Genomic DNA, 121,340 nt, shown 5'->3' on the forward strand with positions numbered 1-121,340 from the left:
TCGAAAACCCACTTTGCAACTGAGTCACAATAAGCGCTTGATGTCAAATTACTCCAATTTAGAAGTTTGTGAATGCAAAACGGATCATGAATATTCAAGTGATAGTTCTGATATGGAAGATGATGTTTTTGAATAATAATGGATGCATGTACAATATTGGAACATATTTCACATGAAAAATTATAAAGTTTTATTTAATAGCGTTTATTTAACAAACAATTTTAAAATTACATGCATTTATTTATTAGTACATGTGTATAATTATTTTACTTTGGTTACTTTCGAAATGGTGATTGAATTGTTTTCTAAAATAGTATGACAGAAAGAAGGAAGGAAATCTTTTATTTAACGACGCACTCTACCAATTTGTATTTACTCTCATATGGCGTCGGGAACAAAATGGTATGAATTCATGAATACATGTACATCATAGACCTCTGATTTATTTAACACTTACTCTAGGTTACATTATTCCATTAAATTTCGATCTATAGATTGTTGTTTTGTTTTATAAATAATAATAATAATAATAATAATAATAATAATATTATTATTATTATTATTATTATTATTATTATTATTATTATTATTATTATTATTATTATTATTATTATTATTATTTTAAATTATACAAAAAATTAAAATAATTGTGAGGGTGGACTTTCTTTCTGTATTTTGAACACTGCTTTTAGGATTTTGTTTAAGGCCAGGACTAGTATTGATTGATATTGTTATTGGTATTTTGTGTATATATTTCACATTTATATATACTCTTCAAAAAAAGATGGGGAACTCTAATAAGAATTTACAATTGCCAAAATTGTAAGGTATATTAGCTGTGGGGAATGGTTATATGATAATAGTGAATTAATTGAGAAAACATTACAACCAGTAGTTCAGTATTACAGTAGGTTTTATGACCACCAAAGATCTTGAAGGACGATTGGGGTCAGAAGTGAAATTTGAAAGTTGACGGGTTTTTTATCAGTAAATCGCAAATTCAAACAATAAAATGACTAAAAACAATAACAACTGTATGATCAACAGAATTAAAAAGATTGACAGAAATAATGTCCCACAGTGATTAATCGACCTTCCTGGAAATTGTCAAAATCGAGAATGACACCCCATGCACGTGTACGGGGCAATTGTGTGATGCACGTGCAAACTATGGAATGTGTTTCGGTGTGTTGATAAACAGACCTGATCGTTCTTTACTAGGATGTCTGTCAAAACGTATGTTCGGTCTAATAGTTGATATTAACATTAATATTTCAGGTTTCCCTACTTTTTTTCGAAGAGTATATTTATTTATAAACATTGGATCTGTTATGTAAAGTTATTGTCTTAGCTGTATGATTATGAATTGTTTTTAAAGTTAAATTAAAAAATATAATAATAAAATAATTAATCCAACTTCCATTGCACAGCACTTATATAAAATACTGTAAACTTGTAATTGACATCTATTCGTGTTGTTTAATGTATCAACAAATCTGAACGAGAAAACTGTAATCGCAATCAAAGCAGTCAAACGGATGTTTTGACAAGGTTAACGTTGTGTGTGCTGTCATGAATCAATGTCATCAGCTTTCTGCAGGGGTAAACCATCACACTCAAGGACAATACATACCGGCACCGGTGGCGTCGTGGTTAGGCCATCGGTCTATAGGCTGGTAGATACTGGGTTCGGATCCCAGTCGAGGCATGGCATTTTTAATCCACATACCGACTCCAAACGCAGAGTGAGTGCTCCGCAAGGCTCAATGGGTAGGTGTAAACCACTTGCACCGACCAGTGATCCATAACTGGTTCAACACTGGCCATGGTTTCCGCTATCCTGCCTGTGGGAAGCGCAAATAAAAGATCCCTTGCTGCCTGTCGTAAAAGAGTAGCCTATGTGGCGACAGCGGGTTTCCTCTACAAAACAGTGTGACCATATTTTTGACGTCCAATAGCCGATGATAAGATTTAAAAAAATCAGTGTGTTCTAGTGGCGTCGTTAAATAAAACAAACTTTACTTTTCCTCCCTATCCTGCCGACAAGAGGACTGCCACACCTAAGACCAGTTCGGCAAATCTAAGACTGCACAAGATAACGTTCAGTGGATATAAGCCTAGACGCCATGCCCCCCCCCCCCCCCCCCACACACACACACACCATACACACACACACACACCATCACCACCATCATTGCATATCACAGGACGGGAGAACATTCGAAAAAATAATTCCTTTCCCTTAGTATGACGGTAGCCCGAGTACTCTGACCGTAAGAGATATAGCATTATAACTATCCAAATGTCCGCCTTGCTCTCTTACAGTCAGAGTACCTTGACTAGTATGACGGTTACATTCAGAGTCCGGTGTTTAGTGGGCACTTGTTTTGATCGTCAAACCGGAAGAAAAGAACTCGCACGCGCGCGCAGTGTAAATTCCTGTCTGTTCCTGTCAACGAAAATAACAACAGTCGAAACAAGATCAGATTCTTAGCGGTGTCCGATTGTCAGCATCAAACAACGTATCTGGGTAAATCTGGTATATCTTACAATTGCATACGTGCACTATAATTTCTTCCACGTTATTTGATTTGGGGAGAGAATATTTAACGACGGCATGTGAGATATTCTTAATTAAAGGGGTGTGTGGGGAGGGGGTGGGTGGGTAGGTTCACGATAATCACACTAAATCACTCAGCAATAAAAACATCAAAAATGACATTTGCGGGATCAAATAGACAATAACACCCACAAATCTAAACACTCCATAATGATAATGGTTATCTCCTAAATGTCCTCTAGTGGTGTCGTTAAACAAAACAAATTTTAGTAGGTGGTTCTGTTCTGAAACTGTTCAATGATTGTTTACTATTTTCAGTTCTGCTTGTATGATGATAGAAGGCGATACTGTATGTTTTTTATTTATTGACTATTTTCAACCGCCTCGGTGGCATTGTGGTTAGGCCATCGGTCTATATGCTGGTAGGTACTGGGTTCGGATCCCAGTCGAGGCATGGGATTTTTAATCCAGATACTGACTCCAAACCCTGAGTGAGTGCTCCGCAAGGCTCAATGGGTAGGTGTAAACCACTTGCATGGACCAGTGATCCATAACTGGTTCAGCAAAGGCCATGGTTTGTGCTATCCTGCCTGTGGGAAGCACAAATAAAAGATCCCTTGCTGCCTGTCGTAAAAGAGTAGCCTATATGGCAACAACAGGTTTCCTCTAAAAAGTGTCAGAATGACCATATGTTTGACGTCCCAATAGCCGATGATAAGATAAAAAATGAATGCTCTAGTGGCGTTGTTAAATAAAACAAACTTTTTATTGACTATTTTCAGTACTGCTTGCATCACGCCTTGCACGATGTCAAGACGATCGAGTCGCCCGTCGTCGGCAACCTCTCACGGCAGCAGGTCCTCCAACATAGACCGGGACTTCAAGCTGAACTGCAAGGCAGCATATCTGTCCGTGTTTGACGACATCAGAGATGAAATAACCTCAAAGAATGATCTCATATTAGGTTCGTTTTGGTAATGGCTAAAAGTAATGTAGGGAATTCTATGCATCGAGTATAGTTAGTAACTGTTACAAAATTAGCATGTTACAGTCACTGAATCAGATAATGGGTCTAGTGAGATGATTCGAACATATGATGAAAGCACCTTAAAATAATGTCAGAGGGCTATTCATGTAAGACTTCATTATATATGCCATCATTTGGCATTTAAAAAAATACCCCAAAGGTGGTGGAAATTTTGATCTGGGACATGCCTGCCGAGTCCCAGGGTGGAAATTTCCACCACCGAGGGTTTACTTTTTCTATCCCACATGGTTGCATATGAAGGAGTCTCGTTCTCTTATCCATTCAGTAAATAAACTACAGTGAAACCTCTCAAAACTGGAATTCCCTGAACATCAGACGTTTTTCATAGTCCCTTTTTAAATATCAGTGTAGAAGAGAACCTCTCTAAACTGAATACCCCTTAAAACCAGACTTTTCACTTGGACCTGTGGGTGTTTGGTTTAGAGGGGATGCACTGTATTATTTTACACAGCACGAAACTGACCGCCGTGGGTTGCTCTTCTTTTTTTTCTTGTTTTGAGTACAGTTTAGCATTACAAATTAAAAAGTTAGCTTTTATAATAAAGGTTTTAATCACAAAATATCAATCTGAAACTGATCTGATGATCTCACTTCACCAACTCGCATTAAATATGACGCCGTGTATTACTAATGACATCATACTCCCCTTGTTATATATATATGATAGCCCATATAGATATATCTTTTGTACAGTCAAACTTCGATCATTCCACCTTCAATATCTCGAAAACTTCAATCTCTCGACATGAAGCGACAGTCCCGGCCGAGTTGCTATACAAACTAGTAATAACGACCTTCAAAAACGAAAACTTCGATAACTTCGATCTCTCGACCTAATTCTTTGGTGCCGCCATAAAGATTTAATAGGGTATGCACCTCTAAAACTCGATTCATGTGGATTGATCAAACTGTCATTGCCGATAGTATTTTAAAGACGAATGTATTGTCAATCATGTCAAACAAGTGAAGTGCACCTGTCTCGGGTGGTGTTGGCTGTCGAGGATTAGGGTGATAATTACAGAATAATAGATCGCCAACTGAGCGGAATGAAATGATCCTATGTTTGGTAGACGGGTGTTCGTCCGTGGTGGAGAGCCTCGCTACGTAATACTTAATTACAGTCTGGTTAACTTCAAAGAGCATTGGTAATGATTGTTAGTGCTGTTTGTTTTTGCTCTCAAAAGTGTAAATCGTGTCAAACTTTAGCTTTTCTATTTATGTATAAGTTAATGTTTATCAATTACCAGTCATTTAGTTATGTTAAAAATTGATACATCACAGATCGAGCAATCTGGGAAAAGATCCGGTAATGTGGGGTTTGCCAGATCAGTTTTATAAAGTTCTGCTTTCTTGTCATCCAAGCAATCTTGCGTAGGGACCAGAAATGGAGTGTGGGTGGCCAGATTTGAGAAAGAAAGTAGAGGTGCGAAGCTTAAATAATTTTGTGTAAAACAAATGTACTTATAGTGTTATTCGGCATTCAGTGTTTTATTTGTTAGTTACGTTCCGCCATGTTTTGACATCTGCAAAAATACATCAACGTTACTTTTTGTTATTTATATATGTATGTAAATGCCTTCCTTTTTCATCTTTTTTCTGTCAGTAAATACATGTAGCCTATATGCCCAAGCATATATTTCAAATTCATTTAGGTGATCCTTTTTGTTTTATTTACTTACTTTTACAATATACGCAAAATGAATGTACGACAGGCGTCGAAGATGTCAACAGGTGGGATGGGGTGGTGTGGGGTGAACTGACTGATATATTAATTTGCCTTTCTACTGGGGATGCATAGTTTTTAGAGTTCAGAGGTAGGCAGCGAAGCGCACGCTTCTTACAGTATTAAGCAAAATAAACCAGCTGCAATGCTGCAACCAGTTGCAATGCAGTTTCAGATTTGAACTCTTATTATATATTAATTTCGAAAACTAACTCCCTGAAACTCGAACAATTTCCTCATCCCCTTCAAGATCGAGTTATCGAACTTTGACTGTAGCTGTCTTTTATGGTATAGCTCTGTCCTGTATATTTAAGGAGGACAGAAATAAATGCGTACTTTCATTTCTTGTTTTTACTGTTTTTCAGTTCTTCAACAATCAGGCCGCAATCCTTCTCAGCGTACTTTGGAAAAGTATTGGAAATATGATACAGGTGAGAATTGAATTCATGATGATGGCACCAACAACTCAAAGTGTCTTGTCAATGTTAAATGCAAAATCTTTAAAAGTATTCTTTAGGATCTTTTGTTGGATTAGTTTATTCACCATAATTTTGTCTTCTTCAACTTGATATGATAGGTACCTAGATTTTATATGTATATCTTAAATGAACAGATGCACATAACACTGACTGTATAAATTAATTGTCATTCATTTCAACTTATTTCCATGCTTATATCCAATTAAGGTTCAAGCATGTTGTCCTGGGCACACACCTCGGCTATCTGAGCTGTCTGTCCAGGACAGTGGGTTAGTGGTTAGTGGTTAGTGGTTAGTGAGAGAGAAGAGGGTGTAGTGGCCTTACTCATTGAGCCCTTAAGAATTCACTCTGGGGTGGAGCTGGTACTGGGCTGCGAACCCTGTACCTACCAGACTGTAGTCTGATGGCTTAACCACTGCGCCACCGAGGCCGGTATTAATTGTCAATTGACATGAGAATGTTTGCCTTAGCTTTCATGTCAGGACATTAGAGGGGTGTTTTTTTGTTGTTTTTTTTATTTTAAAATTTAATTTCTAGGTTTTTCAAAACATATTAATTATGGACCTATTTTATTTTTCAGATTCGTTAACGTTTAATGACTTTGTTGACATTTGTCAGCAGGAACATGCTACCACTGCAGAAGATCTTATGAAAGCTTTCAAGAAGATTGACGTAAATGGCGATGGGTACATTTCTTTGGATGAACTGCATGACACTCTTACTAGTGTAAGTTGGTTGGACTAGTAATAAGAATTAAAAAAATAGAAGTATATATTGGTGTGTATATTATGTAACTATATAAATATAGGTCACATAATGTATATGTATGCATATGTCTTTGTTTTTCATATGTATTATTATTATTGTAATATGTCAGTGTAATTATTAATCTGCTGTATAGCCACACCATATGGATATACAGTGTGATCTGTAAATGTGGCAATTCATAAAATAAATATTTAAAAAAGAAAGATAAAGATAAGTCATTTAATGCTTAAAAGATTTCAGGATCTGTGTGATGACAGCTAGTAAGATATTATGTACTAAAATGCTTTTTACTTCTGTGTGTGCATTAAACATTGATTTGTTATGGATTACTTATTTAAAGTCAGACCTTTGTTCTTTAATAAATACTAGATGTTTTACAAATAAAATTTTCTCCAGGCCTTATAGGCTCCAGTTTTTATTAATAATATTGCTGACTGTCTTGTTATAACAGGGGTATAAAATATGTCTGTATTTACTAGTTAATAATTAATTCTTGCTTAAATAATAAACATGTTTAATTATAGAAAGGAGAGAAAATGAGTGAGGATGAGGTCAGGGCCATAATCGATGAAGTTGATGAAAATAAAGATGGCCGTCTGGATTATGCAGAGGTAATGTATTTCATTTTAGTTTTAATAAATTGTGCTTTATTAATTGCGATATGTCCATTTTTGTGTGTTATGCAAAACTCTTCGTTTTGATTTCTATACCTTATAAGATGGTGAATTTTATTGGTCCCCTACCAGTGCGCACAGAAGTGGACTGTAGGTTTCATCTCTTTGTCCACCTGTTCCACATACAGTTTTGTGGACCTTTTTCCACAGTGCCTCAAGATATTGAGCTGGCATTTTATATATAGCTTTATCATGTACTGTTCCAGATCAGATTTTTGGCAATTATGGCCCGATCATATTTGACTTTCATGGGAATTCATTTGAGGACCATAACTGTCACTGGCGAAAAATGGAATATATCCATGCTTGACAGAGTTATAGCCCTTGAACTTGGAGGCCTGGACCCATATTCACAAAAAGGTGTAAATTTACGTCTACGACTAGCACTTGTGTCTGCCGTAGATTTACATTTACGTGCAAGAGGCACCTTATTCTCAAAGACGGTCGTAAATGTAAACATAACTTAGTTGGACGTAAATCTATGATTTAACACACTCACCGGAGAAATAAAATTAAAAAACCCATTAGAAACGATGGCTACCGGGTAAATAACAAATGTGCAAAACGCAGTTTCGTTTGTCGTCTGCTAACAATAAAATCGCAAACGGCGAACCATGGCATTTTGGTATTGGTGAGAATCCGTGTTTTGGTACGAACTTGAGGACATTTCTTTAAAAGGAAAAGATAACTCGGGAGAAATTGGCCGATTCAAAAACATCCGTTCGATCACCAACAAAAATATGTTCAATCCGTGGTCATTCGTCATCGCAAACTGCTTCAATTATTGGAAATGCTGCCAATTTCCATGAATAATAGTAAATAACGGTGATCGTGCTTGATTTATTACATACATGTGTATACACGACTTACATGCAGCGTTAGTTGTAACCGGAGGCACTCTTATATTTATGTCCAACTTTACACGTAACTTAAGTTTTCGTTGTTTCGTGAATAGCTCTTCAGTTGTAGATTTACCTTTACGTGTAAAACTAGGCTTACGATGTTTTGTGAATATGGGTCCTGTGGCCTAATTCACAAAACTCTCGCAACCTTGCGATATCACAGTGCAATACTAAAAGACTTGCAAAGAGGATGCTTTGTTGTCTAGCAGAGCCTAAGAGAGCTTTGTGAATTAGGCCCCTGGTAGGTGATGTGTATTCCTTTAGCAGAACCGGCCTCAGTGGTGTCGTGGTTAAGCCATTGGACATAAGGCTGGTAGGTACTGGGTTCACAGCCCAGTACTGGCTCTCACCCAGAGCAAGTTTTAATGACTCAATGGTAAGACCACTACACCCTCTTTTCTCTCAGTAACCACTAACAACTAGCTAACAACTAGCCCTCTGTCCTGGACAGACAGCCCAGATAGTTGAGGTGTGTGACCAGGACAGTGTGCTTGAACCTTAACTGGATCTAAACATAAAAATAAGTTAAAATGAGAAAATATTTTAGCAGAACTTTCTGAATACTTGTTAGCTATCAAATGCGACATTTTCCTCTTCCCTTATTTAGAATCCAAGGATAGCATATCTAGATTTCTAAAGGCAAAAGCTATGGCTGAAAGATTCAGTTAAATTTGCATTAAGCATTTCATAAAGGCTCTCTGATTATGTTTTATTTTTAGCAAGTTTTTAGAATTTCAGAACATTTTATTTGAAAAGTTTATAAAACTCTTTCTCACTGACATATCGCTCGTCTCGTACATTTTTATTTTACCCAATCTGTATATAATTAGAAATTTGCTGCTTTGATAAACTGACAAGATGAAACATGTTGTTGTTCAGATAATTCATTTCATTATTTACTACTTTCTGTTTATTGACCAAATTTATCATAATATAGTTGTATAGTAATTAACTTGACAAAAGTGAGTTGTATAACTATTATAGTTAAGTTTGTGCAATTGACCTATTTTAACATAACATATCTTTGATATATACATAGCTAGCATGACATTAACTATTAAATGCATTTTAAATAGTCTTATATCCTGTGAATTAGTATATCATATTACTGGAGTAGTTTGCAGTTAAAAGTTACAAATATGGGTTGGAGCAGATAATTGAAAACTGTGTCAAATGTGGACATCCTACATCATTCCCTTGGAGGGGGGTGGGAGAGCGGGACGTAGCCCAGTGGTAAAGCGCTCACTCGATACGTGGTCAGTCTGGGATCGATCCCCATCGGTGGGCCCATTGGGCTATTTCTCGTCACAGCCATTGCACCATGACTGGTATATCAAAGGCTGTGGTATGTGCTATCATGTCTGTGGGATGGTGCATATAAAAGATTCCTTGTTACTAATGGAAAAATGTAACAGAATCCTGTCTAAGACTGTCAAAATTATCAAATGTTTGACATCCAAGAGCAAATGATTAAAAAAAGAATCAGTGTGCTCTAGTGGTGTCGTTAAACAAAACAAACTTTTTTTGGTTCAGATATGAATATTAATCACAGGTGAAATTTTACCTGCGATTCATTTATGCACCAACAGTGCTGTCTCATAGATCAAGGTCACAACTAATTAAGTTTACTGATTAATGTAGCCCGCAGTTTAGGAACATCATGTTATTATGTTTTTTGTCATAATTATTTTTTAAAAGATGCATAATTATTAACAAATTATATTTTATGCAGGAACAATTTTTCTATATTCAGGTATATCTTTGACTAAGAGTTTTGTTCACATAGGTCATCATGTTTTTGTTGCTGACTTGCATGGCCTGTATTGACATGCTTTGGTCATTCACTGGTTGCCAGTTAATACAAATATACTTTATAGTTTTTTTAAGACTAAACAGTTCTATGAATGGTTTACATACATTTTATAACAACCTTCCAAAAGCAGAATATTTTTAAATTCTTTTAATTAATAATGTTTTATTTTAAATGCTATTAAAGACCAGGCCCCGAATTTAGAAAACCTTGAGAGTCTAGACTCAGAACTCTAATAAAGTCTTGAGACTTATGTCATTGCAACACTATACAAGTTGTGTGTATGTGACTTTATTAATGATTTGGGCCTAGACTTTATACAGATTTATAAGCTATAAATTCTCAACATTTGTTGTTTGCATCAAACAGCTTTCACTATTTAACTGCTAACAACTGCAGAAAAATAGAATCAACTTGTTGAAAGATGGATGTGGATCAGATTTTGGTATTTGTTAATAGCATGGAATTTTAACGTTAATAGCATGAAATTTTAAAGTTAATAGCATGGAATGTTAAGGCATGTTTCACGCCCATGGCTAGTGATATTCAATGTTGGGCTAGTAAATAATTACTATTGCCATGCCCGACGGCTAGTGAATTGTTTTTTGTCAAATGTTGCAGCTAAGTATTTTGTAAATATGAATATCCTGACCCTACCCCAACCCTCCATGTTAGTGTTTTTAAGCTATATCTCCCTCTTTCGGTGACATATTTGATTATTACTCATATTTAAGTAAAGTAGGGCTAGTGAATTTTTAATCGTGGCTAGTAAATGTTTTAAATCACTGATCCCATGGCTAGTAGATTTTAAAAAAATTCTAGAATCCCTGTACAATATATTAATAACACTTGTTTAAGTCTTTTGGTAATTAACTGTAGATTAATCATTAGCGATTGTTTGTCTCAAAATGTTGTTTTTCATACATTGTATATTTTCCACCATTAATTGTCTTCAATAGGCTTTCATGTAGTTCAGCAAAGCTGTGACAGAACAAAATAAATGTGTACTGCTGCCATGTTGCTTTTTTATTTTGCTTTGTCTGTCTTTTATTTGTTTGAGGGGTTTTTTTTGTTGTTGAGTTTTGGGGGGGGGGACGGGTGTGGGTTTTTGGGGGGGACTTAACATGGGTGGTGTTGCATAGCTGTATACATGTAATTGGAATAAATAAATACAATTATAGTTTTTAAGGTTTTTGTTTTTGTGGACATAAACAGTTCTGGTTGTTAGCCACCAAATTAATTCTTTTTTAACAACTCTTCATCATTAAATGTATTTAAAGTAAGTGTCAGCAAATACTACATTTTGGAAATGTTAAAATTAATATTTACAAATAAATATGTTATACATAGTGAACAGTTGAAGATCTATTATGGATATATCACTGATAACATTGAACGAATATTACCATTGGTTACTTTGTTCCAGGGATTATAAATTCATAATTGTTTATCATGATATTCTTCTGGGAAATCAAAAAAAACTGTAAATAAAAAAAAACTTAAAAATTGCTTGTTTCTTCTCTATATTTGAATGATTCTAGGAAAAGAAAAAGTAAATGAAAAAAAAGAAGAAGAAAAAGTTACTGCTTACTGGGGGTGGTGGGGAGGGGGTCTCTACATCATACATGTGAATGTGTTTGGTGTGCATGTATTGTAAGTGCATTAGGTCACATGGCATGCATATTCACACTGTACATACGTGTATGAGAAGATACCATTCATTTAAAAACTTCTTATATTTTAAATCTCAGAACTATGCTGAAGTGGTTACATAGTGTTACTTCGTAATCTCACCTTAGGTGTTAAAAAAAAAACTAATAATGCAGTACTGAAACCTGTTCATAACTTAAATATTAAAAGCAAATGCTTGAATAGTAAATTACAGTTTTAAGCTTTCTTCTTCTTTTTTCTTTTTCTTGTAAGGTTTTCCTGACAAATATTTACTACATACATGTGTATTGTGTATTATTAATAGAAATTAATATTTAAAATAATATGATATACAGACTCACAGTTTTAAAAAAAAATTCTTCCTATAGTTCTGCAACATGATGATGAAGACAGTGGAGGAATCTAGGAAGATGGCCATGAAAATCATGGAGAAAAAGGAGAGAAAAAAACAACGCAGCAAACAATCGGTCACCCCTAGAAAAGGTAGTTCATTCTTTCACACAGTATTTGGTGCATCTCACTATTGTGCCCCATCGATGGGCCCATTGGGCTATTCCTCGCCTCAGCCAGTGCACCATGACTGGTATATCAAAGACTGTGGTATGTACTACCCTGTCTATGTGGGATGGTGCATATAAAAGATCCCTTGCTGCTAATCGAAAAGAGTAGTCCATGAAGTGGCGACAGCGGGTTTCCTCTCTCTCTCTATGTGTGGTCCTTAACCGTATGTCTGACGCCATATAACCGTAATTAAAATGTGTTGAGTTAAATAAAACATTTCCTTTCTTCCTGACCATTTTGAGGCAGGGCGAGGCCTGGTAGTAAAGTGCCCACCTAATATGTGGTCAGTCTAGGATCGATCCCAGTCGGTGGGCACATTGGGCTATTTCTCGTCACAGCCATTGCACCACGACTGGTATATCAAAGGCTGTGGTGTATGCTATCCTGTCTATGGGATGGTGCATATAAAAGATCCCTTGTTACTAATGGAAAAATATGGCGGGTTTCCTCTCTAAGACTATATGTCAAAATTACCAAATGTTTGACATCCAGTAGCCAATGGTGAATAAATCGGGGTGCTCTAGTGGTGTCATTAAACAAAACAAACTTTAACTGACCATGGTGTGAATGTTCCGAAGAGGTGTGATGATGCAGGTGGATTGTGGTAAAATGCACATGTTGATATGGGAGTCATGGTATGCTTGTTGCAGTCAGTACACCACAACTGGTATAACAAAAGCCTTGGTATGTACTATCCTGTCTGGTTGATAGCAAATATAAAGTCTCATTTTTTGCATGGTCCTTAACCATGTCTGATGCCTTATAATTGTAACTGGTGCAACAAAGGCCATGGTATGTACTATCCTGTCTGTTGGATAGTAAATATAAAAGATAATTTTCTGCATGGTCCTTAACCATATGTCCGATGCCTTATAATTGTAACTGATGTAACAAAGGCAATGGTACATACTATCCTGTCTGTGGGATAGTAAATAAAAAAGATAATTTTCTGCATGGTCCTTAACCATATATTCGACACACTATAACTGTAACTGGTGTAACAAAAGCCATGGTATGTACTATCCAGTCTGGGATAGCAACTCCTGCTATTTAAAAAATGTCTACAGCAAAATACATGCCATGGAAAAAAAGAAGAAAATAGTTTTTAAAAAAAGTGTCGTATAGAGAATTAAAAACTCCACAGCATTACCAATTGCCATGGGTAATTGCAGGGGTTGGGATAGTGCATATAAAATATCACTTTCTGTATGGTCCATAACCATATGTCCAATACCATATATAATTGGTGCAATAAAGGCCATGTTATGTACTGTCTAGTCTGTGGGATCGTGCATATAAAAGATTACTGTCTGTGTGGTCTTCAACCATAAATCTGATGTCATATAAAATGTTGAGTGGGCTATTCAGGGTTTCTGCCCCCCATAAATCCTGTCGACTGATTACATTCAGCACACACATTGTAAATACTGTAGATCCTGAAATTAATGCAATCATAATATTAATGCGAAAAATGCGAGATCATGTTATTCGCATTAATAATATGACACATTTATTTCTGTTTTTGTCCATGTTGTTAAAACAAAACAAAGATTAAAATTCTAATATATGGCCACCCTGTCAATAGCCGACATGATCCATCGCACATGAATGTGTTTTAGCGGGTTGACAGTTTCTTTGTTTTTACTGTTCAAGTTTGATGCAACTTTGTCGGCATACCACTGGGTGAATTGTTCTTTCATTATGACTTTGAAATCACCATTCACATATAAATATACAGTCGTAATAGTACATACATGTTTAACCAGATTTAGCTAAATATACACATTACATAAATGATTGCTATAAAAAATATGCTTTTCGTTGATCTCACCAAAAACAGGACTAAACAGGTTAATTGATGTGAGTTTGATCTCATTGAAGAGAGCTTTAACTCTGATTTAACCGAAAGGTACACAAACGTGTGTTAGAAAAGTAATATTTCAAAGGGAGGCCACTCGCATTAATTTCATGTTGCATTTTTGTCTGCCCACTGTCGCTCGCATTAATTTAGTGACACATTAATTTCAGGATCTACAGTATTCAATTACATAGCGCCCTACCCAAAAATGTTGTTCTGGCAGAAATCCTGCCATTAAATAAAACATTTTCTTCCTTCTTCGATATAATAATTCACTTTTCATATCCATTGATAAGTTTTCAGTATATTTCGTAACTATACATGTATGTTCTATGTGTGACGTCATCGCGGTGTTGAAAGCTGATTAGAGATATATATACTCAACTCAACATGGGAATTATGCTTTCATTCCCCAGGCATGTTTGTGAGTGCATAACTGTTTTATATCATAGTTTTTCCCCAGAGTTATTAGTCCCTTAAATGCTGAACTGGAGGGGACTGCAGGTTTTGACTCCCATCTGTCCATCTGTCCCAAGTATAATTTTAAGTTTTTGGTGGGTTTTTTCACAATGCTACAAGATATTGAGCTCCATCATATAGATTAAGTTTGACCTTCATTGGGATTTGCCAATTTTTGACAGTTATAGGCCTTGAGCTTAGGAGATCTGCAAATTTGTTGGGCCTGGTAGGGGACATGTATTGCTTTAGCAGTACTCTCAGAACACTTGTTAAAACAGGTATGTATGATCTCCATATATACATCGTGATACAGGTACCCTGTGTCAATGCATCGTATTGTGGACCTAAAAGAATTTGATTGATTTAAACACTTGATCTATCAAACAGTGTTGGAAATGGTCAGCAAGCTGTGAAGCCTATAGTCTGTGGGGTTTTTAATCAAAGATAGCCAGGGTTCATGCAGATTTGAAAAGTGTGTGAATTTGTGTGGTCACAATGAAAAGTCGCACTTGAGTCGAGGGGGTGCGATGACGCAGAAGGAACAGTTTAGGTACCCCCTGAGTCACTCCTGTAGACACTCTTGTCTTCAGTGGTCGTAATCCAGGTGGGACCAGCCCTGCGATTGAGCTACCAGGTTCAATCCCCCCTGTGCTGCCTTCGTAGTGCGCTGTCTCCTGGGTCTACTCTATTGACGCAGGTTATTCTCCCCGTAGATAAGAGTTACAATTGCTACTTTTCTGTCATATTGAACTCTGTATTTCGAAAGTCTTCCAAATATGTTAATCGTAGCCCCTAGGGGTGAGGGGAGATTAATCACGACATTCTCAACTTTGTCTATGTGAGCACTGGCCTTAACTTAAATACCTTTTACTTACATTAGGTGTTATGTAATTTTTTTATATTGGTAGATATAAGATGGGTTTTATGTTGCTGGTTTTGGGGAGCTTGGGCTTTTTTTTCTTTTCTTTTTTTGTATTTTGGTTTAATTTGCTTTCAGAAAGTTGTATTTTACATTTCACAGTGTTGTCACCTAGTTTGTAATTTATGTAGAAAGGCATCTGTTACTACAACAAAAATATATTTATTAGTCAAGGAAGAAGAAGATGTACAATCTTCGAAGACGTCTTTACGTTCTGGATCTAAGGAGCTGAAAAGTAAGGTGTTCTTCTAACACATGCTTTTGAAATGGCTTCAGTGACCAAACTGCAAGCTTGCTTTTTTCATCCTATTCTAAACTTGATCAGGAATTTTCAAGTCGTAAATATAAAAAAAGATTTATTGTTGTGGTTTATATTGTTTTACAAATTACAAACATTAATAATTATTTTGTTATTCAATTAGATGCAGTAATTATACAGTAAGAAGTATAGTTAAAAGTATCATTTGTAGGAACTGGTTTACAAAGTGTATTGCATTTAAAAGTGTTAATACAATGAAATTTCTCTAAACTGGAGACCTACAGGACAAAGAAAAAAGTCCAGTTTCGATAGGTATTTGGTTTAAAGAGTTACAGGTAGTTTCTGCACTGTACCTTGTTTGTAATTTACAAACAAAAGATATCTTTGACAACACAAAATATATTTATTACATATAAAAAAGAGAATGTATAACCATCAAGAACATCTTTAAACTTTGGGTTACTCCAGCTTAAAACTGATGTTCTCATCTCTATAGCAACCAAACTGCAAGTTGCAGTGTGCCTTTTTTTTCATTCTGAATTTGTCCAAGTCCTAAATATTATTTTGGCACTGTGGTGCATATTTTGTATAAAGAATAAAGTATAAACATAAGTAATTATTTTGACCTCTAAATAGTTGTTATAAAGTTAGAAGTAATTAATTAAAATGTCCTTTGTACAAGTAGGCAGTGACTGTTGAACTGGTTGATATTGAATACGTTAATGATGGGATATTTCTTCTGAACAAAGTGCACTAAATACTGGTATATTTCAAAATGTTAATACCTTGTACCTTGTTTGTACAAATAAAAAGTACATCTTTGACTACAACAAAGTATATTTATTAGACAAGGAAGAAGAAGATGTACAATCTTCGAAGACGTCTTTACGCTCTGGATCTAAGGAGCTGAAAAGTAAGGTGTTCTTCTAACACATGCTTCTGAAATGGCTTCAGTGACCAAACTGCAAGCTTGCTTTTAAAAAATATAATATGGATTTTTTAAAACCATATGTATCATGTATAGAACTTTGTTATCTACAGATAACAGATCAAAATTAAAGTAGTTTATATATATATATATATATATATATATATTTATATATATATATATATATATATATATATACAGTCAAATCCACTTAATTGGATGTCGGATTATTGAATATTTCGGATATTTGAATATGTTTGTCCTGCACGGAACCATTTGCCATTATGACAATACAAAATCCAACGGTTAATTGGATGTGTTTTTTAACGTGTTTTCGGATATTTGAATATAAAATTATCCTTGCCGAATGGCAATTGCACGTAAAACATAGGAAAGTTTGTGTTACTTGATGTGTTTTTTTTTAATTTATGATCGTACGTAATACCATACTATCGTACATGCAAAAATGAATACTTTTAATTTTATTTAATTTCATTTGTTTGTCCAAAAAAAGGAAAAAGATTTTACAACAAACTTGTTTTCTTGTTTCTTAAATTATTTCGGATGACTCGTTATTAATCAATACATTTCTAATTACATCGTAATTAATCCATGAACTCTGAGATTCATCTCAAATGTGACCCAATGGCCGAGACAATGCAGGACAATCAAGGATCAAAGTCGGTCATTCCCACCTTGTTGGCGGCCATGTGCGTTTCGTAAGCAGGCATCCCTTAATCTCATGTCGGCCACTTTGAAGCAGTGTATGTTTAATCCATAAATAAACACTTGTCAGATATTTTTCTCTATGAATTGTCGGTGACAGTAACAAACAAAAGCCGTTTGCTACTAGTGTTATTTTTAGCGGGATCTTTTGATCACGTGATTTTTCCTCTGCAGCTCACAATGTGAGGCCCCATTTGGGGTGACCGATTATGGTGATTATTGTTTAAATTGTTAAATGCCGACAAAAGGTAAGTTGTAGGAGATTTTCTTAGCAAGTTGGATTAATCATCTTTTGGCTATAAATATTGACAAGAACTATTTTTTTTCACAATGTCAACAGGCAAATAAACGGAAAGGAAACGATTTATCTTTGGCTCAGGAAATACGACGAGATATGTGCCCAGTATCTAGCCAATGCTAACCCAGAACGAGAAAAAGACAGAGAACAGGAAAAGCAGCCAATGTTTGGAGAAGGCCTTATCAGAACCGGTTTTCCGTCGCCAGACAAAAAGACATTCCAATACGGGCCCAATATTAGCGTTTGTGTTTGTGTTTTTCCTTCTGTTACATTGAATAACGGCCTTTCACTTATTTGACTTTGGCCAGTCTAGTTTACCTGTCAAATCAGTTACAAATGCACACAGATAATAGTCAGATATTTGTCCTGGTAAAATACAGAACATGGAAATGACTACTTATAAAGATTATATTGGGTGGTTGGGGTGGGGTCTTGTTGCACTTGATTTACAAATGTACAAAGAAGTTAATAATGGCCATTTAATTATCAAGAAGTTAATAACGGCCTTTTAATTATTTGACTGTGGCCAGTCTAATGAGCTTCCGGTGGTTTTTATTGGGTCATTAGATGCACTTTAGTCACTTCTGCTTCTAGGCGTACAAACGGCATTGTTTGTTGTCTCTTGTATTTATCAAGTTTATAGACAAACTTGATAATGGCAACAGAGTCACAATATGGAACTTGGAATCGGTATTTTATTAACACAAAATACTTACCGGTTTTTGACGAAAATTCCACATGTCATGAGGCCCAAATTGGGAGAATCGTAATTAGGGTTTGCATAAATCAACGAGGTCTTAATTGGGTATATCGTATGTCGAAACTGTACCTTCGGTTTATTGAATATGCCGCTTATTTGAATATATTTTTGTTGCACGAGGCACATCCAAATAAGCGGATTTGACTGTATATATATATATATATATATATATATATATACTGTGTAGTTTATATTATTAAAATACCATTTGTGTAGTGACATTTGTATTAGATTGCCTGGTAATACATAATAATATATATAGAGAATGGTATTTAAAAATCTTAGGTAACCGTTCATCATTTCTTGTGATTCTTACCTAGATAACCGATTGTTTGTATAAACCTGGAAATTAATTATGCACTACTTGAATTGTTTTGTGACCACAAAGGCACATAGAAGTAGTTATCCATCATGACAGAAGTTTAAATCAAATATGCAGACTGTTTACATGTGCATAATTATATTCTGTATCTACAGGGTATTTATCGAGATGGAAGGAATTAATTATTTACGAGATACAGTGTGATTTCAGCTCTGTAATTAATTACCATCCACCTTCATACATTTTTACGGTTTCTGTCTTTTTTCCTACAATACCAGTATATTAAACATTGATGTAAGGACAGTGTTAGTTGCTGGTAATCTGTTTCAGTATTCTCTGTGTACACAGATAATTAATTTCAGTGTTTTGTATCCACGAAATGGTCACAATGTTTTGTGAATAAATGTCACATGGCCTTAGAGTGGTGCTTAATTCATTTCCTGGTGCATATTTGCGTAACCAGTGAATTATCTAATTGTAATATGTGTACTAATGATCTGTACTACAATGTATTTTAAACGAATTGATTTTGCAAATGATATGTAATAATATTTTTCAATTGTCTAAAATCAGTCTGGAAAATATTTAGAATTAATTTGCATTTGTTAATTTTATAAGATAAGGATTTGCATAAACAGAACAAAGGTTCAAGTGAAATATTGTTTCCTATATACATGTATATATGAAGGGTCCAAGGCAATAACCTCTGATGTCACACTGGGTATTTTAAAATAATTGAATTTTAAAGTTTACAACTCTGTAGTAATGGAATTTATTTATACCTATATAAGCAAGCATGTTTTACCAACAACCCTTAATGGCCTACCACAACTGTAGGTTTTTACTACATTGTGTCATTGTGGCCATGACACACAACCTTTATAATATTGACTCTGTATGGAGGGCTGAGACGTAGCCCAGTGGTACAGCACTCGCTCGATGTGTGGTTAGTCTGAGATCGATCCCCATCGGTGGGCCCATTGGGCTATTTCTCGTTCCAGCCAGTGCACCACGACTGGTACATAAAAGGCTGTGGTATGTGCTATCCTGTGGTGCATATAAAAGATCCCTTGCTGCTAATCGAGAAGAGTAGCCCATGAAGTGGCGACAGCGGGTTTCTTCCCTCAATATCTGTGTGGTCCTAAATCATATGTCTGACGCTATATAACTGTAATAAAATGTGTTGAGTGCATCGTTAAATAAACCACTTCCTTCCTTTCCTCCATAGGTTATTCCATTGCATTTTAAATGTTTGATAAAATGACGTCTGGTTCACATTGACTCTGCATTATTTTCATTTCATTATTTACTACTTTCTGTTTATTGACCAAATTTATCATAATATAGTTGTATAGTAATTAACTTGACAAAAGTGAGTTGTATAACTATTATAGTTAAGTTTGTGCAATTGACCTATTTTAACATAACATATCTTTGATATATACATAGCTAGCATGACATTAACTATTAAATGCATTTTAAATAGTCTTATATCATGTGAATTAGCATATCATATTACTGGAGTAGTTTGCAGTTAAAAGTTACAAATATGGATTGGAGCAGATAATTGAAAACTGTGTCAAATGTGGACATCCTACATTATTCCCTGGGGGGAGAGGGGGGGGGGAGCTGGACGTAGCCCAGTGGTAAAGCGCTCACTCGATACGCGGTCAGTCTGGGATCGATCCCCATCGGTGGGCCCATTGGGCTATTTCTCGTTCTAGCCAGTGCACCACAACTGGTATATCAAAGGCCGTGGTATGTACTACCCTGTCTGTGGGATGGTGCATATAAAAGATCCCTTTCTACTAATCGAAAAGAGTAGCCCATGAAGTGGCGACAGCGGGTTTCCTCTCTCAATATCTGTGTGGTCCTTAACCATATGTCTGACACCATATAACCGTAAATAAAATGTGTTGAGTGTGTTGTTAAATAAAACATTTCTTTCTTTCTTTCTTTTTATTCCCTTGGACCCTTCATATGTAAATACATGTACACATGCATATACACACATAAGAGAAGTGTCCGAAATATGCAGTCTTCTATTCAACAGGATACTCTAGCAGTGCTTTTAATAGTCACTACCACCATTGTGTACTGTTTGACATTTTAACAAACCTCGGCTCTTCGGTTTTCCAATTTTTTTAAGTAGTATATTTTTTTATCTCCTTACATGTTATTGATGGGGCTTGTTTTAAAAGAAAAAGACTATATTTTATATAGTAACACGTGCTATAAGATTGCAAATTATATACATTTGGTAAATATATTTATTACCCCAGCAGGCACTCATAGCGGGGAAAATAAAAATCATGAGAAATTATAATTTCTCACTGAGAAATTATCATGCATTGGTCTAACGAACAATACTATTGGATGATTTGATGCTTACAAACCAATGACCTTGTTGGTACTAAATATGACATCATCACAATTTGTCATGTAGTTTAAAGAGTTTGCGTTTACCGCTGTCTGTTTTTTGGTGTTTAATTTATAACAAAATGTCATTTTAATGCAATTCATTATAGATTTTGTTTTTGTTTTTGAAAAGTATCTATGAAGGTGATTAAATTACAAAGTTATTGCAATACTCAAAACAGTGCATATAGTGGTTTACATCGTTTCTATACGTGTACGTGCATGTGTGTCGAAAATAAAGGTTTTTAGAGAAAAAAATAGCTCAGGTAATAAATAAAATGACAAACTAGGTACCAGTTATTATCAAATTTATGTCCCTCATGAAATAATTTTCATTTGTCACTCGCTAAAGCTCGTGACGACTGAAAAGTATTTTACTCGGGACATAAATTTGATAATAACTGGAACCTCGTTTATTATCCTTTATATATCATACTTCATACAGTTGGTGAGGTGTTTTGTTTTTTCTTAATAATATTCATTAACTTGGATAAAAAAAAATTATTTTAGTTATTTTTTTTATATTATTATTTTTTTTGGTACTTAATCCAATGAAGGTTCAAGCAAGCTGTCCTGGAACCACGTTACCGGTAGTTACCTGAACTTTTTGTGCAGGACAAATGTTAATGGTCAGTGACATTGGTTTCAGAGAGACAAGCCAGTAGCCAGTGCTGTTTTATTTTCCTAGTACATGCTTTTGTCATGGCTTATAATTTAGCAACCAAACTGCGGTCTTGCATTTGTATTCTAGCATGAATTACTCAGGAGTTTTCAAGCTACACTATATACATGTATATCTATATATAAGCAACTTTATTATGGTCCTTCATTTTTGTAGATTATATTCACACATACACACACACAACCCTTGTAATTGCTCACATCTTCATCTCAATTTATATTTCGTGCTTATATCCAGTTGAGGTTCAAGCACACTGTCCTGGGCACACACCTCAGCCTGGGCTGTCTGTCAAGGACAGTGGGTTAGTTGTTAGTTGGTTAGTGGTTAGTGAGAAAGAAGGTGTAGTGGCCTTACACCTACCCATTGAGTCGTTAAAACTTGCTCTGGGTGAGAGCCGGTACCAGGCTGCGAACCCTGTACTTGCCAGCCTTATGTCCGATGGCTTAACCATGACACCACCAAGGCTGGTAATTGCCCACAGGAATCGGCAGTGATGTAGAGGTCAGGTCAGGTCATAGGGCTTTACGTTCACATTTAGAGCAAGCTGTTGTAGCGCACGCCTGTCTTGGGCACAAGAGCCGGCCTTAGCCGGCTCCTCCGTCCAGGACAGGAAAGGTGGGTGGAGGGGAAGGAGGGACCGCCTGCACTGGCAGGTGCAAGTGAGCACCAGCAGACCGACCGTGGTCGGTAGCAGGCAGAGGGGGTGCTATGGAATTTTGAATAGAGCAAGAATTATGCCGAAAGAGAAAAGGTGCGCAAGTTTGATTAAGGACTTTGGGCGCAATTTTGAACGGTCGGTCAAAAACAAAGTTCCGGAGCTAATATAGGTTTTGACATTAGTGAATCGAGAGTAGCTCGCGTGATGTAGAGATTTCCGTGTAGTTTTTAATTCTCCACAACACTTTCTTTTTTTCCATGGCATATATTTTGGCTACAAACATGTTCATAATTGCAGGGGTTGCATACACAATATACAAATAATTAAATTGCCCTTTCTGGTATAGTGGCTTGTTCAGAAAGTTGAAGTTTGCATTTCAGCATGTTACTGGTTACTGGTTAGGTTTTTAACGTGTTCATATACCTTTATGGTTTCAAATACGCCTATCCCAAGTCCGACTTCCAATAAGATCGAGGTTCTGACACAGGGCAGGAGTTCAACATGTTATCGCCCTGTTTATAATTCATATGTACATGTAATAGAAAGGTATTTATGACCCCAATAAACTATATTTATCAGATAAGAAAGAAGATGATGTAGAATCCTCAAGAACATCATTACGTTCTCAGTCTATCCAGCTGAAAAGTAAGGTGCTTTTGGTGTGAGACTGCCATTAAATTTTTTGCTTTTATTTATTTTAATTATTTTATCCTAACATACATATACACATACAAATTAAAACTGTATACAGCTATAATTAAAAGAACTTTAAAAAACAAAAACATTAAGACTTTTTATGTATGTATAAGTAAGTTTTCAAATGATACTTTTAGTTATTATTTTCGAGAAGAAAGGGATAGATGTAAAAGATAAAATAAAATCAAAGTTATAATATTCTACCTGGCTTTTTACATAAAAGGTTTTTTGTTCCTTTTTCTTTAATTTGATTTTATATATTGATATTATATATATATATATATATATATATATATATATATATATATATATATATATATATATATATACATTTTCTGTCCGTGAGATGGGTATACTGTGTATGTACATGTATTTGTATTACGTCCATCAGATTTTTCATTACAAAATGTTACATGTAAAAATTACCTTCGAAATAATGATAGAAGAAAAAGAGAGAAAAATCTTACTCCAACAAAATATATTTGTTAGATGAGGAGGACAAAGATGTCCAATCATCAAAGACGTCTTTACGCTCTGGATCTAAGGAGTTGAAAAGTAAGGTGTTCTTCTAACACACATGCTTTTGAAATCGCTTCAATGACCAAATTGCAAGCTTGCTTTTTTCATCCTACTCGAAATTTGATCATAAATATAATTTTACTGTTGTGGTTTATATTTTAAAAAAATTACAAATTACAAACAAATATTTATTTTGTTTTTTAATTAGATGCAGTAATTATACAGTAAGAAGTATAGTTAAAAGTATCATTTGTAGTAATTGGCCTATGAAGTGTATTGCATTTAAAAGTGTTAATACAATGAAACTCCTCTAAACTGGAGACCTACAGGACCAAAAAAAAAGTCCAGTTTTAAGACAGGGGCGGCACAGTGTAAAAAATAGTGGTACGGCTCAAAGGCAACCAAGCCAAGCCTCCGAAGAATGCGACCATTTAAGCGAGTATGCTCTCTCGGAATTGTTTATTAATGTAGATGCCCAGTAGTGAAATTAGAGTAGGCTTGCTTCCTCTTCTTTTCTAATTTTTGTTTTGTTTTGTTTATTTATTTTTTATAGGGCGGGACGTAGCCCATATTTGTGTGGTCCTTAACCATATGCCTGATGCCAAATAACCGTAAATAAAATGTGTTGAGTGCATCATTAAATAAAACATATAAAGATACCGTGTTAATGACAATAACAATTATTTTGTTATTCATAGAGACGCTCGTGAGATAACAGATATACAGAGCTAGCACAAGAGCTGGACCATTATTGGACTCTTACTTATGCAGATATACGGTTTTGGTCATGACAGGTCGTTTAGATTTAAATAAAATATCATCTTGCATTAGAATATTTAAAATTTCCCAAAGACATCACTTTTTTCTCTGTTCAATAACACAAAGTCTCTCATTGCTTCTCTGACATCAGCTTTCCTATCTTTGTGAATGAACATCATCATCAGATGGTTAAGTTGCTCTTGTGTCACGCTGGTGCGTAGATATGTTTTCACATGTCTTAGAGACGAAAAAGACCTCTCACTTGTAGCCGATGTCGCAGGCATTACCAAGAGTAGTTGGAGCAGCCTTGATGTTTGTGGAAAGAGTTCCTATATTTACAGACCTGTTGTTACAAACTGTCAAAAGAGAAGTTAGCTTCTTGCATTGTGTTCTTCAACATGCATAATTCAGTATGGAGTTGGGCTTCTTCAAGATCATCTCCGAAATGATCGTGAATTTCATGTATGATGTCATCAGGAACTTTCTCTCCTGTAGCAGCCGTTTTCAGAGCAGTTTCGACTTTTGCATAAAATGCAAGAGCAAATGATTGAAACCTACGCACAATTTGTCCAGTCAGCTTATCAACTACTTCAAAGTACAGGTATGTGAGAGCTACGCGGAAACGTGTAACTGTTCTTTTCCATTCTGTCTGAAAACAACAACAACATGATGTTCAATACTGTTGACCACACAAGGTTCATTTGCATGTTTTCACTGTTTCAAGTTTATGATGTGTGCCGTATATTATAAGTTATAACCAGTTTAGATTTGTTAGCATTGAATGCAATTTTTGGCAGTTCCAGGGTTGCAAGCAACAGTTTTCCTTCAGGGGCCCTTAAGCAGTCCCTGGACCCCGGCCGCAGTAAGCTTTTTTGTTCCAGCTCCTCTCACATCCCTGAAAGTAGAGCCTTCGATACATGTCTTTTGGCGTTGCATCATGGTGAGTACATGTCGACATTGGATCAAGATGAGCAGGTGCTTTTCGTTTGGGTATCTTGTTGTACATCGAATGCAGACATCTTGACCTGTACTTCATCCTAAAGTGATTCAAACTGTTCTTCTGTTCTTTCTTCCCTCAAGCAAGACAGAGTAACATGAGCATACTGTCTTGCTTCTACTGCACAGTGTCTTCTTCTGTATGGCTTTACTAAGTGTGTCTGTGATGGAGAATAGATTTTCAGATAGAACAAGTCCAAACACAAAAGAGAAATTTTCCATAGTCGAAATTATTCCTTTTGCAATTGCTGTGGCTTCTGTGTTACTGTATTCCTGAATTACTTTGAACAATTCCTGAATGACCTGATAGTTGGTTAAGATGGATCTCAGGGATTCCGAATGAACAGTCCATCTCCTTCGACACAGTGATCTAATACCAGGTGAATGCAGTGATATTTCTTGTTTACGGCTAAGGAACTTTGCTTTCTTCTTAGCACTATATTTCATTGCCGTAGACATTTCAAGGACTGTGTCAAAGGTATCTGCCATAATCTTTACTGATCTACAAGTATCTTGAATAGCAGCAAGATTGAGTAAGTGTCCCATACAATGCAGATATATAGCTCTTGGTTCCACTTCTTGGATTTGTGTTGCAACTCCAGATCGGCTTCCCGACATATTGGCAGCACCATCATAGCACTGACCACGACACCAATTCAGCGTAAGAGAAGAATGCAACAGAACATCTTTGATCAGGCTCTTAATTCACTCAGCATTTGTTCTGTCAGTTAGGATCGATCCCTGTCGGTGGGCCCATTGGGCTATTTCTCGTTCCAGCCAGTGAACCACGACTGGTATATCAAAGGCCATGGTATTTTCTACCCTGTCTGTGGGATGGTGCATATAAAAGATCCCTTGTTGCTAATGAAAAAGAGTAGCCCATGAAGCGGTGACAGCGCATTTCCTCTCTCAATATCTGTGTGGTCCTTAACCACGTCTGACGCCATATGTACATGAAATGTGTTGGGTGCGTCATTAAATAAAAAATAAAAAAAACATTTCCTTTGTTCTGTCAGTTACATAGAGGCCTATGCAGTCTTCAAACCTCAAATGTTTCAGCATTCACATATCGGATGCAGATGGTGAGCTAAATAAAAGTAGAAATATGATTCTGTTAAATAAAAGAAAACAATATGTGGTTGAGTTTTTGCCAAACATTTTTGGGGGAAAATCTTTTCGAGGTTGATAAATCTGTTTAATCAGTTGTGGCATTTCAACATTAATGGATTTCATTCTACCTGTTTCAGCCGACGAGTCCATGGAATAAACATTAGCTTCTGTCGTCTCATGAACCCGTGCTACCTTAGGTCTGGACGACAGACACTCAAACAACGACTGCTGTCTAGCCAGCATGTTTCGATTTGAGGTGGCCATGATGGATTCTTAAGCTCATGTGACTGAACTGAACTGAACTGAACGGTTTCGTAGAAAACCAATACATATCATGACAGCATTGGGTGGACACACATGACGTCACTTTAACAATGACGTCCAACACTTCTTTTATTGTATGGTAGTGGTTTATAATTTGCTTGGGGAGGGGTGGAGAAGTTTGATGATCAGTGACTGACTAACACGTCTAGATTTTTAAAAAAAAAAAATATAAAAAAAACCTCAGAAAAAAGTGGTCACGGCCATACCATCTGTGCCGCCCCTGTAAGAGGTATCTGGTTTAGAGAGTTATTTTCTGCACTGTACCTTGTTTGTAATTTACAAACAAATGATATCTTTGACAACACAAAATAAAAAAAGAGAATGTATAACCACCAAGAACATCTTTAAACTCTGGGTCACTCCAGCTTAACAGTGATGTGTTCTCATCTCTTCAGCAACCAAACTGCAAGCTTCTAATTTGCAGTGTGCCTTCTTTTTTCATTCTGAATTTTTTCAAGTCCTAAATATTCTTTTGGTACTGTGGTGCATATTTTGTATAAAGTATAAAGTATAAACATAAGTAATTATTTTGACCTCTAACTAGTTGTTATAAAGCAAGAAGTAATTAATTAAAATGTCCTTTGTACAAGTAGGCAGTGACTATTGAACTGGTTGATATTGAATAAGTTAATGATGGAATATTTCTTCTGAACAAAGTGCACTAAATACTGGTATATTTCAAATGTTAATACCTTGTACCTTGTTTGTACAAATAAAAAGGACATCTTTGACTACAACAAAGTATATTTATTAGACCAGGAAGAAGAAGATGTACAATCTTCGAAGACATCTTTACGTTCTGGATCTAAGGAGCTGAAAAGTAAGGTGTTCTTCTAACACATGCTTTTGAAATCGCTTCAGCAACCAAACTGCAAACTTGCTTATAAAAAATACATTTTGTCAGAATTTTTAAAGTCATATTTATGGTTCATATTTTGTGAAAAGTTAAAAGCATGAATAATATAATTATTAAGAAGTAAATAAAATATTGTTTGTAGGTAGTTGTGTTTTTAACTGCTTGGTGTTGAAGATTTTAATTACATGACAATTAATCCTTCTTAACTGAGGATACTTTATTATATATTACATTTCAAAGTGGGGGTTTTTGTTGTTGTTTTTGGGGCGTTTTGGGGTTTTATTTATAAATTATTTATTGTCCCAGAGCACATCTGTAATGTCAGGGTTGGGGTCCTGAATTCATTACGTACAGAAACAGTGGTAGAGAGTATATATACACACACACAAACACACACACAGTAAAAAAAACAAAATATATATATACATGTACTATTTTAACAAAAACACAGGCACCTTTAGTTTAAAGTGCAGTGTTAATGCCATGATTGTAATTTACAAATAAAAGGGTTATTCAACTACAACAAAATATAATATATTTTAGATAAGGAAGAAGAAGATGTACAATCTTTGAGAATATATTTATGCTCTGGGTCTGAACATCTGAAAAGTAGGGTGTTCTTCTAACACATGTTTTGGTCATCACGTCCGTGACCAAATTGAAATCTTGCTGATTTCATCCTACTATGGATTTGATCAGGATTTTTCTAGTCATAAATATAATTTTACTGTTGTAGTCAATATGTTTTTTTACAAATTACAAACATTAATAATTATTTTGGTTTTTAAATACATATAGTAATTATACAGTAAGAAGTAGTTAAAATATCTTTTGTAGGGACTGTTTTTTTAACTGGTTGGTGCTAAATAACTTAATAGCTGTTCTAAACAGTGTGAAGTGTATTGCATTTAAATAAAAGTGTTAATACAGTGAAACTCTAAAAAGAAGACCACAGAACATGATTTTGCTATCACTTCTGTAACCAAACTTGTAAACTTACTTTTTAAAAAGATGTCCTATGATTTTTTCAAGGTGTTGTATAATAATTACAATACTCTTTATTTAGTGATACATGTACATTGTATTTGCATAGGTCAGTATTAATAAATGATGCATCCAGGAATGGTCATAAATACACCGTCTGCTATTCAAATAGTATACGGCACTTTGGAAGTGTCATTTATAGTCCCAGAAAAATCATAAGTGAGGGCAGAGATTCGTAATTGTCTTAACTTATAAAACGGGTGTTATAACAAAACTCATTTCACAATTCATCATAGTTATGCTACTATTATTTAATAAAATGTATTTTGTATTGAAAAACACACTTAGTTACATGCCAAGTGATATTTTTTTGTTGTTGTTGGGATGGAAGGGAGGGGGGGGGGGGGGGGGTCTTTTTGAGGGAATAGGGTGGGAGTAGGGAAGTGAGGGATAGATGCAAAATATGAAATAATTTCAAAGTATAATGTTATACCTGGCTGTTTACACACAAGATTCTTAGATCCTCCTCCATCAGTATTATTCAGTGTGTCGGGTGTAGTTCATAACTACTATTAATAAGTCAGTTAGATTTTCCGTTACAAAGTTCTATTACCTTCTGAATTATGATTTTTTTTTTTTTCTTTAACAAAATATGTTTGTTAGATAAGGAAGACAAAGATGTACAATCTTCGAAGGCCTCTTTACGCTCTGGATTTAAAGAGTTCAAAAGTAAGGTGTTCTTTAACATGCTTTTGTCATGGCTTTAATGACCAAATTGCAGTCTTGGTTTTTTTTCATACACCGTGACTTTGATAGGATTTTTCAAGTCATAAGTACAATTTTATTATTGTACCACTTACAATGGTAAAAAAACCACCTATTCTTGCCTTTAAAAATATGCAGTCATTATACAGTAAGAAGTAGTTAAAGTGTACTGATGGAAAGAAATTTCACGCAAATAGTAACAGCAAATATTGATTGTGACTAAAATCCTCATCCACAGTATCGGGAAGTTGACCCTGTTACTAGCAGTTCCACTGTATTTTATAAAGGAATAACTACTCTATATAGTCCGTTTGAGGGGTGGGACGTATCCCAGTGGTACAGCCTCGCTCGACGCGCGGTCGGTGTGGGATCGATTCCCGTCGGTGGGCCCATTGGGCTATTTCTCGTTCCGGCCAGTGCACAATGACTGGTATATCAAAGATCGTGGTATGTACTACCCTGTCTGTGTGGGAATGGTGCATATAAAAGATCACTTGCTGCTAATCGAAAAGAGGAGCCCATGAAGTGGGAACAGCGGGTTTCCTCTCAATAACTTTGTGGTCTGACACCATATAACTAAATCAAATGTTTTGAGTGCGTCATTAAAACATTTCCTTCTTTTCCTATATAGTATGTTTGCGTGCAGAGGGAAGCAATGAATTGGCATATAACTCTTATTATGAATAAAGTTAAAATATATATAAAAATATATTAGTAAGTTTTAAACTCAACTCAAAATATATATTTTTTTGGGGAAAAAATCAGTGTAAATAAAAAGTTTCTTTAAAGATTATCTACAAATTGCTTAGTCTAAATCTTATTTTACAATGCAGGTAAGAAGACAACTGATGGAACAGCCAACATATTTAGCACACACGTTTCTACCTCTAGTCTTGGTGTACTGTATTATCGATTACTTCAGTACTACAATAGCAATGCAGCTAAGGCTGTTCTAGCAATTTGTCTTCACCCCTGTATCAAAAATGAGATTAATGTATATAATCATATGGCAATTTGTTAAGAAACTTTTTAATTACACAGACATTTGTACTAAAAAAAAAAAAAATGTTTAGGTTTAATATAAGATTTAATATTATTTGTTATAGAGATATATGCCAATTCATCAGTTCCCTTTTTCAATCAAACGGCCTATAGTACTGAATAAAATTAAATTTTTACCCATATGGTTAAAAAATCAAATTGGTTATATGTACATTTGTTAAAAAATTTTAAAAAAAAAAAAATTGCAGGGGGAGGGCACTTTTTTCAATGTGGTTAGTGGTGTGTGTGCAGATTAAAACTGTATACAGCTATAATTAAAATAGCTTTCAAAAAATTTAAAAAACAATAAGACTTAGTTTTAGGTACAAATACAGTAAGTTACCAAATGATACTTTTAGTTATTATTTTGGAGGAGAAAGGGATAGATGTAAAAGATAAAATAACATCAAAATTATAATATTCTACCTGGCCTTTTACATAAAAGTTTTTTTGTATCTTTTTTTTTTTTTAATTTATATATATACTGAACCGCAAAAGAAACGCGAGATTTTTAAATGTCATTTCTATATGGTAAATTATAACAATTTATTTCGGGGATGTAACTGTCAATATTACAAGACATGCTGGTTTATGACTGAGACCCAAATTAGGTACCCTTTCAACTTTCCATGAAACGACACGCCAAAACGCACCTGTCTCGAAGGCCGTGGGTGGCAGTCGCAAACAATTCTCATGAAAACCGAAATGCACGTGCATCTCATGGAGGTTATGGGTATAAAAACCAACTTGAACCGCGTTCCTGGCATTCGTAATTTGCACGCATCAGGTATGACCCGATTGTCAGCAGCGCAGAGAGAACAAGCTATCGGCCGATTGCAAGCCGGGCAGCGTGCCCTGGTTGTTGCTAACGCTTACAATGTCCATGTCAGCACCATCCATCGTCTACAGCAGCGGTACATCAACACCAACAGCACTGCAGACAGTCACCGCAGCGGGCGCCCCCGGGTGACCACGCCCAGGCAGGACCGCTACATCAACCGGCAACACCTCCATGATCACTTCAGAACGGCCAGCATGACAGCTCGCGCGACCATTGGCACTGGACAGCGACCCATCAGTGACGACACGGTACGACGTCGACTGGCCGCCAACAACCTGTTTTGCCGACGTCCCGCTCGAGGACCTGTCCTCACCGCCCGCCACCGTCAGACACGACTACAGTGGGCTACACAGCACCAACATTGGCGGCATCAACAATGGAGGTTGATAGTCTTCTCTGACGAGAGCCGGTACTGCATTTCCAACTCGGATGGCAGAGTGAGGGTGTGGCGTAGGAGGGGTGAACGCTACAGAGACGCATGTGTCCTGGAGAGAGACCCGTGGGGTGGCCAAAGCATCATGGTTTGGGGTGCTATAGGCCTGAATCAGAGAATTGGGCCCCATTTGTTCCAAAATGTTTGGTGCAGGCAGAGGGAATGGCATCACAGCGCAGCGCTACGTTGACCAGATTCTAACACCTCACATAGTGCCCTTCTTCACGCGTCACCATAACCACGTGTTCCAGCAGGATAATGCTCGCCCCCACACGGCCAGGATCACCATGGACTTCCTGCGTCAGCACAACATCAGAACCATGCCGTGGCCGGCTCTCAGCCCTGATTTGAACCCGATTGAACACCTGTGGGATGAAATCCAGAGACGGCTTAACCAGGTGGTCCCACGGCCGACAACTCGTGTGCAACTGGAGGCAGCTTTCCTGAGGGTGTGGGCACAGGTGCCAATGGCTTTTGTGAACCGCCTCGTGCACTCCATGTACCAACGGTGTATGGCCGTTTTGAACACCCAGGGAGGACATACACGGTATTGAACATGTCACGCCCTACAATCTCGATGTGCTGGATCCCCCCACTACCTGAACACAGGCAAACGACCCAGAGACTGTGGTCAAAGTGCATCCAATAAATTGACTTTATCAGATTTTTCAAAATTTATCTCTGATATTAATAAATTGAAACATATTTTCTCAGCCACACATGTGTCGCGTTTCTTTTGCGGTTCAGTATATATACATTTTCTGTCAGTGGGTGGGCTATATTGCGTATGTATTTGTATTACGTCCGTTAGATTTTTCATTACAAAATGTTACATGTAAAAATTACCCTTGAAATTATGAGAGAAAAAATCTTACTACAACAAAATATATTTGTTAGATGAGGAGGACAAAGATGTCCAATCATCAAAGACGTCTTTACGCTCTGGATCTAAGGAGCTGAAAAGTAAGGTGTTCTTCTAACACATGCTTTTAAAATGGCTTCAGCGACCAAACTGCAAGCTTGCTTTTTTCATCTACATGTACTCTAAATTTGATCAGGAATTTTCAAGTCATAAATAAAAAAAAAAGAGTTATTGTTGTGGTTTATATTGTTTTACAAATTACAAACATTAATAATTATTTTGTTATTCAGTTAGATGCAGTAATTATACAGTAAGAAATATAGTTAAAAGTATCATTTGTAGGAACTGGTTTACAGGAGTGTATTGCATTTAAAAGTGTTAATACAATGAAACTTCTCTAAACTGGAGACCTACAGGACAAAGAAAAAAGTCCAGTTTTGATAGGTATTTGGTTCAGAGAGTTGCAGGTAGTTTCTGCACTGTACCATGTTTGTAATTTACAAACAAAAGATATCTTTGACAACACAAAATATATTTATTAGATATAAAAAGAATGTATAACCACCAAGAACATCTTTAAACTCTGGGTCACTCCAGCTTAAAACTGATATTCTCATCTCTATAGCAACCAAATTGCAAGTTGCAGTGTGCCTTTTTTTTTTTTCATTCTGAATTTTTCCAAGTCCTAAATATTATTTTGATACTGTGATGCATATTTTGTATAAAGTATAAAGTATAAACATAAGTAATTATTTTTACCTTGAAATAGTTGTTATAAAGTAAGAAGTAATTAATTAAAATGTCCTTTGTACAAGTAGGCAGTGACTGTTGAACTGGTTGATATTGAATAAGTTAATGATGGGATATTTCTTCTGAACAAAGTGCACTAAATACTGGTATATTTTAAATGTTAATACCTTGTAACTTGTTTGTACAAATAAAAAGTACATCTTTGACTACAACAAAGTATATTTATTAGACAAGGAAGAAGAAGATGTACAATCTTCGAAGACGTCTTTACGCTCTGGATCTAAGGAGCTGAAAAGTAAGGTGTTTTTCTAACACATGCTTCTGAAATGGCTTCAGCGACCAAACTGCAAGCTTGCTTTTTTCATCCTACATGTACTCTAAATTTGATCAGGAATTTTCAAGTCATAAATATAAAAAAAAAAGTTATTGTTGTGGTTTATATTGTTTTACAAATTACAAACATTAATAATTATTTTGTTATTCAGTTAGATGCAGTAATTATACAGTAAGAAGTATAGTTAAAAGTATCATTTGTAGGAACTGGTTTACAGGAGTTTATTGCATTTAAAAGTGTTAATACAATGAAATACCTCTAAACTGGAGACCTATAGGACAAAGAAAAAAGTCCAGTTTTGATAGGTATTTGGTTCAGAGAGTTACAGGTAGTTTCTGCACTGTACCTTGTTTGTAATTTACAAACAAAAGATATCTTTGACAACACAAAATATATTTATTAGATATAAAAAAGAATGTATAACTACCAAGAACATCTTTAAACTCTGGGTCTCTCCAGCTTAAAACTGATATTCTCATCTTTATAGCAACCAAACTGCAAGTTGCAGTGTGCCTTTTTTTTTCATTCTGAATTTTTCCAAGTCCCAAATATTATTTTGATACTGTGGTGCATATTTTGTATAAAGTTTAAAGTATAAACATAAGTAATTATTTTGACCTCTAAATAGTTGTTATAAAGTAAGAATTAATTAATTAAAATGTCCTTTTTACAAGTAGGCAGTGACTATTTGAACTGGTTGATATTGAATAAGTTAATGATGGGATATTTCTTCTGAACAAAGTGCACTAAATACTGGTATATTTTAAATGTTAATACCTTGTACCTTGTTTGTACAAATAAAAAGTACATCTTTGACTACAACAAAGTATATTTATTAGACAAGGAAGAAGAAGATGTACAATCTTCGAAGACGTCTTTACGTTCTGGATCTAAGGAGCTGAAAAGTAAGGTGTTCTTCTAACACATGCTTTTGAAATCGCTTCAGCAACCAAACTGCAAACTTGCTTATAAAAAATACATTTTGTCAGAATTTTTAAAGTCATATTTATGGTTCATATTTTGTGAAAAGTTAAAAGCATGAATAATATAATTATTAAGAAGTAAATAAAATATTGTTTGTAGGTAGTTGTGTTTTTAACTGCTTGGTGTTGAAGATTTTAATTACATGACAATTAATCCTCCTTAACTGAGGATACTTTATTATATATTACATTTCAAAGTGTTAATGCCATGATTGTAATTTACAAATAAAAGGGTTGTTCGACTACAACAAAATATAATATACAGGACCGTACATGGTGGACATTACTGGGGGAGCCCAATTGAACGAGCCCCGAAGGCACGAGGTATTTGGAGGGTCCAGGGGCATGATTCAAAGGTTATTTGCCTGTTACTGTAACTCTCGTCATTAAGCTCGATCCGTTAGTCTCGCTACAATGTTTACATTCAAACCCTCTCCCCCGCTATGGGCCCAGTATATTTTAGATAAGGAAGAAGATGTACAATCTTTGAGAATATCTAAATTATGATTATTTTTTTTTTACTATAACAAAATATATTTGTTAGATAAGGAAGACAAAGATGTACAATCTTCAAAGACCTCTTTACGCTCTGGATTTAAAGAGTTCAAAAGTAAGGTGTTCTGTAACATGCTTTTGTCTTGGCTTTAATGACCAAATTGCAATCTTGGCTCTTTGTTTTTTCATACACAGTGACTTTGATAGGATTTTTCAAATCATAAGTACAATTTTATTATTGTACAACTTACAAACATAAAAAAAACTATTTTTACCTTTAAAAATATGCAGTCATTATACAGTAAGAAGTACTTAAAGTGTACTGATGGAAAAAAAAAATTCACGCAAATAGTAACAACAAATATTGATTGTGACCATGGTAGCGGGATGTAGTACATGTACATGTAGTGTTTCCACCTGTGAAGCGGTCGGTCATCGGATCGATCCTTCTCAGTAGACCCATTTGCAGTTTGGGCTATTTTCCGTTCCAACCAGTGATCCACAAGGCCCTGGTATGTGCTTTCCTGTGTGGGAAAGTGCATATAAAACACCCCTTGCTGCTTATCAGAAAGAGTAGCCAATGTGGCAGCAGTGGGTTTCCTCTAAAGAAATATGTTAGAATGACCATGTTTGACGTCCAATAGCTGATGATAAGATAAAAATCAATGTGCTCTAGAGGCGTCATTAAATAAAACAAACTTTACTTTGTGACCAAAATCCTCATCCACAGTATCCATGTTACTAGCAGTTCCACTATTTTATAAAGAAATAACTACTGTATTTAGTCTGTTTGCGTATAAAAATATATTAAGTTTTAAACTCAACTCAAATAAGTTTTTTTGGAGAAAAAAAATTGGTGTAAATAAAAAGTTTCTTTACAGATTATCTTCAAATTGCAAGGGCTAAATCTTATTTTACAATGCAGGTACATGTATAAAGATAACTAATGGAACAGCCAACATATTTAGCACACACATTTCTACCTCTAGTCTTGGTGTACTGCATTATCGATTACTTCAATAGCAATGCAGATAAGGCTGTTCTAGTAATTTGTCTTCACCCCTGTATTAAAAATGAGATTAATCTATATAATTACATGTATATGGTAGTTTGTTAAGAAATTTTTTAATTACACAGACATTTTAGTTTTAAAAAAATGTTGAGGTTTAATATAAGATTTAATATTATTTGTTATAGAGATATATGCCAATTCATCAGTTCTCTTTTTCAATCAAAAGGACTATAGTAGTGAATAAAATTTATTTTTACCCATATTGTTAAAAAATCTAATTTGTTAAACACTTAATTTTGGGGGGAATTTTTTTCAGGGGTGTATGTGCACACACACCTGAATCTATGCCTTTATGACTATATTGTTACTGACATTTTGTTGGCAAAGTCCAAACGAAACACCACACAAAATTCAAATGTTCACCTCAATAATGTATTGAACACCTGCATTGTGAAATCACCAGTCATTCAAATTAAAACTGTGGCCTACAATGGAGATACTGTATTATGTTTTTGACAAAATGAACACTTATTAGCCAGAACATGAGTTGTGTACATGTAGTTGCTTTTGTAAACAATTTATAAAATGGTGATAGAGATCACAGCTTTAAACTAGAAATATCATATATCATTTTAACACCATGTAACATGAATGTGTGTGGGGTTTCAGAACCAAAAAGCTGAAAAATAAAAATAAACAACTGCAAGAACGTGTTTTTTGGTGTGTGTGTGTGGGGGGGGGGGGGGGGTGTTTGTTTTGTTTGTGTGTTTTTTGGTTGGTTGGTTTGTTGGGCTTTTTTTTGCTTTTTCTTTTTTTGAGAGGGTGTTTGTTTTTGTTTTGTTGTTTTTTGTTTATGGTGGGAAGGCTATCTTTAACTGGCAAAATGTTTCATGACATTTGCTTAAAACAAAAGATGGATGAAGATAGTGATGATACCAGTAATAATGATGACATCTTGAATGAAAACATCATAGTACATGTAGTAGTTAATAGAATGACATCTTAGATTGGAATCAAACTGTGTGCTCACTTCCTTATGTGTGTGTTGTAATAAAACAGGCTTTAAAAGTGTAATACATTTGTATATGTTTAATAGATTTTAATTTTCTATAATTCAGACCAGTACAAAATCTGCACAAACAGGTCACAGTGTTGACACGACTGGCCTAAATGCAGGGCTAGCTTTGGGTCAACAGATAATTTCACCAAGTTATCAATCCTACTTCAAAAACTGCAGAAACCCAGTTATTTTCCAACAAAACATTTATTTCATGAAATTATTTCAATAAATTAAAATAAAATTCGCCAATTGTTTTTGAAATTCGCAATTGGCGAATTTGGCGAGTGCCAGAGCTAGCCCTGCCTAAATGTATTATGACGAGTGGATTCTGACGAGTGTATTGTGACAAGTGTATTACGACAAGTGTATTCTGACAAGTGTATTATGAATCCCAAAATGTTATAATATTGTGTTTACAAATTGTGAAATTTGACTACAACAAAATGTATTTATTAGACAAGGAAGAAGAAGATATTCAATCTTCAAGAACATCTTTACAGTCAGGCTCTGGGCATTTGAAAAGTAAGGTGTTCTAACACATGCTTTTATCATGGCTTCCTGACCAAACTGCAATCATGCTTTTTTTTTTCCTAACATGGATTATTGGGATTTCTCATATATGGTTGCAAATAGCTAATATGGCAGCAAATACCTGTACCGGGTATGTAACAAGAACTTGACACGGTTTTACCATTAGGTCCATAAATAGATATATGTATTTATGTTTTAAATGTACAGCAGACAAGCAATATTTTATTAAAGACATCCTGTGATAGACAAATCTGTATTTTTAGCAATTTTATTTTGTTCAATAAGCATTGATATATGGATAACACACAAACTCACTTTGTCAAAATCTGTTTTCCATTTTTTTTAACGTGAGATAAATACATTGTAAGATCAGTTATGTCATGATAGTTCCCAATTAATCAAAGATTTAAAAATTCATAGAATGTTTAATAATTTTGCTGCCATCTTAGCAATCTACATTGGGACATTGTAGCTGTGTTTGCACCGTGGATTTCTTTTGTTGTTTTAACATCCAGTGTGAAAATAATCCTATGATAGATTTGGCTTTGTCACTGTCCTATAGCATTGGTTTGATTTCTAGCTTTTTCCTACACAATCAGGTGTGCGTGTAGGGGTGGGTTCCGGGGGTTGAATGCATCCTCTGCTCATGCTAATTTTAAAAAATGTTTTTCAGTACCTTTTCTGGGATGCATGTCTCTATTCCCCCTCCCCCCCCCCCCCCCCCCCCTCTTCCCCCCCCCCCCCCCCCCCCCCCCCCCCCCCCCCACCCCATAAACTTCATTCACCACAGCCTAGACCCCTTCCTAGCTAAAATTCCTGCACACCACCTGACAATAGTACATAAGAGTTGATGTGCCATTTACCAGTATATCAATAGAACAAGTAGTTAAAAGTGTGAACCTAATACTATTATTTTTATTTATTTTTTCATGTATAATTATTGGGTTTTTGCTTTTCTTTTTCCATTTGTTTTTATTCTTTCTTAAATGTGTGGCTTTTATTAGTTTACAGCAGTGTAAGATTAACGAAAGATTTTGTTTTAAGTGCTATATTTGTCTTGTACTTTTATAACGGTACTTCTGGTTAAAACTTAGAGTTTCTTGCTTAGAACATTCTGTGTATTCAGTTTGTTCTTGATTCTTTTGATGTTTAAAGAAACTCAAGATCGTGTTCAGAACATGCCACAGTTTTTCATGATTTGAGTTTTTGTAGGTTTGTTTAAAAATATATCCTATTGAATTGTCAGTATATCTGGCCATATACATTGTAAATCAGAACTCTTTGATTAATCCTAACTATAAGCATTTTACTGGTTTTCATACAAGATTTGAACATTTGGGGTTTTGGAATGCAAGACAAATTAGTAAATGATTATACATCAAAAATATATTTCATTCCACTTGATGTGAAGAAGTTAGTATTTCAAGTAAGAAACTTAAGTTTTAATCAGAAACATTTTGTCGTACAATATTCTGTAAGAGGAATAAGTATGTTTAGTATATTTAGTGGTGGACCCCCTTTGAAAGGGTTTGATGACATATTCATTGGTTGTGGAATAACTTTAAAAAGCTGTTTGTGTGTTTAAATTTATGGAAGACATTTATTCTAATTACAATGGCCTCTGCCTAAACTTGATTGAAAAGAGACTAACAAAATGCACTGGTAAACACAGAATGCCAGATACGACAGATGTAGTCATAATAGCTGTTGATGCATGGTATTGTGGTCTGTTAGGTAAACACAGAATGCCAGATACGACAGATGTAGTCATAATAGCTGTTGATGCATGGTATTGTGGTCTGTTAGGTAAACACAGAATGCCAGATACGACAGATGTAGTCATAATAGCTGTTGATGCATGGTATTGTGGTCTGTTAGATAAACACAGAATGCCAGATACGACAGATGTAGTCATAATAGCTGTTGATGCATGGTATTGTGGTCTGTTAGGTAACACAAAAACACAGAATGCCAGATACGACAGATGTAGTCATAATAGGCTGTTGATGCATGGTATTGTGGTCTGTTAGGTAAACACAGAATGCCAGATAAGACAGATGTAGTCATAATAGCTGTTGATGCATGGTATTGTGGTCTGTTAGATAAACACAGAATGCCAGATACGACAGATGTAGTCATAATAGCTGTTGATGCATGGTATTGTGGTCTGTTAGGTAAACACAGAATGCCAGATACGACAGATGTAGTCATAATAGCTATTGAGCATGGTATTGTGGTCTTAGGTAAACACGAATGCCAGATAAGACAGATGTAGTCATAATAGTGTTGATGCTGGTATTGTGGTCTGTTAGGTAAACACAGAATGCCAGATACGACAGATGTAGTCATAATAGCTGTTGATGCATGGTATTGTGGTCTGTTAGGTAAACACAGAAGCCAGATACGAACAGATGTAGTCATAATAGCTGTTGATGCATGGTATTGTGGTCTGTTAGATAAACACAGAATGCCAGATACGACAGATGTAGTCATAATAGCTGTTGATGCATGGTATTGTGGTCTGTTAGGTAAACACAGAATGCCAGATACGACAGATGTAGTCATAATAGCTGTTGATGCATGGTATTGTGGTCTGTTAGGTAAACACAGAATGCCAGATAAGACAGATGTAGTCATAATAGCTGTTGATGCATGGTATTGTGGTCTGTTAGATAAACACAGAATGCCAGATACGACAGATGTAGTCATAATAGCTGTTGATGCATGGTATTGTGGTCTGTTAGGTAAACACAGAATGCCAGATACGACAGATGTAGTCATAATAGCTATTGATGCATGGTATTGTGGTCTGTTAGGTAAACACAGAATGCCAGATAAGACAGATGTAGTCATAATAGCTGTTGATGCATGGTATTGTGGTCTGTTAGGTAAACACAGAATGCCAGATACGACAGATGTAGTCATAATAGCTGTTGATGCATGGTATTGTGGTCTGTTAGGTAAACACAGAATGCCAGATAAGACAGATGTAGTCATAATAGCTATTGATGCATGGTATTGTGGTCTGTTAGGTAAACACAGAATGCCAGATACGACAGATGTAGTCATAATAGCTGTTGATGCATGGTATTGTGGTCTTTTAGAGTGCGCCATGCATTCAAGGTTTCTCTTAGGGTTACCTCACCCTTAGTCCATATCAGTCTAGCCTCTACCCATTGACCAGTCCAGCTTGGGTGCCCCTAACAGAAGCCAAAGCTCCTGCTGACATACATGTAGCTCTCTGGGTTACTGAGACATACAAGCCCCCTCACCACCTCAAGGAATGGACTATGAAGGAGATAAGACAGATTTGACCCAAGCTTACATGTTATTGTCACTGAATGGAACTCTGTGATCATACAGACTACAGAGTCCACTGTATAACTTTAAAATATTCTGGTTCTTGGGAACCATGCAGATAACTTGTCGTAACTGTAACAAGATTTACAGTCTAATCTGCTGGAAAGTTGAGTATGTGTAACAACTATCTGTCTATAAAGAGCACATCAGATATTTGTAATCCCAGACTAATTTTTGAAACACCTAAGAGCATAAAACAAGTTGCACCCCCGCCACTTCAAAATTACATTGGGGGGGGGGGGGGGGGGGGGGGGGGGGATCTCACTCTTTAAAATATTCAGTATTAGAAGGTGAGTGTTTTACCAGAGGGTGTGATATTTTGCACTCCTTGTTTTAAATTTAGAGGCACAAACATGCCTGTGCACCTCAAAATGAAAGATTGTTATCTAAATAAAAGCATCAACTGTTATACATCTGTATAAAGGTTACCTTTGATCAAGACCATGCCATGTGTTTTTTAAAACTTTCAAGTCCAGATTCAAAACATCAATAATGTATTGAGACTAACTGTATGTACACATGCAACTTGCATGGGCAAGACTTTCTTTATTAAAATCTTCAGTCTTGACTTCAGAGTTATATAAATATTGGGTCAATTAGCATACCCCTAGTGTGGTCTTTATAGATAGGTTCAACTGAAATAAACTAAAGTGTTGTGCTAGGGTACAGACTACCAACTGCCAGCAGAAAGTTAGCCAACTCGACGGTTGTGTTATAATTTCTCCAACTCCCGACAGCGAAAATTGACCAGCTTTCTGCTGGCAGTTGGTAGTCAATACCTAGCATTAGCATCTCTTGCAAACTGTTGGAAATACTTGTATGTACAACTTGATGGGTTTTTTTGTTGATTTTTTTGTTTTTTTTGCGAACAGCCCTGACAGACAAAATGGGTTCTCAAGTGTCTATTGCTACATCTGCCAGTTTTAGTGTGAGAGGTACAACTTGTGTGGACATGCTTCAGTTTTTTGTGGCCTTTACTCATATATATTGGCTAGCCTAATATTACTTATACACAGTGTTAAATATGTCATTTATCAAGGTGCTTGGAGGCTGCTTTTCCATAAAGATGAACAGCTGAGGCCTATATCAAGGTGTTCAAGATTGTTTTATGATTATGTAGATAGCAGTTTTGATGACAAATATACCACAACAGATTTCTATCAACTAGTGGAGTTGGATAACATAAGAAGTTAATAAATACATGTAGGTGCTGTCAGTAGACAGATTTAATAAATGTTTAAATTAGTAAATTGATCTTTAATTGCAGACTTCTTAAAATTGTGCAAGCAGTCGTTTCATTTGTGTGTTCCTTACAGAAGTCTCATTTTGCAAAACCTGTTTTTCTGTTTATTTTTAAGACAAGATTTACATTGTCACAATTGGTTATGCAAAATGAAATGGGTTGCCTTCACTTAAAACAAAATAATATTAATAACCCATAAATGGGTTTCATAAATGTTCAGGCTCTCAGAGGACTAATGATATCAAAGAACGAAAAATATATTGACAATTGGATGTTAAACAAAGGTAAGTGTATGAGAAAAAATGGTTTGTTAAAATACACAAAGAACGAATTTTAGAAGGCTTTGCAGTCAGTGCTGTAAGACAAATTTTCTAAAAACCAATTAGCAAATTTGTGAAACTCTGCAGGCTGAATTAAATCATATACTGGTCTTTATTACACACCAGTGTAAGATATTGCTAATGTCGTAGCAATCACTCAATATTTAACTAGTGTAATATTGGCATGACGTAGGTCACTAGCTGACCCAATTCATAAATAAATAACATGTAGTAGGTTTCAACATCTGCCTACTTCTGCTTTGCGGCTTATTTGCTGTTGGTTTGTAATAAATAAGACTAAACTAACTTGCCTGTCATACCATTTTTATGAAACTCGTGAACAGTGTTGGTATACTCGCTTTTGCTTGTCAGATACTAAAACTGTTCACTCATTTCATAAAAATGGTATGACAGGCAAGCTCGATTCATATTCTATATATAAACAGTAGATCTGAATGCATGTCATTCAGTTTCATCTCCATGTGACCTTTCATCCATTGTGCATCTGATATATTTCAGTGACTATTTACAAACAACATTTAAACAACTATTTACATACGAAATGTCACCTGGACATGGGACTCGGTGTTATGCTTTCAAATCTACTGGTTTACCAGTTTAATATGACTACGTCAAATTGATTAAGGCTTTGTAAGTTTTTATATTAAAACAGTTATACATGTGTGAGCTTGTACCATGCACTTAATTAGTAATTTGGGGTGGATGGAATGGTTTCCACTATGACGGCTTTTGCTATTTGTAAGGGGCCGTCCATAATTTTCAACATTTTCACAAGTGTATAAAGAGTACACTTGTGAAAATGTTGAAAATTATGGACGGCCCTAAGTGTGTTTTGCTTGCAAACATTATAATATATGCAGCATACTGCTACTTGAATATCTTAGATGTTATTACCGGTATTCACTGAATTATGTATCTAGGGTTTTGTGCCATCATGGCCTTTGGTGAGTTTATACACAACCGTTGTTAAGTATAAATACTGCATAAAGTTTTGAGTGGTATGCATGTGTATTGCACATTGGTTTGATTGACTGCTACCGGCCTCGGTGGCGTCGTGGCAGGCCATCGGTCTACAGGCTGGTAGGTACTGGGTTCGGATCCCAGTCGAGGCATGGGATTTTTAATCCAGATACCCAACTCCAAACCCTGAGTGAGTGCTCCGCAAGGCTCAATGGGTAGGTGTAAACCACTTGCACCGACCAGTGATCTATAACTGGTTCAACAAAGGCCATGGTTTGTGCTATCCTGCCTGTGGGAAGCGCAAATAAAATCCCTTGCTGCTAATCGGAAGAGTAGCCCATGTAGTGGCGACAGCGGGTTTCCTCTCAAAATCTGTGTGGTCCTTAACCATATGTTTGACGCCATATAACCGTAAATAAAATGTGTTGAGTGCGTCGTTAAATAAAACACTTCTTTCTTTGATTGACTGCTAATAGGCCTGCGTGTGACAGCACTAGTATCTGCTGTCAATCAAGACATCAAAAGTGTGTAGGCTGTTAAGTAATGGAGAATGTGGGAGGAGGTGTAGATTCGTGAAAAATAATTATTTTCATAAATCTACATTTCTGAGTGCATTCTCCAGCTTAATCCATTATTCATTTTAACAAATTATGTGACTGCTAAATTAATTTCTATTTGATCTTTTTTAATGAAAATATTGGTTAAAATAGCAAAGAATATTTACAAAACTAATAACCCAAAATGGTAGGATCCTTTCTGACCTAATCTGAATGATTTGGTCAAGAAAACCTCAGCAGTGGATGGCTGGCATTAAGCGTGATGCACGTGCTAAACATGTAACCTGTGATTTCTGATTTAGTTTCCGACAATCTTCGTTGTGTTCCTCCAGAATATATTACTGTCACTAGTATCAGGTTTATAAGGCTTAAATTACATGTTCATTTGATGATGCAGATGCTTGGCCTCGTAGGCTAATGCATTGTACTTGTTTACATTGTACAAGTTCTGTTAGTAGTAGGTTCGAATCCCTGATCTGAACTCGTAAAAAGTTCAAATTGCATTGTTTCACAGGTGTTGATTCTTGAAATATAATCTACACCTTGAACAATAGTGTGACATCACAGGTATGGATTAACTATGCATGTTAAGAGTATGTTTATGCAGTAACAGGATTGTACTGTGTTCTTAAGTGACACTGCATGATGCTATAAGGAAGTTTGGCTCATTGAGAGGTGAGGTATTAGAAAGTGTGGTTATACAGATTTATTGAAAGTTTTGTCAATAGGGAAAACAGCCTGAGCATGGTTCAAAATCTAACTGTAGAAAGATATGTTGTGAAATGTTTAGAATTTCTTTGATTCTGTTTACCCTTGTAAACTGTTGAAAGTAACACAATAATGTTGCAGTCCAACAATTCAATCCATCAGGGGTGGGGTTTCTTTACCCATAGGTGATTGAGATAAAACAGGGGGCGGGATTTAGCTCAGTCGGTTGAGATGCTATTGTCACAGGATCGAACCACCTCAGTGAATCCGTTCAGCTGATTGAGTTTTTTCTTGTTCCAACCAGTGCACCACAACTGGTCAAAGGTCGTGGTATGTGCTTTCCTGTCTTTGGGAAAGTGCATATAAAAATCCTTTTCTGCATTAGGAAAATATAGCGGGTTTCCTCTGTTGACTACCAGTGCTCTAGTGGTGTTGTTAAAAAAAAAAACTTCTTCTTCTTGAGATAAAACAAAATACCAGATAAGATTAAGGTGGCACAAGGAGGTTAATGAGCTCTAAATTCAGACAACTGGATCAAACTACAGTAAATCATAAAATATTAACATTCTTAATATTTACCAAATATTTACCAAAATCCAAACTTTAGTGAGGTCATCATATCAAAACCTAAAAACATAATAAGCTTAAGTTGTAGGACCAGCTGAAATAATACTTTTAATCAATTTTGATGTTACACAAACCCTGCAATTAAGAAAATGTCTACAGCAAAACAAACAAAAACATGCCTTGAAAACAAATTCTAATATAGTCCACAGCAGAAAAGGTGCCGTGGAGAATGAAAAACTCTACAGCATTGCTGATTGCCGTGGGTAAATGCAGGGGTTGTTACGTAGCTTACGGATTACTTAAATTTAGTCAAAAATTGGAGAAATGTGCATGCTAAATATACCTACATGTAAATGTTGTTTACTATCCATTTGGTTCAATCAGTAGCTTGTAAACAATCACATAAACTATTTTTTTATTAGTCTGTTGTACGTGTCTTTAAATTTAGTGTCATGAAATATTAGCGTTTTGTATGACCTTACTAAATTTGCAAAAAAAATAATTGCTTGCTAACATTTTCTGATTTACAGTTTGTAGAAACCTTCGTGTGCCTTAGCTGGATTTTTTAAACTAAATTACCTGTTCATCATACAGTGAAACCCCTCTAAACCGGACACCCTTGGTACCAAGACAAAAGTCCGGTTTTAAGAGTGATCCAGTTTAGAGAGGTTAAGTTCTGTCCTGGTTTTTAAAAAGGGACTCTGTAGAGCGTCCGGTTTTGAGGGAATTCCGGTTTACAGAGGGTCCTGTCTTGACAGGTTTCACTGTATTTGCTTTTCAGATTGTGTTTACGCATTTGATCCAAAAATTATGTTTCATGGAAACTTCATTTCCAAATTTTCATTGCAACCTGTTATGACTACCAACCTCACTATGAAAAACATAATAATGATTAATTGCTCCCCTAACTTAAATTATGGAAAGCCATTTGATATCATATAAATTCACTTGCTTAGGCAGGCCCATATGCAGGGTGGGTGTGTGACGGATGTGTATGTACCCCACCTTCATCCCCAAATTACCAAAGGTCCAAAAAAATTCTATAAATTTTAGATAACGTTAAGTAAACGTGGGGGGGGGGGGGGGGGGGGGGGGGGGTGCCATTGTTGATCCCATCATGAGGAATTGGCTTACACACAGTCCCTACTAAAAGTCTTGTGTATGGGCCTGTATAGGGGGGGGGGGGGGGGGGGGGGGGGGGGGGGGGGGGGGGGGGGGGGGGGGGGGGATTGTTCTTCTTGCCATAGTCTCAGGGGAGTGATGGGGAGCCAGAATGATAGCTCCCCATAAATGGTGAGGTCTGTGAGTGTTATTCAAAACAAAAAAGAAAGAGAAAACAAAAAGACACCTTCACACTCACTTTTTTCTTTTCTTTTCATGTCTAGATCTGAATAGTTATATTTAAGATGTTTAAGCACCTTCTTCCTTTCTTTGCCTCTCCCTCCCTGCCCAAAACATTAACCTCTGTTCTGGACAAACATGGGGTCAGGAGAGGTTAATACAGTGTCTCTTCTCTATGGTACATGTACATGTGATACTTCATGGACCAAACTTATAACGTCAGTTTTTGTCTTACATACAATATTACTACATTCAGGGGTCGAAATTGACAGCAATTCCTACCGAATGTTCTGTCTGGCAAGCTATAAATTCTGCCGGACCGAACCAGACATGATTGACTGAAACCAGTGTGTGAATATAAATTTTAAATAATTCCCGGTCCGACAAAAACAATTTCGGCCCATGATTATGTCGACTAGGAAAAACTGGTCGGGACGGCAGTATCTTGACCCCAGACATTATATTTACAGTGTTTAAACAAATGAGTTTAAAAAAATCAGGTTTAATAAATTCAAGTCGACGTGTTTGAAATAGGCTAGTGACATGAACATGAATAAGTGTTTTATTTCTGTTCACATCAAACTAGTTTTGTACACCTTGTTTACCTTTTTTTTCACTAGATATTAGTATTGTTTCTTGTCTTTCTTTTTGATTATTTCTAATTCACATTAAGTTCTTTATCACAAAACACTGGTTTTAATTTTCAGAACGTCGTGGCTCAAAGTCGTCTATGATCAGCATTGGTACCTTTGTTTTGTTTCGTTTCTTTAGTTTGTTCTCTTTTTTTTTTTTTTTTGATTGCTTTATAATTTACCATCATGCACTTTTCATTCATTACATTACGAGTTCAGCTTTTGTTGAGTTTGCACTGGAGACTTACAGCTTCTGTTTGGTTTTCATGTTCATGCACTTAGTGGTACCAACTCAGTCTTTCTAAGTAATTTATTTACTTCTCACACAGATGCAGCTTCATTTGAGTTTTCATGCACTAGTTGGACAATCAAGAACTAATTTTTTATAGTTTATTCAGTTATGCTTAATTTTCATGCCTTTAATGGTTGACTCAGTCTTTAGAGGTTTAAAACTCAGATATTTTATTTGGATTTATTGATACATATCATGAAAAAACGTGAACCAGGCTACCCAATAAACCGGTCTATTTACATTTGACTTTTTTAACGAATCTGCATACGATTGAACCCTGACATCAAAATACTTTTGTTGAATTAAGAAAACTTTCCCCAAAACAAAGTGTACAAATGAGGAAACGACAAGTAGACATTCAAAATATTTGTATACATAGGAAAATGTATACACAATCACCATTTTGCATTGTGCGCACTATATTAAAGAACATGTAATATTAAACAAACCTAAATAAACAGCAGTTTCACACCACTGTCATTGTCAATCATGTCCACTTTGCAGATTCATTGCATAAGAGTTTTGGTGGCGTCACTCTTGAAAAACAGTAGCCCAGTTTACAGCATTGGTTGGTTAATTTTGACAATAAAGTGAACAATGTAAAACATTATTTCATCAAATCAATCGACCGTTAATAGACTGGTTCACGGCTATACTCAAGGATACAAGTTTAAACTTCACCTTTGCTAAACATTGTAGTTTTTGTTTATTTTTTATGCACTAATTGTACACCAAAATTCTACATATAATAATAATGGAGAAAGTATTACTCGGTCTTTATAGTTTTTGGGGGTCTCTGCTGTGAAGGGTGTAGATTTTAGTATTTAATTTTCATACACATTACCGGGGTAGTTTCCACACCAAAATAAAGTGGTTTAATGGAACCAAGGACACATTGATTTATTAATCATCAGCTGGATGTCAAGCATTTGATCATTCAGATATGTATTCTTAATACGGATATCTGCTACATTTTTCCATTAGCCCCAACAGATCTTTTATATGCACTTTTCCACCAACAGGACAGCACAAACCATTGTCTTTGATATACAAGTCATGGGGTACTGCTTGGGACAGAAAAAAACAATGGGCAGGGAACATTTTGTTCAGTATCGCGTCACAATTTGCTATGCAAGTTTCAGAGATGTTACAGCAGTTTTTCTCTACTTACTTCCACTGACTTTGCCTTAATTTAGACCTGTGATGGAATATAGCTCAGTGGCAGAGTAGTCACCTGGGGTGTGATGTGTCATGGGATCAACATTCCTTGCTGCTGTTTGGTGGCAGCAGTGGGTTTCATCTCTTGTATTGTACGGCCATAATTTAAAATGTGCTGGAGCTCTGACACCATATATATATATATATAACTGCAATTAAAATGAGGAGTTCGTCATTAAATAAAACATTCCTTCCTTTCCTTTTAAACTGGGGCAGAATATAATCTACCAGCAGCTATAGTTCTTCCAACCTTTTTTCATACTATGGAATTTGCGACAAGTTAGTTATTTCTGAGCCAATTGTTTTCTAAATTGCACACAAAAAAGGTTTTTAAAAAGTTATTTCTAAAATACTTATACTTTTCTTGTTACGTCAAACAAAACTGAAATTATTTACAAAAAAAAAAAAAAAAATGTTTTTAGGAGGACTATAAATTGTTAGAGGTTCTTGTGTCAAAGGACTAAATACTCTTGGTAGATCCATTCTCTCACTGGGCTTTTTCTTATTTTTCCCATCCCAACTAGTGCTCCAGTATATGGTCTGTCTGTGGAAAAGTACTTATAAAAGGTCAAATGTGTAACATTCAATAGCCAATGATTAATAAATCAATGAATTACAGTACTTTACTTTGTACCTTGTTGCACCCTGCACCAATGTTTGCCATTTCAATTTCCATGCTGCATTAGTTTCCATATTTTATTTTTCTGTGGAACTTAAAACACTCCATCTAGATTGACTGCTTGCAATAGAAAATATAATAATGTTTACAATTTTTTGTGTAGAAATTTTTGTCTGCACTTAATTGAAATAACTAGAGCTGGGTGGCCGACCAGTGATTCTAACTTATGTAATTTGAGTTGTTTTATTAGCTCTTATGTAGGGATAAAGCCTAATTAAATATCTGACTTTAAAATGATTCAATATTCACCTAATTCCATGTGTAATAGCAAAATTGTCTTCATGGTGTTCTTACAAATCACCCCAGTTCTTTTCTTAAGATATGATGTTCTTCGACTTCAAACATCTGCGACTGGTAAAATGCAGGCTACAGATTTTCAAAGTTTTTTTCGTACTAAAACTGCAGTAGGCTATGACGTCACTGCAACCCTCGCCATTGACTACGGCGGTTTTACAATATTGTAGCACTAAGATTGCTTTGAAAATATGTTGCCTGGTTTTACCTGGACCTGATCTCTATTAGCGTGCCCCTATCCTATTAAAGGTTCAGGCATGTCTATCCTAAATCCAGTCTCTGGCATGGCCAGTGACCTGGTTTGGGACAGACTGGTTTTACCAGCACAAATTTTAGAGATCCAATTAGATTCATTTTTTTTTTTACATATGTGTTAAATTAGAATTTATCATTGTCATTGATAGTGTATATATGTATATGGGGAGGCAGAAGTTGAAAACACTTTGGTTTAATCCATTTGTTTCTTTTTTAAAAGTAATAAATATCTTTCACATTAAACAAATAATGATTGTTTGAGTTTGTTTGCCTGTTTTTAATGTTGCAGTGTGTTTACATAAAATAATACCTTACCAGCTAACTAGTACTTAGAGCTTGGCAGTATACTGTATATTATTACTCATATGGTTACAAATATCTAGAATGCCAAGTGGGTCATAACACTTTTGACTTCACACGATGACGTCATCAATTAGCGCACTACAACCTTACTACGTCAGTGAAATGAGATGAGTGATATAAATTAAGATCGATTATGGGTAATAAATGGGATATTAAACTCGCTACCATTTTGTATCATGTTATAGCTCGTGACAACTGAAAATTATTTCACTCGGGACATAAACATGATACGAAATGGAAGCTTGTTTAATATCCTATAAATATTATACCCTTCGGTATCACTATCATGTCAATACTGATTTACCGTACCAAGCAAATCTCAAAATACCGTAATTTTGGTATTGAAAGATGTTTCTTCGCCATTTAGTAAAGCACTAACAATATATCTGATGATCGCAAAATGGCTGAAAAGAAGAGTGGATGGGCATTGTTCTTCCACAGAATCGACAGAAAACCCAGATGAGCCATATTAACTGGGGCATGCATTTAAAGCCCAGTATACCAAAAATACTGTTCAATATCAGTATTGTGTCAATACTGAATATCATACCGATACCAAGGTAAATCACCCCAGAAATACCAATACCAATACCGAACCTGGAATTTCAATACCGCCCAGCTCTACTAGTACTGTTGTTATGAATTGTGAAATGAATGCAAAGTTTTGTTTCCGTGTTTGCAATATTTCCAGATTTTGAAATGCATTGATTTGAACAAAATATTTTACAGCATTGATGAATATCCTCCAGTATTCTGTCTTTTAGTGCTGTTCTTTTATGTAAATTATTTAGATAAATGTTTTGTTCAAACAAAATTAATATTGAGTATCTACACATTTGTTGTTACAAGAAATTGTGATGTTGTAATATATACTTACATTGCAGTCATATACTTGATTATTAGTTATTTGTACATGTATAACAGTGTTCGAAATAAACACTTGTCCATTTTGTTCCGACAAGTGAAAATGTGCTTGGACAAACAATTTGTACTCAGTGGTTGTCCTATGGACAAGTAAAACATTTTCAATGCAGTTTCATTTTGAGCAGTAAAAAACATTGTCCTTGCACTTGAATGAACAAACCAATTGTTTAGACCAGTGAAAATATTGGCAGACTAGTAGATGTCTAGTTGTACTTGTCTGGTGGCCAAGTGAAAAGTTCTGCTTATTTCTATTTATTACTGTATAAGAGTGTATAGTTTTAAATGTTTCTCTTCATTGTTCAGTCGATTGTTAGATGTCTGTTTTTGGTTTTATTCTGGTGGGTTGGACTTAAAAGAGTTGTCAGTCATCCAGATACCTGTATTTTTAATTACAGAATAGAAGTACACTACAGATGATCATGATGTGAAGCAACATTGATACTGAGTCGACTCGCCTCAGCCCAGTAGCAGATCCAGAAAATCCATTTAGGGGGTGTGGGGCTCCAATGACATGAGGCAGAATGCCAATGGAACTTTGTGGGAGGTTGGAGGGGATCGTAAAAAAATGAATATATAATAAAATTATAACTCGCAAAATTTAGGGGGGGGGGGCTGGGCCCCTGCCCCCTCTAGATCCGCCTCTGCCTCAGCAGTCTCTCGGGTGTACTGAAGGTGTACTTACAGTGGTTTTATTTTGACAGATGATTTGCCGAAGCCGTCTCCCAGAGTTAACCGAGACCGGAGCCAGCTGGCAGTGAAATCTCACCTCCAGGAACCAAACAGTCTGAGTGTGAGTTTATTGGTTTTTCTTTAATTACGGGCAGGATGTAGCCCAGTGTTAAAACACTCGCTTGATGTGCAGTCGGTCTAGGATCAATCCCAGTCAGTGGGCCCATTGGGCTATTTCTCATTCCAGTCAGTGTACCATGACTGGTATATTAAAGGCCATGGTATGTGCTATCCTGTTGTGTATGTGCTATGGTGCATATAAAAGATCCCTTGCTACTGATGAAAAAATGTAGTAGGTTTTCTCTATAAATCTATATGTAAAAATTACCAAATATTTGACATCCAATAGCAGATCATGGAAATGGGAAAATATAGCAGGTTACCTCTAAGACTACACCGGCCTCGGTGGCGCAGTGGTTAAGCTATCGGACTACAGGCTGGTAGGTACAGGGTTCACAGCCCAGTACCAGCTCCAACCCAGTGCAAGTTCTTATGGGCTCAATGGGTAGGTGTATGGCCACTACACCTTCTTCTCTCTCACTAACCACTAACAAACTAACAACTAACCCACTGTCCTGGACAGGCAGCCCAGATAGCTGAGGTATGTGCCCAGGACAGCGTGCTTGAATCTTAATTGGATATAAGCACGGAAATAAGTTGAAATCAGTCAATCAATCTAAGACTACAAGTCAAAAATTACCAAATGTTTGACATACAATAGTCAATGATTAATAAATCAATGTGCTCTAGTAGTGTCATTAATCAAAACAAACTTAAGTTTTATGTGTATTTACAATGCTTAAAGAAAAACAGACTTAAAAAATTCGGCCCATTATATTAAGTGTGTGTTAATTGGATTGTTTTAGAATTGGATTGTTTATTATGACCTCTCTCTAAGTGTGTGTTAATTGTTGTATTGTTTTAGAATTGGACTGTTTATTATGACCTCTATCTAAGTGTGTGTTAATTGTTGTGTTGTTTTAGAATTGGACTGTTTATTATGACCTCTCTCTAAGTGTGTGTTAATTGTTGTATTGTTTTAGAATTGGACTGTTTATTATGACCTCTCTCTCTGAGTGTGTGTTAATTGTTGTATTGTTTTAGAATTGGACTGTTTATTATGACCTCTCTCTCTGAGTGTGTGTTAATTGTTGTATTGTTTTAGAATTGGACTGTTTATTATGACCTCTCTCTAAGTGTGTGTTAATTGTTGTGTTGTTTTAGAATTGGACTGTTTATTATGACCTCTCTCTGAGTGTGTGTTAATTGTTGTGTTGTTTTAGAATTGGACTGTTTATTATGACCTCTCTCTGAGTGTGTGTTAATTGTTGTATTGTTTTAGAATTGGACTGTTTATTATGACCTCTCTCTGAGTGTGTGTTAATTGTTGTATTGTTTTAGAATTGGACTGTTTATTATGACCTCTCTCTGAGTGTGTGTTAATTGTTGTATTGTTTTAGAATTGGACTGTTTATTATGACCTCTCTCTGAGTGTGTGTTAATTGTTGTATTGTTTTAGAATTGGACTGTTTATTATGACCTCTCTCTGGGTGTGTGTTAATTGTTGTATTGTTTTAGAATTGGACTGTTTATTATGACCTCTATCTAAGTGTGTGTTAATTGTTGTGTTGTTTTAGAATTGGACTGTTTATTATGACCTCTCTCTAAGTGTGTGTTAATTGTTGTGTTGTTTTAGAATTGGACTGTTTATTATGACCTCTCTCTGAGTGTGTGTTAATTGTTGTATTGTTTTAGAATTGGACTGTTTATTATGACCTCTCTCTAAGTGTGTGTTAATTGTTGTATTGTTTTAGAATTGGACTGTTTATTATGACCTCTCTCTCTGAGTGTGTGTTAATTGTTGTATTGTTTTAGAATTGGACTGTTTATTATGACCTCTCTCTAAGTGTGTGTTAATTGTTGTGTTGTTTTAGAATTGGACTGTTTATTATGACCTCTATCTAAGACCTCTCTCTGAGTGTGTGTTAATTGTTGTGTTGTTTTAGAATTGGACTGTTTATTATGACCTCTCTCTAAGTGTGTGTTAATTGTTGTATTGTTTTAGAATTGGACTGTTTATTATGACCTCTCTCTAAGTGTGTGTTAATTGTTATGTTGTTTTAGAATTGGACTGTTTATTATGACCTCTCTCTAAGTGTGTGTTAATTGTTGTATTGTTTTAGAATTGGACTGTTTATTATGACCTCTCTAAGTGTGTGTTGATTGTTGTGTTGCTTCAGAATTGGACTATTTATATATGATTTGGTGTGTTTGTGTTAATTGTTGTGTTGTTTTAGAATTGGATTGTTTATTATGACCTCTTTCTCTAAGTGTGTTAATTGTTGTATTGTTTTAGAATTGGATTGTTTATTATGACCTCTCTCTAAGTGTGTGTTAATTGTTGTGTTGTTTTAGAATTGGACTGTTTATTATGACCTCTCTCTGAGTGTGTGTTAATTGTTGTGTTGTTTTAGAATTGGACTGTTTATTATGACCTCTCTAAGTGTGTGTTGATTGTTGTGTTGCTTCAGAATTGGACTATTTATATATGATTACGTGTGTTTGTGTTAATTGTTGTGTTGTTTCTGAATTGGACTATTTATATATGATTTCGTGTGTTTTTGTTAATTGTTGTGTTGTTTCTGAATTGGACTATTTATATATGATTCCGTGTGTTTGTGTTGATTGTTGTGTTGCTTCAGAATTGGACTATTTATATATGATTCGGTGTGTTTGTGTTAATTGTTGTGTTGTTTCTGAATTGGACTATTTATATATGATTCCGTGTGTTTGTGTTGATTGTTGTGTTGCTTCAGAATTGGACTATTTATATATGATTCGGTGTGTTTGTGTTAATTGTGTTAACAATCTGATTAAAATTAGCTCTACTGGTCTCACAAGTAGATCTGATAGCATTGTGTGGTGACATGTTCAGGTGACATTTCATCTGTAAATAACAATTTAAATATCGACCAATTACACTTCGCCTTTTATAACGTTATTCGGGAGCATACAAATTCTAAAAATATCGGTCGAGACAATTTATGCAATAGGCGAACTTGTTGGTCTATTATAACATTAAAAAACAGGGAAAAGTGCAGTAATAAACTCTGGATTGTATACTAGTATAAACAGATTTTATGGCTATACCATCACAGGGGTTTTTTTTGTCTTGAAACAAAATTTTATATAAAATTTTATATTGAAATTAGTTTCCGGCATACTTCATAAATCACTCGAATCATTTCGTATACCCTCGGCATAATCCCAAATGTTTTCAAATTCTTTTCAAATCACTGGCATGATTTTGCAAGTACGATTTTGATTGGTAGAATGAAAGGTCAACTGGACATGAGCTCCAACTGGATGCTGTTAGATCCACAGGTAATAGTGGAGCTAATTTTAATTAGATTGTTTGTGTTAATTGTTGTGTTGGTTCAGAATTGGACTATTTATATATGATTCGGTGTGTTTGTGTTAATTGTGTTGGTTCAGAATTGGACTATTTATATATGATTCGGTGTGTTTGTGTTAATTGTTGTGTTGCTTCAGAATTGGACTATTTATATATGATTCGGTGTGTTTGTGTTAATTGTTGTGCTGTTTCAGAATTGGACTATTTATATATGATTCTGTGTGTTTGTGTTAATTGTCATGCTGTTTCAGGACTGGACACATAACTTCAGCCGAGGCTGCTTCTACCTGGAGGATGGGAAAATAATCAACAACCAGTACTCGCTCAGTCTGCCAGAGGACTGCAGTGTGTGGTTCACCATCAAACCCATCAGAATTGGAGAAGGGGGTGAGTACAAGACAAAACGAGTGACTGTGAGATGAATAGTTATCAGTAAGAAGATTAAATTATTCTAATTTAACTATGCTGTTAATACTATTGTAGCGTTGTTAAGTCTTGTTTTTTAAGGCATTCATCATCTTTCTTTAAAAGTAGGAGGCTGCATGACAAAACTAGGTACAGTAAGGTAAGCACGAGAAATAGCCAATTGTGTACCAGCCTCTGTTGTATAGTTGCTAAGCCATCGGACTTCAGGCTGGTAGATACTGGGTTCACAGCTCGGTACCGGTTCCGGCCACCCAGAGCAAGTTTAATGACTCAGTGGGTAGGTGTAAGACCACTACACCCGACTTCTCTAACTAGTGACTAACAACTAACCAGGGTTTCTGCCAGAGGGTAAAACGGGTATGGCGCCATACCCAAAACATTTTGCAGATTTTTAAGTTAACCTTTTGACAAAATTAATTACTCTTATCATTACTATATGATTTTGTTAACCCTAACCCTAAATGTAACCCATTTTCTTTCTGGGCTAGCAAAACCCCCATACCCCCTTGTTGACTGTGGTTGCATTTAATTCCATAGCACCAAACCCAGACATTTCTTTCTTGCAGAAACACTGCTAATCACTAACCCACTGTCCTGCACAGACAGTCCAGATAGCTGAGATGTGTGCTTGAATCTTAATTGGATATATAGCATGAAAATAAATGAAATTAAAACAAATGAAATAGCCTAATAATGAACACTGATTATTATAATTAATATGCAGACATTTATAGAATATTTATGTTATCACTTTTTCAAAAACTAAAGTATTAAGCTACCTGTATATAAGAACTATGATTAAATCATGTAATCTGTGTGTAATATTGGGGCAGAACGTAGTCCAGTGGTACAGTGCCTGCCTGATGTGTGGTCGGTTTAGGATCGATCCCCGTTGGTGGACACATTGTATTATTTCTCATTCCAGTCAGTGCACCACAACTGGTATATCGAGTGGCTGTGGTATGTACTATCCTGTTTGTGGGATGATGAATATATAAAAAATCCCTTGCTGCTAATCAGTAAGAGTAGCCCATGAAGATACAGCAGAGGGTTTCTTCTCTAATTATCACTGTGATCCTTTACCATATGTCTGACACCATTTACATGTAACTGTAGTTAAGATGTGCTGAATGTGTCAGTTAAATAAAACATTTCTTTCTTTTTTCTTTTTCTGTATGCATTAATTTTACACACACTGTTGTTCAGGTGTAACTGAAAATGGATTTCCAGTGGACACAGCTTTGTTTATTCTGAGGGACAGAGGTCATTCACACGGACAGAGAGTGGTCACGTTCACAGAACAGAGAGACTCTCAAGGGGTGAGTATAATGCTAGTGGCAGACTGTCAACTGTTAAGACGAAGTTGGCCAACTCGACAGTTGTGTTGTAATTTCCCCAACTCCCGACTTAAACGAGTGCGTTCAGATTTACAACGAATGGGTTATATGATGAGAATTGAGTTGTAAGAGCGCTCACACAGCAACTGGAAAGTCGTAGAAGTTGTGACAGTAAAAAGTTGGCTAACTTGGTGCTGGCAGTTGGTAATCCAATCTAGCTATACTCTTAAACGTTAGCTTTATAAAAAAAGTAAAAAATGTCTTGCCAAGTTGTACATACATACCAGGAGATGGCATTACATATGTTTTCATTTCCAATAAAGGCTACTTTAATTTTATAAATATTTTTTTTAATTCTGCATTAAAATTGCTTCTTTTTGGGGGGATTAAAAGGAAAAATTACCTTGAGTTAACTCCCTTGAATAGTAAACTAATCCATGTGATTTTCACGATCTGCCTTGTAGTGTATGTACTGAAACACTTTGTGAACACATGTATATATTTTGTAAGATGCTTTGCTGCACTTACGTGAAAGCAAAAGTAGGGTCACCTCAACCACTTACTAACATGGAAAATAATGCATGATAATAAATGTTGCAACTTAATGTTGGGTGCAAATGGTGCAAAATTTATACTCATTCAATCTTTTCCTGGTTTACAGTAACTTAAAAACAAACAATATTTAGGCAAAGATGATTTCATACTAAATGTGTCACCTTTTTTTTTCGGGGGGGGGGGGGGGGGGTACTTGGAATTTCTCTGTTGCCATTTAAAATAATATAAAAATTATCTTCTGTGTCAGAAATACGGAGTTCGCTGTGACCTGAAAGCGGGGAAGTACAAGCTCATTCCATTCTCGACAGGATGTCGACTGACACCGAGCAGGCATCACCCGAAACACGAGTCTAAACTGGTTCAGAAGGACAAGCACAATAACTTTGTCCTCACCAAGGTTTTCAGGTAGGTTCAGACAGCCATGGATATAACTAGAGAACAGGAAGGAAATGTTTTATTTAACGACGCACTCAACACATTTTATTTACGGTTATATGGCATCAGACATATGGTTAAGGACCACACAGATATTGAGAGTGGAAACCCACTGTCGCCACTTCATGGGTTACTCTTTTCGATTAGCAGCAAGAGATCTTTTATATGCACCATCCCACAGAGAGGATAACACATACCATGGCCTTTGATATACCAGTCCTGGTGCACTGGCTGGAACAAGAAATAGCCCAATGGGTCAGTCGATGGGGATCGATCCCAAATCATAGGTACTTGATGACAGGATAATAAACCATTTCCCAATGACACTAATACATGATCCGGTGGTTACTGCATTGAGTTCGTCACTGTGATTGAAAGCCCAATGTCCGATAAATATTCAGTACTATTTTTGTTTTGTTTTATTTTGTTTTAACAGCACCCTATCCTAAGCATTTTGATTCGCGTTTTATTCCTGGCCAGGACGAAGTGAGGATTTTACCCCGCCCATAATGCAAATTTTAAAACATGAAACTACATGAGAAAAATGTAAAAATAAGTTTTTAAATTTTTTTACAGCTTAATTTGTATCGTATGCTTCTAGAAAAAATACCTTATGACGTTGATATAATCAGGTATTAAAAACACTTCATCAGGACATTTAATGACACCACTAGAGCACATTGATTTATTAATCATCGGTTCATGTTCGAAAATTGTGATTTGATGTTGCAAGTATTTTGTTCTCTGGATATACAATTTGTCATGTTTCTATTTTCACAGAAAGGCCCTCGATGAAATATTTGATATGGTCGACCTGGACGAAAACGGCCTGTTGAGTCGGGAGGAGTTCAATCTGTACACATGGAGGACCAGTGGGGACGAAGTGGCTGATGAAGAATGGGATGTAGTTGAAAGTAAGTTGAAGTGGTCCTTGTAGTCGAAAGTAAGTTTAGATCATAGTATTTGTAGTTGAAAGCATGTTTAAGTGGTATTTCAGGTTGAAATGTTTTGTTGTTGAAAGGTTTCAGTGGATTTGTAGTTGAAAGTGAGTTTAAGTGATATTTGTAGTTGAAAGTAAGTTTAAGTGATATTTGTAGTTGAAAGTAAATTAAGTGGTGATGGTAGTTGAAAGTATTTTTAAGTGGTATCTGGAGTTGACATAAAGTTTTTTTAAGTGGTATTTATTGTTGAAAGGATGTTTTGGTGATGTTTGTAGTTAACATTAAATTTTAGTTGTATTTGTAGTTAAAAGTATGTTTAAGTTGCATTTGTAGTTGAAAGTAAGCTTAAGTGTCTGTGGTTAAAATTGAGTTTAAGTAGATTTGTGGTTGAAAGTAAACTGGCATTTGTAGTTAAAACTAATATTTTTGTACTTCAAAGAATTTGTTTTTAATGTTTGTATTCAGTAATCAGTAGCTGTTGTACATCTAATTAATAATTATAATTTACCTAAACATTTAAAATACAATATTTAAATAAATCAATTGAATTGCTGTAATGTTATCTTGTGCTAGCCTATTTGTTATCTTCGTTACAGCCAACTGTGATCTACAGGATGGACAGATCACGAGGGAGGGCTTTCTTCACCTCACGGAAATGGAAGCCAAAGAGTCCGATGGGGACGAGAAAGATTTGTGGATTACCCTGGAGAACATGGGCTACGACAAGTCCCTTGTTTTGTCTGAGGTAAAATACCGGAGGCACTCTTTAAAAAAACAAAATTCTAGTAAGGCTTTCAGTACAAAATGTATGCAGTGACACTCTTCTAAACCAGATACCGTATTTGACCGGAAATAAGCCCAGGGGGCCAAGACAACTCATTGTGAGCTTGGCATGGGGTGGGCTTATTCCCAGACAAGGGGCCAGTTTTGTTGAAATTTTTTTAAATAATTATAATTAAAATAAATAACAATATTTAAATGAACTAGGAAAAAAACAAAAAAACGTTCAGTAGCACATCTATTAATTAGTGTTCCATTTGTTATTAATAAATAATAATTGTTTATTAATTAAATTGTTTGTTTTTTTACTAGTATCTAATTATCAGAAACACACCTTCTATGTTACAATTACTTACCAGTGCTGTTTATTTACATCCAAAATTTAATGCTGAGAAGACTTAAAACAACAGCAATTAACAACAAACTCAATAGCCTATACACACGTTTCTGACACGGGCAGCTAGCTTACACTGCAAAGAATTGTCAATCTAAGGTCTTGTTCTTAGCCAATCAGAATACGGTATTTGCTTAATTAGCATTAACTGCGGACCCAGTGTGGTGGTAAAAATAGACACTGGTTTTTAGTTCATACTTGGCTTGGATACTTCAGAGAAATACTGCAGGCATGAAATTGAAAACAATGTTACACACTGTTATTGTTAGACTGCTAAATCTCACTGGTGGTAAAATATTGTGTTACATTTGTGTTTAATTATCTGCAGGAGGTATGACCTTTTAAATGAACTTTGAGCAAACTTGCAATTTCATGTTATTTATAAGGTGACGAAGTTGGGGGTGGGCTTATTTACGAATGAGGGCTTAATTTCTTAAATGCTATCAAAACGGAGGGGGGCTTATTCAAAGACATGGGCTTATTTCCGGTCAAATACGGTACTCACGAGACCAAGTAAAAACACTGGAGGCACTCTTTAAAAAAACAAAATTCTAGTAAGGCTTTCAGTACAAAATGTATGCAGTGACACTCTTCTAAACCAGATACTCACGAGACCAAGTAAAAACACCGGAGGCACTCTTTGAAAAAACAAAATTCTAGTAAGGCTTTCAGTACAAAATGTATGCAGTGACACTCTTCTAAACCAGATACTCACGAGACCAAGTAAAAACACCGGAGGCACTCTTTAAAAAAACAAAATTCTAGTAAGGCTTTCAGTACAAAATGTATGCAGTGAAACCTTTCTAAACCAAACACTCAAGGCACCAAGTAACATGGACAACAAACTCTTCAAGTGTGGATTTCTTACAAGGTTTTTTTTTCCGTTGTTGTATTTTGACACCTGGGCCCATGCTTACAAAACGTTTAGAGTCCAGACTTAAGAATCTGAGACTGTAATGACATGGCAACGCCATACAAATTGTATGTGTGTGACGTCATTGGAGATTGAATCTAGACTCTAAACATTTTATAAACACGGACCTTTGTCTGTATATAAAGTGTTAGTGTGGACTTGATCATATTTCATCTTTGTTGTATTTTGAAGCACTGTCTGTATATAAAATGTTAGTGCGGACTTGTTAATTAGATATATTTTTTAGAATATATTTGAAAGCTGTGTATATAAAATGTTAATCAGGTTTCTTCCTTGCTGTATTTAGGCGTGTCCATTCCGATTGGACGTGTACACTGAGGACTGTGAGAATGTGGAACTGAAGGTGTCGACGAATGAACCAACCGACGAGTATGTCGAAGAAGCTGTGTGTGAATCGGTCGTATCAAAGGTAATCACAGGTTTATCTACGTCTAGTAGCAACCTTTGAATTTTTATATTGATGTTGATCATCAATTCATTGTATATTGATGTTGATCATCAATTAATTTTATATAGATGTTGATCATCAATTCATTATATATTGATGTTGATCATCAATTCATTATATATTGATGTTGATCATCAATTCATTGTATATTTATGTTGATCATCAATTCATTTTATATTGATGTTGATCATCAATTCATTGTATATTGATGTTGATCATCAGTTCATTGTATATTGATGTAGATCATCAATTCGTTGTATATTGATGTAGATATTAATTCATTTTATATTGATGTAGATCATCAATGCATTGTATATTGATGTAGATCATCAATTCATTGCATATTGATGTTGATCATCAATTCATTTTATATTGATGTTGATCATCAATTCATTGTATATTGATGTTGATCATCAATTCATTGTATATTGATCATCAGTTCATTTTATATTGATGATTATCAATTTGTTTTATATTTATGTTGATTATCAATTCATTTTTTATTGATGTTGATCATTACCTTTGTTTTATGCTGGAGTGATGTGAGACATTCATTCATTCGATTTATCAGTAATATAAAATTCGTAAAGAAAAATATATTAAGACTTTTTTCTCTGGGTTTTTGTTTGTTTTGTTAAACATTTTATTGTTGTTTTAATCATACATCAGTAAGTATTACTTGGCTGCTGTGCTAACAAATGCAGCTTTTTACTGGAATAAAAACAAAAAAATCTACAAACCAAATAAAATGAAACAAAAACATTTATGACCTTTTCAGTTTCCACTTTTATCAATAAGGTAAGTGATATTTTTCAACATGATCTGCTTGACATGTTTTCCAAAAGCCAGTGCAGAGGTATATGCAGGGGGTGGGTTTCGGGGTTCAAAACACCCTCCCCCCTACCCCTGCTGAATCAGAATATTTTTTTTACCCAAGATGTTTATGCTGAGGTGTCAGTATACATCCGTCATAGTATATTTATTTATGTCTGCAGGGTGAAAGCTCAAAGATCAAGGGAATGCGAGACCTTACGTTATACAACTACATTGGCGAAACCAGGGCAACCATTGTTGTGAAAAACGGGGTAAGTTCTTGTCTGCTTTCCACAGCTGCTTGGAGTATATTTATAAACCATGTATCATAATTGTTTTATGTCTGATTAAGTAACCATAGCTGTGGGCTCCAGCCAGTGCACCATGACTGGTATATCAAAGGCTGTGGTATGTGTTATCCTGTCTGTGGGTTGGTACATATAAAAGATCCCTTACCCATGAAGTGGCGACTGCAAGTTTGTTTCCTCTCTCAATATCCGTGTGGTCCGTAACCATATGTCCGACGCCATATAACCATTAATAAAATGTGTTGCGTGTATCGTTAAATAAAACATTTCCTTCCTTCCTTCCATAGCTGTGGAAAATGATGTAACTGCTCATATATTTCCCGTAGATGATGGGAGTATATTCATAAACTCTGTATCAAAATTATTAAAGTGACAGACCCTAATTTTTAAACTCTGTGGCATATTTTTCATTTTTATAGCAGCTTTTGATAATTGACATCAGACATTACTTACATTTTATTGTTTAGAATGTCTATTTCCATACATCACAATTATTTATGGTCACCCTGGTGTTTGTAGTGCTATGAAATGAACTTTTGATCATTTTAAAAATGCATGTACTTCTGAGAAGTAATGGTTATGGAGACAAGCTCTAGTTTATTTTAGGGGCAGGACGTAGCCCAGTGGTAAAGCACTCACTTGATGCACGGTCGGTCTGGGATCAATCCCCGTCGGTGGGCCCATTGGGCTATTTTACATTCCAGCCAGTGCACCACGACTGGTATACCAAAGGCCGTGGTATGTACTATCCTTATCTGTGGGAAGGTGCATATAAAAGATCCCTTGCTGCTAATCGAAAAGAGTAGCCCATGAAGTGGCGCCAGTGGGTTTCCTCTCTGAATATCTGTGTGGTCCTTAACCGTATGTCTGACGCCATATAACCATAAATAAAAATGTGTTGAGTGCGTCGTTAAGTAAAACATTTCTTTCTTTCTTTAGTCTATTTTAGAATGTATTTCCTCATTTCAGCATCACAGACTCTTGTTTCACAATATTGTAACTTTATCCAGATGTGTTATAGGTCTGTAGATTAAGCAAACTTAAGGTATATTTTCACGTGCTCAAACTAGGGTATGCGACTTTTAACACCTGTTTTAAAAATGTATTACAAATAATAGTTGGCTCTACTAATATAATGATAGATTATAAAACTCCACAACTGATGGTCCCTCAGAAATGTTAACTGTAATTTTTCCTAGTTTGAATGAAAAAATTGATGTAAATATGCTGGGGTTTGAGTTTGTTTTCATGTACATGTAGAAAACAGATATTGAATACTGTAGGTATTAAAAGTAAAATTAGCAATTTGAAGAGTCTTTCCCAGTAGAACATGACAATAGTCCTAATAATAGTCCTTTTCATAGTCCTAATAATTTAAATCATTCTTATGTTAAATTATTCTAACCGAATGCATGATCGAAAGTTGATTGGTTGGTGCAAACCAATTATAACGGATGATTGAAGATGAAATTCTAACACTAGTGACAGGTGTCATTGAACAAATATCCCTTTCCTGTCTTCTCTAGACACCTTTATTAAAAGATCTATGTTTTCTTTTCTTTTTCTTCCAGTCTTCGTCACAGGTTTCCGTGGAACTGGACTGTAGTGGCAGCCGGAATTGCATCAGTAACCCCAACACATTACAGCACACAGTGTCTGTACCAGCTCAAACTACAGTGGTGAGTCATCACTTTGTTATAGCAGTGGACATTGTATACTGATGGAAAACAAGAAGGGATCACGCCAACACTGGTATCAGGAAAGAGTGACTGCAATCAAAAACCTCAATCCATGTTATTAGGAAGTTAACCGTATATTACTGACAATTCAGTTTCTCACTACCATAGGCATCAGGGGATGGGGGGGGGGGGGGGGGGGGGGGGGGGTGGTAGGCACAGAAGTGCATTGGAGACGTAGCCCAGCTGTAAAGCGTTCTCTTGATGTGCGGTCGGTTTGGGATCGATCCCCATCAGTGGGCCCATTGGGCTATTTCTGGCTCCAGCCCATGAAGTGGCAACAGTGGGTTTCCTCTCTCAATATCTGTGTCTGATGCCATATAACCATAAATAAAATGTGTTAATTGCATCATTAAATAAAATATTTCCTTCCTTCTGAATTCTGAATGTGCCAGTGTGTGTTCCCCACAACTCAATTGAAAGACAATCTAAATATGGATTTGAATGAATATTTTGGTGGGGTTTTTTCTTCACAAGAATGAAGCTCATAATTCTCCCTGTGATTACGGATATTAGAGCCCGGATTACATCTTCTTACTTTCTTCACACAAGTGTTCACTTTTTCTTTCTTTTTTCAGTATATGTAAAAAAGATTTCAATCCAGACTATTATTATGGGGGTATGATGTAGCTTAGTGAATCTATCATCCTTGGGGAACCATCAGGAGGTTTCCCTATCACAGACCGTGCCCCATGACTGGTATATTTGCATCAGAGGCTGTGGTATGTGCTGTCCTGTCTATGGGAAAGTGCATATAAAAGCTTTTATTGTTTCTTTTCAGTAAGAGTAGCACTGGAATTACTTTCGAACTCTTTTGACCAAATGTCATAATAACCAAATATGTATGTGGGACGGGACGTAGTCTAATGCTAAAGCACTCGCATGATGTGTGGCTGGTCTAGCATCGAGCCCAGTCGTTGGGCCCATTGTGTTATTTCTCGTTCCAGCCAGTCGTCCACAACTGGTGTAACAAAGGTTGTGGTGTATATTGTCCTGTCTATGGTATGATGCATTTAAATCTCTTGCTGCTAATCGAAAAGTGGCAGTGACGGTGGGTTTTCCCACCCCCCTCATTATCTGTGTGGTCCTTAACCATAATATCTGATGACATATAGCCTTACATATAAAATGTGTTGTGTGCATTGTTAAATAAACCATTTCTTTATTTCCAAATAACCATAGTTTAATATTCCTTTGCTTTATGTATTTATTTATTTATTTATATATATTTTTTTGTTCTATTTCAGATTGGATATCATCTTCTACCACATAACGAGAAATCAGGATGGACAGTTCAGTGTTCAGAGAAGATTGTGAAATGAGAAATTATGTTTACGCAAACTATCACTATTTAATGTACAGTAACTACAGTTAGGAAATGCATCTGATCTCATGTTGTCCAGTAAGCATTATTTACTAATATTCCGTATCTAGTGAAGGTTTTTGCTGGAATTTACTTTTTCGGATTATTCATGGCAGAGACCCTTTTATGTCCCACTTCGCTTAATTGCAAGAATATTAACCTAGGCTTCCAGATTTCACAAAAAAAATATTCCTGGTAGCCTATCAGCAAAACAACGGAACCGAAAGTCTGTTACTCTGTTATCATGTTGTATAACCCACAAATGCCATCATTACTGAAAAACTGTTTCCAATGGGTTCTGATGGGGGAAAAAAGGACATGGAATTATAAAAGTGTTTCCAATGGGTTCTGATGGGGAAAAAAAGGACATGGAATTATAAAAGTGTTTCCAATGGGTTCTGATGGGGGAACAAGGACATGGAATTATAAGTGTTTCCAATGGGTTCTGATGGGGAAAAAAAGGACATGGAATTATTAAAGTGTTTCCAATGGGTTCTGATGGGGAAAAAAAGGACATGGAATTATAAAAGTGTTTCCAATGGGTTCTGATGTGTTAAAAAAGGACATGGAATTATAAAAGTGTTTCCCATAAAAAAAAAATATTCTGAAACCGGTAAGCTAAAAAGGAACTGCATAATTTGATAGCTGTACATTTTTTATTACTCTACTTCAGTTAAAAATTGGCAGTATACCAATCGCCCAAAGTGACCTTTATTGACTAAAGGTGACTATGAATTTTATAAAGTAAGTCTTATCAGGCAACCAGCAATTTTAGAAAAATTCATACTCCACAAAAAAAAATAAAAAAAATTATTGATAAAGTATTTGAATATTAAACATTTAGAAGGCAAAAAAAAATACTTCTGGATTTATTTTTTAATTTGCCTTTTTTAGCTGATACAACTTAAATATTTTATTATGTAGAGGCCAAAAAAAACACACAGTTTATTAGAATGTATTTGTAAAAAAATTCTCTTTTATTTGATATTTTTATTACTGTGGCAGCTGTGTTACATTGATTTGAGAATTAAAATAATTAATATTTTATATACATAGCAGAGGTTGAAATACTGCCATCCCAGTTGGTTTTTGCCAGTCAACATCATCATAGGCCAGGAAATGTTTTTTGCCTTTCAGACCGGCAAATATTTTACGTTTTTATTCACACATTATGTTGAGTCAATATTGCTTGGTCCAGCAGGTTCTGATTCAGGCAGGCAGAATTTGTAACTTGCCGGAACAAATATCCGACATGAATTTCAGCCCATTTCCACCCCTTAGATATAATATATGCTCAAAAGTAGGTTTATGTTTTTGATGGATGGTATTCATTCCAAAACCAGTGTGTTGGTGTCCCAGTACCAGTGTGGTGTACTGTCATTTTATTTGCTAATTTTACTGTATGTATGTATGTATATTTATGCACATTACGTAAATACACACACCGGTTACATGTATTGTATGTGTATGGGTATTATGTGTTCATTTAGTGAGTAACATGTTTATGCTCTTGTAGTGATACAACATTTTGAGGAGTCTTACACATATCCAGTGTTCTTCATTGCAACATTCATTCCATATAAACCAAAATATTCCATGTTCCAAAGGTAATTTTTAATCTCTCTCCAGTTTTTAAAATTTTTAATGAATGTACATGTACATCGTTTATAGCTGTATATTATAATTAACAGACATGATGGTTTTCCCGTACTGATTTTTATTTTCTGCTTGTTATAATTTTTAAAGAGTGGTCTTTCGTGACATTTTGCCTTAATTTATGGTGCCAGAGAAAACATTTGTCAAGAATATTACAATCTGAATTTCTTGACTGTCCCATATTGTGATTGGCCTACAGTTTCCAATAAACCAATGATTCACTGCCTAACAAGTTGGCAAACAGTTTTCCTTTTGAAAAAATAGCATCGCATGTTGTTATAGCACATACACACACCAAACCGGAAAGCCATCTCTTAGTCCACATTAACATTACTATGTTCGAGTAAAATCTTCTCTCTTTTTTTTGGTAGGGTGCACAATTATGTCTGAATTAAGCATTTGTTGGAAAATTATAAAAGATATTGTATTAAATTAATGTATATTGGTTAATCGTGGTAATTCTTGTGTAGGTAATAAAGCACAAATTTTAATTGGTGTAACGTACATTGTATGTTTCTTTTTCCGTCCATGTTGCTATCATTTCTTGTCATTTAGGTTTAGGTTGAACCACACTGTCAGGTCATTATTTATTGGTTGTTTTCCGTCCATGTGTTTTTAGGTTTTCACTTTGTATCTGAAATCAGTAGACCGGTTTCTAATGTTTTATTTAATAATGATATATAATATATATTTATACATAATACATTTCATTACATGTATCTATATAGTTTACATTAACAATGTTGTAAGTTTCACATGTGCTGTAAATGTGTCATCACAAATGTGTCATCACATTTTATTTCATAGAATGTGCTCTAAAAGTGATATGTGACATGTCAGTAGGACATATTCTTCTTATGACGTGGTAAAATTAACAAACTCAGAGTATCAGATGTCTGAACGCTTTTACAATGATTGGGAAAACCCCCAACTATTTTTTTTATCTACACACATCAGCATTCTCATAACAAGTAATCGTTTGTGCATACTCTATATTTTTGAAACTAATAAAAATTACATTACAAATTTTACATCATTTACAAGCATTGATTTCAGAATGCCACTGTTTTGTGACAGGTGCTTGAAAGTGTTTATTAGAAGTAATTTGCAAAAGACATTGTTCTTAATTCATCAGTAAAAATTCATATGCATAATAGTTTTTATTTAAACCTTTGCTTTAGCATTGAATAGAAAAATCTTTAAGAAGTAGAATGAATACTGATAGACTACGTACTGATGGACTACGGACTGTGTAACCAAATTATGTTACAATACATTTTAGAAACATCTGGTTGCATTTCTTCTTGTTTTTGGCTCTTTTTTTCTCTTTTTTTTTTTGTGGGGTGGGGGTACATGTAGGTGGGCGAGTGGGAAGGCACAGGTACTATAAAGATTTATTGTTGATTATATAAAGTACATTTTGGGTCTAGTTATTATGTCAAGATGATCTAAACAATATAAAAAAAAATATGGATATCCTTGGCAGCTTTTTAGCCAAAACAGTTTTAAGTTGTGAGTGTCACATTGTTTAGAGAATTAATTATTGGTAGGCATTTTATTTTTCAAAATATATTGATTAAAGAAAAATATACACCTAGAAATTAATTAAGCACTGACTGAATTGTAATGCAGCCAATAAGGCACGGCAAGTATTGCACCCTCTAACCAGTGGACTGTTAGCACTCCCCAAGTCCCTTCCACCAGTCCAGAATTTTGCACCCAGGGCACCTGCCCTGGTGGCCACGCCCACACTACATGTATGCCACTGAGGCACCTGCCCTGGTGGCCACGCCCACACTACATGTATGCCACTGAGGCACCTGCCCTGGTGGCCACGCCCACACTACATGTATGCCACTGAGGCACCTGCCCTGGTGGCCACGCCCACACTACATGTATGCCACTGAGGCACCTGCCCTGGTGGCCACGCCCACACTACATGTATGCCACTGAGGCACCCGCCCTGGTGGCCACGCCCACACTACATGTATGCCACTGAGGCACCCGCCCTGGTGGCCACGCCCACACTACATGTATGCCACTGAGGCACCCGCCCTGGTGGCCACGCCCACACTACATGTATGTCACTGAGGCACCTATAAGTAGTTTTCCTGGCTAGTGGGGTTTAAACCCAATATTAAGAATGTTTACATATTTTGTATACTAGATGTTCACTGAGATGGCATGAATAAGTGGTGCTTAATTAATTTACAGGTGTATATTTCTAGGTTGCTTTTTAATAGTGAGTATGGAACCAATCAAAATAATAAAATATAACAATAGTACTCGACTCATTGTGGTTCACAAAGTAATGGTCACTACAGATCTACAATAGACTTGTCTGATGCTGTTATTTTTATTATTTCAAACAACGTCCAATCTCATTTGGTATTCAGTATTCAGCATTAACATATGTATTTTGAATTTTATTTCACATTCCACAAAGGCCAGCATAATTAGATTCATAATATGCATATTGAATAAACTCCATTTAAAACCACATTTGTGGGGGTTTTTTATTAATGTGTCAGTGTATTGACTGTATTTACCTATTTTAAAAGTACTGTAAATCATAAAATATTAGCGATTTAAAATTTAACAAAATCAGAAACTTTAAAAAAAAAAAAATTTAGTTGTAAGATCAGCTGAAATAATGTTTCTGACGAATCTCGACATTAAGCAGCTTACAGACAACAAAAAATTTAGTAAAAAATTGCATTAAGGTGCATGTTTACTAACTATTGTTGTTTGCTATACTTATGGTTTAATCAACAGCATGTAACCATTGTTGCGGGTTCAGTTAATCACAAACAGAACAATTGCACAAATGTTTTTTGGAACAGTCTTTAAATTTAGCATCATAACATATTGGCGTCTTGCATGACCTCGCTAAATTCGCTAACATTTTATACTCGCTAACATTTCCTGATTTACAGTATGTAGATCAGTATGATATACTCGGTCTACAGGCTGGTAGGTACTGGGTTCGGATCCCAATCGAGGCATGGGTTTTTTAATCTAGATACCGACTCCAAACCCTGAGTGAGTGCTCCGCAAGGCTCAATGGGTAGGTGTAAACCACTTGTACCGACCAGTGATCCATAACTGGTTCAACAAAGGCCATGGTTTGTGCTATCCTGCCTGTGGGAAGCACAAATAAAAGATCCCTTGCTGTCTGTCGTAAAAGAGTAGCCTATGTGGCGACAGCAGGTTTCCTCTCAAAATCTGTGTGGTCCGTAACCATATGTCTGACGCCATATAACTGTAAATAAAATGTGTTGAGTGCGTCGTTAAATAAAACATTTCTTTCAGTATCATATACTGACTTAAGTACGTTTATGAATACAGAGCCTGGGCCCCGTTCCACAAAGTGATCTTAGCACTACGATCACCTTAAGTGCCTATATTAGCTGTGCAGTCAGGGTGATCTTGGGGCTAAGATCATTTCGTGGAACGGGGCCCAGGCTCTGTATTCATAAACGTACTTAAGTCAGTATATGATACTGGTCACTCTTGTGTTAAAATGTGTTTTTTTCCCCAATATATTTTGACCTTAAAGGGGCAATCCTGCTTTTGCTACCATTGTAAGATGTTTCCAACTAACAGCCTTTTTGATGACTAAAACTACACAATAAATATATTTTCTTGTTTAGAATATCAGTATTTGTATAAACAACATGTTTGCTGTCATCGTAATGTTTGTAGCAACCCAAACTGGATTTTACTTCCCAATAATTTCATACATATGAAAAAATATATATTACAATGTAAAATGAACCGTGATTACTACAAACATTAACACACACAATGGATATCCAGACACTGGTGTTTTAAACAAAATATATTTAATATAAATACAGAACTTCGCATACGTTGTTTTCGCTTCCTATTTATTGCACGAGTTTATTTTGTGTAAGAATATATACCACGAGACTGCGTAGCGGTCGAGTGGTATGTTCTTTCGCAAAATAAATGAGGTTTTTAATTTAACATAATAACAACACTTTGTTAAATCTATGATCAAAACTCCATTCATGGATTTGCTCAACATTAAGACTCATACTCTGCAGCAGCCTTGTGTAATATTTCAAATACGATGTGACGTAATTTGTAAATCATATATGACGTCAGTAAATAAAAGGCGCTAACTGCAGTAAAAATAAAAAGGGAATTCCCCATTTAAAAATTCCCGGTCCAGATTGCACGTGTAATACAAAATAAATTTATTACACGGTTTGAAAACGTCTTTATCACTATAGTAAGATTGAATAGGTATGTAATAAATACTTTTATTTGTTAAACAAGCATTCCGAGATTACTGCTAAAGCAATAATATTTTTCGTATCTCCTAAATTCAAGGACCATACCTCTGTGAAAACTGGGTAAATCACCATGAAAGTTAAACTTGGTCTGTGACAATACATGATAAAGCTACAAACCAAATTTTAACACAATATCTCCAGGCCAGAAAAAAAAAAAAAAAGAGTCTGAAAATGTTTTTTTTTTACTTTTCCCCAAGTTCCAGCCATTGCTCCACAACTGGTGTAACATAAGCCGTGGTATGTACTATCCTGTCTGTGCGATGATGCATATCAAAGATCCCTTGCTACTAATCGAAAAGACTAACCCATGAAGTGGCGACAGCAGATTTCCTCTCTCAGTATCTGTGTGGTCCATAACCATATGTCTGACGCAATATAACCATAAATAAAATGTGTCGAATGCATCATTAAATAAAACATTTCCTTCCTTCTCCCAAGTTCATGGGCAATAACTCCGTCAAAATGGGTAAATCGCTATGAAAGTTGAACTTGATCTGTAGCAGTACATGATAGAGCTATACACAATATTTCAAGATCTCAAGGCATTCTTTAAAAAAAAACCCAAGAAAACTATATGTGGGCAGACAGACCGACAGGACAGAAATGAAACCAGTAGGGGTACTAAATAAAAAAAAACATCTTGGCTGCTAAGGACAGGTCCTTTAAAGGGACACACCCTAGTTACGGCTAGTTGTTAACCATTACGGCGTTGTTTTTCGCTATTAAACCCATTTTTTCACAAATAAAATTGCACTTTACTTACCGTTTATTATTTAGAACATACATTTCCATTCACCTGAAGTGTTTTTTGGTAATCCTGGTGTTTGTAATACCACAAAATGCATTTTTCGTATTTCTGAAAAACGGACGCATGTTTGAGACAAAACCGTTGAGCAGACAAGGTCTAATCTATTTTTAGACGGGATATTTCCATTTCAATGTCACAGACGTTGGTATACCACGTGACCGTTATCATTTTGGTTCGGTTTGTTTTCTCGTGCACGGTTCGCGCAATCAACATCCGATTTGTTGTTGTTCATTTGTGAGATTTTTCTTCACAGTTCGTGAACATTTTCAGTAACAATAAAGTTCAGACAAGTAAGTATCTCAATACAAAACGTTACAAACCCTTAAAACCAATAATTTTGCCAAGTCCTACGATATCTGGAGAGGGGGGATACAACCAGGACAGAACAGTTGGAACATGTCCAGGAGAGGTGAAAAGAACGCACCCCAAGTCTGTGAAATTTGTCGTGACGTAGGCATTGTTGTGCTTCGAGCGACGTCTACCGGTGACATCAGAATACAAACTTTCAAAATTATTTTAAGCAATTGGGACATGGGGATTCCCATGGTATTTATCGATATAAAACCTGCTTTTTCACTCCATTTGATCAAAACGTGATCTAAGTGTGTTACAGGTTTGTAGATTAACCAAATTATAATTTATTTTCGCTGGATGGAACTAGGGTGTGCGGCTTTAATTTATATTTCAAGTATGTACACCAGAAGTAATCTGTAACAGTAGCAAATGATGTTGTAGACAGTTACGTATACAAAGTAACAAATGGAGCTATCAATAGTGTGGTATTTTCCACATCTTTTACATCATGTTGAAAGGTGGTATGCATAAAAAAAAAAAAAAACTTTTTTTCCACATGCATTGTGAACATTCTTAGGTGCTACTTTAATTAAAACAAAAGTTTGTTAGAAATGGAGTTAAATGCAAAACTTTAAATTTGAAGTAAATGCAAATGCCGACACCATGAATGAATCAACCGGAAAAGAACTTGCCTTTTTACTTCTTAAAGGCACGACAAAAACTACTGGGCCAGGAAAACAAAATGGCAAACTGACACAATGTGCACTTTCTTTAAATAATAACTTATCACCTGCGATTACTTGAACTTCCCTTTTTTCAGCCTTTTAACATTTTATTTTGGGTTAGGGGTTTTTCAACAATCTATGTGATTAATAAATGCAGAAGTATTTTTTCTTAAATATTTTATTCTCAAAATTGTATAAAAATGTACTAAGCTTACATTCTTTTTCAAATACAACAGAGAAGTCCTTCACAGATGTTATTTAATAAAGTTACTGACATTATAAATAGTCATTCATTCTTGCATATACAAAAACAGCTATACAATGTTATAAGAATACTTTTTCACTTTTCTTCAAATATGTACAAATATTCACACAAAATCTTTTCAAAAACATCTACACAATGTTATAAAAATAATTTTGTGAATTGTCCTCAAATATCAACATCGATTCACATTTAATTAACTTATGGTTAGTTTGGTGGTTTTGTACCTAATTAACAAAAGTGACTTCAATTTACATTTAAAATGTTTAATAAATAAACTGCTGATGATTTAACAATGAAATATAATTTGATTGGACTTTTCAAGCAAAGTTGTAACATTGGAATATAACATTTTGTTTTAGTGGCCATGCAGATTTAACATTTAAGTACAAACCATAAACAATGGTTAACACCTGCATGTTTTTAAAATAAATACAAATTTCTGAAGTAGTCCTTGCTTTTAGGAGGAACCACTGGCATAGTCAGGGGGAAGGGGGTGAGGGAAGTGCAAAAAAAGATCATGTGAAATATTATATAAGTTAAAAATAATCAGCCATGCAATTAAAAAATGATAAATTCAAATATAGTTTACTAATTTCATGATTAACTGCAGAATACAAATGTATCTTAATAACAGGGACGCAGAAATGGAAAATATTTCACTAGCCATCTGGACTAAAATCATCTAAAATTTACTAGCCCATCAGAATGTGTACTAATCCAACAAATATTGATTAACCAATAAAAAATTTAATATTTTGATGGAAGACAAAGTTTTTCACATTTCTTGCATACAGATTTACAAAATTCAAGTGACATCCCACAAGTATTTAACAGAACAATCTATTAAAAAAAAAACACCGGTAATATAATTAGAACATAAACAAGCTATTTCTTGGAAGTATTGACCTTTGACCGGCTGTTTGCTGAATGTCGCACTTGTGCAGTTAGGAATACCCAAGTTGTCTTGTCAGTGTGGTACATATATTGTGCATTTCATCATCATTTTGAATCGTTTGTTTGAATGATTTAAAATTGTGGCACAGCTGATGCGCAGTCGCAGATTCGATGCAAAACACACATTTTTTAAAATTACAGACGAGAAAATGACAGATCGCCTATCAGACCGGTAGTTGCATCTACCAAGTGTTCCCTTATTTCTTTCTCTCGGTATATTATGAAATGTGTCTGCCATACAACTTCAGTTTCCAATTTGATGAACGACAGCTTAATTCCCTGTTATGTATAGTAAAACACTGAAAGCTGTTAGTTCTTGTACACTGAGGATAACTTTAAAAGTTTTGATCTGAATTAAAATCCTGCATCATCCTTCAAAGCATACAACACATCATCCTGACTGACGTTGAGACGCACTCGCATGTTGAGATCCTTTCTGCCGTGTTCAACCAGAAGGAGTCGTGAACTTCCCAGACGGAAACACATGGCAAACATTTCTGAAGCCGACGGAGGTTCTTGTCCTGCAAGAAATAAAACACCAAGTTTAAACTGTTGGTCAACTGATGTCTGACAGCTTGATTACACTGTAAACAAGCATTCTGAGAGTACTGCTAAAAAAAACAAAAAAACCATCCCCTACCAGGCGACACAAATCTCTAAGTTCAAGGGCAATAACTCTATATGGGGCAGACAGATAGACACCTGACTGAGATGAAACCTATAATCCTCTCCGATTGGACCAGCAGGAGACTAAAAATGGTGATTTTTATGCCTACCCGATAGATAAAACCATGTTTTGAGAGGAGGTAGATTATTTATAACAGCAATGAAATAAATAATAAAATAAATAATGCACAATCAAAGTTTCTAACCATGGCATGGCTGTTTGGATGTGTGAAACCAGCTATTTGAACACAGTGAAAATGCAATAAAGTTGAGATGTCCGGTTATAATAATGATTTATGTGCCAATAACCATGTTTTGAATTGATAGATTGTTCAGTACTAGGACACCTAACATGCACACCATATGAAATTAATAATTTTAGTCGATCGGTCACCAAGAGCCACCCATGATGGATTATTTTCCTCTGTTCTGGTCACATGGCAATGTACAGACCAGGGGCCTAATTCACTAAACTCTCGCAACTTTGTGATCTCGCAGTGCAGTGCTAAAAGACTTACAAAGAGGATGCTTTCTTGTGTAACAGAGCCTAAGAGACCTTTGTGAATTAGGCTCCAGATCTTGTACCCACCACAAGTATGTTTCACAATACTTTTTTTTTTTATCAATACCAATATTAATGACCACGTGCTCATACTAGATCATTGACATGTGCCATATAAAAATGTGAAACATATTTAGAAAAGTTGTTATTAAAATTACTTTTAGAAAAAAAAATCCCATCTTGTTTCCTAAGTTTTGTAACACCAGAGTTATAAAATAGAAGTGAAAATCGTGCCAACCACTGAAGCGACACAAGGCCTAATGCTGACTGTAGTTTTAGTACCGGTAGTTTTGTAATGCTGTGTTCATTAAATTTGTGACTATTGTATTTCACAATTCACAAGTTGTGAAGAGCATTTGTTTGACAAAATAATCCATGCACACAACTTGTGAACTGAGGTAGGATTTTCTATCTCAATCTTCACAACTCGTGGAAAAAATGGCACAGCAAACACAAAATGATTTGTGCAATTATTAGTTAGGGCGTGTGAGATTGGAATGACAATGCAGATTGGCTATAAATCGCTTGACTGCAGAGTTTCAGTGATTTTGTAAGTTATATGATGGAAGTGAAAATCGTGCCTACCACTGAAGCGACACAAGGCCAGATGCTGACTGCAGAGTTTGGAGAACTCCGCTTCTTCCACACCCGTACGCTGAAACTCCGAGACGGTCGCTTGAAGAAACAACTTCTCTTGCTTGGACAAATTTCTGCAACATAAATTAATGCCAGGGTACATTTTAGAATATATTTGCATTGATTTTTAAAAAAATTTACCCAATATATTTTAGATGGTTAACATACAATAACAGAATATATCTGCAGTGATGTTTTAAAAAAGGTTACCTAATATATGTTAGACAGTTAACATCAAATAATGTTAAAGATGTTTCCAACCTTAAGGTAAAGGTTGCTTTGTTTAACGACACCACTAGAGCACATTGATTTATTAATCATCAACTACTGGGTGTCAAACATTTCGTCTTATATAGGAAAGCCACTACATTTTTCCATTAGTAGCAAGGGATCTTTTATATGTACCATCCCACAGATAGGATAGCACATACCACGGCCTTTGATATATCAGTCGTGGTGCACTGCCTGGAAAAAGAAATACCCAGTGGGCCCACCGACAGGGATTGATCCCAGACCGATCGGGGCTTAAGCAGACACTTTACCACTGGGCTACGTCCCACCCAAACTTGAGGTGAATAATTTGATCTAGAATAAACCTTAATAAAGTTTATTTCCACTAGGATACTACTAACAAAATGGTCATATCAGTGGTTTAAGATAAATATTAAAAATATCTTAGAAAATAATAGTTGTTGGTGGCCATAGAAGAATTTCACGAGATAAAGACGTTTGTATGAATATTCAGTCACCATTGAAAAATATCATAATAGTCAGGGTTAGCTATGGCACTCGCAAAATTGAGATTTTTAAAACCAATAGGTAATTTTTATTTGGCAAAATAATTTCATGTAATAATTCATATTTTGTTACAATATAACTAGGTTTCTGCAATTATTCTGTTGATATTTGGAACTGTATAATCTATTTTGTTTACACAGATCCCAGGCTACACACAACAACCTGCAGTACTAACCGAATGGCCACTATTTTAGGTGATGTAAACATTTCCTGCAGGGCCGTGGAGACATGCTTCATTCCAACGAGAATGGGTTTGTTCGTCGTCTCGGCTTCCAACTCGGCTATCTCCACCGCTCGGCGACTGATGTCCAGCGCCCGCCTCGCGTCCCCCGACACAGCCGCGACCTTTCTGGCGGCCAGCTGGATAGCGTCCTCGTCAAACACCTTCAGACCCAGCATACGCGACGCCACGATCTCCTCCAGCTGGCGGAACGTGTACGGCTGGAACGTCATTCTCGTCAAACCCTGAAAACATCAAAATTAATGATGAATGAATGTTTAATGACACCCCAGCACGCTGAAAACACGTCATAGAGCACATATCATTGGGGATATGGTGAACTGTATTGTTTTTAATGATCAGTAGTTTGGAATATTGGGAATCGGTTTGAATTTCATCGATCTTCAGTTGTAATCATTTTGTAACAACTGGTCAACTTTTAATTCAGGCCTCTGAAAATGGAGAAATGATCTTTCATTCTCGCCCGACATAACACCAGTCGACATACTGTAAACGGTATACAGTGCATTCTCCAATTCATATTCCCCGCCATTTAAGAAGAATTTGAATTATAATTAGCACCATGGTTCATACAGCTACTCACCACTAAAATTCAAGGCCTTTTTAAGGCTTTTGCAAGTCACCGAAAACCTTTTTCAAGGCTCCTTACAAGTCATATTCGGATAACCACTTGCGGTTAAAAATAGTTCCCCCCATTATTTACAAGTAATATCTATTTTTAAAACAGGAAAAACTGGCTTCTGTTGCCTCCATTTGAATACATGCTTTTGGCGTGTTACAGCACGGAAATTGCCGAAATAACTCTCTATTTCATACCGTGCAAAACAATTTCGTCATCGATTTTAACGTAATTTTCCATAGCTAAAAACTGTTTATTTGTGGATTATTATTTTTAAATATATCAAATAATAATAAGTTTATTAAAATATATAAATCACTACATATGATTATGTACTAAATTCAAGGGCTTTTCAAGGCCAAACTACAATATTCAAGGCCTTTTCATGGCTATTTTCAGTTTCAAGACCTTTTCAAGACTGCACCTCAAATTCAAGGCCTTTTCAAGCTTGTATGAACCTTGAGCACTATGAATCTATCTGCATGTTCACCGGGAAAGACCTTACAAATCACTAATTTTACATTTAATACATATTCAACACTTGGTTTTTTTACAAACATGAAAACAACTAAAACATTTATTTAATCCTTGAGTTTTAGAAGCATTGGCCCTTGTCTCAATGGCAGAGTGTAGATTACACACTGCCATTAATCAGCCCCAAATGGATGTAAAAAGTAAAATTCCCAAACTGTCAAAAACCCTGACTAACTGACTGACACAAAGATAAGACCGTGAGATGTACCAGTCTGCTGGAAACTCTCTTCATCATAAAGTCTTTCGGGCAGGGCCCTGTTCCACAAAGCGATCTTAGCCCTAAGATCACCTTAAGTGCATAGCTACCTTATGCACAAAGGTGATCTTAAGTAGTGCTAAGATCGTTTCGTGGAACGGGGCCCAGGTCCATATGTGTGATACAAGATACATTTATCACACAGTTTGAAAATGTCTTTATCACTACAGTAAGACTGACTAGGTATGTAACACAGAGAGAAAACAGTGAGATGTACCAGTCTGCTGGAGACCCTCTTCATCATCAGTCTCTCGGGCAGGTCCATGGTGTTGGCGACGGCCAGGACTACCAGCTTGGCCTGCTGCTGACTTGGCCAGTCGAAGATGTTGTACATCACGTCCTGCTTGCGCGTCCACAGCAGATCCAGCTGTACAGTAAAAAAAACAAGATTTCCGTGGAATTAAATATCTCACCTCCCATAAAAGTTTTCGATGCTCTGTGGTGAACATACTTAGGAGCAACTATAAACCAAGTTTCATTAACCTATAACTTATAGTTTTTGAGAAAAACTTTGATGCCGTTATTGCCATCAGAAAGGTTATACTGTATCTTGCCTTTTTACTTTGTAAAGGTGAGGCAAATAGAGAAAATATCATAATGCTAATTTAATGGTCTGTTTACATCAAAAGGAAAGTAATGAACTATAATGAATAATGCTAAAACTTTATTTTAAAATATTATGAAGTTTGAATACATAACTCCAGTACAATTTTTTTTTTTTTTACAAAACACTGCAATTTCAATAGTTGAATACTGTTGGCTTGAATCCGTCGGTGCCCGAGAAAGTGTTCGACCCATCGGGTAGTTCGACCTAACCATTCGGTCAACGACATGTAAGTGTAAATCTGGACTTAGTTTCAGGTTCTAGCGTTGTGGTGTATTCGACCCTTCTGAGTTCCACACAATGAGATTCTACTGTAGTTTCGTTATAAATTATTATTAAATTGTAACGATAAAATTTGATTTATCTTAAGTGCATAAGGTACATGTAGATAAGCACTTAAGGTGGTTTTACACTAAGACTACCTCATCAATCGGTGCCCAGAGCATTCAGCCAATATAGCCAAGGTGTGCCCAGGACAGTGTGCTTGAATCTTAATTGGATATAAGCACAAAAATAAGTATAAACAAAGCACTTACCTCATCGACTAACATGACAACAGTCTCCCGCCGGGCACCAGTGCTGCAGAATCGCTTGGAAAGAATATCTGCGGCATGGTCTGGTGTGGCTTTTTGTCCTGTCAGTGCCTGAAGAAAAAACATCACTGGTTACAACACACCAGACCTTGCTCCATTTCCCTCCTGAGGCTGGTTCAAGGAGAATAATTTTAGCTCCCTTCAGTATGTCAATTCATATACATTGTAGCATCAATGTGGAAATATCTTAAATGACTCTCCATACTCCCAAACAATCCATTACTGATCCATTGGGATTTTTTACTGCAGGGTCTGATGTACTTGACAGGTAAGTTTGTTAACACAAAAAGTCTACATGGTGCACTTCCCCACATTATAAGAGAACACCATGTTCTCGCATATACCAGTTGTGAAGCACTGGTTTGAATAAGAAATAACCCAAAGAAACCACAATGAGAGTCCTATAGTCCAATTCACCACACAACATGGAAGTGCTCTAACCAGGCCACTCTAACCACCTAGATGACAAAATTAACCATCTTCGCTGGCAGGGTTAGTTCAGGTTGAACAAAACATTTAGCTAAATTATCCATTAAACTTGCAGACACTAAGTTCTTTTCCAACAAAAGTAGCAATCATTAAATGAAAGTATTTTTCTAGATTAAAATAAAATTCATCTTTAAAAAATTTTTAAAAACTGATAACTGGCAAATTTGGCGAGTAGCAGAGCTAGCTGTGGATGGTGTACTGGTCAAGCCATCTACCTTAAGGCTGGTAGGTGCTAGGTTCAAACCTCATAGTTGGCTTTTACCCAGAATAAATATAATAGCTCTGTAGGTAGGTGCAAGACGTTACTGTTGTCTCTCATAATCATTAACCCTTGCTATGGACAGACAGCCCAGATAGCTGGTATGTGTGCCAGGGATAGCATGCTTCAATCTTAATTGAATATAAACATGAAAAATAAATTTAAAATGAAATGAAATAGACATATAGAATAGTATAATAAATGTACACTAATTTTTTTTTAAAAAAGGTGTTTTCTTCACGTTTCAAACCTGTTCTTCAACAAAAGTTTTTCCAAACATTTTTGTTGTATCTCTTTTTGGTTCAAACGTAATGCTCCACCTGCCTACTTGCATTTTATGTTTCAACGACAATGCTAAATCATCCCAGGTAAACTAGTCTACAAATTTCCCATAAATGCTTTTACTTGCGTAAAATTACTATTATTAACGTTATCTGTTTTTTATTATTATACAGTGTTGAGAAAGTTTTTACCTGCAGAATCTGTGTGTAGGCTTGTCTAGGCTCGGTTAACTTCATTCCATTGACTTCAATGAACTTGAACTTCGGTATGCTACCTTCTTCACAGCCCATCAAGAGAGCTCTTGTAACTTCTTTGACAGTTGCCGTTTTCCCTGTCCCAGGTACACCAGATATGTACATACACCTGAAACAATCAAATATAAAAATAAGGCTCTGAAATACCCCCATGAATAATTCAACGCGTGAGAATAGATTATGAAACAATATGATTACTATAATTATTACTGATGGTGATTTGATGAAAGTTTGGGAATAATTATCAGATTGCACCAACTAATAAATGAAAGTTAAAGTTTGTTTTTGTTTAACGACACCACTAGAGCATGTTGATCAACTAATAAATGACTGATTAATAATCAACTAAATGTAGGTGTTTTACCCCAATAATTTATGCCAAACACTTGGAAGTGTTAATATTTTCCGTATTAAAAAAAACATGAAAAGATCAAAGATTTCTTAATTCTTTATATATTTTTACATTGGTTCATGGAAATATTGGTTTGAACAGTTTTCTCTTTCTCTTTCTTGTCTTCTCTTTTCAAGAATACTCAATAGGCGGAAATGCATTTTGTAAGAGGCAAGGTTTTAGCACGAAACAAATTAACAGTATACTTATTCATTGAAAGAAAATGAAAGTAAAAGGGAATAACTCCATATAGTACTTAGTTTTATATGATCATGAAACTTGTATTAGTTAAGCAACCCATTCTCAACAAACTTCATTATTCAGATCATCACCAGTGATTTGTGTGTGTTTCTTGGAATAGAAAATAAACTAATTATATATGGACCCATAATGGGAGATCAATCCCGTAACCAAGAGGTCAAACATCACACTGTTTCACAATCTTTTTACAAAATATAAAGTTTGTTTTGTTTAAAGACACCATTAGAGCACATTGATTAATTAATCATCAGCTATTGGACATCAAACATTTGATAATTCTGACACATAGTCATCAGAGGAAACCTGCTGCATTTTTTCATTAGCAGCAAGGTATCTTTTATATGCACTTTCCCACAGAAAGGAAAGCACATACCACAGCGCACTGGTTGGAACGAGAAAAAAACTCAGTTGAATGGATCCCCCTAGGTGGTTCGATCCTGCGACAAAAGCACCTCATGTGAGCACTCAGCTGACTGAGCTAAACCCCCCCACCCCTTTTCAAAATGATGAATGAACTTTTGTCGTGATTAAGCCATCAAACATAAGGCTGGAAGGTACTGAGTTCACAGCCTGGTACCGGCTCCCACCCAGAGCGAGTTTAGCAACTCAATGGGTAGGTGTAAGACCACTACATCCTCTTTTCTCTCATTAACCATACCAACTAACCCACTGTCCTGGCTGAGGTGTGTGCCCAGGACAGCGTGCTTGAATCTTAATTGGATATAAGCACGAATATAAGTTGAAATGAAATGAATATGCAATTTCTTCACACACAGATTACATACCCTCCTGTGTTGTCATGGATTTTGCTCTCTACAAAAGAGTAAATATCTTCAAACTCAGTCTCACGACATGGCAGTGTATCGGGAACTGCAGACACATGCAACCTGGAATAACAAAAATATAACCTGTCAAAAAAGAAACGCATAGGTGATAGGGAAAGAAGAAAAGTGTTTGATTTTACAAAATATAGTTTTTTTGTTAAAAATGTTGCTGAATGACCATGTTTGTTAATGTCCTGGAATGGGACAGCATGCCCAAATGCACCCTAAAACAAATGTAACGCACGTTGTGCGACAATTGCAGGAAATCGGTGTGAAATGGTCAGATTTTGGCGAATGCACGTGAAACTCGGGGAAAAGATTGGGGTAATGATGGGTATTTAAAGCTGCAATGCTTGCAATGATGCCTCATTTCCATTTCGACATAGACGAGTTACAAGATGCCAAGACTAAACCTGCCGAATTGAAACATTGCAATAGGCCGCCATTCGCTTCCCATTTTGGATCGATAGAGAGCTCTTTCAGCAGGACAATGCCTGGCCGCATATGGTACGTGTAACAATGGATTTCCTACAGAATGAGAACATTAATGTGCTGTCATGGCCATCAAGATCGCCAGATCTCAACCCCATTGAACATCTATGGGACGAACTGGACAGACGTGTACGCCAGCGTGACCTGGAGCCTCAGACGCTTCCACAACTGTCACATGCACTGCAGGAAGAATGGGCTAGGATTCCACATGCCCGGATTCAGAGACTCATTCAGTCTATGACAAAAAGATATATCGCGCAGTGATTGCTGCTGCTGGTGGCCACACAAGGTACTGATTTCAGCGCCCTCGTGCGACGCTGTTTGGCGATGAAAATGCCCCCACTGCCGTCAGTCCATAGCAAGAACATTGTCACATACTCGTGTCAAGTTTGACTGTGATACGATCATAAAAAAAAAAATTATGCTATTTTGTATTAAAGAGATAATTCCATGAATATTTCGCCTATGCGTTTCTTTTTTTTAACAGAGTATATATATATATATATATATATATATATATATAATATTGACAGTGGATGATGAATGTATACAGAAACCAACTTCTGTCCTTTTGTCAGTTGGAAAAAAAAACTTATTCTCCATCCAGTTATAACAGATAATAATAATAAAAATTCCTTTAGTTAAAAGATGAGAGTTTTAGAAAATTTATTCTCTCTGGATCCTAGGTTTGTGTTCTTTTTTCTAGATGACCCAAGATTGTTGATTACCATAAACAGTCTAGAATAGGTTCCCTTTCTTTAGGACAGTTATTAGAGAATTTATTGTAAAAAAAACCCTAACAAAACAAGAGTACCGGTGAGGTACATGATACGTCCGTTATTTGTATCACAGTGACCTAGTAATTGTATGTGACACACCACCATCCCCAAGTTGTTCCTACATATGAGGTTTGATGGTCCTGTATGCAAGGTATGGTCCGGACAAGGATTTACTGTTATGTCCAGTAGACTGTGAAAAGTAGGTGACAGTGACCTAGTAATAGTACGCGACACACTGCCATCCCAAGTTGTTCCTAAATTTGAGGTTTGATGGTCCTGTATGCATCTGTATGCAAGGTATGATCTGGACAAGGATTTACTGTTATGTCCAGTAGACTGTGAAAAGTAGGTGACAGTGACCTAGTAATAGTACGCGACACACCGCCATCCCAAGTTGTTCCTACATTTGAGGTTTGATGGTCCTGTACATGCAAGATATGGTCTGGACAAGAAAACATTAACGGACATACAGATGGACAGACAACGCCATACCATAATACAGGGCTTCTAGAATTTTTATAAAATCCACTAGCCATGGGATCAGTGATTTAACACATTTACTAGCCACGATTAAAAATTCACTAGCCCTACTTTCCTTTAAGTTAATACAATTTCACTAAATAATATTAGTAATAATCAAATATGTCACCTAAAGTTGGAGATAGAGCTTAAAATCTCTAATATTAGGGGTTGGGGTGGGGGCATGATATTCATATTTACAAAATGGGACGTAACTGCAACATTTGACCAAAAATATTCACTAGTCGTTGGGCATGGCAATAGTAGTTATTTACTAGCCCAACATTAAATATCACTAGCCATGGGAGTGGGGCTACCATAATCTAGAAACCCTGCATAATACGACCCATCATAGATGGGCGTATAAAAACTAAATAAAAAAACACATTTGTTTTATTAAATTAAGACAGTACACTGTACCTTGACCTTGCTTCCTGCAGTGCACTGGTTGGTGACAAAAATGGCTGTTTTCTGCTAGGAATGGATGGAGTGGCATTACCAATCACTGAACGCCTACTCTGAATACAAGAAAAAAAGATAAAACAAAATATTTTTTTTTTTTTTTTAAATAATAATACTGCCAAAAAAGCACTTTGCCAAGTGTATCTTACAAGAACATATGACATGAAAAGATCAACAAATAATTATTTTAAATGTTTTATAAAAATCAGGTCTAAAATATCTGATTCATCACTGCCTGAAAATAATAACTTTGTCAATGAAAGTGGAGTTAGATTATATGACATTTTTAATGCATTTTCCATAACTTTTGTTTAGCTTACTTTCAAAGTACAATGCAGTAGTACCAAATTGCTAAACCTTTTTGTCTTAGTATATAAATAACAGAACTGTTAGATTACTTTGCAATTAGACGGTGTTCTTGAAGATCTAGATGATGGCGTGCGCGCCAATTTGACGTTTGATTTTCGTTTATGACTTTTATTTTCTGGTTTCTGCTTCTCCAGCTGGAACACCTCATCTTCTGAATCTTCCGACCCTTCTAGCACATCAAAATCAGAATCACTGTTGTCATCTCCAAAACTCAGATCTTTCATACTTCTGTTATCAAAATGAAAAAACAAAGAGTTCATTTTTTTCAAAGGAAGGAGGGAAATGTTTTATTTAACGACGTATTCAACACATTTTATTTAGTTATATGGCATCAGACATATGGTTAAGGACCACACAAATATTGAGAGAGGAAACCTGCTGTCGCCACTTCATGGGCTACTCTTTTCGATTAGCAGCAAGTGATCTTTTATATGCACCATCCCATAGACAGAATAGCACCTACCACAGCCTTTGATGTACAAGTCGTGGTATACTGGCTGGAGCGAGAAATAGCCCGATGGGCCCACCAACGGGGATCGATCCCAAACCAACCATGCATCAAGTGAGCACTTTACCACTGGGCTACGTCTCACCTTAATTTTTTTTGAAAAAATTATATCAATACAGGTATCGAAATAAGTTGAAAACAATCATCCCTCTAAGTTAACTTTTCCGTCAAGGAACCAGATGGTGCCTACTGATATTTTTATATAGATAGTTTAAAATATTTGAGTCACCAATTGAAATTTTATTTAGCATATGTGACCAAATTGGTTGCAATGTAGAGTGCTAAAAAAAAGATCTTCCAGCTTATCAGAAGGTTTCCATATGTGAAAAAATTCAAGAACAGTATTTCATTCTCCACTAAATCTTATTTAAGCAAACACTACACCCTCTATATTATGATTAGTTGTGTGTTAAACTGAAATGTAACAAAAATAAACATTGATACAAGTATCGGTACCATGAGAACAGTGATATGAATGAATAACAAAGTATCTGTCAGGGATTTTAAAGTAATATTAATGGGAAAATTCTGTAAACTTGATAAATGTGTCATAAGCCTGGGCTTGCTCTGCCATTCAGCAAATTTGCCAATTGCGAATTTTAAGAACTGGCGAATTTTATTTTAATTTGGCGAAAAATTGTGTGTACATAATAATTGATATTTTGTTAGAAAATAGAACTTTATAGGTCTTGCATTTTTGAGATAATATGGCGAAATTTTCTGATCATCAGAGCTAGCCCTGTAACCAGAGCTTCTAGATTATGGTAGCCCCACTCCCATGGCTAGTGATATTCAATGTTGGGCTAGTAAATAACTAATATTGCCATGCCAGACAGGGCTTCTAGATTATGGTAGCTCCACTCCCATGGCTAGTGATATTCAATGTTGGGCTAGTAAATAACTAATATTGCCATGCCAGACAGGGCTTCTAGATTATGGTAGCTCCACTCCCATGGCTAGTGATATTCAGTGTTGGGCTAGTAAATAACTAATATTGCCATGCCCGACAGGGCTTCTAGATTATGGTAGCCCCACTCCCATGGCTAGTGATATTCAATGTTGGGCTAGTAAATAACTAATATTGCCATGCCCGACAGAGCTTCTAGATTATGGTAGCCCCACTCCCATGGCTAGTGATATTCAGTGTTGGGCTAGTAAATAACTAATATTGCCATGCCCGACAGGGCTTCTAGATTATGGTAGCCCCACTCCCATGGCTAGTGATATTCAGTGTTGGGCTAGTAAATAACTAATATTGCCATGCCCGACAGGGCTTCTAGATTATGGTAGCCCCACTCCCATGGCTAGTGATATTCAATGTTGGGCTAGTAAATAACTAATATTGCCATGCCCGACAGGGCTTCTAGATTATGGTAGCTCCACTCCCATGGCTAGTGATATTCAATGTTGGGCTAGTAAATAACTAATATTGCCATGCCAGACAGGGCTTCTAGATTATGGTAGCCCCACTCCCATGGCTAGTGATATTCAATGTTGGGCTAGTAAATAACTAATACTGCCATGCCAGACAGAGCTTCTAGATTATGGTAGCCCCACTCCCATGGCTAGTGATATTCAGTGTTGGGCTAGTAAATAACTAATATTGCCATGCCCGACAGAGCTTCTAGATTATGGTAGCTCCACTCCCATGGCTAGTGATATTCAATGTTGGGCTAGTAAATAACTAATATTGCCATGCCAGACAGGGCTTCTAGATTATGGTAGCCCCACTCCCATGGCTAGTGATATTCAGTGTTGGGCTAGTAAATAACTAATATTGCCATGCCCGACAGGGCTTCTAGATTATGGTAGCCCCACTCCCATGGCTAGTGATATTCAATGTTGGGCTAGTAAATAACTAATATTGCCATGCCCGACAGGGCTTCTAGATTATGGTAGCTCCACTCCCATGGCTAGTGATATTCAATGTTGGGCTAGTAAATAACTAATATTGCCATGCCAGACAGGGCTTCTAGATTATGGTAGCCCCACTCCCATGGCTAGTGATATTCAATGTTGGGCTAGTAAATAACTAATATTGCCATGCCAGACAGGGCTTCTAGATTATGGTAGCTCCACTCCCATGGCTAGTGATATTCAATGTTGGGCTAGTAAATAACTAATATTGCCATGCCAGACAGGGCTTCTAGATTATGGTAGCCCCACTCCCATGGCTAGTGATATTCAATGTTGGGCTAGTAAATAACTAATATTGCCATGCCAGACAGGGCTTCTAGATTATGGTAGCCCCACTCCCATGGCTAGTGATATTCAATGTTGGGCTAGTAAATAACTAATATTGCCATGCCCGACAGGGCTTCTAGATTATGGTAGCCCCACTCCCATGGCTAGTGATATTCAATGTTGGGCTAGTAAATAACTAATATTGCCATGCCCGACAGGGCTTCTAGATTATGGTAGCCCCACTCCCATGGCTAGTGATATTCAATGTTGGGCTAGTAAATAACTAATATTGCCATGCCCGACAGGGCTTCTAGATTATGGTAGCCCCACTCCCATGGCTAGTGATATTCAATGTTGGGCTAGTAAATAACTAATATTGCCATGCCCGACAGGGCTTCTAGATTATGGTAGCCCCACTCCCATGGCTAGTGATATTCAATGTTGGGCTAGTAAATAACTAATATTGCCATGCCCGACAGGGCTTCTAGATTATGGTAGCCCCACTCCCATGGCTAGTGATATTCAATGTTGGGCTAGTAAATAACTAATATTGCCATGCCCGACAGGGCTTCTAGATTATGGTAGCCCCACTCCCATGGCTAGTGATATTCAATGTTGGGCTAGTAAATAACTAATATTGCCATGCCAGACGGCCATTGAATTTGGGGTTTTTTTGTCAAATGTTGCAGCGAAGTCTATTTTGTAAATATGAATATCCTGACCCCACTTCAAACACCAATGTTAGTGTTTTTAAGCTCTATCTCCCTCTTTAGGTGACATATCTGATTATTACTATTATTTAGTAAAATTGTACTAACTTAAAGTAAAGTAGGGCTAGTGAATTTTTAATCATGACTTGTAAATTTTGTAAATCACTGTTCCCATAGCTAGTGAATTTAATTTTTGTTATATAGAAGCCCTGCTGTAACCTATTAGTTACCAGGCCTGTATTTTACTGCTGCTTGTACATGGGTTATTACTGATATCAGACACTGCTTATTGGATGCCTGTATACACCAATTTTCCACATTTGGGTTTGATATTGCAAATATTTGATAGAAGTATAGGTGGACATTACAACATCAAGGTTTTCATCAAATTATAATATACCCCAATAACCTATAAAAGGCATGTTGAAATGATGCTTTATTGCAACAGGCGATATACATAATTCTAATATAACTGTCATATAAGCCTTTTGATTAATTTTCGTGATAAATCGGACGATATATGTACGCTGTCATGGACAACCAGGATTTATCACGATGACAAAACTCCAATATGCTGTCACTTGGCCTCATGTTTGGTGTTTTTGTTAGTAGGCCTATATTAATTCTGTGCCTTTCTAAATGTTGTTACAAATAATTTTCAAAAATATTACTAACTTCAGATCACAATGATGTTAATATTGTTATTGTTCTTATTTTACTATTATTTTGTGCCATTGTAATTTTTAACACTCCCTTGCAATGAACACCCACCCTCCCCAAGTACGGTTCGGTCCCTGATCGATCACAGCAGTCAATTCGATCATGTGTCTTATTGGCTGCTATTCTGGTCTGTATTCCAAAAATGGCACAAGCTGGTTAATCAGAAATAATTGTATCACAATCTGAAGTACACCATTTTTAATTACAACATACTTTTTGGAACAATAAAATTCATAAAGAAGACAAGATGGAAATGACTATCGATTTTGTAAAGTTTTATCGCAACATTTTTAAAAACTCACGAAAATAATGCTTACCTTTTCGTAAATGAATATTATTTTATATATTTATAAAAACAATAAGTGAAAATATGTTAGTAAAAGTTATAAACTTGTAGTCCTACCCTATCAACATGGTTCTTGGCCAAAATTAATCCAGGCAAATTCCTTGAAATAATTCAATATGATGTTGAAACACCACTTCACAAATGTAAAGTCCAAGCATATTGCATACATTTTGCAACAAAAAAATTATTTTAGTGTATCCTGTATTACAATAAATCATGTTCAAAAGCCAGACTACAATACTATAAATTTGTCAATGGTTCGCTCCTAAGTCAGTGATGTCATCTTAAAGAAAAGAAAAAAATATATTATGTTATACTTTTACTTACTACAAGCGTTTTCATTGAATATCAAATAATAGATAATTAGGTTTTTAAAATTAGCGGGATTTCTTTAATAAAAAAACCCACAATAAAATTGCTTACAGATACTCCTAATAGGTGTAGTATTAGAATAGGGATAATATCACTGTTTCGTTGTTAACTATAAGGATTTATCACAAAAAATTTGGATTTAGGGACTCGACTTCATCTTGTTTCTAAATCCAAATTTACTAGTACTAATATATGAAAATTAAATTGTCTGTGCAAAATGAAGCCACAATTGAATATATTAGTATAATTACTTTTCAAAAATCTTTACTCTTCTTTTATTCATAGTTACTAAGTAATTATAATTTTTTTTTTTTAAACCCAACAAATTATTATATGGGATATTAACTTTTTTTATTAACATTCTACAGTTTTTCCATGTCTTTTTCAATGCAACTCTTTTTGTAGAATTTTCAAAGATTATTCTGGGGAAATCAACATAATTTAAGAATATTACAATATTTTGATGCAAACTGCCACTTTCTTTTGGTATAACTGTAAAAGGGAAAACATTTTAATTTTTTATGACTGCTTATGACAAATGTTATACCATAAATCTAATTAAGAGTCGAATTTCAAGACTAATTTTTGAAAGTGCTTCTCACTTTCAAGCTTTTGCTTCCATCTTGAAATGTGAGAAGCAAAGATTGCTTACCACATCACAAAATAAATTTCAAGCCTTGTTTCCTTTCAAAATCAATCAACCTACCCTATTTTTAACACTGTTTTTCGTCGAGATCGTCGTGTGGTATTTTCAGTTTTTGGTTTTAATTGTGGCGATACGAAGTCTTCCTTCAGTCTTCGCCTCGCCATCCGAGGCCGGCTGCTAGAGTCTGGTGTGTCGTTTCTGAATGACTCGTAATGCGTGTCGGAAACTCTCCGCAACACCACTTTCTGTACACAACTCTTATTCAGCTTCTCAAAACGCACACTGGTCGGTCTGGTTACTTTTTTTACGCTAAGACTTTCCACCTCAAGCCTTTCAGATTTTTTCTTATTGCGAGGTTCAGTTCTTGCTCTTTTTGAGCGACCTAAATTGTTTCCTTCTTCAGACAATGGTTTAGCAACCTTTGGAGTTACCGCATCCTTCTGCTTATTCAAGACAGAATTACTCTTTCTTGCACTAATTCGTTGTGAACGTTTCCTTTCCACAACTTCGACATTATTTTCAGTCACAGGTATTGCTTTCACAGAATATTTTCCACTCGAGTTTGATATGCCTATAGAAAATTTCTCAACCTTGTTATTTATGACACTTTTTGATGATACTTGGGATTTCCTTGTTTTAGGACCATCAGTTTTCCCGTTTACCAAACTAGTGAAATTATTTTCAGATGAGTCTGCGGAATGAAGTGAAAAACTACTTCCATTGCTATCCCCTTTCTGCTTTGAATGAAGACTGTTACTCTTTTCGGATGATCTTTCAGAAAGAAGGGCAATGCTTTCACTGTCAGGATCCGTCCCATCACTTCCACTATCCGGCTCATCACTAAGGAAGTTGACGACATCTTGGCTGCTGTACCATGGGTAATTAGAGTTGCCTTGTTTTGGACTTTTGAGATCTGAAATGGTAATGTTATTGAAGAATTATTAAAGTAGGCTATTGGTGTTGTATATTACTTTGCAAAATAAATTTGAAATGGTGTGAAAAACAAAGTGACTATGGCAGATTTGGTTGTTTATAATAATTACTTTTGTTTGCACTATTATATATATATATATTTTTTTTTTTTTTTATTCTTTGAGTCAAAAAAAGTAGTAGTTAGATACCTTTGATACAATTTTTTAAGGAATTAAAAATAGTATACAATCTGTAAAAAATATATATATATATACCGTGTATATTAAAATTTAACTACAAAAAAAATGTCAACCCCCTCCCACTACAATGGCAGGGATTAAGCTGCCTATATTTTGTAATATTTTGCATGGTTCACTCCACAAATGGTGTAACAAAGGATGTGGTATGTACTATCATGTCTTTGGGATACTGCATATAAAAGATCTCTTGCTTCTAATTAATCGAAAAGAGTAGCCCATGGAGTGGTGTCAGTGGGTTTCCCCTTTAGTTATTTCTGTGCATCGCTAAATAAAATATTCCTTCCTTTATTACAATGGAGCAGGGCTCACCTGGACCAAAAATATCTATGGCCAAAAAATTAGCCAACTGCATGGCTGTTAACAAAAGTAAAATGTTGTGACTGAAATTTCAAGGTACAGGGCATTCAAAATGGTAATGTTTTATATGACAATTGTAGTCCACTTTAAACATGTACTTCTCCCATCCCACACCGTGTTATTTTTTTGTTATTGGACAAAAACATTAATTTGATGGGTCCTGCAGTGAACTTATATTATTGGAAATAGCAGTGGCGTAGGCAGGATTTTGTATTGGGGGGGGGGGGGGGGGGGGGGGGGGGGGGGGCACTTGTGTAGTGGGAACCTTTTTGAAGTTATTAATAAGTGAAAAGGTAAAAATTTCCCGGAATTGGGGGGGGGGGGGCTACGCCACTGGGAAATAGTCCTATTAGGCTGACATTTGCTGGGGTGTTCTTTCATAAGCTACGGCCCTAGTACGGGCATTTTTTTAAAGTTTGCATTATTACCTGATATTATTTATTTAGGCTTGACCGCTAGCTGATGGACGGCAAATCAAATATTCAAATACATTTACATTGGGTGGCCCATGTGTTATTGCAAATTCATTATGAGAGAGGGAGGGGGTTGTTAAAAATTGAGGTAAAAGCCAGTGCCCGATACTAATCTTACGCTAATGTTGAATAGTTCTTTGTTGATCTTCGTGTCATTTAACAATACATAACGCAAAATCTTGCAGTTTCAATACCCCTCTCCCCTTGTAACGTTTTGTGACCGTGTCATATTTTACTTTGGGGTCTTTAGTAATACATATATGTTAAAATAAAATGGCAATGACTGGTTGCATTTTACTTTATTAATTAACATTACGTTGCACAATAACCCCCCCCCCCCCCCAATTACATTTTGTCACATCCCATAATTCCCACTCTCCTTAGTGCACGTTGCGTAGTTCTCAAATGACCCCATTATTCAATCGTAAATAACAAAGAAGTAACATACCGCTGGTCAGTAAATGTTATATTTGACCAGATCAACTTTATTAAGTTTCAATATCTATAATACGCAATATAATAATCTCCCAGCATAACTATTACATTGTAACGGTGTTCAAACTCGCATGTGCTGTTCGTCACATGATGTGACGTCGGGTATGGCCATTACTTCAAAGGGAGTGAGTAGCACATTTAAATTAAAGGTGGATTTTTTTCCACTTAATTTACAACTACTGTAGTAACGTTTTTTTGTTTGTTTTTTAATTACAAAAACCATACCAAAAATGATTTAAAATAAATAAAATAATAATAATAAAATATTTGAAAAAAAAGTACGAAACATATGTACACACCTTTTTACAAAATAAGATCGGTTGCTTAAAATAGCACAGCAAATGATAGTGCAGGGTGCACATTAAGTCAATACTTTACTTTCTACGTCCGTTCGGACTATGTAAATAGCAGATTGGAATGGATGAATTAAAACAAAAAGTTGTATTCTTCTACCAAAACTGTATTATATGAGTTCAAGTACAGTATCTGCGATAAGAGCAAATTTGGGAATCTTTATTGGGAAAAGGTTTGATATTGGATTGGGAATTTACGTTAAGGGAATGGGGCCGTTCACCGGCCCCAAAATGTATGGTAGATTATACCCATCCGATAGGTACCTAAAGAGGGGTCAGTGGGGCAAAGAAAACGGCCGAAATGATCGGGTTGACATTACGGAAACCGAAAATGGCCGAAGTGATTCTCATTTATTTAAAAAAAAAAAAAAAAAAAAAAAAAAAAAAAAAAAAAAAATAATTTCCACAATTTCTCTGACAACGGACAGTTAACAGCCATGCAACTGTGATTTTTATTATATGAATAAAAATAAAAATAAAAATTAATCTGAGCATTAATGTACAGAATATTTATATATCAATGAGATCACTAGCTGAACATTTTGAAATATATGTTTAAAGGGACATTCCTGAGTTTGCTGCAGTTTTTAAGATTTTATTGACTAATGAGACTTTTTAACAATTTTAATTACATATCAAATATATTTTTCTGCATAAAATGTGTTTGTGATCGTTCTAATATTCGTACAAGGTAAAATGTCATTTTATTTTCTAAAATATTTTTTTTCGTACTGACGAAACTATTTGAAGACAAAATTCAAATTGGGCTTCTTACAAATATTATGACAATCAGAAACACATTGAATATACAAACACTAATATTCTAAACAAGAAAATATATTTAATATGTAAGTTTAATCATAGAAATATTTTATTAGTCAGAAACATCTTACAATGCAGCAAACTCAGGAATGTCCCTTAAAGGAGTTGGATATATTATTTACTAGTTAGAACAATTTGTTCACATTTAATGATAGATTTCAGCTTAGCCAAAATGTTATTCACTTGCACATTTTATTAGCCAATTCTTATCAAAATCAGCCAATGGTGAATTTAACTACCAACAGTACAAACTCTAATACAGACCTAATTTTGAAGATTTTTCTATTTTCTTTTTAATGTTTCCTTGCAAAGGGATAACAGGTGACATTGTTCGCTCTTCATCAAAAGCCTTCGCTTTGATTCTTGAACACAAAGGAGAATCAACTCTAGCAATTACAGGTTTAACATTTTTGGGTGAGACAGGCAATTCACTTTTCTTCTTTTTACTTGGTGATGGACACAAACGACTTGGGGTGACAGGTTTAACACTTAGAATGATATTAAACTTTTGTGGTGTAGTTCTGTTCACTGGTGACATGCACAAATTAATAGATTCATCTTCATCGTCTGTCGCATGTCTATTCTCGTTACTTCCATCCACCTTGTTCTCCTTATTTACTTCTTTCAATGTTTCGAACGTCTTTCCGTTGTATGATTTCCTCACGTAAAACAGTGGAACATCCATACGGGTCTTTCTCTCTGGTAAAAGATATTGGTCATCACACACATGTACCTATGAAAAAGAAAAAAACACTATTTTTAATATGGCATTAAAAAAATATATATATATACATGTATATATTGATAGATAACACAAAAAATATTCTGTTTTAATTAATATAAAATTGAACTTAATTTTTTAAAATTATTATCATGTATTAAGAGAAACATCCACAGGTATATGTACAGGCATCGAAATAAGTCGAGAACGGTCGTTCAGGTTACCGGGAGGTTATCACATGTTAGAAAAGTCGAGAACGGTGTTTCGTTCTGGACAGTAACTTCATTTCCAAACGTAAACCAGGAAATACATTCTGACCTTCTGCGTTTCAGTTTCTCGTCAGAAATTGCATCGATGTTCGCGTGCAACTCACTCCGCGTTTAAGCAGAGTCCACTAGATGAATTTACGTTCGCGTTTTGTTTTCTCGTACGAAATTGCACCGATGTTCGTGCGCTCTTGTGCAATTGCAAGCAATTTTGGCAATCCGCATTTAAGCAGCGCCCACTAGATACATTTACTTCCGGATTTCGTTTCTCATACCAATGTTCACGCGCAACGATACAATTTCAGAACGACTGTGTAGTAGTAACAGGAATTCAGTTCTAACTTTCATATAGTTGTGGTAACCTATAGGTTACCAGACTATATTTTGTGGTAACCTGTAAATGGGTTACCAGACACAATGCTTATTTCGATGCCTGTATGTACATCAATGAAATAAACTGATCACAAGAAATTAAGCATGGCTTGTTTTCACACTACAAATTTTAACATAACAGACTGTAAGCTTATATAAATACCTTTTCACAATTTGTTTTCTATTAATATAAAATTGAAATTTTTGTTTAATTATTATCATGTATTAAGAGAAACATCCATAAGTACATTGTACATCTATGAAACAATAATCTGATAACAAAACATTAAGCATAGCTTAATTGAACACTATATATTTGCATATAACAGACTGTAAGCTAATATAAATGTGTTTTCATGCATTGAGATGAACATCCATAGGTACATGTACATCAACGAAACAGGTTTACTTCGTTTAGGACTTCTACTTTATGAGAAATGGTCCTAAAGCAGACCCGTAGCCAATGGGGTGGGGGGGGGGGGGTCAGTCGACCCCCTCCCCACCAGTGGCTTTTTTTTCCAACATGCCCCTGGACCCCCCTCACCATAAGCCTAAACGACCCACCCCCTCTCAAAATCCTGGCTACAGGCTTGTAAAATAAACACAGGGCTAAATGCATAAGTGACCGTGTTTGCTGCCAATGAAAAAGTAATAACTCCATCTCACATTTTGACTTTGTTACGGCGAGACAAAAAAAACCTATAGATCCACAACTTGTCACAAATGAATATGTGCTAGTTACAAGAGATGATACTAGAAAAAATAAGACAGTATGTCTATAATATTTTTAAAAGGTTGAAACCAGAGCTTGAATTTAATGGTGGCACCGACTGCAATTTCCATAGCTGCAACATGAATTGCAATAGGTGAGGGGCTTTACCTATGGTAATTTTTTTTGTCACTGGATAAAAACTATTGCTGCTTGGTTGAAAGGATAATATTTGGTTTTCGATATTGTTTCTTTGTTACAAACATTACTGGTTTAAAATTGCTATCGGCAGGCTCAAAATTGCCATAGACAAGTATGAAACTTAATATTGCCGTAGGTGACACATTTTTAAGTTTGAGCTCTGGGTTTGTTCTTTGATAAAAGCTTGGCCATATCTTCAAGCATCTTAGTTAATAACATGGACCCACATTTTCGAAACTATCCTAGCACTACGAAATCGAGAAACCATTGTAAGCTATTACGTCACTATGATGTTATAGCCTATGATAGTTTTACGATTTCGTAGTACCAAAATAACTTCAAAAACCATTGTAAGCTATATCACCATGATGTGTTCTGTAGTTACGTCACTGTCTATGATTGTGTTAGCACTAAGATAGCTTCGAAAATCACTAGTCAGGTACTTACCATACACTTTCCTATGACAGATGTCAGGTCAATATCATTGTCAGTCTTTTGTGTATCCAAGAAAACCTCTCGGTCATCATAGTGGTCACCATGCAGTTTCTTTAACACCAACCTAGGAATGTCGGCCAGTCGATGGTACCATTTCACTGCCGCATACTTCACAGATACTTTCTTCGATTCAGCTGAAACCCAAAAAAATTTATGTGTCTTAATTATATAAAATAAAATTAGCAAAACAGATTTCTGTAAAGTAGCACAAAAATGTATGCACATAAACCAAAATTTCTGTTATTTATATTAAAATAAGCTAGTGTTTTCCCCAGTTTTCTTTTAGCATGGTGTGACACCATGCCTTAATAATAGTCTAGCATCATCTTGCTTTAATCAGCAACATGCTGCCCTTAGATTAAACATGCCTTTTTCAATAATTAATTTTAAAATTGCTTTTATAAAATACTCAAAAATCTTATTATTAATTAATAAAATATGTTATATATTTTTCCATTAATTTATTAAAGCAAGCACATCAATTACATTTATTATCATTTCAATTAACTTTTTCTCTTTTATGAAAAAACCCACATGCCCTGAAAATGGTGAAAATGTCCCAAACATTTTTAGTCCACCATGCCTTGATAAATTTGTAGAAAAACACTACAAGCTATTCAAATTTATATCAACTGACCAATATCCTAACTCTTATCACATACACATATATGGCTTGAATTTAAGTTAAGGTGTAGCAAATCATTTACTTCTTTTTTTTTAAACTTCTCTTCTGGTCTTAAATTAAAAAAAAAAAAAATTGTTTAATTAAAGGCGCAGATCCTAGTTTCAACCCGTAAAAATGGACACTACATACGGTCAAGTTACAAACCTGAATAACGTAACAAGAGAGTGAAACAAGAGTTTGTGAAGTTGAAACGGTGAAATACCATTAAAAATAGACTAAACCTCGACTCTGTTATTTCTCAGATACATGTGCATTTTTAAAATATAAAAAATGCATTTTGTTGTATTAGAAACACCAGGATGACCAGAAGTCTTCGGCTGTATGGAAATGGAAAATCTAAACAATAAAATATCAGTCAAGTTTGAGTTCAGTGATAATAAACGACTCTAATAGTGAAAAATATGCCTTAGTGTTTAAACACTAGGCTCTGTCCCTTTTAATCTATTTATATGTTTTTATTTACCGTATATTGCCATGTATTAGCCGACCCCTTGTATAAGCCAACCCCTTAGTTTGATCCTAAATATCTACTACAAAATTATCGGTCCTGTGTATAAGCCAAATCAGCTTTTGTCAAATAATAGACAAGCATGAATTCGTAAAAAATAAATTGATTACCAATTCTTTTCTTTCTTTTTTAAATCGAACCATTGATTTTGGTAAACATGACAAAACGCAAATGACCTGGGATCGTCTCATTCTGTTGTTATTATTATGTCTTTTTTTAATAATAAAAAATGAAGCACCGTTAATTATCCTATTCATCTTATAAATATAATTAAAACTAAGTACCGGTATCACAATATTTTAAAAGAAAATTTTACAGCTCCAGCCAAAAAAGATGGATCCAGTAATAAGATGCGAACTTACAACTTATATAAAACAATATTCAACTAGAGCCATATTTATTACTGTATACACCCAGAACACCGAAAAGCTTTTACTAAATTCGTCTGTGACCACAAATTGAAAATAGAGACTGGGCGCCATACAAAACCCTTCACCCCAGTGGAAGAACGTTTATGTGACCATTGCAATGTAACTGAAGATGAACACCATCATATCACAATATGTAAGAAATATAATACTCAACGGGTCAAATTATACGCATATTTAACTTTCCATAATTACCTATTTACAAGTATTAGTATGCAAGAAAAATTTATATTTATTATGCAAAACCAAAATCTAGCCTGTGCTGGTGCTGTATGCAAGTTTGTTCATGATTATACATGTATTACCAATAAGTAGTCCTTGTAAATCATTAGAATAGTATTATGTCTTGCTGTAGTCTGTGTGTAGGCCCATTTCGATAGTGACGTCAGAGGTATGTTCAGAAGGGAGAGCGCTCACAAATGTTTCTTGGACTGGTTTTTTTATATATTATTTGTGATATGATAGACCACAATCTTGCCAATCAAACTTGTTCACTAGTGCCCGCCCTCCTAAACATGTCGCTGTTAGTGCCACACTGGTGGTGTATGCATAATTTAGCACTCGTAAAATATTGTAACAAAGGATCAAACGCTGAACACTATTTTAAAATTATTATTCATATTAGCCTAATAGATGCATTTATAAATATTTTACATATATATTTGTCACAAGTGAATGAAATAAAGAATGAAACACAAATTAAACACAAGTAACTGTTAAAATGTCAATGTCATTGTCTGATTAATTGGTCAGTCACTTGAACTGTCGTCAGACAGTAGATTGGTTTTTCTGAAGCCGTAAAATTCGGAATCTGAATCCTGTGCAGAGATGATCACCCAGACAGCTTCATCTACGTTGTTGTCATATTAGTCGGCCATTTCTGTTTCGTTGGTGTTTTCGCTGACATCAATTTTCACAGTTTCTGGTGCTGTGTTCTGGTCGATGTTCAACAAGTGCTCGGAAAACAGTGCATCATCTTGTGATCCGTCCAATGCATTGGAAATCCCCGTTTTCAAGAAGTTGTATTGAACCATCTCATTTGGGATCTGGTCCCATGCGTCCATCACCCACTGGACAACAGTGGGGAGGGGTGCTCTGCGTCTGCTGCCAGTTTTCATGTAGCTGTGGTCGCCATTCACCATCCACTCATTCCAAGAATTTCTTACATTACACTTGAATCCTGTGCAGAGATGATCGCCCAAATAGCTTTATCTACATTGTTGTCATAATAGTCATCCATTTCTGTTTGCTTGTTCAAGCTAACATCGACAGGCTGCAACAATGATGTACATCCACCCGGAATGACGGCCTGTCGAATGCGCATTTCTTTTAGTTTAATTTTCACTGACTCGGTCAGATGAGTGCGGAACATGTCCCAGACAAGGAGTGACCTGCAGCGACGTGGACCACTGGGCCTCGTCATCCACACATCTTTCAACCATTGTAGAATCAGCGATTCATTCATCCACCCTTTCTCGTTTACTGCAATTACTACACCTTTTGGGAACTTATCTTTTAGCATCGTTTTTCTTTTAAAAATCACCATTGGTTTCAGTTTGGTCCCGTCAGCCATACATGTAAGGACCACTGTGACGTGTTGTTTTTCGGCACCACATGTCTTCACCTGGACTGTTTGCATCCCCTTTCTATCTAACGTTCTGTTGCCTGGCATATCAAAGTTCATGGGTGTCTCATCCATGTTCCCGATCTGTCCCACATCAAACTCGAATAGTTTCCTTTTCTTTGTTACAAACTGGTGAAACGATTCGAATTTATTGTCGACTTCAGCTGGTAGCTTCTGCGCAATATATGTTCTCTGGCGGAGTACCAAGTTGATTTTTTCCATGAATCTGGAACACCATTTGCCGGATGCCTTGAATGTGGTGGGAATTTCTAGGTCTGTCCTGGTCTTGCAAATGTACATGGCCCACTGTCGTATCATCATACGTGTAACAGTGTTCTAGCTAGCAATAAATAGAGGGGCGCTGCGCCCTGCCCCCGTTTTGTGTCGCACCGCCCCTGATTATCACCGCCCTGCCATAATTCATTGTGAAACAAAAATACAAAATCTTGCTTTCCTCTCAAAGCATGTACATTGTTGTTACGAGTCTGAATTCCCAACTAAAAAACGTTTGACAATACATTGTTTGGCCACAGTTGTGAAAGCCGACAGCAGTAACGTGATATGTTTTTTTCGTTTCTATTGGTAGTCGATATGACTGCAGACGAGCGGACAGGCAGTCTTACAAAGCTTGAATGCGAAGTAATCCTCACACCGTCACTAGGGTCTCCACGAGTACTCGGGCACGGGTCGAGTCTAGCAAGACTCGAGTCCGTTCACAGGACTCGAGTACCCGTACAAGGTGGAATCAACTATAATACACTGGACAATGTAGGACAATAATTTCAGGATTAGATAATCAACGATATAAGTGACACAATAATTATAAGATCATGCGCTAGTTTCTTTTTTAAAACTGGCCGTCCATCCATCATAACACTAAATATATCAACCGGTTTCTAAATGCAATACAATGACATGATTTGGCATCCATGTTCAGCCCTGGAATTAAAATGCATAATTCTATTTAACTTTATTCTTTAATCTCATCATCATCTAGTGTAAGTGTCGGGTACTCGGGTCCGGGTCGAGTTTGACCCTCGAGTACTCGAGTCCCATATTTTGGACTCGTGGAGGCCCTAACCGTCACGCACATAACCACACACCACCTAGCAAACACCTAGTTGAAAGTAGACCATCATGATAAAATTCGACAGAACGTCAAATGCGAAATTTATTTTGATAAGTAAATTTTTTTAAGTAATTGTTGCCTTTGCACATACCCAGACCAAGATACATATAGTTTTAACTGATGTCAGTAGTCCTTATCAATGACACATTGATTGCATCTTTATAATATGGCACAGAGTAAACTAGCAGCACTGGTTATTTGGTCTATGAAGGCATAACTGTGTTTTGTTAAAAGCATGTCTCCAAAAACGTTTTGTAAATTAAAACCAGCATAGATATTCCTACATATATGATATTTATGAATGTAAAAAATTCGATCATATCCAGCACTTGCCTCCAAAATAAGATTTTCGCGTTAAAAATGCCCTACAATTAAATTAGCGCCCTGCCCCATCAAAATCCTAGCTAGAACATTGGTGTAATGATGTTACTGCACTGCCGTTGTTTGCTGACCCAGGGTGCGAGGACTTCTTCGAGTGGCAGGTTCGGTGATATGGAGTGCCGTCTCGCCTTCTTCGTCTTTGTCTTTCCTCCAGTTCCGTACTTGTTTTTCGTTTACATCAAACTCTCAGGCAACTGCACAGTTGTTGTTCATCTCGGCAAACTCGATGACACGTAGTATGTCGATTGTTTTCATTTCGAACTCATGGCATGGCGTGACAGTATCGATGAGAATGGTGATGCCCAGGGACATCGTATATTAATATTTATGGTCTTTCCAAATAATGATCTTATGTTATGTTTTGATTACTATTAACAACATAAAATAAAGCCACTATTTTATGAAGGATGAGGCCCACACTGCTTAGTTAATCTTTTGCACTGATATACTGATGTGGCTTTGTTCTAATAATTCAGTCAAGACAAATTAACAAAAACACTTAAATATCCCTTGCAAGAGGCCATATTACCATTCACTACATTTTAACAACAGAATAAACAATTCAGACAATAGCAACGGCACACAGGTAATTAACTTGTTAGTGGGATGACAAAATATCAAACTAATTAACACCGGTATATTTAATTCCTACTTCTCATCTGACCCTTCTCTTACTCTGCTTGTACTATGGAACCAAAAGTTCAGCGGTCACAGTAATTAGTGATCACCGGCTTTGAAAAACAAAGACAAAGACAAAGACTGTCACATGGTTTGTACGGTCTTTAACCAGAACATGTGACTTTGTTAGGAGAAAAAAAAAAAATATATTTTTACTCGGTATTGTTACTACGCGTTATTTAACTGTCACATTACTTTTATTATTCAGCCTATTAAAAATAATATTATAATAAGAAGAAGAAAATGTGTCATGTATTACAACTGATATAAATACAAACATCGGTCTTCATCAAAGATGGCGGACAACACGCAATGAAAATAACGCGTTTTTTGTTTTTTTATTCGACTGAAAATAAAACAAGTAATTTATTACATATCAAATGTATAAACAAAACAGAACATACAGGGATCTCACGGACCCTCGAAAAGTGTCTCTTGAAGCATGGAACTTGGACAGGACTCTTTATTTTTTTTAGTTTTAACTTAAAATCCTATTATGGGACTCCCCAAATTTCACAAGAAAGCTCAAATGACCCCCAATGGAGAAAGTTCAGTGAGAACCCTGCACATACTATTGCACGATGTGGTGCTTTATTATATTTTGCACAAGTGACTGCTATCTAAGCTTTGAAGCACTTGCCTTGAGGCGTAAACGATCGACGTATTGGAAGTTTTACTCCGCCACAGTCCGTGATGGCGTGAGTCGGACCAGAACAGTCGAAGTTTTCGATCAGGATTTTATGACTCCATGTATAAGCCGACTGCCCTTTTGTGGGAAGTATTCTTGGTCTTCAAAACTCAGCTAATACATGGCAACATACGGTATTTTACGTGTATGTTGTGAATATATATTGTCTGTAAATATTATCGTATACATATTTCGTGTAGGGTAAATGATATATTGTGCAGGCATGTGATTGAAAAATTTCTTTAAAAAAGCTGAAAATGATACATGGGTGCCGAAGGCACGTAATCAAGTGCAGAATGCAAGGAAAATGAATGAAAGGAAAAATTTCAAAAAAGCAGAATTCCGCCAATTAGCGGAAGAATCACATGCTTGATTGTGGTCTAAAATAGGCTTACAACATTAGACCCACTACCATAAAAAGATTAAATAAATATTGTTCAAAATAAAAGCAAAGATTCAAGAAACATGTAAGAATTAACAAAATAAAATTAGTGCAGAACGAAACATGGGGCGAAACAACCTATGACCCTCTTCAAACTGCCAGCACTACTCACCACAATCATAGAGGTCGACTATCTGAGCAACATGAGCGTCATCTTTTGATGTTGTTTCAGCATCATCTCGCGCAACCAAAACATAGTCCGAGGTCGAGTAGTCCTCACCATTGAGTCGAAAACCACTGAAATAGGTAAAAATAATTTCATACTTAAATTATTCAAATTTATGATAATAAAATTCAGAGTTCAAAATAGCCTGTAGCCAGGTCGCCAAATGCGACCAATGTCCTGTTTGGGCAACTTAAATATTTATTTTTTTAAATGGCGTTAGTCGCCCAAATAATATTATATTCTTTAGAGCTACAACATATGAGCCACTATTAATATTTGTATTCCACATTAAAATCTTGCTCCTGGTTTGCTTAACATAATTTGCCAATATGCATTATTATTTTTTGGGCCACGATATTTTTTGGCAAGTTTTGAACCCTGAAAATCAGCCACGGCTACCTCTGGCCACTCATCAATTGCTAACATTAAAAACAAATTTCATTCTAATTTGATGAAATAATTTCTTAATAATTGCACATTTTGTAACAAGGTAGAGCTCAACGACATTTTACATGTATTTATATCATACGTATAATTTATTCAATTAATTTTTTTTGTTTTCATTTTATTTATTTGTGTTGTTTTGTTGTTGCTGTCATTTTACTAAATATGTCTCTATCATAGTGAAGAACCTACAACGGCGACATTTGTTAATGATATGAATTTAATATGTAGTAACTAGTAAAGAACATTCATGACCATCTGATGATCCTCTATTGAGCTCACTTCTAGGTAGGTGGCACCTTCAAGTTGAAGCTTGTCTTACGACACCATTAGAGCACATTATTTAATTAATCATCGCCTATTGGATGTCAAACATTTACTATGATTTAGTACTTATGACATGTAATATTAGAGGAAACCTGCTAAATTTTTACTAATACAGCAAGGGTACTTTTACATGCACTTTCCCACAGACAGGAAAGCACATACCATAGCCGCGAGCCTTTGACCAGTTATGGTGCACTGGCTGGAACGAGAAAAAAAAACAATCAGTTCAGTGGATCCACTGTGGTGGTTTGATCATCTAGTCCGGAGAGACGTAGTAAGAAAAGTTAAGAAAGTATTGACTTGACACACCCCGTGCACTAGGTTCAATCATGTGAGGCAAGGGAATGACTTTCCTTTGGCACTGTCACTAACTCTAACTGTAACTATTTATGATAAGTATTTATAATGTTCTTTATACGTGACAGTGCCAAAGGAAAGTCCTACCTATTAAAAACATTATAACTCTGTGGTTTTAAATTAATCATATACCCTAGCAAGGCCTCTAAAGATTGAAAAACGACATCTGAAATAAAATAACTTATGTTATACAAAGTGTTGCAACCTATAATGTTTCACGGGTCTACGTCTATCGGGAATGGTTCCAATGCCTGTCCACACAAGTTCATTTTCACTGGGGCTTGGAAAATGTTTTGATACAGGCATTTCTTAGAACTTCTACCGATCGCACATGTGTTTTGTTGTCACTTTATTAGCGCCCTCTAGATTCCGCGCCAAACTTTCGTAAACGTCCGGAATATCCACGGAAAAGATCGAAAAATATATTGATGTCGATGAGGAAAACTAAATATTTTAAAAGTTTTCTCAACATAGAGTTTCTGGTTTTATCTGTATCGAACTAAATTCGCCATTGACAGAGAGTCTGTGTGTGTGTGTGTGTGTGTGCGTGCGTGCGTGCGTGCGTGCGTGCGTGTTTGTGTGCGTGTGTGTGTGTGTGTGTGTGTGTGTGAAAGAGAGGGATAGACAGATAGAGAGAGGAGAGGGGATGAAGAAGATGGAGGATACAAAGACATACATACAGACAGACCGACAGAGAGAGAGAGAGAGAGGGGGGGGGGGGGGGGGGGAGGTGTGTTATATGGCGTACTCAACGGTTAAGGGCCACACAAATAATGAGAGAAAACTTGCTGCCGCCACTCCATGCTATACTCTCCAACTGACAGTAGGCCGTATATTACATACCACGGCATCTATTACACCACATGTGGAAGACAGAGAGAGAGAGAGAGAGAGAGAGAGAGAGAGAGAGAGAGAGAGAGAGAGGGGGGGGGGGTAGAGGTAGTGACTGTTTCTGTAGAGTTGGTAGTGTTTGACACTTTGTATTTCTGTAGTTGTATTTGTGATAGTCTTTTCTTAATAGTTTGTGTACTTTTATATATTGCTGTATTATTGTATTATTATCGTTCAACTCTTGGTTTTTTTTCAATCTGTACAAAAGGAGACATAAATAAATAATTTGTCTGCCTGTATGTATTTGTCTAGATTCGTTCATAAAAAAGTTTAGTGTGCAAACAAATGCCTACTAACAACAAAGTCAGGATCAACAAAAAGAAAAACCACAAGCGCAAAAGTATCGCTTATTGCGTAACTGATAGTGCTATACAGTACACATACATCATTATGCATGACATCTTTAACTGATTAACGCAGAGAGTATGTCTTGATGTTTATATAGATTGAAATATGGAGGCTATGTTTGTTTTAAGTAGTAGCTATTATAGGGTTAAATACGGTACTTGTCATATTGCTTTATAAACACAAAAAAAATAAAATAAAAATAAAGCAAAACAAAACTACACAAAAAAAGTATCTTCCACCCAATTATAACAGGCTTTTTATTCCCATCAGCATAAAGGTGTATGGGTTTAACCTTTTTATATGGGAAATAGCCAGCACACATCCTTGCTTGGAAGAATCGAATGCAAGATATGTTTAAATAACGACACCTCCGAACGTTTAAAACTATGGCTATTTGGTGTTTAACATAAATATATAATATTGTTGTTATACAATATATTGATACTTGGTCTAGACTCGCTGCCGCTGTTCACACATACCAAACAGCAGCAAGGATTTTGTTATACCCTTTCTAACAGCCAACTACGACTTTTTATATACCAATCTAATACGTGCGGAATATGATGGTGAGTGAATACAGATCTAAATACTTACATTTTAAATTTGAGTTTATTTTCTCTTGGTTTTTTTTTTTTGTTGGTTTTTTTTGTTCTTCTTCTTGTTTGTGCTTGTACGTCCACTAAAGGACAAATTAATTTTAAACTGTGTCCATTCTGAAATTGTTATTTCACTTTTCTAGTGGTTTCTAACCTATTACTACATCTTTTACTAATTGGTATAGACGCGTTTATCTGATGTCGCTGTCTTCTTTCGTTCTAGGATCGATCCCCGTCGGTAGACCCATTGGGTTATTTCTCGTTCCAACCAGTGCTCCACAACTGGTGTAATAAAGGCCGTGGTATGTACTAACTTGTCTTTGGGGTGGTGCATATAAAAGATCCCTTGCTGCTAATCGAAAAGAGTAGCCCATGAAATGGCGACGGCGGGTTTTCTCTCAATATCTGTGTGGTCCATAATCGTATGTCTGACGCCATATAACCTAAAATAAAATGTGTTGAGTGCGTCGTTAAATAAAACATTTCCTTCCTTTCATTCCTGCCTGTAAGCAATTTTTTGGCAAATAAATGAAATGAATTGAATTGCAGAAGTGAACATATAGGCATAAACAGCTGTTAAAATTGGAACTGGGTTGGACCCAGCACCCGCTAACCGTAACCACTAATTATAAACCAACGAGGCCGATCTGTAACGCTTTATTTAGCTACAGTGGGAGAGGTTAAAAGTTAAAAGTTTGTTTAGTTAACAGTTAAAGTTTGTTTAGTTTACAGTTAAAGTTTGTTTAGTTTACAGTTAAAGTTTGTTTCGTTTAACGACTAGAGCACATTGATTTATTAACCATTGGTTATTGGATGTCTGACATTTGGCAATTCCAACATATAGTCTTAGAGAGGAAACACGTTACATTGTTCCATTAGTAGCAAGGGATCTTTTATATGGACCATTCCACAGACAGGTGAGTACATATCACGGCCTTTGATATACCAGTCGTGGTGCATTGCTCCTATTAGGCTAAGGCCGACCGCGCATCAGCCGAGTGCTTTACCACTGGGCAAAGTCACGACCCTTAGTTTAATGGCATCAAGTGAGTGCAATGATTTATTAATGTATCTGTATCTGTGTGTGTGTGTGTGTGTGTGTGTGTGTGTGTGTGTGTGTGTGTGTGTGTGTGTGTTTGTTTGTTTATGTGTTTGTGTCTCCCTCTCTCCCTATCTTTCTCTCTCTCTCTCTCTCTCTCTCTCTCTCTCTCTCTCTCTCTCTCTCTCTCTCTCTCTCTCTCTCTCTCTCTCTCTCTCTCTCTCTCTCTCCATGGGTGTAGGCTTGGGGTTCGAGGAGTTACTGTTTGTGTGATCCTTTTTTATTTTTCATCAGTATATATTATATGATTGTTACCTGATTGTATAGTCATAAAAGTCTACTCGACATGTGTTAAATATGACGAGATTCGGTGAATCACAACGCTTTTAACTAGTAAGAGCTGTTTAAAATGAGGGCACGCCAAGTGGGCTGGGTGTGAGCTGTGGGTAGGGAGCATATGCGGGGGGGGGGGGGGGGGGGGGGTCTTGATTGTGGTGAGCGAAACGTTACGGTTGTGATCCCCCGAAAAAGATTCTGTTGATGCAAGGGTTTAACGGGTGGGGTGGGTGGAAGGTGCAGGTGAGAGACCCACCAGTAAAACCTTATACCAAATATAGGGGAGGGACGAAGCTCAGTGGTAAAGCGTTCGCTTGCTGCGCGGTCGGTGGGCCCATTGGGCTATTTCTCGTTCCAGCCAATGCACCACGACTGGTATATCAAAGGCTGTGGTATGTGCTATCCTGTCTGTGGAATGGTGCATATAAAACATCCTTTGGTACTAATGAAAAAATGTAGCCGGTTTCCTCTCTAAGACTATATGTAAAAATTACCAAATGTTTGACATCCAATTGCCGATGAATAATAAATCAATGTGCTCTAGTGGTGTCGTTAAACAAAATAAAGTAACTTTTTTAAACAACAAACATGAAAGTCATCCATTAATGGATTCAAGAAATAAAGGCAATTAGAGAAATTTGAAAGAAATGGTACAAAGTTCTAAATGACCTTGACAGTGTCAAAATGCAAAATTAATCTGATGAATGTTCACCGGTGTTTAACATCTGTATGCGGTAAAACGGAAGTTGCGTGTTTCTTTCTTTTTTTTCTTTTTTTTTTCCTAAGAGTCCAAAAATCCATCTGTCTACACTTACAAGAGTTCGTACTTGATTAATATTAAAGGAAAGACATTAGGGAAATATACAATTAAATTGGGTCGCCTTTATGACTGATATAAGGCTGATTACGGATACTACAGATTTTAAAACTGGATACTTGCAATTTCCAGTTGCCGATAATAACAAACTACGTCTAGTTCTAGGTAATAGCGAAAATGGACACCCGGTCGAATAAACACATCAGTTATCACCGACTGAGAGAAAAACAGCCTCATCTCTGAATAACATCTTCACGCCTATATTTAGCTGTTCGGTTATTTGTATTATCAGGTGTATGAAGAACAAATAAACGCCAATCTAAATACGAAGAAAATGTTGGGGAAAACAGGAAATACCTTATAGCTAGTGTACATGTCTCTGTATCTGTATTTAGATGTTTCCCTCCCCATCATCTGCTAGCTTTCGCTCTTCCCTCCTCCATACCCATCTCTCTCTCTCTCTCTCTCTCTCTCTCTCTCTCTCTCTCTCTCTCTCTCTCTCTCTCTCTCTCTCTCTCTCTCTCTCTCTCTCTCTCTCTCTCTCTCTCTCTGTCTCTGTCTCTTTCTCTCTCTATCTCTATCTATCTTTCCATCGCTACCCCTCTATACTATTATTATCTATATCGACATTTCAAAACGTAGTCTAGTATCAAAAGCCGTGGTATATGGGTTTTTTTTCTCTATGTAGTGAAGTGCATACACGTATTTTAAAATACCTACTATATACTACTGTTATGCTAAACACCATGGCCTATAAGGACGGACGATCCCTTACAAATAGATAAATAGTTAAAATCTACAGACTTAATTTACTACAGTTACAGTTTTACAGTTTGGACGTGAAAGTTTTATATACGCCCGGAATCAGTGGTTTTTTCCCCCCGAAAAGTAATAGAATACGTTTCGCGTAGATAGTAGACTCTTGCGGCAGATTTCCTTTAGAAAGAAAACGTTTAGTTCACTGGCAGTTATGTAATTATTTTTTATTAATTTTTTTTCATAAAACTTGTTACAAGGATAGACACTCAGTTATCTTGTAGCATGTTTCGGCTTTCTCTTCAGTTATTTATTATCTTCAAGCTGCGCTCGCATCTCTGTTTAATCTACAGTGCACGTGTTCATACTCTTCAGAATTCAGTACCAATTTCAGAATTCAGCTGCAGCAGTTTTTATATTTGTTCATTAGACAGGATAATACATTAGTTTTCCCCATTTTGGAGCGGGATGTGGCCCAGTGGTGTAGCGTTCGCCTGATGCGCGGTCGGTCTAGGATCGATCTTCGTCAGTGAGACCATTGGACTATTTCTCGTTCCAGCCAGTGTACCACGATTGGAATATCAAAGGCCATGGTAATGTGCTATTCTGTTTGTAGGATGATGCATATAAAATATCTCTTGCTAATTGAAAAATGTGGCAGGTTTTCTCTTGGTGTCGTTAAACAACACAAACTTAAACAATTTTTTTAAACATTTCTCCGCGATCATTGAAAAATAATATAAAATTAATAAATACGTTTTTAGTTTAGAAGTGTAAATTTGTATAACTGGAAACCATCTTATATCTAATACATGTACTGATGTTTTAGCATTAACAGTCATTCTGTGTCTACATATATACTGGACAAAAAAAGAAACTTCCGATTTGTACATATAGTATTTGTTGTGTTAAAGAATTCATTGTGTAATGAAATTATATAGGTAGTATTAGCCTTGAGCTGTATTATCAGGATTCATGAATTTTATCGATTATTTTTGCACTGTTAATCGTCGACAACATGAAATTCAATTTGCACGTGCATGCATGGTTCGACATGTCCCGTGTAGTATTCGGTCAATTTGTTTTACTTGTCTTACTGACATTGTTGTCAAGTGAACGAAAACGCTTCAAAATTTCTAAAAAAAATAACGTTTTTTACATTGTAGCATTTTTAGTATGCCAAGAATACCCAATAATTTACGCGAACGGGCGATTGGCATGCTTGATGCTGGCATGTCGACAGAAGACGTTGCAAGCATGTTGGGAGTTCTAGTCGAGCGATACGAAATCTTCGCGTAAGATTTCGAACGACAGGAAGCACCAACGACTTGCCACGTCGTGGACGTCCGCGTGTTACAACGCGTTGTCAAGACTGCTATATCATGAACACGCATTTGCGCAATCGATTCCAAACTGCCGCTGCTACTGCTGCTAACACACCTGGGCTTCATAATAACCGAATCAGTGGGCAAACTGTTCGTAATCGTCTGCGGGAGAACGGTTTACATGCACGACGTCCTTACGTCGGATGCGTTTTAACGCAACGTCATCGTCTAAATCGTCTTAATTGGGCACGTGTACACACTCGTTGGATACGGCGACGCTGGAATACCGTTCTTTTTTCGGATGAATCCAGATTTTGGTGTGGTGATGGCAGGGTGCGCGTCTACCGTAGGAGAAATGAACGCTATGCAGACTGTTGTGTTCTTGAACGAGATCGTTTCGGGGGTGGGGGTTGTGTCATGGTCTGGGCAGCCATTGCCCATGGTTATCGTTCACCACTATTCGTCATTGATGGCAATTTAAATGCTCAACGTTACCGCGATGACATTCTCGCTCATCACGTCATTCCTCTGTTCCATAACAACGCCAACATCTCGATTTTTCAGCATGATAATGCTACCTCTAATACAGCTAGAGACACTGTAAATTTTCTTAGGACAAATACATTGATTTCATTGATGACTGGCCTGCTAAAAGTCCTGATCTCAACCCCATCGAGCATGTCTGGGATAGTCTGGACAGACGATTGAGGCGTCGTCCCAACCCACCCGTTAACGTCAACGAACTTCGTCAAGCGCTCATTCAGGAATGGAACAATATTCCACAGGCAGAAATCAACACTTTAGTCAATTCTATGCGCCTGCGATGCACTGCAGTGGTCAATTCAAGAGGTGGTCATACCCGTTATTAAGTGGGTGGGGTTTTTTTTAACCCCTACCACACTTGGTAAAAATTTCTCCCAGTTTCTGTTAACCTATGGCCATGATGTTTGCACCAAACGATGCATCACGGAACACTCTTTAAACGCATATATAATAATTATTCCCCCGGTTTGTTTTCATCAAGTTATGGTCAAGCAAAGTTAGCGGAAGTTTCTTATTTTGTTCAGTATATATGCTATACTGCACTAAAACGGAGTCATTGTTTTAAAATTGTATTTCCTCGGGTTGTTTGCTCTTGAGGCATTCAGCGATTTTTGTCTTTGCCCCAGCACAATTTAGACTTCGACCCTAATTTTTTTTTTTTTTTTTTTTTTTGGTTTTGTTTGTTTTTTGTGGTGTGTGTGTGTGTGTTGGGAGGGGGCTTGTTTTTGGGGTTGCTGGGAGGGGAGCGTACAGCCCCCCCTTTATTTTAGGTTAACTACGGTCTACCTCGAGTACTTTGACCGTAAGAGTTAAAGTTTAACGACACCACTAGACCACATTGATTTATTAATCATAGGCGCAATTAGATGTCAAACATTTGGTAATTTTGACATATAGTCTTAGAAAGGAAACCCGCTACATTTTTCCATTAGTAGGAAGGGATCTTTTATATGCACCATCCCACAGACAGGATAGCACATACCACGGTCTTTGATATACCAGTTGTAGTACACTGGATGGAACTATAAAAAGCCCAATGGGACCACCGACGGGGATTGATCCCAGACCAACCGTGCATCAAGCGAACGCTTTACCACTGGGCTACGTCCCGCCCCCTGACCGTTAAGAGAGCAAGACGGCTATTTGGACAATTGTAATGCTTTCCTCACTTACTCTGTTCTACCGGATTTTCCCCCCATTTCTTTCTCCCCTCACATTTATTGATTTAAAAATAAGTCTTTTCCCCCACGTACTTTGGTTGGAAATATCTTTATGTGAGGTAAGAACGATGAAACGTTTCTCGGATTTCATAACACACCTTCGAGTTACAAACTTACCGAGTTATTGACATGGGCAATTTTCCAGACAGGCTATCACAAAGCAAACAATAAAGAACTCATTCTAGTCTTTGATCTGAGAACATATATAATATTATATGAAATAGTGACAGATCAATGGGGTGCTACTGGGACGGTACGGGTAAGACGTGTCTCCAATAGACTGTAGTACGCGCCATATCGATTCGATCATCGATAAATCAAAACACACAGGTTCTGCATAAAATGTCATATAATGTATTATTAATTCGCCTTGTAGCATGTGTAAAGGTGTATTATATTCAGATGTTTATATATCCAGCACATATACACAAGTTTACCAATGTTACACATCGTGAACAAATACATTTAAAAAGCGTTGCATTTATCAGCATTTGTAATGAAGAAGTTTGTTTTGTTTAACGACACCACTAAAGCACAGCTAATGGATGTCAAACATTTGGTAATTTTGACACATAGTCTTAGAGAGGAAACCCGCTGCATTTGTTTTCCATTAGGAGCAAGGGATCTTTTATATGCACCATCCCACAGACAGGATAGCACATACCACGGCCTTTGATATATCAGTCGTGGTGTACTGGCTGGAACGAGAAATAGACCAATGGGCCCACCGACGGGGATCGATCCCAAACCGCATCATGCTCAAGCGAGCGCTTTACAACTGGGCTACGTTCCGCTCTCATTTGTAATGAGACATTTTACTTGTAGAATGCAGAGAATTGCATTTCAGAAGATCTGGAATGCCACTGAACGCCCAGCCTACCAAACCCCTCACCCACCCGAAACTCAGGCACATTGCGCCATTGATCTCAGTCAGCTAATTTCTACTTGCGCACTGCTTACATGTGCCTGACCATGTCTAAGCTTTATTATGTAAAAAAGTAAAGTTTGTTTTATTTAACGACGCCACTAGAGCACATTGATTTTTCATCTTATATATTGGCTATTGAACGTCAAACATATGGTCATTCAGACACTGGTTTTTTTAGAGGAAACCCGCTGTCGCCACATAGGCTACTCTTTTACGACAGGCAGCAAGGGATCTTTTATTTGCGCTTCCCACAGGCAGGATAGCACAAAGCATGGCCTTTGTTGAACCAGTTATGGATCACTGGTCGATGCAAGTGGTTTACACCTACCCACTGAGCCTTGCGGAGCACATACTCAGGGTTTGGAGTCGGTATCTGGATTAAAAATCCCATGCCTCGACTGGGATCCGAACCCAGTACCTACCAGCCTGTAGACCGATGGCCTAACCACGACGTCACCGAGGCCAGTAAGCTTTATTATGTGCTAACATAACTTGCCCGTCTCTGAAAAAAATGTCCATGACGAGTTAGGAAGAACTTGTTGTCACTGAGGGTCTTGCCGCAAAGCACGAAATATTTAAGGAAATGCTTAGCTTAGTCCAAGCGAACTTATTGCTACTATACCTCGTCCTAGCCTACATTAAATGTGTGAGTGTGTGTGTGTGTGTGCGCGTGCGTATGTGTTTGTGTGTGTGTCTGTGTGTCTGTGTGTGTGTGTGTGTGTGTGCATGTGTGTCTGGTGTATGTGTGTGTGGTGTATATATGTGTGTATGTGTGTGTGTGTGTTGTGTGTGTGGTGTATATATATATATATATATATATATATATATATATATATATATGTGTGTGTGTGTGTGTGTGTGTGTGTTTGGTGTATGTGTGTGTGTGTGTGTGTGGTGTATATGTGTGTGTGTCTGTGTATGTGTGTGTGGTGTATGTGTGTGGTGTGTATATGTGTGTGTCTGTGTATGTGTGTGTGTGTGTGTCTGTGTGTGTGTGTCTGTGTTTGTGAGTGTGTCTGTCTGTGTGTGTGTGTGTGTGTGTGTGTGTGTGTGTGTGTGTACACGAAATGCATTTTAGTTATACGGAATGGTACCTTGGCTTGAGAAGATGGAGGGGTGTTTTTGTTTTGTTTTGTTTGTGGGTATTTTGGGTTTAAAAAAAAAAAAAAAAAAAAGTTTTGGGGGTAGACAACCTTGTCTGGTGCGAGTACTTTGTTTCTGGTGTAGTATACTACACAGCTTCGTATTCAGCGATAGCTGTGTGTGTGTGTGTGTGTGTGTGTGTGTGTGCGCGCGTGTGTGGATGTGTGCGTGTGTATGTGTGTGTGTGTGGGGGGGGTGCATATATATTGTTGGGTTGTTCTGTTGTTTGAGGTTTTGTTTTGTTTTTTTGGACGGGGGGGAAAGGGGAGGTAAACCTGCTCTACAATAATTTAAAGAGTGATGAGTAAGTTAAAAGTAGGAGCCACAGCCACGTCAGTCTCAGGCGCTCGACCAAAAACAAAGCGCGTGCGCTGGGGTGGGTTTTGGGGGGTCAAAACCCCTCCCTGCTCAGGAAAATTGTTTTCTTCTTTTTTTCTTTTTTTTCAATACATTTTTGGGGGAGCATGTCTCGACCCCTCCTCCATAACGTCACTCGCCAGTCAAGACCCCTCCCTGCTAAAATTCCTGCACACGCGTCTGAGCCCCTGGATGCAAATACAAATTATCCTAACACTTTGGTTCTACGTATATAAATACTACTTGCTAAAACACCAACTCGACGATATCTTTGTTACTTAGCTGGCAAATATCGCGTGCCATCTCCCGCTCTAGGAGTACCACCTTTCAAATGTTTTCTAAACTTAGATATTTCTCGATTCGCTCAACCCGAAATAGCTCCAGCGCTGCAGAAGATAATGAGATGACAAATTTCTCTCCGGCTGGGAAATTTCCATTGGTCGAAATTTTAATCGCGTTACTCCGGTAAACTTCGTGCTGTATTTATTGTTCTGACGCTTCAGTTTGCTCAGTGTGTTCAGGTAACTCTGTCCCCGACAATTTAAACGCTATGGCGCAAAGACCACAGATAGAAGACTACTATCTTGGGGCCCAGGAGAACTTTAGAGATTATGGGCTTTCGTGTGACAGCCATAAGAAAGAAGAATTTTCTGTACCCGAGAACGAATGCGAAATAAGGCTGAAATCTACGAAGGATGTCAAAATAACCACGCAGTTACTCGATTGCCGTGACGAATCGAAAAACCTTGCCGATTATGTTTTCACGCAGAGGAAGGGTGACACCATCTTCTTCATCATCAACTTCCCCGAATCTGGCTACTACAAGTTTCAGATATTTGCTCTTCTCGCATCCGACGAAAGTAAGTCCCTGCCTAACGTTTACAATTATTTGATCAAAGTGGATCGAGCGCTAAAAGCTGTACACGCCTTCCCCAAGCAGTATGCTCAGTGGAAAGACGGCTGCTACCTGTACGAACCGATCGTCCTCAACTCTTCATCTCGCCTCCACAAGGTCAACTTCAAGGTCCACATCCCCAAAGCGAAAGCGGCGGCGATCGTTGTCGACGGAAAGGACTGGCACCATTTGGAATTAAAGGGAGAGAATTTCGAGGGCTCGGTTGCGCTGGATCATTGCCGAAACAAGGGTGTCAAGGTCACGTTAAATGCTAATTATGGAGGGGAGAGCACCACGTATCCCACGCTCCTGGAGTACAAGATTTAAAGATCGACACTCTATTTTTTGTTTAAAACAAAAAAATGTTAAAAATAAAGGAACAAAAATCATCGCATAAACTTTTGCATACGTACTGTTGTACTGTTTCAGAACAATATCTTGTTACATTTTTTATTTACGTTAACTTTCTACTAACATTATTTTATAATTATTGTGTTTATCAAGTATTCGGCTTCGCAAGGAATTTCTGAGACTCGCCATAATTGTAAAGGTAAGAAATATATATTTTATTATGTTATGCTAAGTGAAAGTTAATTTATGTCTATAATAGTAAATTGTTGATAATAACCATGAGATGAAAAAAATATACAGATTATTGAAATACAAGTTTAAATGTAAAATACATTTGAACACTGGGGTTCATTACTTTCCCACTTCAATTTTTCCCCACTCTAGTTTTTAAAAATTTAAATGATTCAAAACATCGTCTTAATTCTGAATACAAAAGATTACAAGCGCGTGTGTAGGAAATTTTGCAGGGGTGTTTAGTGGCGAGCGTAGCTTTTAGTGTGGTGCGTGTGAATGTCATACTAGTGTAACGAGCACGCACGCACGCACTACTACTACTACCACCACCACCAATTCACCCTGCACACGCTCCTGCTTTATACATGTAGTTTGTTATTTTGTTTTCTTTTGGGAGTTTTAACCTAGATATTTTTAACAAAGTTATATCAGTGAATGCATTTTAAAATAAGTTGAAAAAACTATTAACATTTTGTCGTGAGCAGGGAAGTCAAGACGACACCCCCCCCCCCCCCCCCCGACCCCACTCTGGATCTGCGCCTCCTTGGATTGTAAAATATCGCAGTTTTATTTACGGTTATAAGACGTCGGCACGTTTTCAATTGTGTGACAGCTGAGTCATTCTTGTACTGTGCATTTGCATCAAGCTGAATTCACAATTGCAGGTGTGCAGTAATAAAGTACGCATATTCAGGTATTAATTTTGTGTTTGCCGTGAGGTAGTGTATGTTACGCAGATATTGTGAAGAATAATATGTAGACTTATTAATATTATTTTTAGAAAGATATGTCATATGTTCATTTTTATTAGTTGCCTTTAGATTTGGGTCAGTCTTCCCTTACCATGTCCTAAAATAGAGCTATAGGTAGTGGCACGGGCGTACGAAGGTGCCAAAAAGTGGGGGAGGGGGGGGGGGCGCACACACACACATGCACATAATTATATGTATATTTTTTTTATATAAATCATCACTGCTGCTACAAAGTGGGGAAGGCACATGCCTCCTGCCCCCTGCCCCATGCCCCTTCCCCCCGCTTCCTACGCCAGTGGTAGTGGAGTGGCAACTAATAAAAATGAACATATGACATATCTTTCTAAAAGAAAAATAAGTCAGACTTGTGAATATGTAATTTAAGTCACTGGGCCGCCGTTTAAATAGGACGTTGTTCAAGTTACGTGGTCCTAGGTGCTCATAAAATGATAGGACAAGGTAAGGGAAGACTTTGGCTCAAGTCTAAAGGCGACGCCTCACAATACGAGTGCCTCTCTCTCACACTCACTCTCTCTCACGCAGTCTTTCAGTCTCTCTCTCTCTCTCTCTCTCTCTCTCTCTCTCTCTCTCTCTCTCTCTCTCTCTCTCTCTCCCCCCCCCCCCCCCCCCCCCCTCCGCCATATCGATGCTATGAACATCGTGTTTGTACGTTTTCGTTTACATAGCCCAATGTACAAAACACTAATTGTGTTAATTGACTACCTGTTGTAACAATATCCACTATATCAAATAATCAAGGTTCTGAATTAAACGATTTCTCGCTCCAGTCAGTGCACCACGACTGGTGTAAGAAAGGCCGTGGTATGTGCTATCTTGTCTATGGGATGGTGCATATAAAAGATCCCTTGTTGCTAATCGAAAAGAGTAGCCGATGAAGTGGCGACAGCGGGTTTCCTCTCTCAATATGTGTGGTCCTTAACCATATATCCGATGCCATATAACCGTAAATAAAATGTGCTGAGTGCGTCGTTAAATAAAAAAATTCCTTATTTCCTGAATGGAATGTTTAAGACGTGATCCTACATAGCAAAGATTCGAACACTATACGTCTTTCCACTAAGGGGGCGGGATTTAGTTCAGTCGGTTGAGTGCTCTCTTACGGTGCTTGCGTCGCAGGATCGAAACACTTCGGTAGATCCATTCGACTGATTGGGGGGTTTTTCTCGTTCCAACCAGTGCACAACAACTGGTCAAAGGCCATGGTATGTGCTTTCCTGTCTGTGGGAAAGTGCATGTATGAAAGATCCCTTGCTGCATTAGGAAAAATGTAGCGGGTTTCCTCTGATGACTGCGAGTCAAAATTACCATTTTTTTTACATAAAATACTTGAATAGCTGATGATTAATTAATCAATGTGCTCTAGTGGTGCCGTTAAACAAAACAAACAAACAAACTGTCTTTCCATCAACTATTTTAACGTGTCTTCTTATGCTTCTTATACCATCCACACCCTCAATAATTCTAGTTTGGCTTGACATGAAAAGAAAAGGAAAATTGTTTTTGAAACAATAAACAATCTACATAATATATAATACGGTCATAGTAGGAATGTCGTCTGCTCATGAAGTTTGAAATTACAGGGGGCGGGACGTAGCCCCGTGGTAAAGCGCTCGCTCGATGCGCGGTTGGTCTGGGATCGATCCCCGTCGGTGGGCCCATTGGGCTATTTCTCGTTCCAGCCAATGCACTACGACTGGTATATTAAAGGCCGTGGTATGTACTACCCTATCTGTGGGATGGTGCATATAGAAGAACCCTTGCTGCTAATCGAAAAGAGTAGTCCATGAAGTGGCGACAGCGGGTTTTCTCTATATTTGTGTGGACCTTAACCATATGTCTGACGCCATATAACCATAAATAAAATTTGTTGAGGGCGTCGTTAAATAAAACATTTCTTTATTTCTTTTTTGAAATTATATTTTCTTGGTTAGTTTAATTTCTATATTTGATTATAAACATGAACGATTTTTATTTCCAAAACACTATTTCCTTTTCTTGTTACCTCAAGCAAAACTGGAATTGACCGAAAAACAAAACAAAACAACACGCAAAAATAATAATAATAATAATAATAATAATATAATAAAATATAATATAATAGGTCATATTGTTTGCTAAAACAACAATTGCTACTCGCCGATCCCTTAATTTGTTAGCTGGCAAGTGTGGCATACAAACTCCAGCTCTTTGAAAAAGTTTGTTTTGTTTAACGACACCACTAGAGAACATTGATTTATTAAGCCTAATCATTGACTATTGGATGTCACACATTTGATATTTCTGACATAGTCTCAAAGGAAGGAAGGAAAATATTTTATTTAACGACGCACTGAACACATTTTTATTTACGGTTATATGGCGTCGGACATATGATTAAGGACCACACAGATATTGAGAGAGGAAACCCGCTGTCGCCACTTCATGGGCTACTCTTTTCGATTAGCAGCAAGGGATCTTTTTTATGCACCATCCCACAAACAGGATAATACATACCACGGCCTTTGTTACACCAGTTGTGGAGCACTGGCTGGGACGAGAAATAGCCTTGTCTCAAAGGAGATCTGCGGCATTTTTTCCATTAGAGACAAGGGATGTTTTATATGCACAGACAGGACAGAACATACCACGGCATTTGATATACCAGTCATGGTTCACGGGTTGAGGAGGGAAACTAAATCAGAGAATGGGCCACGGTCTATACAGAGGGGGTTCGATCTAACCCTGCTCTAGGAGTAGCACTTTTCAAAATTAATATTTTCTCGATTCTTTCAACCCAAATTGCATAAAGACAAGGCGGTTTTCTCTTTCTTGTTGTATATGCTATAACTGATACCAGTTTGGGTTAGGGGTGGACACGTGGCTTAGGCCTAACTTCCATATTGATTTCATTCTGAGAGTGCAGTATTTATTGTG

The 121,340-nt window shown here is 36.4% G+C and overlaps 3 protein-coding genes across 12 annotated transcripts; 2 read left to right on the forward strand and 1 right to left on the reverse strand.

Annotated features, from left to right (window-relative positions):
• The first annotated feature begins 2,413 nt into the window (after positions 1–2,413).
• On the forward strand, positions 2,414–70,338 carry LOC121375950 (EF-hand calcium-binding domain-containing protein 7-like). 10 transcript variants are annotated; one of them, XR_005958375.1, is made up of 20 exons: positions 2,414–2,530; positions 3,343–3,524; positions 5,697–5,762; positions 6,391–6,536; positions 7,103–7,189; positions 9,887–9,907; positions 12,004–12,118; positions 37,760–37,825; positions 47,619–47,654; positions 52,270–52,358; positions 55,964–56,099; positions 57,345–57,457; positions 58,278–58,435; positions 59,246–59,379; positions 60,003–60,151; positions 61,801–61,923; positions 62,958–63,047; positions 64,655–64,762; positions 66,067–66,221; positions 67,699–70,338. XR_005958375.1 is itself a non-coding variant. In XM_041503683.1 (19 exons), the coding sequence occupies exons 2-19, from the start codon at positions 3,368–3,370 to the stop codon at positions 66,139–66,141; spliced, it is 1,869 nt and encodes a 622-aa protein (XP_041359617.1). In that variant the 5' UTR covers positions 2,414–2,530; positions 3,343–3,367; the 3' UTR covers positions 66,142–70,338. The 10 variants fall into 10 exon arrangements, 9 of the variants coding, with proteins under 9 accessions (XP_041359617.1, XP_041359620.1, XP_041359621.1 ...); XM_041503683.1 differs by having other exon boundaries at positions 66,067–70,338; XM_041503686.1 differs by lacking the exon at positions 47,619–47,654 and having other exon boundaries at positions 66,067–70,338.
• A 3,258-nt stretch (positions 70,339–73,596) lies between these two features.
• Positions 73,597–106,216, reverse strand: LOC121376264 (origin recognition complex subunit 1-like). The gene is made up of 14 exons (XM_041504093.1): positions 106,081–106,216; positions 104,694–104,818; positions 97,971–98,152; positions 95,519–95,987; positions 91,643–92,495; positions 86,126–86,324; positions 85,686–85,783; positions 83,437–83,538; positions 81,937–82,108; positions 80,659–80,766; positions 79,736–79,885; positions 78,044–78,333; positions 77,020–77,144; positions 73,597–75,727 (listed from the first exon to the last, which is right to left on the reverse strand). Exons 1-14 carry the CDS (start codon positions 106,179–106,181, stop codon positions 75,561–75,563), a joined length of 3,141 nt encoding a protein of 1,046 aa, XP_041360027.1. The 5' UTR covers positions 106,182–106,216; the 3' UTR covers positions 73,597–75,560.
• Positions 106,217–116,724: 10,508 nt separating this feature from the next.
• Positions 116,725–117,396, forward strand: LOC121374731. The gene has a single exon (XM_041501838.1). It carries the CDS (start codon positions 116,725–116,727, stop codon positions 117,394–117,396), a length of 672 nt encoding a protein of 223 aa, XP_041357772.1.
• The last annotated feature ends 3,944 nt before the right edge of the window (positions 117,397–121,340 follow it).

The sequence above is a fragment of the Gigantopelta aegis genome, chromosome 6 (assembly GCF_016097555.1).
Source record: "Gigantopelta aegis isolate Gae_Host chromosome 6, Gae_host_genome, whole genome shotgun sequence".
Classification (NCBI taxonomy): Eukaryota; Metazoa; Mollusca; class Gastropoda; order Neomphalida; family Peltospiridae; genus Gigantopelta; species Gigantopelta aegis.

Coding starts and splice junctions, on each gene's coding strand:
- LOC121375950 (XM_041503683.1), top strand. CDS start 3,368: ATGTCAAGACGATCGAGTCGCCCGTCGTCGGCAACCTCTCACGGCAGC. Junction 3,525..5,696: donor AAAGAATGATCTCATATTAG/GTTCGTTTTGGT, acceptor ACTGTTTTTCAG/TTCTTCAACAATCAGGCCGC. Junction 6,537..7,102: donor TGCATGACACTCTTACTAGT/GTAAGTTGGTTG, acceptor GTTTAATTATAG/AAAGGAGAGAAAATGAGTGA.
- LOC121376264 (XM_041504093.1), bottom strand. CDS start 106,181: ATGCCTGTATCAAAACATTTTCCAAGCCCCAGTGAAAATGAACTTGTG. Junction 104,819..106,080: donor AGACCCGTGAAACATTATAG/GTTGCAACACTT, acceptor TACCTATTTCAG/TGGTTTTCGACTCAATGGTG. Junction 98,153..104,693: donor AGTCGACCTCTATGATTGTG/GTGAGTAGTGCT, acceptor TTTGGGTTTCAG/CTGAATCGAAGAAAGTATCT.
- LOC121374731 (XM_041501838.1), top strand. CDS start 116,725: ATGGCGCAAAGACCACAGATAGAAGACTACTATCTTGGGGCCCAGGAG.